General features: G+C 46.6%; 2 protein-coding genes and 2 pseudogenes across 3 annotated transcripts; all 4 read left to right on the top strand.

The window, feature by feature from the left end:
* The first annotated feature begins 49,342 nt into the window (after nt 1-49,342).
* On the top strand, nt 49,343-52,464 carry LOC125542946 (acyl transferase 9). The gene is made up of 2 exons (XM_048706175.2): nt 49,343-49,860; nt 51,355-52,464. Exons 1-2 carry the CDS (start codon nt 49,429-49,431, stop codon nt 52,180-52,182), a joined length of 1,260 nt encoding a protein of 419 aa, XP_048562132.2. The 5' UTR covers nt 49,343-49,428; the 3' UTR covers nt 52,183-52,464.
* Nucleotides 52,465-71,645: 19,181 nt separating this feature from the next.
* Nucleotides 71,646-72,673, top strand: LOC125546674 (acyl transferase 9 pseudogene; annotated as a pseudogene).
* On the top strand, nt 71,784-78,526 carry LOC125548005 (acyl transferase 9 pseudogene; annotated as a pseudogene). Its single transcript, XR_015618222.1, has 2 exons — nt 71,784-71,849; nt 77,605-78,526. The product of XR_015618222.1 is annotated as an acyl transferase 9 pseudogene (transcript).
* Nucleotides 78,527-84,906: 6,380 nt separating this feature from the next.
* LOC147978648 (acyl transferase 9-like) lies at nt 84,907-97,943 on the top strand. The gene is made up of 2 exons (XM_087514839.1): nt 84,907-85,272; nt 97,069-97,943. The coding sequence occupies exons 1-2, from the start codon at nt 84,907-84,909 to the stop codon at nt 97,894-97,896; spliced, it is 1,194 nt and encodes a 397-aa protein (XP_087370965.1). The 3' UTR covers nt 97,897-97,943.
* The last annotated feature ends 46,236 nt before the right edge of the window (nt 97,944-144,179 follow it).

Here is a 144,179-nt window from a genome sequence, read left to right as displayed (position 1 = left end):
CAGGGGCGCGGGGGCGGCGGGGGTCGGGGCGGCGGGGGTGGGGGCGCGGGGGCGGCGGGGGTGGAGTCCGGCGGGGGTCGGGGCGGCGGCGTCATGGGTCGGGGCAGCGCGCGGGTGGATCTAGCGAGGGAGAGAGGAACGAAGGGGATCTGGTGAGGGAGAGGGAGGAATTAGCTAGGGGGAAGCTTACTAATGGCGCACCCCCCGTCGGTGCGCCATTAGTAATCTTTTTTTATATCGCAATGATGCACCCCCCGTCGGTGCGCCATTAGTAATCTTTTTTTATATAGCAATGGCGCACCAGCAGGAGGTGCGCCATTAGTAATCTTTTTTTATATAGCAATGGCGTACCAGTCAGAGGTGCGCCATAAGTAATTTTTATTATTATTTTTTTGTTGCATCTAATAATTTTTAAGAAAATGAATATGAATATGAAACAGTAATGATTTTTTATAAAAACAGTAATAATTTTTTAAAAAATATCATCAAATTTGTTATTTGAAAATATTTATGAATGTGAAAAAATATCATCAGATTTATTATTTGAAAATATCATCAAATTTGTTATTTGAAAATATAATAAAATTTGTTTTTTTTGCAATTTTAGTTGCATTTATTTGTGACGGTGGAGCGGGCCGGGGAGGGTGCGGTGGGTCGTCGGAGGGGGATTGAGATCTGGCGAGGTGGGATAGCGATCGAGATGGAGGGGGGTCGAGATCGAGTGTCCATGAAATTTAAAAACATTCATGAGTTCAAAAATTCCCCATGAAATACAATCGAGAAATGAAGGCTACAATTTTAATACAATCGATCTTAGCTAGCTATCTGTTCACAATCTTCTTGCCCTTATTTTTTGTAAATGGAGTTCTTCTCTTGAACAGACGTCCTTTAGGTAGGGTGGTCCTGCTTCTTCTTGTGGTGTATGCTGCTACTTCATCGTCGTCGTCATGTTTGATCTTCGGGTCGCCGTACTTGTCGAAGTCTTGCTCATCTGCTACTCCATCCATTCCGATGATCTTCCTTTTGCCTCTCCTCACGACAACACGACTGGGCTTTGACAGGTCGGTAATGAAGAAGCATTGGTCCACTTGGGAAGCCAGTACCCATGGCTCATTTTTCGCGGTGACGTTTGTGCCCGCGGTCTTGGATTTGGCTTCGGGTATAACCATGGTGATGAAATACCGGTCTTCTTTTAGGAAGCTCTTGGCCCATCTGACATGGAACATCGGGACCTTCTCTCCAGCGTAGCTCAGCACCCAGATCTCCTCGATCCTTCCATAGTATCTGTCCTTGTCGTTACCGGTGTAGGATTCCATCGTTACCCCGGAGTTCTGATAACCATCGCTCTTCATGTCCTTGTCCTCGGTGTAGAATGTGTAGCCGTTGATATCGTATGCCTCATAGGTCATCAGGTTGTGCTCGGCGCCCTGTGACAAGGCGAATATGAGTGTTCTTCCGCGGAAGAATCCTCATGTAAAGGGTACGACAGAAGCTTCTGCTTGAACCAATGCGTGAAACATGAGTTGTGCTCTTTGATTATATCTCCGTCCGTCCTCTGTTGGCCTCGGTCATTGTACGTCTTCTCAATAAAGGTTTTGTGCTCTACCACCCAAGGATCGACCACGTCTATGTGTTGTAGCGCAACTAGGTTTTCTCTTTCAAAGTCGGCGAGTCGACCCTCGAAGTCGACATGCATTTCACGGCGACCCTCACGGTGACCCCATCCAGCGAGCCTGTGAGGTGCCTGTTGATGGGCAGACCAACGGGGTTCTCGATGCCTAGATAATTCGTGCAATAGGAGATTCACTCTTCGGTCAGAAAGCCCCTGGCTATGCTTCGCTCTGGACGCGACATGTTGCGAACGTATCCTTTCATGACACCATTCATCCTTTCGAACGGCATCATGCTGTGTAGGAACGTCGGCCCGAGTTGGATGATATCCTGAAAGTGCGTTATATCGACTAGAGGGGGGGTGAATAGGTGATTTTTATGAAAGTCTTCAAAACGTGGGAGTTATGAAGACAAACAGTGAAGATTTTGCCTATTACTATGCAGCGGAAGTTAGATTACACTAGGCAAGCCATGGTCAAGTATTCAATAGAGTGAAAGCACAAAGACAAACAGCTGCAGTGTAATAAGGATCAGGTAGGAAGAAGTTATGAAGCCAAACAGATCATACATTCACGTTGTGAAGACAAAAGATAGAGCAAGCATGCAATGGCTTCACAATGAGTAACAGTAAGAAAAAGGAAGTGAAGATGAAACCGGTGACTCGTTGAAGACAATGATGTGTTGGACCAGTTCCAGTTGCTGTGACAACTGTACGTCTGGTTGGAGCGGCTAGGTATTTAAACCTTAGGACACACAGTCCCGGACACCCAGTCCTGAACACGCAGCTCAGGACACCAAGTCCTCACCGTATTCTCCTTGAGCTAAGGTCACATAGTCCTCGCCCAATCACTCTGGTAAGTCTTCAAGGTAGACTCCCAAACCTTCACAGACTTTGTTCACTGGCAATCCACAATGTCTCTTGGATGCTCTGAACGCGACGCCTAACCGTCTGGAGGATTCACAGTCCTTAAGTGTAATAAGTCTTCAGATCACACAGACAAGAAGACTTAAGTGATGCCCAATGTTCTCTGGCTCTGGGTGGTTAGGGCTTTTTCCTCGCTAGGAATTTTCTCTCAAAGGCTTCGAGGTGGGTTGCTCTCAAACGACAAAAGCCGTGCACTGAAATCTGAGCAGCCAACCGTTTATCGTTGTAGGGGGTGGGCTATTTATAGCCACTTGGCAACCCGACCTGATTTGTCCGAAATGACCCTGGGTCACTAAGGAACTGACGCGTGTCTCAAAGGTCAGATTTCAAACTCTCATGGCAACTTTACTTGGGCTACAAGCAAAGCTGACTTGTCCGGCTCTGGACAAGATTCGCTCTCATTGTCTTCACTCGAAGACATAGGTTTTTGGTTTAGGCATCACTTCAGTCATTCTGACTGGTTCTCCTGGACCCCACTTAACAGTACGGTGTTTCCTATGACTCAACACAAAAGAAAAAGAACTACGAAAGATCTAAGTCTTCGAGCTCCATAGGCTTCATAACGTGTCTTCTTTTGTCATAGTCTTCAATGTGAATATCTTCATATACCACCTTTGGCTTCAATGTCTTCATACATTTTTAGGGGTCATCTCTGGTAGTAAAACCGAGTCAATGAGGGACTTCTACCTGTGTTATCCTGCAATTCTCACACACACATTAGTCCCTCAACTAGGTTTGTCGTCAATACTCCAAAACCAACTAGGGGTGGCACTAGATGCACTTACAATCTCCCCCTTTTTGGTGATTGATGACAAACTAGTTGAAGTTTTCAACGGGGAATATAGTCTGTGAAATTGTAAAGGATAAGGAATTGTCTTCATAAGTTTCAAGGGCTCCCCCTGAAGATGTGCATATAAGTTAATTTGCTTTTGGAATGCAAATGCACATGGCAGGTTGTACTTGTGGAGATCCAATTCAGCTTATGATGACAATCCACTATGCATGTGAAAGTATATGAAGATAATGACATGCATAATGGAAAATGGACGTCTGCAGAATGAGATACGTGCGGAATTTATCGTCGCACATGCGGAATTTATCTTCGCAAACAGGGTGGCAAACAAGTAGCAGACGACCATCGAGTTTTAGTGTTACAACTCAAAGAACCAAATGAAGAAAAAACGAGAGTTGTAAGCACGAAGCAAAATATAGCAAAACATAAAGCATCCGCCCATATGGACCCGTTTGAAGACTATCAACCCATATGCTTCTCCCCCTTTTGTCAGCAAGGACCAAAAAGGTTTGAAGACATAGCGTGTCTACTCGTTCCCAGGAGCAGCAGGGTCGTTGGAGGTGTTTGGCGGTGCAGAGGAGCTTGGAGGTGCTGAAGCAGGTGGAGGTGATGTAGCATCGTCTTCTTCATCAATGATTCTGGCAGTGACTGTGGCAGCAGATGAAGAAAACTCAGAGTCTTCAAGTGATGGTGTGTTGCGCATCACAGCCCTTCTAGGAGGTGTGGTGTCAAACTTGAATCGCTCAGTGAAGCCATCCTCTTCAAGTTCAGCTTCAGTACACATCATTGATAGCCCTTTCCATGTACGACGACAGGTTTCATGAGTGACGAAGGCATTCTTGGTGGCAAGATTTCGAAGACGATTAACATCCACCAAGAGGCTTTTCATCTGACGCTTTAGCCAGTCGTGATGCCTATCTTGTTTTTGATGAAGGGCCACAAGAAGCTCTCGGTTATTAAGAACGCGAGCGCGCTTCTTGGGTCTGGAAGCAGTTGCACTATCAGTGGCTTCAGTTGAAGCAGGGTGTGGCGCACGTGTAGTGCCAGCCAAAGGATACACCCTGGAGATGGCTTCAACACCTTCATCGTTTTGAGTGAAGCTCTGGTGTTCTGCATTCTGAAGACTCAAAGGTTGCTTGGCAGGCTCAGGATATATAGCTTCAGTAGAGGTATCCACATCTGGCAAGAAGATCTGATGGTTGCGGGCTGAGGGCTGATATGAGATTGCAGAGTGAAGCTTGATCAGTCTCATTACCCAAGGAGCATAGAACTTTAAACCAAACAGATCTGAGCCTGATGCAGTGAGTTGGCATATGAAGAAATCCTGTGCGTTGAAGCATTTGCCATGAAGGATACAAAATATCAGAGTCTTCATTGCACCCTCAATTTTGGCATTTGGAGAGTGCCCTTTAATAGGCCAGAGAGTCCGCCGGATAATGTGATAGATTGTTCTGGGCAGGTACTCAAAGTCTTCAACGAAGAACTCTGTTGGATAAGGAGCATCGAGAGGCAGTGGCTTCATCATGGAGAGCATCTGACTCATATTTGGTTCAGGCCTCTGGAATATGCTCTCAAGGGCTTCAGTGTGTAGTGGACAACCTTCCTCGAAGAGTTCGCCAGGAGTGGGCAGGCCGGTGAGCTCAATGATATCGAATGCATTGGCTTCGTGATGGACATTGCCGGTCATCCACTCCAGGGCCCAAGTCTTCGGATCTCTGTTGTATCCCTTGATTTGTAGGGTGGTATAGAATTGCAACAGAAGCTCTTCATTCCAGTGCTCTTCATCAGTTATAAACTACAGCAGACCCACTTGCTTGAAGCAATCCAGCGCTTCCTCTAAACAGGGCAGACCAGCAATAGCTTCAACATCAAGGCGCTTGTGCGGGAAGATGCGACCTTGGTTGTATAGGATGCATGAATAGTAGCTGCGCTGAGGATAGCTCCAAAACCTATCTGATGAAATCCTTTCCCTCGAATAGGGGTTCTTGGAGCTGTTGAAGAATGTATTGTCTGCCTTGAAGCTATTGATGTCGAAGGAGCCAGGTGCTGATGCAGGACCTGGGAACCTTGGCAGCCTTGGGACTGGCTTCTGAACATGAGGCCTGTGCTCAACATGATAATCAAATTGAGGACCAGCAGCAGACTCAGGAACAGAAGTGTCTGGATCAGTAGCTTCGCTGTCTGCTGAAGCTTTTGGTGGGGAGGGCTCTACATTGGCTTCAGTGTTGGTTGTGGCAGCCTCAACTTTTTCAGCCTCCACTTGACTAGCTGGAGGGTCAGTCACAAGCACGTTCTCCTGGAGAACTGCTTCTTGGTGGAGCATTGGAGTGAGCTCTTGTGGTGCTTCTTCTTCGGCTGATGCAGCCGGAATGTCTTCAGCATAGACTTGAGGCCTTGGACCTTTGCGAAGCCTGCGGAATGCAGACGATGCCTATGGTGTTGGAGTGGGCTGGGCCTCATTGTCTTCTTCCTCTTGAGGGCGATCCGCCCATGACGCATCTTGTGCAATTGGCGTCAAAGGACGACCAGTGCTGATGAATTCGCTTTGTTCATACTGAGGAAGGGCTGCATCATCTTGTACATTGTCCTGATGACCAATGTCTTCAACAGCAATGGGGTCGGCTGTTGGTATGTCTTCAGCTTCAGGGGCCTCTGTGAAAGCAGGCTCATGAACTGTCAGTTGTCGTTCTGCATTGGGGCGAACCATAGAAATAGGTTCAACTATCAAGGGCTCTGTGGGAGCAGCCCGAGATTTCTTGATCTTTCGCTTCTTCTTGCTGGGGGCAGTAGGAGAGGCTTCAGAGCTTTTCCTTTTCCTGGCTTCAGCCTCAGCAGTTCTTGTCTTCTTGAGCTCAGAAGCTGTTGACCGGCTCTTTGGCTTCGAGCCAGTCGTTGCAGTTGGGAAGACAATTGGAACTGCTTCTTGCCTTGATGCCTCTGGTTCAGCCATAGCAGGCTTCTTCTTCTTCTTCGCGGCCATCTTGGGGTCGATGCCAGGACGCCCAAGTGCCTTGCGCTTCTCGGCCTCATTGTAGGCTTGCACACATCGTTCTGCCAGAGACTTCATCCGCTCACGTGAACCTTGAGCTTCTGCATGCTTCTTCAGAAAATTTTCTTTTAGCTCATGCAACATGGTCTTGAAGCTCTTCAATTCTTGCACGCTGAGCTTGGCCATATTCTTCTTGAACTGAGCCTTTTCATGATGAATTTTCTGCTTCAGTTCAACAATGCGCTGGGCAATGGCAAGTTCTGAAGCAATTGCGCCTTGGAAGGCGACGCTGAGACCAACAGGCAGCTGCAGATCTTTGAAGCTTATGTTCGGTGTGGCAAACCATTCGTCGATGAAGTCGTGGATGATGGCGACATCAAAGAGAGGCAAATTGTTGAAGATCTCAGCTTCTTCTTTGCTCTTGATGAGCTGCTCTAGAGCGTCATCTCCAAGATCTTCATCACTCGACAGATCAATGGCTTCGCCGCGCAGAATGGCAGCAGCTGTGAGCTCTTTGCCGGTGTGTGGCTGAGGCACCTTGGCCTTCTGGGGCTTGGAGACGCGGGATACGTCTTCAGACTGCACACTGTCTTCAGGAGGTGCAGTTGCCAATGGCTTCGCCCTTGAGATTTTTGATCAAGGGGCTGGCTTTGAAGCTTTTGGCTTCTTTGACTGCTTCGGCTTCGGTACAGCAGGAGCTTCATTAGACTCAGAGTCAGCTGGAGGGTCATTCACGGGAGTCCCTTGGACTAAGATGCGGGTGATGAGGCCCTCAAGATTGGCATACAGACCGATGATATTGGGTTCTGCGTAGCGTGTGCCATCTGCCCTTGGAGCTGAGAGACCAGGGTTGAAGTCTAACCCAAATTTCTTCTTGTTCTGCTTCGCCGATTGTTGGGCAAATTGGAAGTTGCGCTTGAACAGATTGTCGTCACGACACCAGAGGAGTGACAACGGATGCGCATCATCAGGCTGTGGTCCTCGGACCATGCATGGGTAGAAGCCTTGAGCAATGGCTTCATCTCTGGTCCTGGGTATGAGATTCTTGTAAAGGACGTCCCCCCATGGTCTCTTGATGGCACTTTTCTCAGCATACTCCTGGGTGACGAAGCGGTATTTGAACCATTGTTCTGCCCAATAGCGTCGAATCCATTGGATTCGGGTCTTGCGCTGCCCATAATTCTCTTCTGGATCTGTTTTATACATTTCTGCCAGGTCTTCAGGCAGATCTTTGGAAGTTCCTTCACGTCGCTGTCTGCCCCCTTTCCTTGCAGCTGCTTCTGAAGCCATAAACTTTAACTTGAAAGGCTTCAAAACTTTCAAAGGCTTCAAAGGCTTTCTTTTGCTGGACCAACAGGAACTGGCTTCAGGAGAATTTATGTGTTGCTGTAGGAATTCTGCAAATGAATGCAGATTATGAGAACCAAAGGATTCTCCCACGGACATGTACCTGTGACATCATTAAGGTGCGAGGGAAGGGGAAGAGGTCATATGCATTCTCAGAAGGTTTTGAAGATTAATCAGTTTAGAAGACATTGACCTCATCGTGCGAAGACATTCACTCATAGATAAGAAGTTGGTTCCAGATTTGTACGAACCCACAGATCAGTACAAGTGAGGAATCTAACTACTTCATGAAGCACAAGTGAATATACTAGGCATGTTGTGAGATGCAGATTTAGAGATCTAACTTGTGTGAAGATAAACTTCTTATGGTAGAAAGTGACAGAACCATGAGATCAAAAGGGGCTGTAAAAAGAAGTTTTATTTACCACACTTGGAACTGCTAGACGAAAGTGGGAGATGATGCCGAGCAGTTCAGTCCTCCGTGCCCTAACTTGGCGACAGAAGACACCTATGTCGACGGCGGAGAGGACGATGTCCGCGAACGGCGTGAAGACGGCGTCGGAGAAGTTGCGGCAGTGAAGTGCTTCGTCGCCGTCGTCGTCGAGGGCTAGCGGTGGCGCTAGGGTTCGTGCGAGGGTGGAAGAAGGAGATAATGACCGCGGTAAGTGTGAATTTATAGGCACAAGGGCGGCACTATGCTATTACACAAGTGCCCCTGGCGATTCGCATCTGAGGAACGCGTGGCCAGTTTGCGGAAGTTTGGGGTTTGTTCCACGTTCCACGCACGCCTGGATTGTCGGGCGGTCGTTCCTGCTTCTCAGGATTTTATGTGGAGGAATGGGCATTTAAAGCGGACTTTATGGTTGTCTCTATATCTTCAGCTGACAAGGACGCAGTGAAGACATTCGACAGTTTCAATAGAATGCATATGACTTGGAGAGATAGACTTTGAGATAGAAAGCATAGAGAGATTAGAGTCCGATCACATTCACTTAGTTCAAAAGATTCAACCAAGAAGACATAGCTATAAGTGAATGATGTAGAGGACAGAACACTAGTATGTATACATCTATATAATCAACGTAGTGAAGATAATCATGAAGACATGTTGAGTTCGAAGCCAAACCAAATGTGAAGACATTGCAAGGTAACGCCATGAGTGAAACACTTCAAAATAGAACGTTTGGTGTTGGCGTTACCCACCGTATAGGAAGTATTAGACCCAGACACGACGCACAATTATCGTGGCGCTCCGAAGTCAAATTCCACATTAATGTATTCACACTTAGAATGTATATCTTCATTGATTTGAAGATATACTTCACTTCGTCTGTTGCACATCTAAGTCATCAATATGCATAAGGGTTAGGATGTGTGCCTGATCACAGGATATTTGAGGATTCCAGGATATTTAGCTCACACCGTAACTTGCAAAACCTCTTCTCATCCAAGGGCTTGGTGAAGATATCTGCCAATTGCTCTTTAGTGTTGACGTGTATGATATCAATGTCTTCCTTCACAACATGATCTCTGAGAAAGTGATGACGAATTTCAATGTGCTTTGTCGTCGAGTGCTGAACTGGGTTGTTTGCAATCTTGATGGCGCTTTCGTTGTCGCAGTAAAGTGGCACTTGCTTCAGATGAATACCATAGTCCTTGAGCGTTTGCTTCATCCACAGAAGCTGAGTGCAGCAAGATCCAGCAGCAATGTATTCAGATTCAGCAGTGGAGAGAGATACACAGTTCTGCTTCTTTGAAGACCAACATACAAGTGATCGTCCCAGAAAGTGACATGTGCCTGATGTAGACTTGCGATCAACTTTGTCACCAGCATAATCAGCATCCGAAAATCCAACCAAATCAAACTCTGAGCCCTTTGGATACCATAATCCTAGAGTTGGGGTGTGAGCCAAATATCGAAGAATTCGCTTCACAGCTAAGTGATGCGACTCCTTTGGTGCCGCTTGAAATCGAGCACACATGCAAACACTAAGCATAATATCTGGCCTAGATGCACATAAATAAAGCAAAGAACCAATCATAGAGCGGTATACCTTTTGATCGAACTCTTTACCATTGTCGTCAGGACCTAGATGATGTTTGGCTGGCAATGGTGTTGTGAAGCCTTTGCAGTCTTGCATACCGAACTTCTTCAGGCAATCTTAGAGATACTTCTCTTGAGATATGAAGATGTCATTGCGTTGTTGTCGTATTTGAAGACCAAGGAAGAACTTCAGCTCCCCCATCATGGACATCTGATATTGCTCTTGCATCATATATCCAAACTCTTCACTGTACTTCTGATTGGTGCAGCCGAACATAATGTCATCCACATATATTTGGCACACAAATAGTTCACCATCATATGTCTTTGTGAAAAGAGTGGGATCCAGGGAACCAGGTATGAAGCCTTTGCTCTTCAGGAAGTATTTGAGTGTGTCATACCAGGCCCTAGGGGCTTGTTTGAGGCCATACAGTGCCTTGTTGAGCTTGTATAGCATGTCAGGATGTTTTGGATTTTCAAAGCCAGGCGGTTGTGCAACATACACTTCTTCTTCAATTTTGCCATTGAGAAAGGCACTTTTCACATCCATTTGATATAGAAGTATGTTATGATGATTTGCATAAGCCAGCAGAATGCGTATGGCTTCAAGCCTAGCCACGGGAGCAAATGTTTCATCGAAGTCAATGCCTTCCACTTGAGTATATCCTTGAGCAACGAGACGAGCTTTGTTTCGGAAAACTTGACCATGCTCATCTTGTTTGTTGCGGTATATCCATTTGGTGCCTATTATGTTGTGCTTCCTTGGATCAGGACGCTTAACCAGTTCCCATACATTATTCAGCTCAAACTGTTGAAGCTCTTCTTGCATAGCTTCAATCCATTCAGGTTCCATGAAGGCTTCTTCAACTTTCTTGGGTTCTGATATTGAGACGAATGCGAAGTGCCCACAGAAATTTGCTAGCTGAGTTGCCCTTGAACGAGTGAGTGGACCAGGTGCATTGATGCTGTCAATTATTCTGTCAATCTGCACTTCATTGGCAACACGAGGATGTGCAGGGCGAAGCTCTTACTGATCTGTGTTGTTGTTGGGAGGAATGTCTTCAGGCTGAGCATTGTCTTCATGTTGATCAGGTGCTGAGATGATAAGTTCTTCTTCAGGATGAGCTTCAGAAGGTAGAATCTCTCCAGTTCCCATTAGCTTGATTGATTCACTAGCTGGAATCTCATCTAGCATATTTGGCAGTTGCTCTCTTTGTGAACCATTTGTCTCATCGAACCGCACATCCACTGTTTCAACCACTTTGTAATAAAAGAGATTGAAGACTCTGTAGGAGTGCGAATCCTTTCCATATCCAAGCATAAAGTCCTTATGTGCTTTTGGTGCAAACTTTGAGGTGTGGTGTGGGTCCTTGATCCAGCACCTTGCGCCAAATACTCTGAAGTAACTGACATTTGGCTTCTTGCCAGTTAGGAGTTCATAAGATGTCTTGTTCAGAAGCTTGTGAAGATAAACACGATTGATTGTATGGCATGCAGTGTCAATGGCTTTAGTCCAGAATTTTCTTGGAGTCTTGTATTCATCTAGCATTGTTCTGGCCATCTCAATGAGTGTTCTGTTCTTGCGTTCGACGACGCCATTCTGCTGTGGTGTGTACGGAGCTGAGAATTCATGTGTGATGCCCAAGGTATCAAGATATGTATCAAGGCCAGTGTTCTTGAATTCAGTGCCATTGTCACTTCTGATGTGTTTTATCTTGGCGCCAAAATTGTTCATAGCACGATTGGCGAAGCGTCTAAAGACATCCTGCACTTCAGTCTTGTAAAGGATTATGTGCACCCAAGTATATATAGAGTAATCATCAACAATGACGAAGCCATAGAGGCAGGCAGTAGTAGTAAAAGTTGAGTAGTGAGTGGGGCCGAAAAGATCCATGTGGAGCAGTTCGAAGGGTTGAGTAGTAGTCATGATTGTCTTCAAAGGATGTTTTGCCCTTGTCATCTTCCCTGCTTCACAGGCACCGCATAAGTGATCTTTCTTGAACTTGACGCCCTCGATGCCTATGACATGCTTCTTCTTCGCAAGGGTGTGGAGGTTCCTCATGCCAGCATGCCCAAGCCTCCGATGCCAAAGCCAGCATTCTGAAGCTTTTGCAAGAAGACATACTGCAAGTTGTGGCCCTGCTGAGAAATCTACCACGTACAGATCATCTTTTCGATACCCTTCAAACACTAGAGACTTGTCAGATTCCATTAGTACTAGAAAACGATATTTTCTAAACATTACGATCATGTTCAAATCGCAAAGCATTGAAACAAACATTAAGTTGAAGCCAAGGGATTCAACAAGCATGACTTTATCCATGTGTTGATCCTTTGAGATTGCAACTCTACCTAGACCCAATACCTTACTTTTACAAGTGTCAGCAAATGTGATGTGGCTCTTGTCGGATGGATGTAAGGTTGAGTCCATAAGAAGGCTTCTTTTGCCAGTCATGTGATTTGTACACCCACTGTCAATAATCCATTCTGAAGACTTTGAAGACGCTGGTGTCATACCCTACAGTGCAGTTAGGGGGATAGGCTTCACGAAGAGAATTGTGAAGCAAAAACATTTGACGAACTAGTGGGTTATGAAAACTTAGATCCAGATTAGGACTAATAGGGAGAGTAGCATACGATTCAGGAACGAAGTACATAATGATACCATTCGGGCATTTTATCTTGCGCCCTACAAGATTTTTAAGGTCCCCAGCAATAGCGTCAGAAGATTTCGGTTTTCTGCTGGAGACCTTTCCCTGCAAAAGAGAGTTAAGCCTTCTTAACCACCCACATCTTCAAGGGTGGCTTAGAAGCAATAAGTCTAAGTGCAGCATCTGAGAATTTTGGCTTTGAAGCCTTAGCAAACAGTCTTGCAGGTGGACAATAGTACTCATAAGAATAAGCAGAATAATTTTTGGTCATATGAGCATGACGGTTTGATGAACCGCTCTCATATTCATATGCCTGAGTATGGTTCCCCTGCAAAACATTCGCGTTAGTGCGACTCAGGTGAGTCCTTTGTCTGTATGAAGCCTTTGGACCGTATGATGCCTTTGGTCTGAGGTTTGTCTTCTTCATGTGAGGTGTCATGAGGACATTCATAGGAAGAATTTCCAGACACGCTTTCGGAACCCAGATCTTCTTCATAGGTGGTCCATTCCTGCAGTTAGTACCAATGTACTTGGCAAACACTTCACCATTCTGATTCTTAAACAGTTTATAGTTTGCATCAAAGGATTCATCAATAATAATGGGGTTAGCACAAGTGAAGCCAGATAAATTGGATGGATCTGCTGAAGGTTCCTTTGCAGCAACCCATGTGGTTTTGGGGTACTGCTCAGGTTTCCAGTAAGAGCCATCTGCATTTATTTTCCTTACGAACCCAACACCCTCTTTCCTAGGGTTTCGGTTCAGAATCTGCTTCTTGAGGACATCACATAATGTCTGATGTCCTTTAAGACTTTTGTACATCCCTGTTTCAAGCAATGTCTTCAACCTAGCATTCTCATCAGCAATAGCAGTGGTATCCTCAGCAGAGGGGTTAGTTACCACATCAACAGTTGAAGATATTGCAACAACAGTAGCAGTGGAACATTCAGCAACAGAAGTAGCATTATCACGCTCAATGCATTTAAGACATGGTGGTTCAAATCCTTCCTGAGCGGAACTGATCTGTTCGGCGCGAAGTGACTCATTTTCCTTTTGAAGATCTTCATGAGCCGCTCTCAACTTCTCAAGTTCTTGCTTCCTTTGAAGATAATCATAGGAAAGCTTTTCATGAGTTGTTGAGAGAGTATCAAGACGATCTTCAAGTTCCTGATACTTAACGTGAAGATTTTTTATGTCTTCAATTAAGGATTCAGATCGAGTCATTTCAGCACCCAACAGATCATCGCATCTGTCTAACAGTTTTTGAATATGTTCCATAGCTTTCTGTTGTTCAGTTGCAATTTTAGCAAGTGTTTTGTAGCTGGGTTTTGAATCACAGTCAGAGTCATCGTCACTAGATGTTTGATAGCGAGTAGTGCATGTGTTTACCTTGGCACCGCGTGCCATGAAGCAGTAGGTAGGAGTGGAGTCGTTCTTGTCATTTGCATCGGTGTCGGTGATGAAGTCATTGTCTTCAGTGTTGAAGATGGACTTGGCGACGTATGCTGTAGCCAGACTCGCAATGCCAGAATCAGACTCCTCCTCAGACTCCACCTCTGCCTCCTCAGAAGCGGACTCCTCCTCTGAATCCATTTCCTTGCCAACAAACGCACGTGCCTTGACAGATGAGCTCTTCTTGTGTGATGAAGACTTTGAGGAAGACTTGGAAGAAGACTTTGAGTATTTCTTCTTCTTTTTGTCGTCAGAATCATATTCCTTGCTCTTCTTCTTCCTTCTGTTCTCATTGTCCCACTATGGACACTCAGAGATGAAGTGTCCAGTTTTCTTGCACTTGTGACATGTTTTCTTCTTGTAGTCATGAGCAGAAGCTTCATCATTCCTTGAGCTTGATCGTGAAGATTTCCTGAAGCCTTTCTTCTTAGTGAATTTTTGGAACTTCTTCACTAGCATTGCAAGTTCTCTTCCAATGTCTTCAGGATCATCAGAACTGCAGTCAGATTCTTCTTCAGATGAGGAGACAGCTTTTGCCTTCTAGGCACGAGTTCGCCCATAGTTTGGACCGTAGATATCTCTTTTCTCAGAAAGCTGAAACTCATGTGTGTTGAGCCTCTCAAGTATGTCAGACGGATCGAGTGTCTTGAAATCAGGACGTTCTTGAATCATCAGGGCCAGAATGTCAAACGAACTATCAAGTGATCTCAGCAGCGTCTTGACGATTTCATGTTTGGTGATCTCAGTAGCGCCGAGGGCTTGAAGCTCATTTGTGATGTCAGTGAGCCGATCAAAGGTGTGCTGGACATTCTCATTGTCATTTCGTTTGAAGTGGTTGAAGAGATTGCGAAGGACACTGATTCTTTGATCTCTCTGGGTTGATATGCCTTCATTAACCTTGGAGAGCCAGTCCCAGACCAGCTTGGATGTCTTCAAGGCACTCACACGGCCATACTGTCCTTTGGTCAGATGACCACAGATGATATTTTTGGCAGTAGAGTCCAGTTGAGTGAACTTCTTGACATCAGCAGCAGTGACACCTTCTCCAGCCTTGGGAACGCCGTTCTCGATGACATACCATAGGTCGACGTCAATGGCTTCAAGATGCATGCGCATCTTATTCTTCCAGTAGGGATATTCAGTTCCATCAAAGACGGGGCACGCAGCGGAGACTTTGATTATCCCTGCAGTCGACATAGCTAAAACTCCAGGTGGTTAAACCGAATCACACAGAACAAGGGAGCACCTTGCTCTGATACCAATTGAAAGTGCGTTATATCGACTAGAGGGGGGTGAATAGGCGATTTTTATGAAAGTCTTCAAAACGTGGGAGTTATGAAGACAAACAGTGAAGATTTTGCCTATTACTATGCAACGGAAGTTAGATTACACTAGGCAAGCCATGGTCAAGTATTCAATAGAGTGAAAGCACAAAGACAAACAGCTGCAGTGTAATAAGGATCAGGTAGGAAGAAGTTATGAAGCCAAACAGATCATACATTCACGTTGTGAAGACAAAAGATAGAGCAAGCATGCAATGGCTTCACAATGAGTAACAGTAAGAAAAAGGAAGTGAAGATGAAACCGGTGACTCGTTGAAGACAATGATGTGTTGGACCAGTTCCAGTTGCTGTGACAACTGTACGTCTGGTTGGAGCGGCTAGGTATTTAAACCTTAGGACACACAGTCCCGGACACCCAGTCCTGAACACGCAGCTCAGGACACCAAGTCCTCACCGTATTCTCCTTGAGCTAAGGTCACATAGTCCTCGCCCAATCACTCTGGTAAGTCTTCAAGGTAGACTCCCAAACCTTCACAGACTTCGTTCACTGGCAATCCACAATGTCTCTTGGATGCTCTGAACGCGACGCCTAACCGTCTGGAGGATTCACAGTCCTCAAGTGTAATAAGTCTTCAGATCACACAGACAAGAAGACTTAAGTGATGCCCAATGTTCTCTGGCTCTGGGTGGTTAGGGCTTTTTCCTCGCTAGGAATTTTCTCTCAAAGGCTTCGAGGTGGGTTGCTCTCAAACGACAAAAGCCGTGCACTGAAATCTGAGCAGCCAACCATTTATGGTTGTAGGGGGTGGGCTATTTATAGTCACTTGGCAACCCGACCTGATTTGTCCGAAATGACCCTGGGTCACTAAGGAACTGACACGTGTCTCAACGGTCAGATTTCAAACTCTCATGGCAACTTTACTTGGGCTACAAGCAAAGCTGACTTGTCCGGCTCTGGACAAGATTCGCTCTCATTGTCTTCACTCGAAGACATAGGTTTTTGGTTTAGGCATCACTTCAGTCATTCTGACTAGTTCTCCTGGACCCCACTTAACAGTACGGTGTTTCCTATGACTCAACACAAAAGAAAAAGAACTACGAAAGATCTAAGTCTTCGAGATCCATAGGCTTCATAACGTTTCTTCTTTTGTCATAGTCTTCAATGTGAATATCTTCATATACCACCTTTGGCTTCAATGTCTTCATACATTTTTAGGGGTCATCTCTGGTAGTAAAACCGAATCAATGAGGGACTTCTACCTGTGTTATCCTACAATTCTCACAAACACATTAGTCCCTCAACTAGGTTTGTCGTCAATACTCCAAAACCAACTAGGGGTGGCACTAGATGCACTTACATATCCTCCACGATATGGACCAGCAGATGCACCATAACGTCGAAGAATGCGGGTGGGAAGTACATCTCAAGCTCGCATAGTATCACCACGATCTCTTCCTGTAGCCTTCTGAGTTGCCTCACGCCAACTGACTTCCGAGAGATGACGTCGAAAAAGTTGCATAGGACAAATAGCGTTTTACGGACGTGCGCGTCCATGATCCCACGGATTGCAACTGGAAGTATCTGCATCATCAGCACGTGACAGTCGTGAGACTTCATCCCGCTGAACTTCTGCTTCGCTGGGTGTAGGTATCTGCTTATCTTCCCCGCGTAACCGTAAGGAAGTTTTACTCCTACGAGGCAGGTGAAAAACTGCTCGATCTCCTCTTGACTTGGAGTGAAGCACGCGGGAGCGTAGTCATTTTCGGTCTTCTTGGCCCTTTTGCCTTTGCGACAACTTTCTGTGTCCTGCTTCGCCTCATCATCATCATCATCATCATCATCATTAGCGTGAAGCTCCTGCCTGATGCCCATTGATTTCAAGTCTGCCCTTGCTTTCTGCCCATCTTTGGTCCTCTCTGGCATGTTGAGCAGGGTACTAAGTAGACTCTCGCACACGTTCTTCGTGATATGCATGACATCAAGGCTGTGAGGCACACGGTGGATCTTCCAGTACGGCAGGTCCCTGAAAACAGACCTCGTTTTCCATACCTTCAGCAGCGGCTCTGGCGCCTTTCGCTTCTTTCCCGGCTCTGGCGCCTTTTGCTTCTTTCCTGGCAATGGGCAATCTTTCCAATTTTTCAACAGCTCGTCTATTTCCTCGCCGCTCCTCATACACGGGCGTCTTCGGGGTTCGGTTTCACCATCGAACAGATCCTTACGTTTCCTCCACGAGTCATCGTCGCGAAGCCACCTTTGATGTCCCATGAACACGGTTTTCGAAGACCCGGGATCTCTATCTAGCTGGCGATACGTTGTGTCATCCATGCACCTGACGCACCCAGAAAATCCGTGGACCACCTGCCCCGCAAGATATCTGTAACCGAGATAGTCGTGCACCGTCATGAGCAGTGTGGCTCTCATAGAGAAATATTCTTTCTCTGTGGCATCCCACGTATTGGCTGGCGTTTTCCACAGCGTGTCTAGCTCCTCTTTCAGCAGCCCCAGATACAGATTGATGTCGTTCCCTAGTTGTTTCGGCCCTTCAATTAGCATACTCATGTGAATGTACTTCCTCTTCATGCACAACCAGGGGTGAGGTTGTACATCCACACAAACACAGGCCAGGTGCTATGTGTGCTTCTCTGGCTGCCAAACGGATTGACTCCATCGGTGCTCACGCCCAGCACGATGTTCCTTGGATCTTTCCCAAATTCTGGGTCTTCGAAGTTCAACGCTTGCCACTGGCTCGCATCCTTAGTGTGACTCAGCATCTTGTCTTTTTTATTAATCTCCGGATCATGTCCGTCATCTTCCCGCTTCTTCTCCTCCCTATTCGTGTGCCAACGCAGGAGCTTTGCTACCTTAGGGTCCGCGAAATACCGCTGCAGACGAGGAGTGATCGGAAAGTACCACACCACTTTTCGAGGAGCTTTCTTCCTCTTCTTGTATCGAGTGACGCCGCACACCGGACATATGGTAGACTCCGCATGCTTGTCCCGATAAATGATGCAATTGTTCATGCACACATGGTATTTCACGTGCGGTAAATCCAGAGGACACACGATTTTCTTCGCCTCCTCGAAACTGGTCGGGCACTTGTTCCCCTTGGGAAGACGTTCGTGCCAGAATGACATGTTCTCGTCGAAGCATGCGTCGGTCATTTTGTGTTTTACCTTCATCTCCAGAGCCATGAGCGTTACTTTCAGGCGGGTATCCTCGAGCCTGCATCCTTCATACAATGAAGTAACCGCGTCTATCTCCAGTTGATCCAGCTTGGCTTTCTCTCGGGCGGCAGCTCTTGCGTTATTCGTCTGCTTGAGAAGCAGCTCTTGAATATGAGGGTCATGCACCCAGCCTCCATCATCGTCTGCTCCGGCATCTTCATCTTCATGATCATGCCCTTCGTCTTGATCTTCCTCATCATCATGTCCAGCATCTTCTACACGATGACTGTGTACAGCATCACCGTCGTGATCATGTCCTGGAGATTCTTCGTCTTCTCGCCCGCCCGAGCCGCGGTGGTTGTCTTGCTGCCCTTCCTCATTTCTTGCCCGGCTCCCATGGACGACTTCATAGTCATCTTCATCACCTTGCCACCGATAGCCATCCATGAAACCACGCAAGAGCAAGTGGTACCGCACCTGCCCGGAATCCGGGTCCACAATAAGGCTCTTCAGGTTGCATCTTTGACACGGACATCTTATCTCCGTCTCGTTCTTTTGAAGCATCTCGGCCTTCGCGGAGCTCAAAAACCTATTCACGATGCCTTCGGTCATCATGCGGACCATGGTCGCCTGCGGGGTAGAGCAAAACGATATTTTAGAACCAAGAAAAAATTTGGCATGACTTTCCCTAAAAATAGGACCGAAAAGAATGCATAGTGCCAAAATTCTCGCCGAAACGGAAATGAATCAACATTCCGGCAAAATATTGGCAACTATCGCATTTCAAATACCGGTACCTGCAAACACAAACATATATGCAACACCACAAACATACATAGATCTAGCTAGGCCATAAAAAGTGCATGTGCACGTTGTTGGAGCGAGCTAGGGAGAAAAAAAAGTAGATCTACAACATCAAGATAGCTTTCCCCTTACTTACCTATCAAAAAAAGGTAATTTAACCACTTAATTTTGATGAATCTATGGTGCAAATGAGGTGAGGAGGAGGAGGCAGCCGACACAAGTTTGGAGAAGGAGGTGGAGGGAATGAAGTGGGGAAAGTGAGCGTGTAGGTGTGGCTGTCCAAAATATCTAGCTGGTCCCAGGTTACTAATGGCGCACCACCCACTCATGCGCCATTAGTAACCCTACATACTAATGGCGCACCTGCTGGTGGTGCGCCATTAGTAGGTTTGCAAAAAAATAAAATATATATATATACTAATGGGGCACCACGGCAGAGTGCGCCATTAGTAGTTTAAACTAGTGCGCCAACTAGTAATGGCGCACTATGCCACGGTGCACCATTAGTAGTTTTGCAAAAAAGAATAAAAAAATACAGTAGTGGCGCACTTGGTTGTTGGTGCTAACTAGTAATGGCGCACTGTGCCTGGATGCGCCACTAGTATGTTTGGAAAAATGAAAAAAAAAGTTTTTGTTACTAGTGGCGCACCATGTGTCTGGTGCGCCATTAGTGTCTTCCAAACTAATGGTGCACCAGCACATGGTGCGCCATTAGTATATAGTAGTGGCGCACCACATGTCTGGTGCGCCATTAGTGTCAATTTCATCTATATCCCTTTTCCTATTAGTGGTTATACGGTGAGGTTCAAACCCAGACCCATTACCTAGTAAGGGTGGTAGGTTTGTAGCATCCCAAAATTCTAAATTTTGGAATGTTATCATAAATAGATAGATTGATTGTTTGTTTGATTGTTGTGTGATTGATTGAGTGAAATTCAAAACTTTTTGAAAGTTAAATGAGAGGGAATAAAAGGACTTTCCCAAACTTTCATTTTTGCTTTTATGATCTCCATGAATTCAAATGCTTTTCAACACAAAACCCTACAGAGAAGATGACATGACTTCTTCCATTTAAATTAAATGAAAAGGGTTGTTGAAAATATTCGAATTTCATTTGAAAATATTTCTAGTTCTGAAACTTTAAGCAACTTAATGATTTTCACGAGAGAAGATAAAATGACTTCTTCAAATTATATGAAATATGAGTTGGGAGTTTAAAAGGATCAAATTCAAAGTCCTTTTGGAAATTATTTTCAATTTGGAGTTATTTGGGTTTTATTCAAATTATTTTTTTCTCCAAAAATAAAATATATGGAAAATAGGGTAACATGATTCCCTACATCAGAAAATTGGAGAGAAATAAATTTTGGTATTTTTTAAAAATGATTTTTATTGGATTTTAGTAGGGCAGTAGCACTCTTTGATTTATCTGAATTTGTGTGGATTTTATTTGGCATTATAAAAATGGCCATGCTGTAGAAAATCTTTTTCTACAAATTTTGGTATATTATATGCCTAGATAAGATTTTTTATTTCTATTTGTTTTTATCTGTTTTGTTTGTCTGGAAAAAAATCTTTATATATATATATATATATAAAAACTCCTTCTCCCTGAACTGGGCCGGCCCAGCCGAAGCCAGGCCAAGGCCCAGCTCCGCACCACCTCACCCATCGTCCCCGACCGGGACTCTCCCCGGAGTCCAGCGCCGCCACGGCCTCGGCGCCCCCTCCCGCAAGCCGTCTGCCGCCCCCTAGCCCTTAAAAGGAGGGCCCAGACCTCTCTCTCTCTTCCCCGTTCCGCGCTCGCCGCCGCCATCACCACCGATGCCAACCGCCACCGCCCCAGCGAGATCCGCCGCCGCCGGATCCGCAGCCGCCGCTCTTCGCCTCGCGCCGCCACCGCACTTGCTACCGCCGTCGCCGGCCGACCCACGCCGCGCCTCCTCCGCCGCACTTCGCCGCCCGAGCGCTGCCGTTGCTGCCCCGATTCGACGGAGCACCGCCGCCGCCGACCGCCGCCAGTTTTCAGTGAAAACCGACCGAACCGGTATAACCGTCGACCCCGATCCGGTTTTATTTTAAGTTCTCGGTTTAGTCCGGTTTATTTTTTTGGTTAGATTATTTAGTAAGCGTTCTCTAGTTAGCCTCTGGTAGCGAACGTTTTCGTTCGATATGATCTGTTAGCGAGCGTTCGCTCGATAGGTTTTTTTTCTTTTTCCTTTATTCTCTGTCTAGGGACCTATTTGTAGTATTTCTTTTACAGATTAGTCCCTCTGCTTCAAACGTCCACAACTTTTTGCTCGTTTGTCCAAATCCAACGAAACCAACGCTCACGTCTTCGTTATGATCCTCTCTATCCAGTAAAACAACTCAAACATGTTTTTGAAAGTTTAAAATTTTGAATTAGACCAGATTTGAATTCAAACTTCGTTTGATCATAACTTGAGTTTCGTAGCTCCGTTTGAGTTGATTCTTTTTGCAAATCGAAGCTCTTGACTTAAACCTTCTGATAAGGCCAAATACACATAATTTTGGTACTGTTAGAAATTGTTTTATGTTGCAAGAGTTATTTGCTTGGTTTTGGTGTTTTTCCGATTTGTTTTCTTCGATCTTCCCGACCTTTTGAGTGATTGCTTATGTGTGGTTACTATTGCTTGCTTACGATAGATTGACCGGAGTGTGACGAGTAGAACTATCAAGAGTTATGAGTGCGAATCATCTTCATCAACATTGCAGGCAAGTTCACACTTTGATCATACTTCCTATTACCCAGTTTTTATTGCATTAGATCAATCCTCACACATTGCGTGTTCAGTATCTAATTAAATTGCGGGTTTTGGGAAGTAGTTGAGGTAGTACCTATTCACATGTTTATTATCAAACCCTTGGGAGTTACTTTTACGTATTTCTTATACTACTATGCTATGACCTGGATTGGGTTTGAGAGTATTCATGACAGATGTGAGATTGTTAATTAATGGTTTACTTAAGGTGGCAACTTTAACACACATCTGGGTGGATTGAGGCACCTGGGTATTCCGGCGATTGCCTGTTTAGGTACCTGGGTATTCCAGCGATTGCTTGTTTTTTTATGGACCGCCACCCAGGCTCAAAGGGATCATGAGATTATTCATACTAGAAACTTCCGTGTGCAGCCACAAGCTATTATGGGCTCTAGCATAGTTGATTAAGTCGTGTGAACTCTTACAATGGTAGACTAGCAGATGTAGGGGTAGTAGGTGGTACGGTCTACCCATCGTAAGGTGCAAACGCTTCTGAAAGACTATGTCTCGGTCATCCGTTTCTCAAACACCATGTAGTGCGAGAAATCCAACGGAGGAGATCGAGTCTTGTGGGGAAAAGTGCGCAAACCTCTGTAGAGTGTATAAACTAATCATGATTAGCCGTGTCCCCGGTTATGGACGTCTTGAGTATCTAGTACTTAGATTATCATGTGAATATCATCATGTGACTTTAATTAATTTTGTTGGTTTTTAATGATGATACTTAATTGGGATTGAGTGGGTGTCTACACTCTCAATGTTTAACAACCACCATGATAGTTAAATAAAATGTATTCCTTTGCAGTAGGAAAAAATTGGCTTTATGCAAAAACCTTATAACCATAGAGCTTTTCCACAAGCCATATATGCATGTAGTGATAGCCATTGTTCATCATTCTCTATGGTGTGAATTTGCCAGTACATTCAATGTACTGACCCTTTGTGGCTACAACGTCTCATGTTGCAGGATTTCTTACGACGAGTAAGTGATACGTTAGGGTTACGATTTCTACACTCAAATTTGCCGTTGGTGTTGATGGGAATCCACAACCTTGTTACTTCCGCTATTTTGGATTGAGGTAATAGTTTTTACGTTACTTTTACATGTGATTTACCTCTGTTATAAATCCTCGAGTACTGTGTGTGTCAGCATACCGATCCAGGGATGACACTTAAGCACAGAGACTTGATCCATTCGGGTCGGGTTGCTACATTGGTTGATTGACACGGGTGCTAATGTGCATGTATGCGGTGATATTTCCATGTTTTCGTCTTATCAGACAGCAGGGACTTCAACTGTGCTGATGGGCAACTACTTCGGGAAAGATCGTGCGGCTGAAGAACGTGCATTATGTCCCCTCCGTCAATAAAAATCTTGTTAGTGGATCTCTTCTGTGTAGAGATGGCTACAAGCTTGTCTTTGAGTCGAATAAATTTGTAATATCCAAGTATGGAACCTTTGTTGGTAAAGGCTATGAGTCAGGAGGCCTGTTTCGTTTATCCTTATCAGACATTTGCAATAAAGTTGTTAATCATATTTGCAACAATAGTGAATCAAATGTGTGGCATTCACGTCTTTGTCATGTTGACTTTGGTTGCATGTCGCGACTAGCAAAGTTGAACTTAATCCCTAATTTCACCACTGTCAAGGGATCCAAGTGTCAAGTGTGTATGCAAGCTAAACAACCTTGTAAGTCACACACGACTGCGGAAACGAGAAATCTTGCACCACTAGAGCTCATACATTCAGATCTATGTGAAATGAATGGTGTTTTGACAAAAGGTGGAAAGAAATATTTCATGATGTTAATTGACGACTCCACTAGATACTGCCGTGTGTATCTTCTGAAATCTAAGGATGAGGCTTTGAACTTTTTCAAGATCTATAAAGCTGAAGTGGAAAACCAACTTGATCGAAAAATCAAGAGGCTTAGGTCCGACCATGGTGGAGAGTATTTTTCCAATGAATTTGATGCTTTTTGTGCGGAACATGGTATAATCCATGAGAGGACGCCTCCCTACTCACCTCAGTCAAATGGGGTGGCCGAAAGAAAGAACCGTACTCTAACAGATTTGGTTAATGCCATGTTAGACACATCGGGTCTCTCCAAGGCATGGTGGGGGGAGGCGATATTGATGGCATGTCATGTCCTAAACCGAGTTCCCACAAAGAACAAAGAGATAACTCCATTCGAGGAATGGGAGAAGAAAAGGTTAAAACTCTCTTATCTATGAACATGGGGTTGTTTGGCGAAAGTCAATGTTCCAATTCCAAAGAAGCGAAAGCTTGGACCAAAGACTGTGGATTGTGTTTTCCTGGGATATGCTTTTCATAGCATTGGATATAGATTCTTGGTTGTAAAATCTGAGGTACCTGACATGCATGTCGGTACGATCATGGAGTCGAATGATGCGACTTTCTTTGAAGATATCTTTCCCATGAAGGACATGGCCACCTCATCTTATCAAGAGATGCCTAGTTCATCGAATCAGGAACCATTTACAATTACCAAACCTGCCATTTCGATAGAACACTTTGAAAGTCCTGTGGAGGAAAACAATGAAGTTCCTACTAGGAGCAAGAGACAGAGGACTGCAAAGTCCTTTGGCGATGATTTTCTTCTGTATCTCATAGATGACACTCCCAGTTCTATTTCAGAGGCTTATGCGTCTGAAGATGCTGACTACTGGAAGGAAGCGGTTCGTAGCGAGATGGATTCCATCTTAGCGAATGAAACTTGGGAGATAACTGATCGTCCTTATGGGTGCAAACCTATAGGATGCAAATGGGTATTCAAGAAGAAGCTTAGGCCTGATGGTACTATTGAAAAGTACAAGGCTCGGCTCGTGGCTAAGGGTTATACCCAAAAGGAAGGTGAAGACTTCTTTGATACTTACTCACCTGTGGCTCGACTGACCACTATTCGAGTTCTACTTTCACTAGCTGCCTCACATGGTGAGGGAGTCCTGGATTAGGGGGTGTTCGGGTAGCCGGACTATACCTTCAGCCGGACTCCAGGACTATGAAGATACAAGATTGAAGACTTCGTCCCGTGTCCGGATGGGACTTTCCTTGGCGTGGAAGGCAAGCTTGGCGATGCGGATATTCAAGATCTCCTACCATTGTAACCGACTTTGTGTAACCCTAACCCTCTCCGGTGTCTATATAAATCGGAGGGTTTTAGTCCGTAGGACAGCTTCATCATACAACAATCATACCATAGGCTACCTTCTAGGGTTTAGCCTCCTTGATCTCGTGGTAGATCTACTCTTGTACTACCCATATCATCAATATTAATCAAGCAGGACGTAGGGTTTTACCTCCATCAAGAGGGCCCGAACCTGGGTAAAACATCGTGTTCCTTGCCTCCTGTTACCATCCGACCTAGACGCGCAGTTCGGGACCCCCTACCCGAGATCCGCCGGTTTTGACACCGACATTGGTGCTTTCATTGAGAGTTCTTCTGTGTCGTCACTTTTAGGACCGATGGCTCCTTCGATCATCAACACGATGCAGTCCAGGGTGAGACTTTTCTCCCCGGACAGATCTTCGTCTTCGGCGGCTTCGCACTGCGGGTCAATTCGCTTGGCCACCTTGAGCAGATCAAAAGCTACGCCCCTGGCCATCAGGTCAGGTTTGGAAGCCTAAACCACACGGCTGACATCCGCGGGGACTTGATCTTCGACGGATTCGAGCCACAGCCAAGCGCGCCGCACTGTCTCGATGGGCATGATATAGCTCTGCCGCCGAACAGTGCCTTGGAGGCCGCACACGCATCGGTTTCGACCATTGATTCGAAGCCTACTGCGCCGATCGAGGATCAGCGGTTGGACGCTGCCTCAGGGGCTGCGATCTCAGAGGCGATCGAGCCGAACTCCAGCCCCGCACTCCGCATGGCTCGTGACTCTGAGGAGCCGGATTCCTTTCCGAACTCCGAGCCCCCTGCGCCCCTGCCGATCGAATCCGATTGGGCGCCGATAATGGAGTTCACCGCCGCAGACATCTTTCAGCACTTGCCCTTCGGCGACATCCTGTATTCGCTAAAGTCTCTCTCCTTATCAGGAGAGCCCTGGCCGGACTACAGTCAGCAAGGATGGGATTCGGATGATGAAGAAATTCAAAACCCACCCACCACCCACTTCGTAGCCACTGTCGACGACTTAACCGACATGCTCGACTTCGACTCCGAAGACATCGACGGTATGGACGACGATGCAGGAGACAACCAAGAACCAATGCCTATAGGGCATCGGACAGCCACCTCATCTCACGATGTGTACATGGTGGATACCCCTAAAGGAAGTAACAACGAGGAAAACGGGGATGGAAAGAGGGATCGATCTCTCGAAAAACAATCAAAGCGTTGGCGTAAATGCCGACCCAAGCCCCGCCTCGATAAAGACACAGCCATAGAGTAGGATGAGCCGGTAGACGACGAGCATGCCTTAGAGCAACCATCCCAACAGGACAACCCGGATAGAGAAACCGAACATCCCTCCCCCAGCGAAAATGGCATTCCGGACGACCCTACGCCGGACAAGCCCACGAAGCAGAAGAACCTCCACAAACGGCTCGTTGCAACCGCACGCAGCCTGAAAAAGCAGAAGCGGAAGCTAAAAACTGCGAAAGATGCACTCAGGATCAGATGGAGTAAAGTAATCAATACCGTAGACAAATACGGCGACAGTCGCCGCACTAAAAGCTATCCGAAGAGAAAGCTACTGCCTGAATTCGACGAGGAGGCCTTAGAGCCCTCGCATTCCAAAAGTGAGAAAGCCACACGGTCGGATAGACGACCCCATAGCCAGCATAAAGCGGCAAGCAGCGCCGCACTTAAGCTGGCATGCGACCCACTTAAGGATTCGCATCATGGCCCAGCCAGGTCCACTTATGGGCCAAGAAAGCAAGCTCTCGTAAGCAATGCAATAAAGCCATTATCAGAATCCGGCACACCCAAATACAGGGGTGCCGCACACCCCCTATGTTTCACCGATGAGGTCCTGGATTATGAATTTCCAGCAGGATTCAAACCCGTAAACATAGAGGCATATGATGGAACAACAGACCCTAGAGTCTGGATCGAAGATTATATCCTCCACATACATATGGCTAGAGGAGATGACCTCCACGCCATAAAATACTTACCCCTCAAGCTTAAAGGGCCAGCCCGGCATTGGCTCAAAAGCCTTCCTGAAAACACAATCGGAAGTTGGGAAGAGCTCGAGGACGCTTTCCGAGCAAATTTTCAAGGGACCTATGTCCGCCCTCCGGATGTAGATGATCTTAGTCACATAACTCAACATCCCGGAGAGTCAGCTCGGCAATTCTGGAATAGATTTCTTACTAAAAAGAATCAGATAGTCGACTGTCCGGACGCTGAAGCCTTAGCGGCTTTCAGGCATAATGTCCGAGACGAATGACTCGCCAGACACCTCGGCCAAGAAAAGCCAAGAACAATGGCCGCACTAACAAGCCTCATGACCCGCTTTTGCGCAGGAGAGGACAGCTGGTTGGCAAGATGCAGCACCAGTGACCCAAGTACATCCGAAACTAGGGATGGAAACGGAAAACCGTGACGCAATAAGGACCGTCGCCGGACTAAGGAAAAAAGTCCGAAGAGCACGGCAGTCAACGCCGGATTCAAAAGCTCACGACAGAATCAGAAAAAGTCGCCCCTCCAAGATAACAGGGACGACCTATTCAACCTAAACAAAATCTTGGATAGGATATGTCAAATACACAGCACTCCTGGAAAGCCTGCTAACCATACCCACAGAGATTGTTGGGTTTTCAAACAATCCGGCAGACTCAACGCCGAACACAAGGGGCTCGACACACCAAGCGAAGACGAGGACGAACCCCAAAAGCAGAGTACCAGGAAACAAAGGAATTTCCCACAAGAAGTAAAAACATTAAACTTACTCCACATAACAAAACGTGTCGCGCCCATAAAGGTACGCGCCCCACGGCCTATCCCAAAGGAATCCCGCCTGGTTGTCAAAACCAATCATCTTCGATCATCTGGATTATTCTAGAAGTATCAGGAACCCAGGCTGGACTACCCTGGTACTCGATCCAATAATTGGCGGACTCCAGTTTTCAAATGTCCTTATGGACGGTGGCAGCGAACTCAACCTGATATATCAGGACTCAATCCGCCACATGGGGATCGACCCAAAAAGAATTCGCCACAGCAAAACCTCCTTTCAAGGAGTAACGCCAGGTCCGGACACCCATTGCATGGGTTTTCTCTGGCTCGAGGTTATTTTCGGCTCTGCCGATAACTTCCGTCGCGAAAAGCTGACTTTCCACATCGTCCCATTTTTAAGTCGCTACCAAGCACTACTGGGACGCGAAGCTTTCGCCCGCTTTAACGCAATACCACATTATGCATCTCTTACGCTTAAGATGCCTGGTCCACGCGGCATCATCTCCTTAAAGGGGAAGCAGTTAGAACACCTCCCCCAAGCGGAGGATTGTGCGGCCGCTTTAACAGCCCCACAATACAATGGCTTCACCAGCCAGAACATCGGAACAGGTCATTAAGACCACGGACACGAATAGACGAGTCCGGCACAAAAGTATCATTGATAAAGGCTTAGTGGCCATATACCCCTGCACTAGGGGCTTCACACGTGTAAAATAAGAGACAATAAAGCTCAATTTTTCATATTTTACTTTACACTTTGTTTATTTCATATAACTTTTGTTCGGCACGCCCCTTTTTCAACTTAGTTGCTCTCTTTTTACAGATGAACGTCGTGCTGCGCCCGTCCAGGATACGGTACAACGGAGACACAGGGGCAGACGTGCAGTAGGGACCCGTTCCAAGGATTCTTTTCAAATTAAGACCCTGCATAAACCTTTTTTACTGTCTCTTGTTGATACACATCCCCTGGTTCTATGACCAAGGAGGAGGCTGGCATCTTGGCATGTGGCCACGTCAGAATTCTTGCGCGTACCTGGACACTAGGGGCTTATACCTCAGAGCGTTACCTCGCCCGCTCTCATAAAGACCGAATACCTTAGGGAGTGTTCGGCGTCGCGAGTTTGGCCTTATATGCATCAGCTCCGAGTCATGATTTTGGTCAAATGTTGGGTTGCCCGGCTCCTATGTTCGGCCGCCTTACGTTCCGCTCTATCGGCTAAGGCGGCACTAGGAGAACTACTGCGATTGTGCCCTGGTTCGGCCAGGCAAGCACCTCAGTAGAGAAATCCGAAAACCGACTATCATGATATGGCGTGAGACTGGTCAACCACTCGATGACTCTCCAGAATCTGTAGGATTCCTCCGCATTAACGAAGGGTCGTTTCCCGGCCAGGCACATACGCGCCCCGAATTCGGGCGAGTGCAGTCGCCACCAGGGGCTACCTAAATAGTCCCATTGTCAAGCTCCTATGGTTAAGTGAAAGTGTTAAAGCATTATAGTCCGGTTTCCTAGCTCGCTGCGCTATCACCTCCTTTGTAGGACCAAGACATTGGATTAAGTGTGAAAATGCACCTTCTGCGAGCACCCCCGCACTATGTGCATGGGGGCTGAAGCCAACGACTGCAATCTTTCAGATTTTGTATATATATCTTAAAATGGCCGCACAGGAGGTGTTCCAAATACTTGAAGGCACAAGTATAAAAGGCTACTACAATTCATCAAAATATTGCTTTATAATTATATATGCTATCAGAACATAGCATCCTTCGAGAACTGCACCTCTATTACACGAGCGCCTTCAAGGACTTCCTGAAAATAGTGCTCGGAGGGTACTCGGCTTTTGTCGGAATCTCGGGATGCAATAACGGTGGTCTCCATCTCTGCCCAGTATGTCTTTACACGGGCAAGAGCCATCCGTGCGCCCTCTATGCATGCTGACCTCTTCATCGCATTGATACGTGGCACCGCGTCAAGGAATTGCTGCACCAAGCTGAAATAACTTTTCGGCTCCGATCTCCCCGGCCACAGATGACCCATGACGTACTTCATGGCGAGTCCGGACAATCTATTCACTTCGGCCCATTGAGCCAGACGATCGTCCACTGCCAGTGGACGCTCTGGATTCTGGAACTGCGACCAGAAAAGCCTTTCCACTTCGCGGTCTTCTTGATCTCGAAAGTATTCAGTCGCATCAGCAGCACTCGCTGCCAAATCCAGATAGGTGTCCTCCGCACTCCACATCTGGTCCAACGGAGCAAACTTCGGATCGCAAAACTTCCTCCGCAGCATAAAGGGCTTTCCAGCCGCAATCTGTCCGGCCTGACGCAGCTCCTCCTTCGCAGCTCTCATCGCAGAGCGAGCGTCCTTGGCATCAGCAACGGCCTTCTCTAAGTCCATCTGTCTCGCCCGGTCTTCTTTCTCAAGAAACTTGCAACGGTCAGCAGCACTTTTTAACTTCACGGCCATCTCGGCCATCTCCTTCTTGCTTCGGCAGTGAGTAGCCTGTTTGGTTCTCAGCTCTTCAAGGGCCTTCTCGGCAGCCGCATCACTTTTCCTGGCTTGTTCCTTAGCACGGGCAAGTTCCGCCCGAAGACTCTCCACGGCGGCCGCACCATCTGCGTCAAGCACACACATTGTAAGATACTGGCATAAAGCTCCTCTTACCAGATGTCGCCCGAGGAATTGCATACCTTGAACCTCATCAAGCCGCTCATTGACGAGCGCGATGTCGGCATCTGCCACGTCAAGTTGCCGCTTTAGTTCGGCAAAATCATCAGTTCGGCTCGATTCCGGACACTTCGCCACCTGTATACAAAGGCGACATTTTAGACCTGGGATTATGATCCTCTGCGCGCCGTCAATTTTGACAATGCACAGAGTCTCAGGGGCTACTATCTACATAGGGCGCATCTTGTTAATGCGCAACTGGCAAAGAAGTACATTATCAAACGTACCTCAAAACCCGTCAGCAAACTTCTGACGGCCTCATGCAATCCGCTTTCCGCGGACGAAATCCTTCCAATCACCGTACCCATCAATGCACGGTGCTCCTCTGAGATAGAAGCTCGCCCCAGCAGAATCATCAGCTCCTCTGACCGCGCACCGGACGGTGCCGGACTCGTCCTATGACCTCCATCGAAGGCTGGACGCGGAGAATCTTGGGGGGACATATGGCTACCTTCCACCCCTGCCGGATTCGGAGAAACCCTCCGTGACGACACCTAAGGGTCGCCCACCTCGCCAGGCGGTACGGCAGGGGGAGGCGTTCCACTCTCCATCATCTCCGGAAGAAGATCCCCCGAAGACGAGCTCTACTGAGAAGGGCTGAGGTCCGAGCTACAAAGTAAAATTTCGGTTAATCTTCTCAGTTAAAAAGCAAGGATTTCTCTCATCCCTCTAAAGGAAAGTCTTTCTCTACTTACGGCTCGCTGGAGGGCTGATCCCTTTGAGGGCGTAGTTCGGCCGAGGATCTCCCCGGCGTCGGACCCTCTGACAAGGACTTTTCCCCCCGCTTTGAGGCCATGGTCTCCGGGTCGTCAGAGGCGGCCCTCTTCTTCCCCTTAGGAGAGGAATTGTCGGTTCCTCCCTTCGGAGCAGCCTCGTTCGAGGAGGCCATAGTTTCCTTGTCCTTCCCCTCACTTCCCTCCAAAGGCACGATCTTCAACATCCTGACTAGCACGGGATCCGGCCTGGTCTCAGGAAGGGGAGTCGGACACCTGATTAGCTTTGCCTTTGCTATCCATTCCTGTTTAAAAGGACAGCTCTTTTAGGGGCGAATTATGACAATTTTATGGATAGCGAGTTCGGGCACAAGGTTACTTACTTGAGTATCGGGTGATTGCAGCTTAAACCTGCGTCCTCGGTCAAATCCGGACACATTGCTTGTGATCCGAAGAACATTTTATACATCTCCACGGGCGTTGCGCCCATAAAATGTTGGAGAGCTCGTGGTCCCTCCAGATTAAACTCCCACAGACGAAGGGAGCGACGTTTGTCGGGCAGTGTTCGGCGAATCAGCATGACCTGCGTCACCTTGACCAGGTTGAGGTCTCTTTCTAAGAGATCCCTAATGTGGCCCTGCAACAAGGGCACGTCTTTGGATGACCCCCAATCTAATCCTTTGTTGACCCATGATGCTAGCCGTGGTGGGGGACCCGAGCGAAAGGCAGGAGGCGCCACCCACTTGGTGCTCCTGGGAGCGGTGATATAGAACCACTCTCGTTGCCACAAGCCGAGCTCCTCTCGAAAGGAGCCCTCGGGCCATGGAGCACCGGCATTCTTACTTATGACAGCACCTCTGCACTCTGCGTGCCGTCCCTCGATCATCTTCGGCTCCACTCCAAAAGTCTTGAGCCATAATCCGAAGTGAGGAGTAACACGGAGGAACGCTTCGCACACAACGATGAATGACGAAATGTGGAGGATGGACTCCGGAGCTAAGTCATGAAATTCCAGCCCATAATAGAACATCAGCCCCCTCACGAAGGGATCCATCGGGAAGCCTAACCCCCGAAGGAAGTGAGACATGAACACTACGCTCTCACAGGGCTGGGGACTGGGAATAGCCTGCCTTTGAGCAGGCAACCTATGTGAAATTTCAGCAGTCAAGAACCTAGCCTCTCTCAACTTTAGCATGTCCTCCTCCATGACGGAGGAGGGCATCCATCGGCCTTGAAGGTCGGAACCGGACATTGTCGAAGGTCCGAAGCGCCTGGAATCTGGAGCCTAGGGTGTTGGAACTCGAGGCGACGGGCGAACTTGTTTTGAGATTGGAGAAAAGGAGTAAGGCCCTGGTCTCTTTATAAGAGGTTGAATACCAGGAGCCCTCCCCGTAACCGTTTGGGACTCGCCTTTAATCGAGAAGACATGCTAACGGGCACGATTGGGTTACCAACGTCCGTATTGATGAGAATCCCGTAAATAAAGGGGACACGATCTCTGCTTTGACAAGACGTGCCAAGGAAACCGCCTCGCAAAACACGCTGAGGTGGAAAAGTGAAAACGATTCAAATAAAGGCTTGGCCGTAGTGTGATGTCACACTGCGGAATACGTCAGCAGATTATATTTGTGTTAATATTATTCTCTCTGTGGCAATACATGGAAACTTATTTTGCAGAGCCGGACACTACTCTTGGTGTTTACAAACTTTTATGAAGAATTTGGAGGAGGAACCCGCCTTGCAATGCCGAAGACAATCTACGCGCCGGACTCATCGTCATTGAAGCCTGGTTCAGGGGCTACTGAGGGAGTCCTGGATTAGGGGGTGTTCGGGTAGCCGGACTATACCTTCAGCCGGACTCCAGGACTATGAAGATACAAGATTGAAGACTTCGTCCCGTGTCCGGATGGGACTTTCCTTGGCGTGGAAGGCAAGCTTGGCGATGCGGATATTCAAGATCTCCTACCATTGTAACCGACTTTGTGTAACCCTAACCCTCTCCGGTGTCTATATAAACCGGAGGGTTTTAGTCCGTAGGACAACTTCATCATACAACAATCATACCATAGGCTAGCTTCTAGGGTTTAGCCTCCTTGATCTCGTGGTAGATCTACTCTTGTACTACCCATATCATCAATATTAATCAAGCAGGACGTAGGGTTTTACCTCCATCAAGAGGGCCCGAACCTGGGTAAAACATCGTGTTCCTTGCCTCCTGTTACCATCCGACCTAGACGCACAGTTCGGGACCCCCTACCCGAGATCCGCCGGTTTTGACACCGACACATGGTCTTCTCGTTCATCAAATGGATGTTAAGACTGCTTTCCTAAATGGAGAGTTGGACAAGGAAATTTATATGGAACAACCAGATGGGTTTTTACTAGATGGTCAGGAAGGAAAAGTGTGCAAGTTGCTGAAGTCTTTGTACGAAATCAAGCAAGCACCCAAACAGTGGCATGAGAAGTTTGAAAGAACTTTAACAGCTGCAGGCTTTGTTGTAAACGAAGCTGACAAATGTGTGTACTATCGCCATGGTGGGGGCGAGGGAGTTATCCTTTGCTTGTATGTTGATGACATACTGATTTTCGGAACAAATCTGAATGTTATTAAGGAGGTCAAAATTTTCCTATCTCGTTGTTTTGAGATGAAGGATTTAGGAGTGGCTGATGTCATTCTGAACATCAAGTTGTTGAGAGACGATGATGGTGGGATTACATTGCTTCAATCTCACTATGTGGAAAAGATCTTGAGTCGCTTTGGCTACAGTGACTGCAAGCCCTCTCCAACACCATATGATGCTAGTGTGTTGCTTCGAAAGAATCGAAGAATTGCTAGAGACCAATTGAAGTATTCTCAGATTATTGGCTCGCTTATGTACTTAGCCAGTCCTACAAGACCTGACATCTCTTTTGCTGTTAGCAAACTGAGTCAGTTTGTTTCAAAACCAGGAGATGTGCATTGGGAAGCTCTAGAGAGAGTTTTGCGTTATTTGAAAGGCACTGCAAATTATGGAATTCATTACACCGGGCACCCAAAGGTGCTTGAAGGGTATAGTGACTCAAAATGGATCTCAGATGCTGATGAAATAAAGGCCACGAGCGGATATGTATTCACTCATGGAGGTGGCGCTGTTTCTTGGAAGTCTTGCAAGCAGACCATCTTAACGAGGTCAACAATGGAAGCAGAACACACAGCACTAGATACAACTATGGTCGAAGCAGATTGGCTTCGTTGGCTCTTGAATGACTTGCCGGTTGTTGAGAAACCTGTACCGGGTGTCCTTATGAACCGCGACAATCAAACTGTGATCATGAAAGTGAGCAGCTCAAAGGACAACATGAAGTCATCAAGACACGTTCAGAGAAGGTTAAAGTCTGTCAGGAAAATGAAAAACTCCGGAGTTATTACATTGGATTATATCCAAACGTCTAAGAATCTGGCAGATCCTTTTACTAAGGGTCTATCACGTAATGTGATAGATAATGCATCGAGGGAGATGGGTATGAGACCCACAATATGAGTTGTTCACAGTGGTAACCTATTCTTTGTGATCGGAGATCCCGTGAATTAAATGTGGAAGACAAGCTATTGGTCAACTGAGAGGAGAGTATCCTTACTATCAACAATACCACTCCATGAAGATGCAATACTCTCCTAATCTGCATGGCAGGTTGATGTATATCTTAATGTGTTCTAATTGGCTCATTGAAGCAGAGATGTCGTCCTACAGAACATCTTTTGAAGAACACACCTATATGAGTCTGATTGTTAAACGTCGCAATCTATGAGAGTAGGGTTCTCTCTAGTAAACTCATGAAAGGTCTCGGAGTATGACGCATAAGCTCCACCCGCGGGGAAGACCCACGGTAGCCACGTATCGGTCAAGGCTTTATGTGAAGCTAGATTCGCAGAAAACTTGCAGTTCAAGGCCCGGTCCACTGTTCACATTGCTTACTAGTGTAGCATAGAGTTCTAGGTGGAAGTTCAACTTAACAGTCTCCACTGCAGTACCGGTATATAAAACAGTGTTTTGGAACCAAAGGAAAATTTTGTGTGCCTCTGGGATCTGGTGGGGGATTGCTGGAATTTTGTCTATTTTGGGCCTAGCCCAATAGCAGTTTCAGAAATTCCTAATAAATCCTAGAGGCCCACGCAGCCCATTCGTGCAAGGCAAGAGGTGGAACAAAAATTTAGTCCCACATTGCTAGTTTAGAGGGAGTCGGACCTCTTTATAAGGGAGGTTCTTTCCCCACATGTATGAGCATGAGAACAAGAGGGACATCCACACGCGCTCCTCCTCCGCCGCCCGCCTCGCCACGTCACGCCTTGCCATGCCACGATGCGCCGCGCCGCGGGTTGCGGGAATGAGCCGAGCCGATGTCTAAATTTTTGCCACGCACGACGGGTATACAAAAAGGTCACGTGGGAGTTGAAACGTTTTCTGTAGTGGACACTGAATTTGAACGGCGCACCTCTTCGGCCGCTGCCTGTTCGCTTTGTCTCCCTTCGTTGCTTCACCTCCCGCCGCAGCCTCTTTGCGTCCTTCTCCTGTGCCTATATAAGAGAGGTCGCTCCTCTCCAGAGAGACACAACAGAAGCTCCCTCTTCCTCTCGCCACAAAGTTCTGATCACTGCGCTCCTGCTACGTTCTTCCCCATCCCGTCTTGCGGCGTGCACCGCAGGTCGGGACAGTAGGCCTCCGGAACCGCACATTTTGAGTCCTGTACGGGAGAAGGGTGATAAGGTTTTTGGGGAGCGCTCCGCGCGGCTACTGGCTTCTTCATCACGGACTCCGACGACTACTTCCCCGACGACGACTTCTTCCCCGACCTCCACAACCTCCTCGACGACATGGCAGGCGAGGACACCGACCCCAAGTCCAGCGCTGCTGCTGTCCCGTACGTGTTCTTCTCCTGTCTGTTAGAGGTCCTGCTGTAGTTCCTTGTTCTAGTATTTGCCCTACATATGTTAGACTCTATTTCATATATGCAACTTGCTATACTGGCTGCTCTAGATATGTTTAGTTACAATTCATATATGAAGATGTTGTTTACCTTCTCTTTGTCAAATCGCATGGCTTGTTTTGTCACTGTTATATTAGTCATGCTTTATCTAATATTTCTGCTAGTAAAATCATTTGGTAAATTGCTCATATTCCCAACATGCCCTACCCACCTCCCCCTCCGTCACTTCTCCCTTCTCTCCTTAGAGTTGATGTCACGGTCTTCAGATCCTTCGATGTTGTCTTGTCTATCATCATGACCTATGGGATCACCAAGTTTGGCCGTAGCCATGACCCAGTAAGGCATCACTCTAAATAAATTCGACTGCAAGTTGCGCTCCTGGGAGGGGTTAACGGAGACAGCCATCGATAATGACGCAATAAGGTATCACTCTAAAGCAATCAAGGTGCTCATTACTCGTCAGACATCAACATGAGACGGGAGAAATTTATTGACCAGAGATGACCACCTATGTGACCCAACAAGGCATCACTCTTAAACAATCGGAGTGCTCGTTACCTATCGGGCATCAAGATGGGATTGGTGAAATTTTTCTAGAGATGACCACATGGGTGACCCAACAAGGCATCATTGTAAAAGCAACCATGGTGCTTGTTACTCGTCCAACCAAGATAGAAGGATGGAAGGTTGATAAGAGACGACTACTTGCGAGCCCCATTAAGGCACCACTCTAAAGCAACCATCAGTGGCGGAGCTACGCCAGATTTCTAGGGGGGAAATAGAAAATGTGAACAACTGAGGGGGCAAACAACATTTTTTTCCTTCCAACTAAGCCCTGTATTATTTTCTTCTTCAATGAATTGTGCATGGCTGGGGGGCCACAGCCCCCCCCCCCAACACTACACTAAGCTCCGCCAGTGGTAACCATGGTGCTTTCCGAGATAGAAGGGGGGAGGGGGTGGCAAAAGAAGACTATTTGTGAGCCCCAATAAGGAACCACTCTTAAAGCAACTAGGGTGGTGTTTCTTACCCATCGGGCATCAAGGTGGGAGGGGGAGTGTCGGTGTCAAAACCGGCGGATCTCGGGTAGGGGGTCCCGAACTGTGCGTCTAGGCCGGATGGTAACAGGAGGCAAGGGACATGAAGTTTTACCCAGGTTCGGGCCCTCTCGATGGAGGTAAAACCCTATGTCCTGCTTGATTAATATTGATGATATGGGTAGTACAAGAGTAGATCTACCACGAGATCGGAGAGGCTAAACCCTAGAAGCTAGCCTATGGTATGATTGTTGTTGTGTATGTTGTCGTACGAACTAAAAACCCTCCGGTTTATATAGACACCGGAGAGGGTTAGGGTTACACAAAGTCGGTTACAATGGTAGGAGATCTGCATATCCGTATCGCCAAGCTTGCCTTCCACGCCAAGGAAAGTCCCTTCCGGACACGGGACGAAGTCTTCAATCTTGTATCTTCATAGTCCAGGAGTCCGGCTGAAGGTATAGTCCGGCCATCCGGACACCCCCTAATCCAGGACTCCCTCAGTAGCCCCTGAACCGGGCTTCAATGACGACGAGTCCGGCGCGCAGATTGTCTTCGGCATTGCAAGGCGGGTTCCTCCTCCAAGTACTTCATATAAGATTTTGAACACAAAGATAGTGTCCGGCTCTGCAAAATAAGTTTCCACATATTGCCATAGAGAGAATAATATTTACACAAATCTAACCTGCTCACGTATTCCGTAGTGTGACACACCACGGCCAAGCCTTTATCCGAGTCGTTTCATTATCCCACCTCAGCACGTCATGAGAGGCGGTTTCCTTGGCACATCTTGTTAAAGCAGAGATCGTGTCCCCTTATTCTGGGATTCTCATCAATACGGGCGTGGGTAACCCAACTGCACCATTGATTACGGCGCTTGGAGATAAGCGAGTTTTACCAGGATGGTGGGGACACGTAGTTGCGTCCACCCATATAAGGGGATAAGGATCCACCTTTTCACCTATGCCTTCTTCCTCCCTTGCTTATCCATTCTCGCGCACTCGAGCTCCAGCGCCCAAGTCCGCACTCCCCACCTCAACCTTCTCCAGCCATGTCCGGAGCAGGAGGCAAGTGGATGGTCTCCTCCGTCACGGAGGGACACATAAAAAAACTGAGGAACGCCGGATACTTGTCTAACGACATTGCGTACCGGCTTCCCGAAAAGGGGCAGCTCATCCCCACCCCTAGGCCCCATGAGAGGGTGGTGTTCCTCCCCCATTTCCTCCGCGGACTGGGCTTCCCTCTTCACCCATTTGTTCGGGGGCTCATGTTCTACTATGGCTTGGATTTCCACGATCTGGCCCCGAACTTTGTCCTCAACATCTCGGCGTTTATTGTCGTGTGCGAGGCTTTCCTCCGCATCCGCCCCCATTTCAGCCTATGGCTCAAGACTTTCAATGTCAAGACGAAGGTGGTGCGCGGCAACCAGGCGGAGTGCAGAGGCGCCATGGTGGGCAAGATGGCCAACGTCTTATGGCTCGAGGGCTCCTTTGTGGAGACCCTGAAGGGGTGGCAATCGGGGTGGTTTTACATCACCGAGCCGCGCGACCCCGAATGGGTCGCAGCCCCCGAGTTTCGATCCGGACCCCCTACGCGGCTCACCTCCTGGAAGGAGACGGGCCTGTCGTGGGGTAAAAAAGGAGAGCTGACCGGACTCCAAACATGCGTCCAAACCCTGGTGGACAAGAAGCTCAAACTTGTCAACGTAGTCCAGGTTATGCTCATCCGCCTGATCCTCCCGTGTCAACAACGGGCTTTCAACCTGTGGGAGTTTGACCCGGCGTGGCACCAAACTCTGAGCAGGCTCTTCGACACGACGTACGAAGATGCATGGAAGGTGCTTTTCAAGGGCGCCGAGGCCCCCGCATCCGCTACCTAGGATCGCGGATTCAGTACGCAGCATCACGCTCATGCGGTAAGCTGTTTTTTCCTTTTACAGGGTATCAGTTTTTCATAGTTTGACTCCATGCGGGGTCTAAGCTCCCTTACCTTTGACAGGATTGGCAGGTGACGTCCGGACAGATCAACTGTCCGGCTCCTTTGCCCGAAGGCCCAGCGGACGCTCGCTTGGCGAAGCTGCTGGTTCCGGCACCCTATGTGGTGCCGGAGAAGAAGGCCGCGAAAAAGGCCACAGGGACTCGAAAGAGTGCCCGGCGCCAGGAGGTGTCGGATCCATCATCCGATGGTTCCGAGGCGCATTCCTCCCGTGAAGACGAGGAGGAAGAAGAAGAGACCTCTCCCCCTCCAGCAGGAGGAGAGAAGAAAAGGAAGGTCGCCCTCTCTGGGGAGGTCGGAGGGTCCAAGAAGGGGAAAACCCTTCCTCTGGACTACTCCACCGACGCCGACGACGGCGGAGAGGAGTGGCCGCCCAGGGCCAAGCCCCTGGCAAAATCGTAAGTATCTGGATACCAGAGTAATTCACAGTATTTGTTTATTGCACAGCTTTCCCTTATGTCGAATATGTTTATGCAGCCCACCCAAAGACCGGCTCGACGCGTCGTCAAGCGGCTCACTGGACTCATCGGATGTGAACTTGCTTCCGACGGCTTCCTCCCCCTGCCCTACGGACGACACCGAAGTGTTGTCCCAACAGGTTCCAAGCCGGGAGGAGGTGGTCCTGGAGGCGCCGCAAGGCGACCTCCCGGACTCCAGGAGTAAAGGGGATGAAACCCCCCAGGGCTCCAAGTCCGGCTCTAGGCCGGACACCGCTCCGGAACCTTCAAAGGTTCCAGAGTCCGGCGGGGGACCTCCTTCCAAGAGGAGCAAGCCCACCGTACTGGTGACCCCCGTCCAACCGGAGGCGCCGGACAAACTGTTGGAGGCGCTCCAAGGTGCCTCCATCGACGAGGAGCACCGCACCATTATGAGTGCGGTGGTCCAGAAGGTTCAGTCCGCCAAGAGCGGACTGACTGAAGCTTGTACTAGCCTTTTAACAGGCTTTGAGGTAAGTAAAGAATGTGTAAATAATATTACCGCATAGACAGTAGCCCCTGATGCTCTGTTTGGCGTTCGGGAAGAAAAGCCGAATAGAGGATCAAATAAAATTCCCAGGAGTCTAACAAAAAGGAGTCAATATGCGTATGCAGGCTTCTCTGCTTGCGTCTGCCGCACTGACTGCGGAAGTGGACACGCTAAAGCAGAACCTCGAGCGGTCCGAGCAAGAGCTCGGGCGTGCCAAGACGCAGCTCGAGGACAATGAAGGTAAGAAATACCTTGTTTAAATATATATATAAAAACGTGCAATTGCAAAAAATGACAGGATTATCGTGGCTATTGTAGGGGCCACGTCTGAGGTGGCGACCCTTAAGCAAGCGCTGGTCGAGGCCGAGAAGAGGGCGGCCACGGAGCGCACCATGCGGGAGAAGTATGAGGCCGAGGTTGGTAAGGTTCGGCAAGAGCTCCAGGCTCTCATGGAAAAACATGAGAGTTTGGAGCTTGACTCAAAGACGCGAGCATCCGAGCTCGCGGTGGCTATTGAAAATGCCAAGTCTGCCAAGGCCGAATCCCAGAAGACCCTCCAGGAGTTGGATGAGGTGAAGAAGGTAGCGGCGGGTAAGGCATTCTTTATGCAAAGCAAACACATAAACGTGAGTTACTTGTTTCTTAGCCGAATCCGGAGCTCTCCAGGAGCGTTCGCAGATCTTCCCCGAAGTGTGTCTGATGCCGCCGCATTCTATCGAGCCGAGGAGGGCAGCTCGACAGAGAAGGTGTTCTGGTCTCAGTATGCTGAGGCCGGACACCCCATGCCCCTGAGCGACCAGCTGAAGCAACTGGTCGAGCTCCACAAGGCGGCCGAACAGGCCATGAAGGGCCTCATAGTTCGGCTGTGGCCTGGAGAGGCTCTGCCTGGGAGCTATTTCGGGCTGGTGCGGCGGCTGGTGGAGGCCTGTCCAAGGCTCGGAGTCATCAAGCGCTCCGTCTGCATTGAAGATGCCCGTAGGGCCCTTGCCCGTGCTAAGGTGCACTGGGCAAGCTGGATGCTGAGAAGCTTGTGAAGGACGGGCCACCGCCGGGGAAAGAGCATCGCAAGCCCGAGAATTATTATAAGGATGTTCTGAAGGGTGCCTGCCTTGTGGCGGATGAATGTTCTAGGGATGTAATTTTTGAGTGAAACTTGCTCGTTTTGTCCTATGCGCTGAAAACTTGTTCATATGCGCTAAGCAATTGTAGGATCGGAAGTATGTCTAGAGGGGGGTGATTAGACTACTTGACCAAATAAAGCTTAACCTTTTCCCAATTTTAGTTCTTGGCAGATTTTAGCTAATTTAGGACAAGTCAAGCAATCATCACATAATTCAATCAAGCATGCAAAGAGTATATAGGCAGCGGAAAGTAAAGCATGCAACTTGCAAGAATATAAAGGGAAGGGTTTGGAGAATTCAAACGCTATTGGAGACACGGATGTTTTTCCCGTGGTTCGGATAGGTGGTGCTATCCTACATCCACGTTGATGGAGACTTCAACCCACGAAGGGTAACGGTTGCGCGAGTCCACACAGGGCTCCACCCAAGGGCAACGGTTGCGCGAGTCCACGAAGGGCTCCACCCACGAAGGGTCCACGAAGAAGCAACCACCCACAAAGGGTCCACGAAGAAGCAACCTTGTCTATCCCACCATGGCCATCGCCCACGAAGGACTTGCCTCACTAGCGGTAGATCTTCACGAAGTAGGCGATCTCCTTGCCCTTACAAACTCCTTGGTTCAACTCCACAACCTTGTTGGAGGCTCCCAAGTGACACCTAGCCAATCTAGGAGACACCACTCTCCAAGAAGTAACAAATGGTGTGTAGGTAATGAACTCCTTGCTCTTGTGCTTCAAATGATAGTCTCCCCAACACTCAACTCTCTCTCATAGGATTTGGATTTGGTGGAAAGAAGATTTGAGTGGAAAGCAACTTGGGAAGGCTAGAGATCAAGATTCATATGGTAGGAATGGAATGTCTTGATCTCAACACATGAGTAGGTGGTTTTCTCTCAGAACATATGAGTAGGAATGGTGTGTGTGTTCTGATGGCTCTCTCATCGAGTGAGAAGGAGGTGGAGGGGTATATATAGCCTCCACACAAAATCCAACCGTTACACAGTTTTCCAATCTCGGTGGGACCGAATTAATAAACTCGGTCGGACCGAAAATGTAAACCTAGTGACCGTTAGAGATTTTCGGTGGGACTGACATGCAACTCGGTAGGACCGATATGGTTAGGGTTTGGGCATAACGTAATCTCGGTGAGACCGATTACACAAACTCGGTGAGACCGAATTTGGTAATTAGCTAACCAGAGAGTTGGTCAGGCAAACTCGGTGGGACCGATTTGCTCTTTCGGTGAGACCGAGTGGAACTCGGTGAGACCGAAAAGTTACAAAGGGGAAACACTGAGTTTACATTGCAATCTCGGTGGGACCGATTCGCTCTTTCGGTGGGACCGAAAAGTTACGAAAGGGAAACAGAGAGTTTGCAACCCCATCTCGGTGGGACCGAGATCCTTATCGGTAGAACCGAATTGCTAGGGTTTGGCAGTGGCTAATGACAAGTGAAACTCGGTGGCGCCGGATAGTAAGAATCGGTAGGACCGAGTTTGGCTTAGAGTTTAGGTCATATGTGGATATGGGAAAGTAGTTGAGGGTTATGGAGCATATCACTAAGCACATGAAGCAAGAGGCTCATTGGCTTTTCCTAAAGACTCAATGTGATCTTGGATCACTGAAATATAAAATGAAGAGTCTTGAGCTTTTGAGCTTGAGCCAATCCATTGTCTTTAGCATTTTGAGGGTTCCACTTTCACATCCATGCCATGCCAATCATTGAGCTTTCCTGAAATAATCATCTTGGAATAGCATTAGCTCAATGAGCTATATGTTGTTATGAATTACCAAAACCACCTAGGGATAGTTGCACTTTCAGCAATGCTGTTGGAATTTAAAATATTACCTTCTGTGCGACTGTTTATCAATTCTGAGAGATGGCAAGTCGTCGGCTTCTGCCCCCGTGCCGCTAGTGCTGGGGTGTTCGGGGATAACCCTGAGCGCTCTTTTTCCCATGTTTGGGTCCTTCGAGGGAAGCGCTCAGCCCAACAAACAAGGCAATCGGACTATAATGCGTGAACACTCTCACTTAGCCATAGAATTCTATAATTTTAAATTTCGGCGAAGCCCCTGGTATTCGGAAGACCGAGTTCGGGGCGCTATCCACGCCTTGGCAGGACAGAGCCGGCTCCTCGCTCTAAACGGCATAAGTCGTTAGGGACTCGAAAAACCTCTCAAACAGCGACCAGCTCTCGCTTCATCATGACAGTCAGTTTTAGCTTTCTCCACTGAGGTGCTCGACCTAGCTCAACTGGGGCACAATCGCAGTGGTTCTCCTAGTGCTACCTTAGCCGATATAGTGGAACATAAGGCACCAAAACATAGGAGCCGGGCAAACCCAACTATTGACCCAAGACATGATCCGGAGCCGATGCATATAATGCTATAAGTTCGGGATGCCGCACTTGTTAAAGTGTTCGGACTTCTCACACCATATTGAGGGGTACTAAAGCCCCTGGCATATTTAGGCCGTACCAAAGTGTGCGGGTGCAATATGTCGTTAAGGAACATATATATATATATATATAAAGAGTAATGCAAAATAGACAAAAGCTATGCATTGTTTATTAAAGAGGGCTGCGATCAAAGCAGAACGATACAAATAATGCGATAAGCAAAAGGTTGGACTATGTAACATGTCCGTTCCAGGGGCAAGCTGCGGAATAGTATGCGAAACAGGTATACTGCTCGTGATAGAGACCACCTGGGAGTTCCGTAATGCGGCGTGGCTTGTTTGCTTCCCTGGTTCTTGCATCGTTTGTGCGACAATTGAACTGCCGAACAGGCCTTCCGAAGTGTGGAGTCGTGAAAGTAAGAGAAGATTAAAAAATCGGCAGCCCCTGGTGCGGTTTAAGCCGTGTTTTGGGCGTGCCGTGATGGTGCCCCTTCCCCTGTACCCATGGTATTTCTAGAGCGTAGTTATGTACGCGAAGTACTGGTGTCGCATTTTTGCGAGGGCTGGGGTTGGGGCCGCATTGCTACGCCTGCTCGGATCGTGCCAGGCGGTCTTGCTGTAGGTTACTCCGGGCGCCCTTGACGGTGTCCAGTCGTTTAATGGCCGGACTGGAGAACTTCCTGGAGAGGCTGCTTTGTACTTCCGCTGCAAGGGCCGCCGTGTGCTCCTCCGTTTGGAGGGAGCGTTCGGTGTTTCCATTGACCGTAATTACTCCTCGAGGGCCTGGAATCTTGAGCTTAAGGTATGCGTAGTGCGGTACCGCATTGAACTTGGCAAATGCGGTTCGCCCGAGCAGTGCGTGATAGCCACTGCGGAATGGGACTATGTCGAAGATTAACTCCTCGCTTCGGAAATTATCCGGAGATCTGAAGACCACTTCAAGTGTGACTGAGCCTGTACAGTTGGCCTCTACACCTGGTATTACGCCTTTAAAGGTCGTTTTGATGGGCTTAATCCTTGAGGGATCTATGCCCATTTTCCGCACTGTATCCTGGTAAAGCAGGTTCAGGCTACTGCCGCCGTCCATAAGGACTCTAGTGAGATGAAATCCGTCAATAATTGGGTCTAGAACCAATGCAGCGAATCCGCCATGACGGATGCTAGTGGGATGGTCCCTTCGGTCAAAGGTATCGGGCAGGAGGACCATGGGTTGAACTTTGGGGCGACTGGCTCTACCACGTATACGTCCCTTAACGCGTGCTTCCGCTCCCTTTTGGGGACGTGGGTTGCGTATATCATGTTCACCGTCTGCACTTGTGGGGGGAAACCCTTCTGTCCACTGTTGTTCGGCGGCCGGGGCTCCTCGTCGTCATCGCTATGCAGCCCCTTGTCTTCATTTTCGGCATTTAACTTGCCTGCCTGCTTGAACACCCAACAATCCCTGTTGGTGTGATTGGCCGGCTTTTCGGGGGTGCCATGTATCTAGCACAAGCGGTCGAGTATACGGTCCAAACTGGACGGGCCCCTAGGATTCCTTTTAAATGGCTTTTTCCGCTGACCGGATTTAGAGCCTCTGAATCCGGCATTAACTGCCGTATCCTTAGCATTGTTGCCGTTAATGCGGCACTTCTGCTTGTTGCGACGCGACCTGCCACTACTGTCCCTGGTATCCGAATTACCAGGGTTCTTGGTCATATTGTTGCTACGAGCAAGCTAGCTGTCTTCTCCCACGCAAAAGCGGGTCATGAGTGTCGTAAGTGCTGCCATAGACTTCGGCTTTTCCTGTCCAAGGTGCCGGGCAAGCCACTCGTCACGGATATTGTGCTTGAAGGCTGCTAGGGCCTCAGCGTCCGGACAGTCGACTATTTGATTTTTCTTTGTTAGGAACCGTGTACAGAATTGCCTGGCCGATTCCTCTGGCTGCTGAATTACGTGACTTAGGTCATCGGCGTCTGGGTGTCGCACATAAGTGCCCTGGAAATTATCGAGGAATGCGGCTTCCAGGTCCTCCCAACAACTAATTGATCCTGTTGGCAAGCTATTAAGCCAATGCCGAGCTGGTCCTTTAAGCTTGAGTGGGAGGTATTTGATGGCGTGGAAATCATCGCCGCGGGCCATGTGGATATGAAGGAGATAATCCTCGATCCATACCGCAGGATCTGTTGTGCCATCATATGATTTGATGTTTACGGGTTTGAAACCCTCGGGGATTTGATGATCCATTATCTCGTCTGTGAAGCATAGTGGGTGTGTGGCGCCTCTGTACTGGGCTATATCACGACGTAGCTCCAATGAGCTTTGTCTACTGTGTTCGGCCCTGCCGAATTTGTGGCCGGCGTGACGGTTACCGTCTCGAGCCGTGGGGCGCCCATGCGATCCGTAGATCGATCTTGTTTGCCTTGCCTTGTCCTCCAACATATCTCGTAAGCCCGACGCATATTCCCGTGCCTTGGTACGGGGTGCGGCTTGAGTGGAGGGCCGAGAGGCCTCTCTGTCGCGGCCACGAGGTGGCCGGTCGGGCGCATCAAGTGCTTCCTCCTCTAATCGGGGTAGCAACCTGCGCTTTGGGTAGCTCTTGGAGGGGCGTTCGAGTTTATGCTCTTCGGCCGCAAGGACTTCAGTCCATCTGTCGACTAGCAAATCTTGATCAGCTCTAAGCTGTTGCTGTTTTTTCTTGAGGCTTCTTGCCGTGGCCATAAGCCTGCGTTGAAAATGCTCTTGCTCGACGGGATCCTCTGGCACGACGAATTCGTCGTCGTCGAGGCTCGCCTCGTCTTCGGAGGGAGGCATATAATTATCGTCCTCGACCTCTCTGTCTGCCGCTCTCTCATGAGGGCTGGTTTCTCCATCCTCCTGTGCTAAATCTTGCTGGAGGGGGTTTTCTTTGGCGCTTTCCGGAGTATTATTATCTCCCGTGCTGGAATCACCGTATTTGTTTTGGCGGGATTTTGAGCGGCGCCGCTGACGCCGGCGCTTAGGCTGTTTCTTGGAGGGGTCATCCTCCGCTGTTCCATCGCCATCTCCTTCTTTTGGGGTGTCCACCATGTATATGTCATATGACGAGGTGGCTTTTCCAGGGCCTGATAGGCGCTGGTTCTTCATCGTCTCCTTCATCGGCGTCCATACCGTCGATGTCTTCGAAGTCGAAGTCGAGCATGTCGGTTAAGTCGTCGGCAGTGGCTACAAAGTGGGTGGTGGGTGGGCTTTGAATTTCTTCATCGTCTGAATCCCAACATTGCTGACCGTAGTCCGGCCAGGGCTCTCCTGATAAAGAGAGAGACTTCAGTGTCTTCAGAATATCGCCGAAAGGCGAGTGCTGAAAGATGTCCGCGGCAGTAAACTCCATGATCGGCGCCCAATCGGATTCGATCGGCAGGGGCGCGGAGGGTTCGGAGTCCGGAGAGGAGTCCGGCTCCTTGGAGTCACGAGTCTCGCAGAGTGCGGGGCTGGTGTTCGGCTCGATCGCCGTTGGGATCGCAGCCCCCAAGGCGGCGTCCAACCACCCATCCTCGATCAGCGCAGTTGGCTCCGAATTAAGGGTTGAAGCCGATTCGGGTGCGGCCTCCAGGGCACTGTTCAGCGGCAGAGCTAGATCATGCTCGTCGTGACAGTGCGGCGCGCTCGGCAGTGGCTCGAATCCGTCGAAGATCAAGTCCCCGCGGATGTCAGCCGTGTAGTTTAAGCTTCCAAATCTGACCTGACGGCCAGGGGCATAGCTTTCGATCTGCTCCAGATGGCCAAGTGAATTGTCCCACAATGTGAAGCCGCCGAAGACGAAGATCTGTCCGAGGAGGAAGGTCTCACCCTGGACTGCATCGCCATTGATGATCGTAGGAGCCGTCAAGCCTGACGACGATGACACAGAGGAACTCTCAATGAAAGCACCAATGTCGGTGTCAAAACCGGCGGATCTCGGGTAGGGGATCCCGAACTGTGCGTCTAGGCCGGATGGTAACAGGAGGCAAGGGACACGAAGTTTTACCCAGGTTCGGGCCCTCTCGATGGAGGTAAAACCCTACGTCATGCTTGATTGATATTGATGATATGAGTAGTACAAGAGTAGATCTACCACGAGATCGGAGAGGCTAAACCCTAGAAGCTAGCCTATGGTATGATTGTTGTTGTGTATATTGTCCTATGGACTAAAAACCCTCCGGTTTATATAGACACCGGAGAGGGTTAGGGTTACACAAAGTCGGTTAGAATGGTAGGAGATCTGCATATCCGTATCGCCAAGCTTGCCTTCCACGCCAAGGAAAGTCCCTTCCGGACACGGGACGAAGTCTTCAATCTTGTATCTTCATAGTCCAGGAGTCCGGCTGAAGGTATAGTCCGGCCATCCGGACACCCCCTAATCCAGGACTCCCTCAGGGAGGGTTGACAAGAGATAACTATCAGTGACAACCACGGTCGTTGTCGCCTCAGCGGTAGTCATAGCAGTGCAACTCCTTGGACCTTCTTCTTCTTCTTCTTCTTCCATGACACACACTTTTCCCATTCATTTCTCTTGCTTAGCGGTGAAAGGGGCAACGTCATACAGTCACACATATTTCTAGATTCTTGCTACGATGAGCTCCCAGGACCATTGGATTCGATGTTGGTAAGCCCGTGATGGTCGGATCCTGACAACAGTGAGTCGAGTCTGCCAAATGAACATGTGGGTGTCAAGAGAGGGATCTACTCAGACATCATGGCGGCGAGACGAAGATGTTTCAAAGCACTGGTTGGTTTCCATGCGTGATTCGAGGGAGGACCAAGGGGATCGTCACTTTCCCAAAAGATAGGCAAGTGTGACTTGAAATTGGGGAGAACAAAATTAGGCGAGGAGATCAGGGAGCTGCTAGAGACATGTTGTGTGCTTTCTTCATCACGCGGGAGTGACCGGGTCGCTCCAGACCCTTTTCTTTTTAGAAATTAAATCTAGACATATTTTTTTGATAAAAAATATTAGATCAACACAACATTGGACATAACCAAATATAGGGCAAGTGAACTCATCGACGTGGAAACAACACTAATTAGGGACAGATCGTGAGTACAACTATATGCCTCCAAATTATCATCGAAGCTGTGACTGAATATATCGTTGCCGCACCATTGTAATTCACACGAATGCGGGACAACATCAAGAAATCGGACCATCGAACTACCTGCAAAGACTTGTAAAGGAACAAGTAGATCGCCGCATGAGATGAAGATTAGCAATCGTAATAAGCATATCAACAAGAGACCACCCCGATCTAGATAGACATCCACGTAGGAGGTAAACGGCGCGCCATTTAAGCCCGTTTAAACCCACTTATCGATCTAACAGTTTAAGAAAAAATTGCTAAACAAAATGCTATTCCTCCGCCCCAAAATATAAGATAATTTTTGATACTATCATAATGTTGTAAAAAGTGATCTTATAGAAGTATGAACGGCCGCCATGCACGTGCGTTTGAACGGCTATCGAAACCTGTACGTCAAACACCCCGCCCGGACAGCCGATCTCGGCCGTTGAAGGCGCCCACGGTACACCGCAAATAGTCCAAGTGTCCAACGCTCTTCCACGACCCCACACCCACCTCCCTCGCCGGGCCCCACACACCCTCGACCCACTGCCGAGCGAGCACCAAACCAAACTCCATTTAAGGAACCAGCTCAAGCTCCAGAGCCTCGTCCCAAAGACTCCACACACACGCCTCACAGAAGCCCAGAGCATAGCAGAGCAGAGCCGAGCGGGAGCGGCCATGGCGTCGTCGAGCTTCAAGGTGACGCGGATCTCGGAGGGCGCGGTGAAGCCGGCGTCGGAGACGCCCGACCACACGCTGCCGCTGGCGTGGGTGGACCGGTACCCGACCCACCGGGGCCTGGTGGAGTCGATGCACATCTTCCGGTCCGGCGCCGACGCGGCCCCCGCCGTGATCCGCGAGGCGCTGGGCAAGGCGCTCGCCTTCTTCTACCCGCTGGCGGGCCGCATCGTGGAGCAGCCGGAGAAGGGGTGCCCCGCCATCCGCTGCACCGCCGACGGCGTCTACTTCGCGGAGGCCGTGGCCGAGTGCAGCCTGGAGGACGTGCGGTTCCTGGAGCGCCCCCTGCTGCTCCCCAAGGAGGACCTCGTCCCCTACCCCGCCGCCGACCTCTGGGGCGTCGAGCCCCACAACACCATCATGATGATGCAGGTATGCACATGCTCCCACCGACCACGCCGGCGGCTGGCCGGCCGCCGTGATTCTTAAGCTAAATCGCTCGCCGTAGCATCGTTGATCCGGTCGCGTGAGGAGAGAGAGCTAGATCCGCGCGCGCGGGGGTAGATCTGGGGAGCAGAGGCGATAAGTCAAAAGCTGATGGGTGGATGGATGGCGTCGTCGTGGGAAGCTTCTCCCATTTTCCCCTTCGACGCGTCGTGGGTAGGTAGTGGCGAGTGGAGACGATTGGTTGACGGTGTCGGTCGGGGAGGCTGTCACGCGGCCCCCACCGGCGTCACCCATCATCGGTCTTCGTAAAGGTGATTACGACCTCGCACGGAGCAATTAACGGCTACCCGGAGTTGACGTGGCCGGAGTTACCCGGAGTGGTGAAGCCGAGAGCTCGTGGTGTGTGCCTGTGAAGTGTGAGGCATACTGCCGTGATTGGCAACGGCAGGCTTGCCACTTTCGTCCTTAGGACAGGGTTAGCTGAGCCGTTGCTGTGACGCCATCGACTAGGTTGAGTACTCCGATAAGAATGCCGGACGCCGGCGGCGGTCGGCGAGGCGAGATCGCGAAATCCCGGCGTTTCAGGCGAGGCGGCCGAGCGCGGCCACGGGGTGCCTCCCTCGCGGCGCCACTGCGTCACTGCACTTTTGTTCTGTTGCGGGTTGCGTGTGCGTAATGCCGCCGCTGCCTGCGACGGTACGTGCCACCAAGCACGACTTTGCTTCGACCTCAGGCGATTACGTGGCGTGCTACGGTGGTGGGCAGTGATTAGGTAGAACCGCACTCGCGTACGTAGGGGAGGATTCCGTCCATCATTCCGATCATTCCGGGGCTGAAAGTGACCGCCATGGGACGAGGCCGGAGCTGCCGAATTTTGTTTGACCTCTCTAGGCGTACTGAATCGGACTTGTTGGCGAGCACCCCCCCCCCCCCCCCCCCCCCCCCCAAGCAGTTGTCTTAATCAGGATTAGTTTCAGCCTCGCAGCTTAATTATTATGCGGTCACAGACAGAGATGTACTGCCAGAATATGCCGATGTGCCTGTAGGTGTAGGTGTTGTCCTTGCCAGACAGGTGGTGTCTGTCTGAATGTGTGTGTTGCTTCGAAGCCAAGGGTTTTTCGTCCGAGAGCCCATCCACTCCTCTGCTTTTGTTGCCCACCGACTGGTGCAGGTCAGTGAGGTTGTTTTTCTCGAATATGGTCAGTGAGGTTGTTGGAGAGGACCGATCTTCGTCGAGCACGATGATCAGATTGCAGCAATTTTCGCCCAATCTCTCTTGGTGTTTTGTTCGTGCATCCCTGTCGCCCGTACCTTGATATGCATGGCTCGGCAGAAAGTGCCGAATTCCGTCATGATTGCCAACTCATATTTTTCGACGAGGACAGCCTACTGGAATTATGGGAGCATCTACAGGATGTTGGTTTGGCACTACAACAAATCCAGAGCTGACATTCAAACTTATTATTTACATGGTTCCAGATCACGAAGTTCACCTGCGGCGGGTTCGTGATGGGCCTGCGGTTCAACCACGCGTCCGCGGACGGCATGGGCGCGGCGCAGTTCATCAAGGCGGTGGGCGACATGGCGCGGGGGCTCCCGGAGCCGTCGGTGAAGCCGGTGTGGGACAGGGAGAAGTTCCCCAACCCGAGCATCAAGCCTGGCCCGCTCCCGGAGCTCCCCGTGCTGGCGCTGGACTACATCGTGCTCGACTTCCCCACGGGCTACATCGACGGGCTCAAGACGCAGTACAAGGCGCACAGCGGCAAGTTCTGCTCCGGCTTCGACGTGCTGACGGCGAAGCTGTGGCAGTGCCGCACCCGGGCGCTGAACCTGGAGCCGGACGCCACGGTGAAGCTCTGCTTCTTCGCCAGCGTGCGCCACCTGCTGAAGCTGGACGCCGGGTACTACGGCAACTCCATCTTCCCCGTGAAGATGTCCGGGAGAAGCAAGAAGGTGCTGGAGTCGTCGGTGATGGAGGTGATCGACATGATCCGGGAGGCAAAGCAGCGGATGGCGGTGGAGTTCTTCCAGTTTGCCAAGGAGGAGACGCGGCAGGATCCCTTCCAGATGAGCTTCGACTACGAGTCCATCTACGTCTCCGACTGGAGCAAGCTGGGGTTCTCCGACGTGGACTACGGCTTCGGCCCGCCCATGTTCGCCGGCCCGCTCGTGAACAACGACTTCATCGCCTCCGTCGTCATCCTCAAGGCGCCGCTGCCGCTGGACGGCACCCGGATGCTCGCCAGCTGCGTCACCAAGGAGCACTCGGAGGAGTTCGCCCGCGGCATGAAGGAGGACCTGCCATGAGCGAGCTCCTTCGCTTTGCTTTGCTAAGAGAACCTTGGCATGCATGCATGCATGCAGGGGGGTGGGGATGGAAGCATCGTGGAGCTCTGCTGATGCGGCTGTTTGGTTGATATATTGTTGCTGATGTTGTTGTATTTGTACCTGTTTTCGTTGTATTTACTTACTTTGTTTCTACATCCATCTTGAGCAGTACGTTACCATTCTTAGAATGTAGACAGCCAATTCGATTTTTTAATCATTTGATACGAGACAATAAAAATGATACATACCTGCATTTGGTTACTTGATTGATGATGGCTTGTATGGTTGCAAAACTCAAGAGGGACCAGAGGCATGGCGCTTTTAGAAAAAAATATATTTTGAGTCGTGTATGGTGGGCTTCGTCTCTGCGGGCCATAGGGAAACACTAAAGCCCACAGCACAAGAAGCCCGATTAAGATGTGTCGGTTTTATGGGTCACCGCGGGCACGCGTCAAGGCTGGGTTTCGTTTAGTCCCACATGGCCAGACGAGAAGAACTTTGATCGCTTTAAATAGGGCTTCAACCGGCCTCATCATCGCCGGGCTTGGTGGCGCTAGCCTGTAACCGTAGATGAACGGGGCAACCAGAATTTGCAAGCCTCACATGGTGCACCGTGTGAGCGCAGCTCTCTGAAATCTCACTAGATTTAAGCAAGCGGACGTATATCCCTGTGGTGTACTGCTCCCGCAGCTTGTCTGGGGACTCTGGATTTAATTAAGCAAGCGGACCACTATCCGTGTACCGCTCCCGCAGCTTGTCTAGAAAATTCTTTTTCATTTTTTCATCTATTGAAATTTAGGATGCGTGCACCGATGCATCAGGCATGTGTATTGGGGAATGGGGAGAATATCACGTGATACCAAATTCGAAAAAAATCAAATTTAAATCATTCCAAAAATTCCAAAAAATATATGAATGTTTGCAACACATGTGTCTACAAACCCTAAAAAATCCAGATCCAAATTTGATATACACATTGAGAAGCAAAAAAGACAAACCTGTTGTGAATAGTGTAGCTTTTCACACTTTTCATGTTGTTTTCTTTATCGACACTATTCATGCTGAATTTATCACGGAAGCATCTAAGTGATGGTATCATCTGCCATTCTCCCCTGTGTATTGCTCCTGCAGCTCGTCTAGTGATTTTTTTTTCATTTTATATCTATTGAAATTTATGATGCATTAGAAGTGTAAATATTCTTTTTTATGGTTCCGATATGCGGGGTTTGTTCGGCCGTAACCCGTGCGAGCCCGCAAAACGCGTGTTTTTTCTTCTTCTGAATTTGACACATATCTCATATATTACACAAAATTATGAATTTAAAAAACATAAAATGTGAATATTATGAATCCAAATGACAATAACAATTCAAATCACTGAATAAAACTAATAATTCAATACAACAATTGTCCCGAATACAACAAATGGTACCGACTGTCGGTGGCAAAACCGGCAGATCTCGGGTAGGGGGTCCCGAACTGTGCGTCTAAAGATCGATGGTAATAGGAGACAGGGGACACGATGTTTACCCAGGTTTGGGCCCTCTTGATGGAGGTAATACCCTACTTCCTACTTGATTGACTTTGATGAGTATAGGGGTTACAATAGTTGATCTATCACGAGATCGTAATGGCTAAACCCTACATGTCTAGCCTATATGATTATGATTGTGATTGCCTCTATGGACTAAACCCTCTAGTTTATATAGACACCGGAGGGGAATAGGGTTTGTACAGAGTCGATTTACAGAGAAAGAAATCTTCATATCCGCACGCTAAGCTTGCCTTCCACGCTAAGGAGAGTTCCATCCGAACACGGGGAAAGTCTTTCGTCTTGTATCTCCACGGCCCATTAGTCCGACCCATATCACTTAGCCCGGATGCCCGAGGATCCCATAATCCTAGACTCCCTCAGTAGCCCCTGAACCAGTCTTCAATGACGATGTGGCCGGCGCGCAGATTGTCTTCGACGTTGCAAGGCGGGTTCCTCCTCCGAACACTTCAAATCAGTTGATCGTCAGTACTATATTTGGCTCTGTACAATAGTCATACCTCTGAATTACAAGGGCAGAATACAGATAAGCTCTGTCTTCTGAAGATTTCACTGGTGAAACATTGCGTCCGGCCATTTTGTTACTTCAAACCATTTTTTGGCCTCCTGTTTCGCGTTTCGAGACGCAACCACCGACGTCACGTCTTGTCAAAGCAGAGATCGTGCCCCCTTATTACGGGATTTTCATCAATACGGGTTTGGGAAAACTAACCGTGCCATTTCGCACGACCCCTTGGAAATAGGCGAGCTTTAAGACTCATGGGGGACACATGATATTCACTGCCTTTATAAGGAGATAAGATTCCCCCTTTTTACCCCACGCCTTCCCCTTCCTTAGCCCATCCGCCCTCAAGCTCCAGCGCCCAAGCTTCAATCCTCTTCGTTCCTAGAAAGTACTCCAGCCATGTCCGGATCCGGAGCGCAGGGCAAGTGGATGGCTTCCTCCGTCACGGAGAAAAACATCAAGGAACTCCGGGAAGCGGGGTACCTGGCCAAGGAGATCGCCCACCGGCTTCCAGCCAAAAAGCAGATCATCCCCACTCTAAAGCCCGGCGAGAGGGTAGTGTTTATCCCTCATTGTCTTCACGGACTGGGGTTTCCCCTTCATCCTTTCGTCCGCGGCCTCATGTTTTACTACGGGCTAGATTTCCATGATCTAGCCCCAAATTCTTTCCTCAACATTTCGGCGTTTATCGTCGTATGCGAGGCATTCCTTCGCATTTCCCCCCACTTCGGCCTATGACTCAAGGTCTTCAATGTGAAGCCAAAAGTGGTGGATAGCCAGCAGGGCGGATTGCGGTGGCGCTATGGTGAGCAAACTTCCCAACGTCACTTGGCCCCAGGGCACCTTCGTGGAGACCGTGAAGGGATGGCAGCAGGGGTGGTTCTATGTCACAGAGCCCCGTGACTCCACATGGGCTGCTCCTGCGGAGTTCAAGTCCGGACCCCAATGCGGCTGGCATCCTGGCTCAACAAGGGCCTGGACTGGGCATCGTCTGACGAGGTAACTGAAAGTGCGTTATATCGACTAGAGGGGGGGGGGTGAATAGGCGATTTTTATGAAAGTCTTCAAAACGTGAGAGTTGTGAAGACAAACAGTGAAGATCATGCCTATTACTATGCAGCGGAAGTTAGATTACACTAGGCCAGCCATGGTCATGTATTCAATAGAGTGAAAGCGCAATGACAAACAGCTTCAGTGTAATAAGGATCAGGTAGGAAGAAGTTATGAAGCCAAACAGATCATGCATTCATGTTGTGAAGACAAAAGATAAAGCAAGCATGCAATGGCTTCACAATGAATAACTGTAAGCGAGAAGAAGTGAAGATGAAACCAGTGACACGTTGAAGACAATGATTTGTTGGACCAGTTCCAGTTGCTGTGACAACTGTACGTCTGGTTGGAGCGGCTAGGTATTTAAACCAAAGGACACACAGTCCCGGACACCCAGTCAAGGACACTTAGTCCAAGACACCCAGTCCTCACCGTTTTCTCCTTGAGCTAAGGTCACACAGACCTCGCCCAATCACTCAGGTAAGTCTTCAAGGTAGACTCCCAAACCTTCACAGACTTCGTTCACTGACAATCCACAATTTCTCTTGGATGCTCAGAACGCGACGCCTAACCGTCTGGAGGATGCACAGTCCTCAAGTGTAATAAGTCTTCAAATCACACAGACACGAAGACTTAAGTGATGCCCAATTTACTCTGGCTCTGGGTGGTTAGGGCTTTTCTCCTCACTAGGAATTTTTCTTTCAAAGGCTTCGAGGTGGGTTGCTCTCAAACGACAAAAGCCGTGCACTGAAATCTGAGCAGCCAACCGTTTATGGTTGTGGGGGTGGACTATTTATAGCCACTTGGCAACCCGACCTAATCTGTCCGAAATGACCCTGGGTCACTAAGGAACTGACACGTGTACCAACGGTCGAATTTTGAACTCACACGACAACTTTACTTGGGCTACAAGTAAAGCTGACTTGTCTGACTCTGGATAAGATTTTCTCTTGAAGTCTTCGCTCGAAGACATAGGATTTGAATTAGGCATCACTTCAGTCATTCTGACTGGTTCTCTTCGACCCACTTAACAGTACGGTGGTTCCTATGACACAACATGAATGAAATAAAACTACGAAGGATCTAGGTCTTCGAGTTCCAAAAGCTTCATAGGGAGTCTTCTCATGTCATTGTCTTCAATATGAATATCTTCATAAACCACCATTGTCTTCAATGTCTTCGTACATTTTTAGGGGTCATCTTTGGTAGTAAAACCGAATCAATGAGGGACTTCTACCTGTGTTTTCCTGCAATTCTCACAAACACATTAGTCCCTCAACTAGGTTTGTCGTCAATACTCCAAAACCAACTAGAGGTGGCACTAGATGCACTTACAATCTCCCCCTTTTTGGTGATTGATGACAAACTAGTTGAAGTTTTCAACGGGAAACATAATTTGTGAAATTGTAAAAGAATTGTCTTCATAAGTTGCAAGGGCTCCCCCTGAAGATGTGCATATAAGTAATTTGCTTCTTGAATGCAAATGCACATGGCAGGATGTACTTGTGGAGATCCACTTCAACTTATGACAATCCACTATGCATGTGAAAGTATATGAAGATAATGACATGCATAATGGAAAATGGACGTCTGCAGAATGAGATGAGTGCGGAATTTATCTTCGCAAAACGGAGTGACAAACAGGTAGCAGACGACCATCAAGACTAAGTGTTACAACTCAATGAAGCAAATGTAGCAAAAAACGGGAGTTGTAAGCACGAAGCAAAATGTAGCAAAATATGAAGGCACCCGCCCATAGTGACCCGCTTGAAGACTATAACCATCATATGCTTCTCCCCCTTTTGTCAGTGATGACCAAAAAGGTTTGAAGACATAGAGGTTTCTACGCGTTCCCAGGCGTAGCAGGGTCGGTGGAGTTGTTTGGCGGCGGTGCAGACGAGCTTGGTGCAGATTCGACGCGCGTTGAAGCAGGTGGAGATGATGTCGCGTCGTCTTCTTCTTCAATAATCCGGGCAGACACGGTGGCAGCAGAAGAAGAGAACTCTGACTCTTCAAGTGATGGTGTGCTGCGCATCACCACTCTTCTTGGAGGCGTGGAGTCAAATTTGAAATGCTCTGTGAAGCCATCCTCATGCAGTTCAGCTTCAGGGTACATCATAGTGAGGCCCTTCCAAGTGCGGCGACAGGTCTCGTGTGTGACAAATGCATTCTTGGTTGCCAGATTTCTGATGCGATTGACTTCTTGCATGATGCTTCTCATCTGCCTCTTGAGCCAGTCGTGATGCCTATCTTGCTTTTGGTGAAGAGCCACAAGAAGCTCTCTGTCATTGAGTGTACGAGCGCGCTTCTTGGGTCTTTTTGCAGCTGTGCTGTTGGTGGCTTCAGTTGATGCAGGGGCACGTGTGGTGCCAGCCATTGGATACACTCGGGAGAGAGCTTCAACACCTTCAATATTTTGAGTGAATCTCTGGTGTTCTGCATTCTGAAGACTTAGTGGTTGCTTGGCCGGCTCTGGATATATGGCTTCAGCAGATGTGTCCATATCTGGCAAAAATATCCTATGATTGCGGGCTGAGGGTTGATAGGAGATTGCAGAGTGAAGCTTGATCAGCCTCATAACCCAAGGAGCATAAAATTTTAATCCAAACAGTTCTGAAGCAGACGCTGCAAATTGTCGGATGAAGAGATCCTGTGTATTGAAGCATTTGCCGTGAAGAATGCAGAAGATGAGAGTCTTCATGGCACCATCAATCGTTGCATATCGAGAGTGTCCCTTGATTGGCAGAGAGTCCGCCTTATGATGTGATATATTGTTCTGGGCAGGTACTCTAAGTCTTCAACGAAGAACTTAGTTGGATAGGGTGCATTTGGAGGAAATGGCTTCATCATTGAGAGCATCTGACTCATATCTGGCTCAGGACGCTGAAATATGCTCTCAATTGCTTCAACATGGAGTTGGCACCCTTCTTCAAAGAATTCGCCAGGAGTGGGAAGTCCGGTAAGCTCAATTAGATCGAAAGCATTGGCTTCATGATGGATATTTCCTGTCATCCACTCCAGGATCCATGTCTTCGGATCTCTGTTATAGCCTTTGATATGCAAGGTGGCATAGAACTGGAGCAGAAGCTCTTTGTTCCAGTGCTCTTCGTCAGTGATAAATGGCAGCAAACCCATTTGCTTGAAGCAATCCAGTGCTTCTTCCAGACCAGGCAGACCAGCAACAGCTTCAACCTCAAGGCGCTTGTGAGGAAAGATGCGGCCTTGGTTGTAGAGGATGCATGAATAATAGCTGCGCTGTTGATGGCTCCAGAACCTATCTGATACAATCCGTTCCCTTGAATAAGGGTTCTTGGAGCGGTCAAAAAACGTGTTATCTGCCCTGAAGCCGTTGATGTTGAAGGAACCAGGAGCTGATGCAGGACCTGGGAACCTTGGTAGTCGTGGGATCGGCTTCTGGACCTGGGGCCTGTGCGCAATATGATAGTTGAATTGTGGTCCGGCAGCAGACTCAGGCACAGAATGTTCAGGAGCAGTAGCTTCGGTGTCTTCTGAAGCTGTTGTTGGGGAGGGCTCCACATTTGCTTCGGCGTTGTTTGTGGCAGCCTCAACATTTCCAGCTTCAGGCACGTTCTCCTTGAGAACTGCTTCTTGTTGGTGCGGGGGAGTTGGAGCTTGTGGTATTTCTGCTTGCTCTTCGGCTGATGCAGCCGGAATGTCTTCAGCAGCCTGAGCCCTTGGCCCTTTGCGAAGCCTATGGAATGTAGGCGCTGGTGGAGTTGCAGTGGGTTGGGGCTCATCTTCCTCCTGTGGGCGATCTGCCCACGATGCATTTTGTGTGATTGGTGTCAATGGACGACCAATACTGATCTGTTCGCTTGTCTCAAGCTGAGGAAGGGCTGCATCACCTTGCACATTGTCTTGGGGACTAATGTCTTCAGCAGCATTGGGGTTGGCTGCTAGAATGTCTTCAGCGTGCGGAGCCTCTATGTAAGCAGGCTCATGCACTGTCAACTGACGGTCTGCGTCAGGATAGCGGACGCAGAGTGGTTCAACTATCAGGGGCTCTGTGGGAGCAGCCCGAGATTTCTTGGTCTTGCGCTTCTTGATGATGGGTTCAGAAGGAGAGGCTTCAGAATGTTTTCTCTTCTTAGCTTTAGCCTCTGCAGTCCGTGTCTTCTTGTGCTGTGAGGCGGTTGATCGACTCTTTGGCTTCGAGCCAGTCGTTGCAGCGGGGAAGACAATCGGAGCATCAGGTTCTGACCTTGGCGCTACAGGTTCGGGCACAGCCGCCTTCTTTTTCTTCTTCGCGGCCATCCTGGGGTCAATGCCGGGACGCCCAAGTGCCTTGCGCTTTTCTGCCTCATTGTAGGCTTGCACGCAGCGTTCAGCCAAAGTCTTCATGCGTTCTCGCGAGCCTTGAGCTTCGGCGCGCGTCTTCAGGAAGTTCTCTTTCAGCTCGTGCAACATGATCTTGAAGTTTTTCACTTCTTGCACACTGAGCTTGGCCACGTGCTTCTTGAACTGAGCCTTTTCATGATCAATTTTCTGCTTCAGTTCTACAATTCGCTGGGCTATTGCAAGTTCTGAAGCAATTGCACCTTGAAAGGCAACGCTGAGGCCTATGGGTAGCTGCAGATCATTGAAGCTTATGTCTGGTGTGTCAAACCATTCATCGATGAAGTTGTGAATGATGGCGACATCAAACAGAGGCAGATTGTTGAAGATTTCGGCCTCCTCCTTGCTCTTGATGAGCTGCTCAAGAGCATCATCTCCAAGATCTTCATCGCTTGAGAGATCAATGGCTTCGCAGCGCAGAATGTCAGCAGCTGTGAGCTCTTTGCCTGTGTGTGACTGAGGCTTCTTGGCTTCTTGGGGCTTGGACACTCGTGATAAGCCTTCTGACTGCACACTGGCTTCAGGAGGTGCAGTTGCTAAAGGCTTCACTCTTGCGATCTTGGGAGAAGCGGCTGGCTTTGAAGCTTTTGGTGCTTTTGGCTTCTTCTGCTTTGGCTTCGGAGCAGCAGGGGCGTCATCTGACTCAGTATCTGCTGGAGGGTCATTCACAGCAGTCCCTTGGACTAGGATGCGAGTGATGAGGCCTGCAAGATTGGCATACGGCCCGATGATATTGGGATCGGCGTTGCGTGTGCCATCCGCCCTTGGTGAGGAGGGACCAGGGTTGAAGTCAAGCCCAAATTTCTTCTTGTTTATCTTTGCTGACTGTTGTGCAAACTGAAAGTTGCGCTTGAAGAGATTATCATCGCGACACCAGAGAAGTGATGACGGATGTGCCTCAGCTGGCTGTGGTCCTCTCACCATGCATGGATAGAAGCCTTGAGCAATGGCTTCGTCTCTGGACTTGGGTACGAGATTTTTGTATAATACATCTCCCCACGGTCTCTTGATGGCGCACTTCTCCACATATTCCTGAGTGATGAAGCGGTAGTGGAACCATTGCTCTGCCCAATATCTTCGAATCCATTGGATTCGTGTCTTGCGCTGACCATAGCTTTCTTCAGGATCAGTTTTGTACATCTCTGCCAATTCATCAGGCAGATCTTTGGACGTTTCACCACGTCGCTGTCTGCCTCCCTTCCTTGCAGCTGTTTCTGAAGCCATGAATAACTTGGAAGGCTTCAAGATGTTCAAAGGCTTCAAAGGCTTCCTTTTGCAAGAACTGGCTTCAGGCGAGTTGATGTGATGCTGCAAGTACTCTGCAAATGAATGCAGACTATGAGAACCAAAGGATTCTCCCACGGACATGTACCTGTGACAGCATTAAGGTGCGAGGGAAGGGGAAGAGGTCATATGCATTCTCAGAAGATTTTGAAGATAAATCGGTTTAGAAGACATTGACCTCATTATGCGAAGACATTCACTTATAGATAAGAAGTTGGTTCCAGATTTGTACGAACCCATGGATCAGTACAAGTGAGGAATCTAACTACTTTATGAAGCACAAGTGAATATACTAGGCATGTTATGAGATGCAGCGAGAGATTTAACTGGTGTGAAGAGAAACTTCTTATGGCAGAAAGTGACTGAACTGTAGGATCAAAAGAAGCTGTAAAAAGAGGTTTTATTTACCACACTTGGAACTGCTAGACGAAGTGAGAGTTGAGGCCGAGCAGTTCGATCCTCCATGCCCTAACTTGGCGACGGAAGACACCTACGGCGACGGCGGAGAGAGCGATGTCCGCTGTCGGCGTGAAAACGGCGTCGGAGAGGTTGCGGCAGTGAAGCGCTTCGTCGCCGGCGTCGTCGAGTGCTAGCGGTGGCGCTAGGGTTCGTGCGAGGGTGGAAGAAGGAGATAATGACCGCAGTGAATCGTGTATTTATAGGGATAGAGGCGGCACAGCGTTATTATGCAGGTACCCCTGGCGGTTCGCATTTGAGGCACGCGTGGCCAGTTAGAGGAAGATTGGGATTTGTTCCGTGTCCCACGCACGCCTAAATTGTCGGACGGTCGTTCCTGCTTCTCCGGATCTTATGTGGAGGAATGAGCATTAAAAACGGACTTTTATGGTTGTCTCAATGTCTTCGGCCGACAAGGACACTGTGAAGACATTCGACAGTTTCAACAGAATGCATATGACTTGGAGAGATAGAGTTTGAGATAGAAAGCATAGAGAGGTTAGGGTCCGATCACATTCACTTAGTTCAAAAGATTCAACCAAGAAGACATAGCTATAAGTGAATGCTGTAGAGGACAGAACATCAGTACATATATATATCCATATAATCAACGCAGTGAAGATAATCATGAAGACATATTGAGAATGAAACCAAACCAATTGTGAAGACATTGAGAGGTAACGCCATGAGAGAAATGCTTCAAAATGGAACGTTTGGTGGTGGCGTTACCCACCGTATAGGAAGTATTAGACCCAGACATGGCGCACAATTATCGTGGCGCTCCGAAGTCAAATTCCACATTAATGTATTCACACTTAGAATGTATGTCTTCATTGTTTGAAGATATACGCTACTTCGTGTGTTGCACATCTAAGTCATCAATATGCTTAAGTGTTAGGATGTGTGCCTGATCACAGGACATTTGAGGATTCCAAGATATTTAGCTCACACCGTAACTTGCAAAATCTCTTCTCATCCAAGGGATTTGTGAAGATATCTGCCAATTGTTCTTCAGTGTTGACGTGTATGATATCAATGTCTTCCTTCACAACATGATCTCTGAGAAAGTGATGACGAATTTCAATGTGCTTTGTCTTCGAGTGCTGAACTGGGTTGTTGGCAATCTTGATGGCGCTTTCGTTGTCGAAGTAAAGTGGCACTTGCTTCAGATGAATGCCATAACCTTGAGTGTTTGCTTCATCCACAGAAGCTGAGCACAGCAAGATCCAGCAGCAATGTATTCAGATTCAGCAGTGGAGAGTGATACACAGTTCTGCTTCTTTGAAGACCAACATACAAGTGATCGTCCCAGAAAGTGACATGTGCCTGATGTAGACTTGCGATCAACTTTGTCACCAGCATAATCAGCATCCGAAAATCCAACTAAATCAAACTCTGAGCCCTTTGGATACCATAATCCTAGAGTTGGGGTGTGAGCCAAATATCGAAGAATTCGCTTCACAGCTAAGTGATGCGACTCCTTTGGTGTCGCTTGAAATCGAGCACACATGCAAACACTAAGCATGATATCTGGCCTAGATGCACATAAATAAAGCAAAGACCCAATCATGGAGCGGTATACCTTTTGATCGAACTCTTTACCATTGTCGTCGGGACCCAGATGATGCTTGGCTGGCATTGGTGTTGTGAAGCCTTTGCAGTCTTGCATACCGAACTTCTTCAGGCACTCTTTAAGATATTTCTCTTGAGATATGAAGATGCCGTTGCGTTGTTGCCGTATTTGAAGACCGAGAAAGAACTTCAGCTCCCCCATCATGGACATCTGATATTGCTCTTGCATCATATATCCAAACTCTTCACTATACTTCTGATTGGTGCAGCCGAAGATAATGTCATCCACATATATTTGGCACACAAACAGTTCACCATCATATGTCTTCGTGAAAAGAGTGGGATCCAGGGAACTAGGTATGAAGCCTTTGCTTTTCAGAAAGTACTTGAGTGTATCATACCAGGCCCTAGGGGCTTGTTTGAGGCCATACAGTGCCTTGTTGAGCTTGTATACCATATCAGGATATTTTGGATTTTCAAAGCCAGGTGGTTGTGCAACATACACTTCTTCTTCAATCTTGCCATTGAGAAAGGCACTTTTCACATCCATCTGATAGAGAAGTATGTTATGATGATTTGCATAGGCCAGCAGTATGCGTATGGCTTCAAGCCTAGCCACAGGAGCAAATGTTTCATCGAAGTCAATGCCCTCCACCTGAGTATATCCTTGAGCAACTAGACGAGCTTTGTTTCTGACAACTTGACCATGCTCATCTTGCTTGTTGCGGTATATCCATTTGGTGCCTATTATGTTGTGCTTCCGTGGATCAGGACGCTTGACCAGTTCCCATACATTATTCAGCTCAAACTGTTGAAGCTCTTCTTGCATAGCTTGAATCCATTCAGGTTCCATGAAGGCTTCTTCAACTTTCTTGGGTTCTGATATTGAGACGAATGCGAAATGCCCACAGAAGTTTGTTAGCTGAGTTGCCCTTGAACGAGTGAGTGGACCAGGTGCATTGATGCTGTCCATTATTTTGTCAATTTGTACTTCATTTGCAACACGAGGGTGTGTGGGGCGAAGACTTTGCTCTTGCTGATCTATGTGGTCATTTGAAGGTATATCTTCAGGCTGAGCATTGTCTTCATGTGGATCAGGTGCTGAGATGATAAGTTCTTCTTCAGGTTGAGCTTCAGAAGGTACAATTTCTCCAGTTCCCATAAGCTTGATTGATTCATTTGCTGGAACTTCATCTAGCACATTTGGCAATTGCTCTCTTTGTGATCCATTGGTTTCATCAAACCGCACATCCACTGTTTCAACCACTTTGTAGTGGTAGAGGTTGAAGACTCTGTAGGAGTGCGAATCCTTTCCATATCCAAGCATGAAGCCCTCATGTGCTTTTGGTGCAAACTTTGAGGTGTGGTGTGGGTCCTTGATCCAGCATTTTGCGCCAAATACTCTGAAGTAACTGACATTTGGCTTCTTGCCAGTTAGGAGTTCATAGGATGTCTTGTTCAGAAGCTTATGAAGATAAACACGATTGATTGTATGACATGCAGTATCAATGGCTTCAGTCCAGAATTTTCTTGGAGTCTTGTATTCATCTAGCATTGTTCTGGCCATCTCAATGAGTGTTCTGTTCTTGCGTTCGACGACGCCATTCTGCTGTGGCGTGTATGGAGCTGAGAATTCATGTGTGATGCCCAAGGTGTCCAGATATGTATCAAGGCCAGTGTTTTTGAATTCAGTGCCATTGTCACTTCTGATGTGCTTTATCTTGGCGCCAAAATTGTTCATAGCTCGATTTGCGAAGTGTCTGAAGACATCCTGCACTCCAGTCTTGTAAAGGATTATGTGCACCCAAGTATATCTAGAATAATCATCAACAATTACGAAGCCATAGAGGCATGCAGAAGTAGTAAAAGTTGAGTAGTGAGTGGGACCGAAAAGATCCATGTGAAGCAGTTCGAAGGGTTGAGTAGTGGTCATGATTGTCTTCGAAGGATGTTTTGCCCTTGTCATCTTCCCTGCTTCACAGGCACCGCATAAGTGATCTTTCTTGAACTTGACGCCTTCAATGCCTATGACGCGCTTTTTCTTCGCAAGGGTGTGGAGGTTCCTCATGCCAGCATGCCCAAGCCTTCGATGCCAAAGCCAGCATTCTGAAGCTTTTGCAAGAAGACATACTGCAAGTTGTGGTCCTGCTGAGAAATCTACCACATACAAATCACCTTTCCTATACCCTTCAAACACTAGAGATTTGTCAGATTCCATTAGCACCAGGCAGCGATATTTGCCAAACATTACAATCATATTCAAATCGCAAAGCATTGAGACAGACATTAAGTTGAAGCCAAGGGATTCAACAAGCATGACTTTATCCATGTGTTGATCCTTTGAGATTGCAACTCTACCTAGACTCAATACCTTACTTTTACCAGTGTCAGCAAATGTAATGTGGCTCTTGTCGGATGGACGTAAAGTTGAGTCCATAAGAAGGCTTCTTCTGCCAGTCATGTGATTTGTACACCCACTGTCAATAATCCATTCTGAAGACTTTGAAGTTGCTGGTATCGTACCCTACAGTGCAGTTAGGGGGATAGGCTTCACGAAGAGTGTTGTGAAGCATAAACATTTGACGAACCAGTGGGTTATGAAAGCTTAGATCCAAATTAGGACTAATGGGGAGAGTAGCATGCGATTCAGGAACGAAGTACATAATGATGCCATTTGGGCAGTTTATCTTGCGCCCCACAAGATTTTTATGGTCCCCAGCAATAGCATCAGAAGATTTTGTTTTTGTGCTGGAGACCTTTCCCTGCAAAGGAGAGTTAAGCTTTCTTAACCACCCACATCTTCAAGGGTGGCTTAGAAGCTATAAGTCTAAGTGCAGCATCTGAGAATTTTGGCTTTGAAACCTTAGCAAACAGTCTAGCAGGTGGACAATAATACTCATAGGAATAAGCAGAATAATTTTTGGTCATTTGAACATGACGGTTCGATGAACCACTCTCATATTCATATGCCTGAGTATGGTTCCCCTGCAAAACATTTGCGTTAGTGCGACTCAGGTGAGTCCCCTGTTTGTATGAAGCATTTGGACCATATGAAGCCTTTGGTCTGAGGTTTGTCTTCTTCAAGTGAGGTGTCATGAAGACATTCACAGGAAGATTTTCCAGACATGTTTTCGGAACCCAGATCTTCTTCATATGCGGTCCATTCCTACAGTTAGTACCAATGTACCTGGCAAACACTTCACCATTCTGATTCTTAAACAGCTTATAGTTTGCATCAAAGGATTCATCAATGATAATTGGGTTAGCACAAGTGAAGCCAGATAAATTGGATGGATCTGCTGAAAGTTCCTTTGCAGCAACCCATGTAGTTTTGGGGTACTTCTCAGGTTTCCAGTAAGACCCATCTGCATTAATTTTCCTTACGAACCCAACACCCTCTTTCCTAGGGTTTCGGTTCAGAATCTGCTTCTTAAGGACATCACATAATGTCTGATGCCCTTTCAGACTTTTGTACATCCCTGTTTCAAGCAATGTCTTCAACCTAGCATTCTCATCAGCAATAGCAGTGGTATCCTCAGCAGAGGGGTTAGTTACCATATCAACAGTTGAAGATATTGAAACAGTAGTAGCAGTGGAACATTCAGCAACAGAAGCAGCATTATCACGCTCAATGCATTTAAGACATGGCGGTTCAAATCCTTCCTGAGCGGGACTGATCTGTTCAGCGCGAAGTGACTCATTTTCCTTTTGAAGATCTTCATGAGCCACCCTCAATTTCTCAAGTTCTTGCTTCCTTTGAATATAATCATAGGAAAGCTTTTCATGAGTTGTTGAGAGAGTATCATGACGATCTTCAAGTTCCTGATACTTAACGTGAAGGTTTTTTATGTCTTCAATTAAGGATTCAGATCGAGTCATTTCAGCACCCAACAGATCATCGCTTCTGTCTAACAATTTTTGAATATGTTCCATAGCTTTCTGTTGTTCATTTGCAATTTTAGCAAGTGTTTTGTAGCTAGGTTTTGAATCACATTCAGAGTCATCGTCACTAGATGTTTCATAGCGAGTTGTGCGTGTGTTTACCTTGGCACCGCGTGCCATGAAGCAGTAGGTAGGAGTGGAGTCGTCCTTGTCATTTGCGTCGGTGTCGGTGATGCAGTCATTGTCTTCAGTATTGAAGATGGACTTGGCGACGTATGCTGTAGCCAGACTCGCAGTGCCAGAATCAGACTCCTCCTCAGACTCCACCTCTGCCTCCTCAGATGCGGACTCCTCCTCTGAATCCATCTCTTTTCCAACAAACGCACGTGCCTTGCCAGATGAGCTCTTCTTGTGTGATGAAGACCTTGATGAAGTTTTGGAAGAAGACTTTGAGTATTTCTTATTCTTCTTGTCGTCAGAATCATATTCCTTGCTCTTCTTCTTCCTTCTATTCTCATTGTCCCACTGTGGACACTCAGAGATGAAGTGTCCAGTTTTCTTGCACTTGTGACATGTTTTCTTCTTGTAGTCATGAGCAGAAGCTTCATCATTCCTTGAGCTTGATCGTGAAGATTTCCTGAAGCCTTTCTTCTTAGTGAATCTTTGGAACTTCTTCACTAGCATTGCAAGTTCTCTTCCAATGTCTTCAGGATCATCAGAACTGCAGTCAGATTCTTCTTCAGATGAGGAGACAGCTTTTGCCTTCTAGGCACGAGTTCGCCCATAGTTTGGACCGTAGATATCTCTTTTCTCAGAAAGCTGAAACTCATGTGTGTTGAGCCTCTCAAGTATGTCAGACGGATCGAGTGTCTTGAAATCAGGACGTTCTTGAATCATCAGGGCCAGAATGTCAAACGAACTATCAAGTGATCTCAGCAGCGTCTTGACGATTTCATGTTTGGTGATCTCAGTAGCGCCGAGGGCTTGAAGCTCATTTGTGATGTCAGTGAGCCGATCAAAGGTGTGCTGGACATTCTCATTGTCATTTCGTTTGAAGTGGTTGAAGAGATTGCGAAGGACACTGAATCTTTGATCTCTCTGGGTTGATATGCCTTCATTAACCTTGGAGAGCCAGTCCCAGACCAGCTTGGATGTCTTCAAGGCACTCACACGGCCATACTGTCCTTTGGTCAGATGACCACAGATGATATTTTTGGCAGTAGAGTCCAGTTGAGTGAACTTCTTGACATCAGCAGCAGTGACACCTTCTCCAGCCTTGGGAACGCCGTTCTCGATGACATACCATAGGTCGACGTCAATGGCTTCAAGATGCATGCGCATCTTATTCTTCCAGTAGGGATATTCAGTTCCATCAAAGACGGGGCACGCAGCGGAGACTTTATTATCCCTGCAGTCGACATAGCTAAAACTCCAGGTGGTTAAACCGAATCACACAGAACAAGGGAGCACCTTGCTCTGATACCAATTGAAAGTGCGTTATATCGACTAGAGGGGGGGTGAATAGGCAATTTTTATGAAAGTCTTCAAAACGTGAGAGTTGTGAAGACAAACAGTGAAGATCATGCCTATTACTATGCAGCGGAAGTTAGATTACACTAGGCCAGCCATGGTCATGTATTCAATAGAGTGAAAGCGCAATGACAAACAGCTTCAGTGTAATAAGGATCAGGTAGGAAGAAGTTATGAAGCCAAACAGATCATGCATTCATGTTGTGAAGACAAAAGACAAAGCAAGCATGCAATGGCTTCACAATGAATAACTGTAAGCGAGAAGAAGTGAAGATGAAACCAGTGACACGTTGAAGACAATGATTTGTTGGACCAGTTCCAGTTGCTGTGACAACTGTACGTCTGGTTGGAGCGGCTAGGTATTTAAACCAAAGGACACACAGTCTCGGACACCCAGTCAAGGACACTTAGTCCAAGACACCCAGTCCTCACCGTTTTCTCCTTGAGCTAAGGTCACACAGACCTCGCCCAATCACTCAGGTAAGTCTTCAAGGTAGACTCCCAAACCTTCACAGACTTCGTTCACTGACAATCCACAATTTCTCTTGGATGCTCAGAACGCGACGCCTAACCGTCTGGAGGATGCACAGTCCTCAAGTGTAATAAGTCTTCAAATCACACAGACACGAAGACTTAAGTGATGCCCAATTTACTCTGGCTCTGGGTGGTTAGGGATTTTCTCCTCACTAGGAATTTTTCTTTCAAAGGCTTCGAGGTGGGTTGCTCTCAAACGACAAAAGCCGTGCACTGAAATCTGAGCAGCCAACCGTTTATGGTTGTGGGGGTGGACTATTTATAGCCACTTGGCAACCCGACCTGATCTGTCCGAAATGACCCTGGGTCACTAAGGAACTGACACGTGTACCAACGGTCGAATTTTGAACTCACACGGCAACTTTACTTGGGCTACAAGTAAAGCTGACTTGTCTGACTCTGGACAAGATTTTCTCTCAAAGTCTTCGCTCGAAGACATAGGATTTGAATTAGGCATCACTTCAGTCATTCTGACTGGTTCTCTTCGACCCCACTTAACAGTACGGTGGTTCCTATGACACAACATGAATGAAATAAAACTACGAAGGATCTAGGTCTTCGAGTTCCAAAAGCTTCATAGGGAGTCTTATCATGTCATTGTCTTCAATATGAATATCTTCATAAACCACCATTGTCTTCAATGTCTTCGTACATTTTTAGGGGTCATCTTTGGTAGTAAAACCGAATCAATGAGAGACTTCTACCTGTGTTTTCCTGCAATTCTCACAAACACATTAGTCCCTCAACTAGGTTTGTCGTCAATACTCCAAAACCAACTAGAGGTGGCACTAGATGCATTTACAGTAATGGTGCTGTAGAAGCGCATCAAGAGCATGGTAGATAAAAATACCAGCCTCGCCAGCGTGATCCAGGTGATGCTCTTCCGTCGAATTCTTCCCTGTCAGGCGTGCCAAGAGCCCATGTGGAAGTTCAACCCGGTCGGTCCTCGGACCCTGCAGCGGTTCTTCGGCACGAAGCATGAAGACATGTGGAAGTTGCTCTTCAAGACCAAGAAGTCATGTCCGGAGGCAACCGAAGACCTCGGCTACGACAGCATCCACGCCGCGACCCCCGTAAGTTCTTTGATAACCTTACTTTGCGAATCCAAGGAGCACACTAAACCCTTCATTTATTTTTGTAGGGCTGGAAGAAGAAAGCGGACCGGATTCACTGTCCGGCTCCGCTGCCCGAAGACCCAGCTATTCCTCTATTGACGAGGGTGCTGGTCCCGGCGCCGGAAAAGAAAGCCAAGGGGAAGGGCAAGGAGGCCAAGAGCGGCCTCCGCCGTAAGAGTGCTTCGGACGTAGTGTCCGAGGACATCAGAACCCTCTCCTCCCCTGACGAAGAGGAAGAGGAGGAGGAAGAGAGCAACTCCCCCCTAAGGGGGAGAAGAAGAAAAGGGCAGCCTCCGTCGATCTAGAGGCGGAGGCATCCAAGAAAGGGAGGACGTCCCTTACGGATGACTCAGAATCGGACGCCGATGAGTGGCACCCCAGGCCAAAGCCCCTGGTCGGATCATAAGTACTCAAAGGTATGTATATGTCTGGCTTTTCTGGCTTATAGTTTTAATGCATTTAAATTGTATGCTGCAGTCCCTTACGTAGTCATGCAGGCAATTTTCTTTGTTCAGAGTTCCTTATGCTTGTCAAGATCTGCAAGCATTTCTTCTCTAAATATGCTTCTTGCTTACTTGAGCAATTTTAGTTTTCTGAATATGCAACTCCTCCTGAAGGTTGGAAACACATTTAGTTTGTGATAGTTAATCATGCTACCAATTTATTTGTTTCAATTCTCCTCTTTCTAGCAAACAACAACAAGGTTACGTCTGAATATGCAAGATGCTAAATGCAGATGTCCAGAATCAACCAGAAGGTAACATGAAGACTGATTAAAGAAAGAGGTGGTGGGGGATCATCTATTACCTTGCAAATTCGTGAAGCAAGTTCTTCTCCAGGTTTATATCTTCTCGATTTTGATTTTCTTCCAGACAGATCTATCATTCTAAAATGATATGACGACTCATCCATTTTTTTGGGATTGTTCTGCTGTTGTGGATCTAAGGGCGTTTGGAGGAGAAGGACTTTGCAAGGAAGAAATTTAGCACAAGATCTATAGAGAGGTCAGAAGAGATCAGCACATCTCATGTTTGTTTCAGCGTCCATGGCGGCAGCTGAGTGTTTGCGGTGTCGGGGATGAAAGAGGAGGAAGAAGACCTAGTGGCTCTGTGCGTTAGGTGGATTCTGTGTAGTGGGTCTGTCTCTTAGCGGGTTCATGCCCATTTTAGTTTTGGGCTAAAGACTGAAGGCAGAAATATAAAGTCAGAACTCTTTTTTCAGCCCGTTTGACTGCTGGCCTTTTTCGACTGACCACAACTTTGGGCCAGTCAATTTGTTCTGAATAGTTATGTTTCCTTACCTTCTACAAATCGACTGATCCCTTTCTTGAGTCAGTCGATTGATCTATAGCCGCTCCCGTTTTGAGAAGTCAGTGGAGTACTTTATGATGATGATTAGATTGCAGCGCATTTTTCGCTCATTCTCTCTTGGTGTTTTGTTCGTGCATCCCTGTCACCCGTACCTTGAGATGCATGGCTCGGCAGAAAGTGCCGAATTCCATCATGATTTCCAATTCATATTTCTCGATGAGGACAGCCTACTGGAATTACGGGAGCATCTACAGGATATTAGTTATTACTCCTACTAATCAAACTAACTTATTACATGCTTTCAGATCACGAAATTCACTTGCGGCGGGTTCGTGATGGGCGTGCGGTTCAACCACGCGTCGGCGGACGGCATGGGCGCGGCGCAGTTCATCAAGGCGGTGGGCGACATGGCGCGGGGGCTCCCGGAGCCGGCGGTGAAGCCGGTGTGGGACAGGGAGAAGTTCCCCAACCCGAGCATCAAGCCTGGCCCGCTCCCGGAGGTCCCCGTGCTGGTGCTGGACTACATCGTGCTCGACTTCCCCACGGGCTACATCGACGGGCTCAAGACGCAGTACAAGGCACACAGCGGCAAGTTCTGCTCCGGCTTCGACGTGCTGACGGCCAAGCTGTGGCAGTGCCGCACCCGGGCGCTGAACCTGGAGCCGGAGGCCACGGTGAAGCTCTGCTTCTTCGCCAGCGTGCGCCACCTGCTGAAGCTGGACGCCGGGTACTACGGCAACTCCATCTTCCCCGTGAAGATGTCCGGGAGCAGCAAGAAGGTGCTGGAGTCGTCGGTGATGGAGGTGATCGACATGATCCGGGAGGTGAAGCAGCGGATGGCGGTGGAGTTCTTCCAGTTCGCCAAGGAGGAGACGCGGCAGGATCCCTTCCAGATGAGCTTCGACTACGAGTCCATCTACGTCTCCGACTGGAGCAAGCTGGGGTTCTCCGACGTGGACTACGGCTTCGGCTCGCCCATGTTCGCCGGCCCGCTCGTGAACAACGACTTCATCGCCTCCGTCGTCATCCTTAAGGCGCCGCTGCCGCTGGACGGCACCCGGATGCTCGCCAGCTGCGTCACCAAGGAGCACTCGGAGGAGTTCGCCCGCGGCATGAAGGAGGACCTGCCATGAGCGAGCTCCTTCGCTTTGCTTTGCTAAGAGAACCTTGGCATGCATGCATGCATGCAGGGGGTGGGGATGGAAGCATCGTGGAGCTCTGCTGATGCGGCCGTTTGGTTGATATATTGTTGCTGATGTTGTTGTATTTGTACCTGTTTTCGTTGTATTTACTTACTTTGTTTCTACATCCATCTTGAGCAGTACGTTACCATTCTTAGAATGTAGACAGCCAATTTGATTTTTAATCATTTGATACGAGACAATAAAAATGATACATACCTGCATTTGGTTACTTGATTGATGATGGCTTGTATGGTTGCAAAACTCAAGAGGGACCAGAGGCATGGCGCTTTTAGAAAAAATACATTTTGAGTCGTGTATGGTGGGCTTCGTCTCTGCGGGCCATAGGGAAACACTAAAGCCCACAGCACAAGCAGCCCGATTAAGATGTGTCGGTTCTATGGGTCACCGCGGGCACGCGTCGAGGCTGGGTTTCGTTTAGTCCCACATGGCCAGACGAGAAGAACTTTGATCGCTTTAAATAGGGCTTCAACCGGCCTCATCATCGCCGGGCTTGGTGGCGCTAGCCTGTAACCGTAGATGAACGGGGCAACCAGAATTTGCAAGCCTCACATGGTGCACCGTGTGAGCGCAGCTCTCTGAAATCTCACTAGATTTAAGCAAGCGGACGTATATCCCTGTGGTGTACTGCTCCCGCAGCTTGTCTGGGGACTCTGGATTTAATTAAGCAAGCGGACCACTATCCGTGTACCGCTCCCGCAGCTTGTCTAGAAAATTCTTTTTCATTTTTTCATCTATTGAAATTTAGGATGCGTGCACCGATGCATCAGGCATGTGTATTGGGGAATGGGGAGAATATCACGTGATACCAAATTCGAAAAAATCAAATTTAAATCATTCCAAAAATTCCAAAAAATATATGAATGTTTGCAACACATGTGTCTACAAACCCTAAAAAATCCAGATCCAAATTTGATATACACATTGAGAAGCAAAAAAGACAAACTTGTTGTGAATAGTGTAGCTTTTCACACTTTTCATGTTTTTTTCTTTATCGACACTATTCATGCTGAATTTATCACGGAAGCATCTAAGTGATGGTATCATCTGCCATTCTCCCCTGTGTGTTGCTCCTGCAGCTCGTCTAGTGATTTTTTTTCATTTTTTATCTATTGAAATTTATGATGCATTAGAAGTGTAAATATTCTTTTTTATGGTTCCGATATGCGGGGTTTGTTTGGCCGTAACCCGTGCGAGCCCGCAAAACGCGTGTTTTTTCTTCTTCTGAATTTGACAAATATCTCATATATTACACAAAATTATGAATTTAAAAAACATAAAATGTGAATATTATGAATCCAAATGACAATAACAATTCAAATCACTGAATAAAACTAATAATTCAATACAAAAATTGTCCCGAATACAACAAATGGTACCGACTGTCGGTGGCAAAACCGGCAGATCTTGGGTAGGGGGTCCCGAACTGTGCGTCTAAGGATCGATGGTAACAGGAGACAGGGGACACGATGTTTACCCAGGTTCGGGCCCTCTTGATGGAGGTAATACCCTACTTCCTACTTGATTGACTTTGATGAGTATAGGGGTTACAATAGTTGATCTATCACGAGATCGTAATGGCTAAACCCTAGATGTCTAGCCTATATGATTATGATTGTGATTGCCTCTATGGACTAAACCCTCTAGTTTATATAGACACCGGAGGGGACTAGGGTTTGTACAGAGTCGATTTACAGAGAAAGAAATCTTCATATCCGCACGCTAAGCTTGCCTTCCACGCTAAGGAGAGTTCCATCCGAACACGGGGAAAGTCTTTCGTCTTGTATCTCCACGGCCCATTAGTCCGGCCCATATCACTTAGCCCGGACGCCCGAGGATCCCATAATCCTAGACTCCCTCAGTAGCCCCTGAACCAGTCTTCAATGACGATGTGGCCGGCGCGCAGATTGTCTTCGACGTTGCAAGGCGGGTTCCTCCTCCGAACACTTCAAATCAGTTGATCATCAGTACTATATTTGGCTCTGTACAACAGTCATACCTCTGAATTACAAGGGCAGAATACAGATAAGCTCTGTCTTCTGAAGATTTCACTGGTGAGACATTATGTCCGGCCATTTTATTACTTCAAACCATTTTTTGGCCTCCCGTTTCGCGTTTCGAGACGCAACCACCGACGTCACGTCTTGTCAAAGCAGAGATCGTGCCCCCTTATTACGGGATTTTCATCAATACGGGTTTGGGAAAACTAACCGTGCCGTTTCGCACGACCCCTTGGAAATAGGCGAGCTTTAAGACTCATGGGGGACACATGATATTCACTGCCTTTATAAGGAGATAAGATTCCCCCTTTTTACCCCACGCCTTCCCCTTCCTTAGCCCATCCGCCCTCAAGCTCCAGCGCCGAAGCTTCAATCCTCTTTGTTCCCAGAAAGTACTCCAGCCATGTCCGGATCCGGAGCGCAGGGCAAGTGGATGGCTTCCTCCATCACGGAGAAAGACATCAAGGAACTCTGGGAAGCGGGGTACCTGGCCAAGGAGATCGCCCACCGGCTTCCAGCCAAAAAGCAGATCATCCCCACTCTAAAGCTCGGCGAGAGGGTAGTGTTTATCCCTCATTGTCTTCGCGGACTGGGGTTTCCCCTTCATCCTTTCGTCCGCGGCCTCATGTTTTACTACGGGCTAGATTTCTGTGATCTAGCCCCAAATTCTTTCCTCAACATTTCGGCGTTTATCATCGTATGCGAGGCATTCCTTCGCATTTCCCCCCACTTCGGCCTATGACTCAAGGTCTTCAATGTGAAGCCAAAAGTGGTGGATAGCCAGCAGGGCGGATTGCGGTGGCGCTATGGTGAGCAAACTTCCCAACGTCACTTGGCCCCAGGGCACCTTCGTGGAGACCGTGAAGGGATGGCAGCAGGGGTGGTTCTATGTCACAGAGCCCCGTGACTCCACATGGGTTGCTCCTGCGGAGTTCAAGTCCGGACCCCAATGCGGCTGGCATCCTGGCTCAACAAGGGCCTGGACTGAGCGTCGTCTGACGAGGTAACGGTGCTACAGAAGCGCATCAAGAGCATGGTAGATAAAAATACCAGCCTCGCCAGCGTGATCCAGGTGATGCTCTTCCGTCGAATTCTTCCCTGTCAGGCGTGTCAAGAGCCCATGTGGAAGTTCAACCCGGTCGGTCCCCGGACCCTGCAGCGGTTCTTCGGCACGAAGCATGAAGACATGTGGAAGTTGCTCTTCAAGACCAAGAAGTCATGTCCGGAGGCAACCGAAGACCTCGGCTACGACAGCATCCACGCCGCGACCCCCGTAAGTTCTTTGATAACCTTACTTTGCGAATCCAAGGAGCACACTAAACCCTTCATTTATTTTTGTAGGGCTGGAAGAAGAAAGCGGACCGGATTCACTGTCCGACTCCGCTGCCCGAAGACCCAGCTATTCCTCTATTGACGAGGGTGCTGGTCCCGGCGCCGGAAAAGAAAGCCAAGGGGAAGGGCAAGGAGGCCAAGAGCGGCTTCCGCCGTAAGAGTGCTTCGGACGTAGTGTCCGAGGACATCGGAACCCTCTCCTCCCCTGACGAAGAGGAAGAGGAGGAGGAAGAGAGCAACTCCCCCCTAAGGGGGAGAAGAAGAAAAGGGCAGCCTCCGTCGATCTAGAGGCGGAGGCGTCCAAGAAAGGGAGGACGTCCCTTACGGATGACTCCGCATCGGATGCCGATGAGTGGCACCCCAGGCCAAAGCCCCTGGCCGGATCATAAGTACTCAAAGGTATGTATATGTCTGGCTTTTCTGGCTTATAGTTGTAATGCATTTAAATTGTATGTTGCAGTCCCTTACGTAGTCATGCAGGCAATTTTCTTTGTTCAGAGTTCCTTATGCTTGTCAAGATCTGCAAGCATTTCTTCTCTAAATATGCTTCTTGCTTACTTGAGCAATTTTAGTTTTCTGAATATGCAACTCCTCCTGAAGGTTGGAAACACATTTAGTTTGTGATAGTTAATCATGCTACCAATTTATTTGTTTCAATTCTCCTCTTTCTAGCAAACAACAGCAAGGTTACGTCTGAATATGAAAGATGCTAAATGCAGATGTCCAGAATCAACCAGAAGCTAACATGAAGACTGATTAAAGAAAGAGGTGGTGGGGGATCATCTATTACCTTGCAAATTCATGAAGCAAGTTCTTCTCCAGGTTTATATCTTCTCAGTTTTGATTTTCTTCCAGACAGATCTATCATTCTAAAATGATATGACGACTCATCCATTTTTTTGGGATTGTTCTGCTGTTGTGGATCTAAGGGCGTTTGGAGGAGAAGGACTTTGCAAGGAAGAAATTTAGCACAAGATCTATAGAGAGGTCAGAAGAGATCAGCACATCTCATGTTTGTTTCAGCGTCCATGGCGGCAGCTGAGTGTTTGCGGTGTCGGGGATGAAAGAGGAGGAAGAAGACCTAGTGGCTCTGCGCGTTAGGTGGATTCTGTGTAGTGGGTCTGTCTCTTAGCGGGTTCATGCCCATTTTAGTTTTGGGCTGATGACTGAAGGCAGAAATATAAAGTCAGAACTCTTTTTTCAGCCCGTTTGACTGCTGGCCTTTTTCGACTGACCACAACTTTGGGTCAGTCAATTTGTTCTGAATAGTTATGTTTCCTTACCTTCTACAAATCGACTGATCCCTTTCTTGAGTCAGTTGATTGATCTGTAGCCGCTCCCGTTTTGAGAAGTCAGTGGAGTACTTTATGATGATGATTAGATTGCAGCGCATTTTTCGCTCATTCTCTCTTGGTGTTTTGTTCGTGCATCCCTGTCACCCGTACCTTGAGATGCATGGCTCGGCAGAAAGTGCCGAATTCCATCATGATTGCCAATTCATATTCCTTGATGAGGACAGCCTACAGGAATTACGGGAGCATCTACAGGATATTAGTTAGTACTCCTACTAATCAAACTAACTTATTACATGGTTTCAGATCACGAAATTCACTTGCGGCGGGTTCGTGATGGGCCTGCGGTTCAACCACGCGTCGGCGGACGGCATGGGCGCGGCGCAGTTCATCAAGGCAGTGGGCGACATGGCGCGGGGGCTCCCGGAGCCGGCGGTGAAGCCGGTGTGGGACAGGGAGAAGTTCCCCAACCCGAGCATCAAGCCTGGCCCGCTCCCGGAGCTCCCCGTGCTGGCGCTGGACTACATCGTGCTTGACTTCCCCACAGGCTACATCGACGGGCTCAAGACGTAGTACAAGGCGCACAGCGGCAAGTTCTGCTCCGGCTTCGACGTGCTGACGGCCAAGCTGTGGCAGTGCCGCACCCGGGCGCTGAACCTGGAGCCGGAGGCCACGGTGAAGCTCTGCTTCTTCGCCAGCGTGCGCCACCTGCTGAAGCTGGACGCCGGGTACTACGACAACTCCATCTTCCCCGTGAAGATGTCCGGGAGCAGCAAGAAGGTGCTGGAGTCGTCGGTGATGGAGTTGATCGACATGATCCGGGAGGCGAAGCAGCGGATGGCGGTGGAGTTCATCCAGTTCGCCAAGGAGGAGACGCGGCAGGATCCCTTCCAGATGAGCTTCGACTATGAGTCCATCTACGTCTCCGACTGGAGCAAGCTGGGGTTCTCTGACGTGGACTACGGCTTCGGCCCGCCCATGTTCGCCGGCCCGCTCGTGAACAAGGACTTCATCGCCTCCGTCGTCATCCTCAAAGCGCCGCTGCCGCAGGACGGCACCCGGATGCTCGCCAGCTGCGTCACCAAGGAGCACTTGGAGGAGTTCGCCCGCGGCATGAAGGAGGACCTGCCATGAGCGAGCTCCTTTGCTTTGCTTTGCTAGACGACCGAGAGAACCTTGGCATGCATCTATGCATGCAAGGGGGTGGGGATGGAAGCATCGTGGAGCTCTGCTGATGCGGCTGTTTGGTTGATATATTGTTGCTGATGTTGTTGTATTTGTACCTGTTTTCGTTGTATTTACTTACTTTGTTTCTACATCCATCTTGAGCAGTACGTTACCATTCTTAGAATGTAGACATCCAATTTGATTTTTTAATCATTTGATACGAGACAATAAAAATGATACATACCTGCATTTGGTTACTTGATTGATGATGGCTTGTATGGTTGCAAAATTCAAGAGGGACCAGAGGCATGGCGCTTTTGGAAAAAATATATTTTGAGTCGTGTATGGTGGGCTTTGTCTCTGTGGGCCATAGGGAAATTCTAAAGCCCACAACACAAGAAGCCCGATTAAGATGTGTCGGTTCTATGGGTCACCGCGGGCACGCATCGAGGCTAGGTTTCGTTTAGTCCCACATGGCCAGACGAGAATAACTTTGATCGCTTTAAATAGGGCTTCAACCGGCCTCATCATCGCCGGGCTTGGTGGCGCTAGCCTGTAACCATAGATGAACGGGGCAACCAGAATTTGCAAGCCTCACATGGTGCACCGTGTGAGCACAGCTCTCTGAAATCTCACTAGATTTAAGCAGCTCTCTAGAAAATTCTTTTTCATTTTTTCATCTATTGAAATTTAGGATGCGTGCACCGATGCATCAGGCATGTGTATTGGGGAATGGGGAGAATATCACGTGATACCAAATTCGAAAAAATCAAATTTAAATCATTCCAAAAAATATATGAATGTTTGCAACACATGTGTCTACAAACCCTAAAAAATCCAGATCCAAATTTGATATACACATTGAGAAGCAAAAAAGACAAACCTGTTGTGAATAGTGTAGCTTTTCACACTTTTCATGTTTTTTTCTTTATCGACACTATTCATGCTGAATTTATCATGGAAGCATCTAAGTGATGGTATCATCTGCCATTCTCCCCTGTGTATTGCTCCTGCAGCTCGTCTAGTGAATTTTTTTTCCATTTTTTATCTATTGAAATTTATGATGCATTATAAGTGTAAATATTCCTTTTTATGGTTCCGATATGCGGGGTTTGTTCGGCCGTAACCCGTGCGAGCCCGCAAAACGCGTGTTTTTTCTTCTTCTGAATTTGACACATATCTCATATATTACACAAAATTATGAATTTAAAAAACATAAAATGTCAATATTATGAATCCAAATGACATTAACAATTCAAATCACTGAAAAAAAACTAATAATTCAATACAACAATTGTCCCGAATACAACAAATGGTACCGACTGTCGGTGGCAAAACCGGCAGATCTCGGGTAGGGGGTCCTGAACTGTGCGTCTAAGGATCGATGGTAACAGGAGACAGGGGACACGATATTTACCCAGGTTCGGGCCCTCTTGATGGAGGTAATACCGTACTTCCTACTTGATTGACTTTGATGAGTATAGGGGTTACAATAGTTGATCTACCACGAGATCGTAATGGCTAAACCCTAGAGGTCTAGCCTATATGATTATGATTGTGATTGCCTCTATGGACTAAACCCTCTAGTTTATATAGACACCGGAGGGGAATAGGGTTTGTACAGAGTCGATTTACAGAGAAAGAAATCTTCATATCCGCACGCTAAGCTTGCCTTCCACGCTAAGGAGAGTTCCATCCGAACACGGGGAAAGTCTTTCGTCTTGTATCTCCACGGCCCATTAGTCCGGCCCATATCACTTAGCCCGGACGCCCGAGGAGCCCATAATCCTAGACTCCCTCAGTAGCCCCTGAACCAGTCTTCAATGACGATGTGTCCGGCGCGCAGATTGTCTTCGACGTTGCAAGGCGGGTTCCTCCTCCGAACACTTCAAATCAGTTGATCGTCAGTACTATATTTGGCTCTGTACAACAGTCATACCTCTGAATTACAAGGGCAGAATACAGATAAGCTCTGTCTTCTGAAGATTTCACTAGTGAGACATTACGTCCGGCCATTTTATTACTTCAAACCATTTTTTGGCCTCCAGTTTCGCGTTTCGAGACGCAACCACCGACATCACGTCTTGTCAAAGCAGAGATCGTGCCCCCTTATTACGGGATTTTCATCAATACGGGTTTGGGAAAACTAACCGTGCCATTTTGCACGACCCCTTGGAAATAGGCGAGCTTTAAGACTCATGGGGGACACATGATATTCACTGCCTTTATAAGGAGATAAGATTCCCCCTTTTTACCCCACGCCTTCCCCTTCCTTAGCACATCCGCCCTCAAGCTCCAGCGCCCAAGCTTCAATCCTCTTCGTTCCCAGAAAGTACTCCAGCCATGTCCGGATCCGGAGCACAGGGCAAGTGGATGGCTTCCTCCGTCACGGAGAAAAACATCAAGGAACTCCGGGAAGCAGGGTACCTGGCCAAGGAGATCGCCCACCGGCTTCTAGCCAAAAAGCAGATCATCCCCACTCTAAAGCCCGGCGAGAGGGTAGTGTTTATCCCTCATTGTCTTCGCGGACTGGGGTTTCCCCTTCATCCTTTTGTCCGCGGCCTCATGTTTTACTATGGGATAGATTTCCATGATCTAGCCCCAAATTCTTTCCTCAACATTTCGGCGTTTATCGTCGTATGCGAGGCATTCCTTCACATTTCCCCCCACTTCGGCCTATGGCTCAAGGTCTTCAATGTGAAGCCAAAAGTGGTGGATAGGCAGCAGGGCGGATTGCGGTGGCGCTATGGTGAGCAAACTTCCCAATGTCACTTGGCCCCAGGGCACCTTCGTGGAGACCGTGAAGGGATGGCAACAGGGGTGGTTCTATGTCACAGAGCCCCGTGACTCCACATGGGCTGCTCCTGCGGAGTTCAAGTCCGGACCCCAATGCGGCTGGCATCCTGGCTCAACAAGGGCCTGGACTGGGCGTCGTCTGACAAGGTAACGGTGCTGCAAAAGCGCATCAAGAGCATGGTAGATAAAAATACCAGCCTCGCCAGCGTGATCCAGGTGATGCTCTTCCGTCGAATTCTTCCCTGTCAGGCGTGTCAAGAGCCCATGTGGAAGTTCAACCCGGCCGGTCCCCGCACCTTGCAGCGGTTCTTCGGCACGAAGCATGAAGACATGTGGAAGTTGCTCTTCAAGACCAAGAAGTCATGTCCGGAGGCAACCGAAGACCTTGGCTACGACAGCATCCACGCCGCGACCCCCGTAAGTTCTTTGATAACCTTACTTTGCGAATCCAAGGAGCACACTAAACCCTTCATTTATTTTTGTAGGGCTGGAAGTAGAAAGCGGACCGGATTCACTGTCCGGCTCCGCTGCTCGAAGACCCAGCTATTCCTCTATTGACGAGGGTGCTGGTCCCGGCGCCGGAAAAGAAAGCCAAGGGGAAGGGCAAGGAGGCCAATGTAACACCCTCGATGCGACTATATCTCGCACGTGTCGAGGCACGACTTAGAGGCATAATCGCATTGAAGGCATATGTCGCAAGTTAGGCAATCTTCACAACATCCCATGTAATATAAATAATAAATGGGAGATAACATAGTTGGCTTACACTCGCCACGTCAATCAAGTACATAAATAACATTACATCAACCAAACACTCATGGCCCGACTACGGCGCCAAAATAAAAGATAACCCAACATGCGACACGGACCCAATCACCCCCAACTGGGCACCACTACTGATCATCGGGAAAGGAAACATAGTAACGTTGAGAGTCTTCGTCGAACTCCCACTTGAGCTCATACGCATCTGCTGGAGCGGAAACATCAGGCCCTGCATCTGGTGTAATAGTAATCTGTGAGCCACAGGGACTCAGCAATCTCGCACCCTCGCGATCAAGACTATTTAAGCTTAAAGGTATGACAGGGTAAAGATATGTGGAGCTGCAACAAGCGACTAGCAAATATGGTGGCTAACTTATTCGCAAAAGAGAGCGAGAAGAGGAGGCAAAGCGCGAGCGAGAAACTAGAGAACAACCTGCGCAAACATTACTCCAACACCGTGTCCACTTCCCGGACTCCGCCGAGAAGAGGCCATCACGGTAACATACTCAGTTGATTCATTTTAATTAATTAAGGTTCAAGTTATCTACAACCGGACATTAACAAATTCCCATCTGCCCATAACCGCGGGCACGGCTTTCGAAAGTTCAAATCCCTGCAGGGGAGTCCCAACTTAGCCCATGACAAGCTCTCACGGTCAACGAAGGAATAGACCTCCTCCCAAGACGTTCCGATCAGACTCGGTATCTCGGTTACTCAAGACACCTCGACAGGTTAAAACAAGACCAGCAACACCGCCTGAATGTGCCGACAAATCCCGATAGGAGCTGCACATACTCTTTCTCAGGAAACACTCAGATGAACACTACGTACAACTAAAACCAACCCTCAAGTTTCCCCGAGGTGGCGCTGCAAGTGGCTCTATTTGGACCAACACTCAGAGGAGCACTGGCCCGGGGGGGGGGGGTTAAAATAAGATGACCCTCGGGCTCCGGAAACCCAAGGGAAAAAGAGGCTAGGTGGCAAATGGTAAAACCAAGGTTGCGGATTGCTGGAAAAGCTTTAATCAAGGAAAAATATCAAGGGGTTCCCATTATAACCCAACCGCGTAAGGAACGCAAAATCCGGGAACATAACACCGATATGACGGAAACTAGGGCGGCAAGAGTGGAACAAAACACTAGGCGAGAGGCCGAGCCTTCCACCCTTTACCAAGTATATAGATGCATTAAGATAACAAGATAATATAATGATATCCCAACAAGTAAATAAATGTTCCAACAAGGAACGGCCTTCAATCTTCACCTGCAACTAGCAACGCTATAAGAGGGGCTGAGCAAAGCGGTAATATAGCCAATCAACGGTTTGCTAGGACATGGTGGGTTAGAGGTTTGACATGGCAATTTGGGAGGCTTGAAATAAAGTGGTAGGCATCGTAGCATTGGCATAGCAAAAGAGCGAGCAAACTAGCATAGCAAAGATAGTAGTGATTTCGAGGGTATGATCATCTTGCCTGCACAGTTGTCAGAGTTGACTGGATCCTCGAAAGCAAACTCAACGGGCTCCTCGTTAGCGAACTCGTCTCCTGGCTCTACCCAAACAAGACAAACAAGCAACAAGGACACAATCAACCGCGTGCAAACTCAAACAACACAATGCAAAGATGATATGCTATGCGGGATGCGATGCGGGATGCAAAATGCAAGATATGATAGGAAATGCATGAACCTGGCCTTAACTTGGAAATCCAAGTGTGCCACTACAAAGATGAGATGAAATCGCTTGAAAACGATATAAAGAACACCGGAATCGGAGTTACGGTTTGGAAATGGCAAGCGTTTCAAGAATGGCGCCGGTCCGCGATTTACAGCAAGTAGCCATCTAAATGCAATGAGATGAACATGCTACAGCACCCAAACATGACAACAAAATACATGACAGGGATGAATTCAAGATGCTTAACAAAAGTCTAGCACTGAGCCACGGCCAAATCATCCATTAACAGGTTCAAACAAGCATGGCAAAAATGCATATGACAAACAGATCTCAGACTTAGTGAAATTAACACTTGTCTGGAATTTCAGATCAGGTAGCCCTCTTCGAAGCAACAAAACTACAAGCTACAGGATATGAACATGGCAAAGTAAAGCATGGCCTGGAGCTACTCAAAGAGCTTAACTAAAGTCCCTTAGTGACCTTGTACCAAAAGGGGTCAGAAAATACAACTGCAAGCATGTGAACATAGCAAAAACATAATCAGTTTTCATACTTAGTGAAAACTGGAGCAAGCTGAAATATATCTCAAGTAGGCATGTTTACGAGCTCGATGCACTCACTATGACGCAAGTCACGGCAAGACAAGCATACACCCATCAATAAGGCACAAAATGCAATCTAGACATGGCAATAACAATAGCATAGCATGCACGGATCAACTACAACATCATCGGCAAAATTGCAAACAAGTTGATAATCTGCCCAGATTCACAAAGTAGCAAAAGTAGAGCTCGATTGACTCAAGCTAGGATGCTCCATAATTGCAAACAAAGACATGGATGGATAGAGCACTACAAGATTAACAAAACATCCTTACTGATCATCCTCAAAAGAGGCACAGATCACTAGGAAACAACAGGAACATATGGCATCATGAGATAAACAGCTCCAGGACTTGGTGAAATTACTAAGTCCCTGAAAACAGAATTAGCAAGTGCACTACTTTGCAAGCTTGCACTAGTCACCACACACATCAAAAAAATGCATGGGTTGCACCTCTGGAAAGATGAAAAAACCCTTAACAAAACACATGTAGAGCATCAGGGCATATCATGCACACATTAATCATGGCAAAAATGACAAAAACCTAAATGGAGTAGCAGATCTGACAATTATCTCAAGTAGCCCTCTTGTAACAGCATTTCGGGCATCAAGATGAACTCAAATTAAAATGATGCAATGGAATGAAATGATGTACTCTCTGAGATGAACATTTTGATATGCTATATGCATGAATCGGAGGTACGGATGCAAAGTTACGGAGCCGAGAACATGAGCACATGGATCTGCAAATCCGAGGACTTGGACGAAAAATTGAACCTCTCCGGGACAGATCTAGGGTTTCGCCGGGTGCGGAATCCGAGGTTCGCCGGGATCCCGCCAGAGCTCTTGCCGTACGACGAGGGAGAGGACGGGCCGGCGCTTGGGGGCGACGCCGGCGCGCTCCGGCGGCGGCGCGCGAGGCGGCGGCTCGGGGCGGCGAGCTCGCCGGGCGGCGGGACGCGCGGCCGGGCGGCGGGAGGCGGCGCGGTCCGGGCGGCAGCGACTGGAGAAGGAGGCGAGGCGGCGCCGGGCTGCCGCGGCCTAGGAAGAAGGAGGCACGGGCGGCGGCTTCACCGGGCGGCGAGGCGAGGCGAGGTGGGCCTCGGGGGCTGGCCACGGGCCTCCCGGGCCTGGCGGCGGAGTGGAACGGCAGCGGAGGCGGGGCCAATGGTGGCGTGCCACGTGGCGGCGGCGGGGCGGACCGGACGTGTCCGTCGGTGGCGAGATGTGTCCGGTGCGTGCGAAGACGAATGGATCTAGGGTTTCGGAGGGGAAGGAGGAGATTTTCGGGGGATCTTTAAATAGGCATAGGAGGAGCTAGGAGAGTCCAAATGAGGTGCGGTTTTCGGCCACGCGATCGTGATCGAACGCTCTAGATGATGGAGCAGAGATAGGTGGGTTTTGGGCCAAATTGGAGGGGTGTTGGGCTGCAACACACACGAGGCCTTTTCGGTCCCTCGGTTAACCGTTGGAGTATCAAACGAAGTCCAAATGATACGAAACTTGACAGACGGTCTACCGGTAGTAAAGCAAGGACGCTTGGCAAGTCTCGGTCCAATCCGGAAATTTTTAATCCCCACACACAAAAGAAAGCTAGAAATGGCCACCGGAGGAGAACGAAGCGCCGGAATGCAAAACGGACAACGGGGAAAATGCTCGAATGCATGAGACGAACACGTATGCAGATGCAATGCACATGATGACATGATATGAGATGCATGACAATGACAACAACACACGGAGACAAAAACCCGAACCCGAGAAAATAAAATAACTTAAGGCCAGAAACGACAAGAGTTGGAGTACATATTGGGTAAATCATATCCGGGGTGTTACAACACTCCACCACTACGAAAGGATCTCGTACCGAGATCTAGGACTGAAAGAACGCCGGGTACTCAGAACGGAGGTGATCCTCGCGTTCCCAGGTAGCTTCACGGTCGGAATGGTGTGACCACTTGACTTTGAGAAATTTGATTGACTTGTTGCGAGTCTTGCGTTCAGTCTCTTCAAGAATAGCAACTGGGTGCTCACGATAAGAGAGATCTTCTTGGAGCTCAATGTCCTCGAACTTGGTGGTGCGGTCAGGAGTCTTGAAGCACTTTCGGAGCTGAGAGACATGGAACACGTCATGAACATTTGCAAAGTTTGAAGGAAGCTCGAGTTGATAGGCGAGGTCGCCTCTCTTGCTGACAATATTGAAAGGTCCCACGTATCTAGGAGCAAGCTTCCCTTTGATACCGAAGCGACAAGTACCTTTTATAGGAGAGACGCGGAGGTAAACATGATCTCCGATCTCGAAAGCCAAATCACGGTGCTTACTATCATAGTAGCTCTTCTGGCGAGATTGGGCTGCTTTGAGGTTATCACAAATGACTTTGCACATTTCTTCTGCCTCTGTGATTAAGTCATTACCCAAAAGCTGACGTTCACCGGTTTCAGACCAGTTGAGAGGGGTACGGCACTTCCTGCCATACAGAATTTCAAATGGGGCCTTGCCCGAACTTGCTTGAAAACTGTTGTTGTAGGAGAATTCAGCATAAGGAAGACAATCCTCCCACTTCATGTCGAAGGAGATCACACAAGCCCTGAGCATATCTTTAAGAATCTGGTTGACACGCTCGACTTGACCGCTAGTTTGAGGATGGAAAGCTGTGCTGAAGCGGATGTTCGTGCCCATGGCCTTCTGAAAAGAATCCCGAAACTTCGAGGTAAAGATGCTGCCACGGTCTGAAGAGATCACTTGTGGAATACCGTGCAGAGAAACAATACGAGAGGTATAGAGTTCCGCCAATTGAGCTGTAGTGATCGACTCTTTGATAGGCAGAAAGTGAGCCACTTTGGTGAGTTTATCGATGACAACGAATATAGCATCATTGCCACGCTTGGACTTTGGAAACCCAGTCACGAAGTCCATTTCAATGTGGTCAAACTTCCATTCTGGAACGGCAAGAGGTTGGAGGAGACCTGCTGGCCTTTGGTGTTCTGCCTTCACTCTTCTGCAGACATCACATTCATTCACGAATTGAGCGATCTCGCGCTTCATTCGAGTCCACCAATAAGCTTGCTTAAGGTCCTGATACATCTTCGTGCTCCCAGGGTGGATGGAGAGGAGAGAATTGTGAGCCTCGTTCATGATCACTTTACGGAGGTCACCTTTGGGTACAACAATACGATCCTCGAAGAAGAGAGTGTCCTTGTCATCAAGGCGGTAGCACTTGTACTAGGGCTGACTCTTGGCAATCCCAATCTTCACCTTTTTCACCATAGCATCAAGAAGCTGGGCTTGGCGAATCTGGTCTTCTAAGGTAGGAGAGACTAGAAGGTTGGCGAGGAAACCTTGAGGAACAACTTGCAGATTAAGTTTGCGGAAAGCTTCACAAAGCTCGGGTTGATAAGGCTTGAGAATCAGACTGTTGCAGTAAGCTTTCCTGCTCAATGCGTCAGCAATCACATTGGCCTTACCTGGAGTATACTCGACACTCGGATTATACTCTTGAATCATTTCAACCCATCGAGTTTGCCTGAGGTTGAGATTAGGCTGAGTGAAGATGTACTTGAGACTCTTGTGATCAGTGAAAATGTCCAGTTTTCTTCCCAATAGAAGATGTCTCCAAGTCAAAAGAGCGTGCACAACTGCCGCCAACTCGAGATCATGAGTGGGGTAGTTCTTCTCATTAGGCTTCAACTGGCGAGATGTATAAGCAACAACTTTCTTCTCTTGCATCAATACTGCGCCAAGACCTTGGAGAGAGGCATCACAAAAGACCTCGTACGGCTTGGATTCATCAGGCGGAGTCAGAACTGGAGCAGTGATCAATTTCTCTTTCAAAGTGTTGAAAGCAATGTCACACTCCGGAGACCGAACGTACTTGACGTGCTTCTGAAGAAGATTTGAGAGAGGCTTCGCGATCTTAGAAAACTTTTCAACGAATCTTCGGCAATAGCTTGCGAGACCGAGGAAGCTACGGAGTTGCTTCACATTCTGAGGAGGTTCCCAATTCACAATTGCAGACACCTTCTCAGGATTCACGGCAATGCCCTTGGCAGAGATGATATGACCAAGATAAAGAACCTCATCGAGCCAAAATTCACACTTGGAGAACTTGGCATAGAACTGATGTTCTCTGAGCTTATCAAGAACCAAACGCAAGTGCTTGGCATGATCTTCCTTGTTCTTGGAGAAAACCAGAATGTCGTCGAGATAGACCAAAAGGAAGTCATTGGTGTAGGCGTTGAAGATGAAGTTCATCATGCGAGAGAACGTCGGAGGAGCGTTGATGAGGCCAAAAGACATGACAGTGTATTCATATGAACCAAAGCTTGTTCTGAAAGCCGTCTTGGGAATATCTTGCTCACGGATTCGAATCTGATGATAACCCATACGGAGATCAAGCTTGGAGAATACTCGAGCACCTTTGAGTTGTTCGAACAGCTCATTGATGTTGGGAAATGGGTATTTGTTCTTGATGGTCTTCTTATTCACTGAACGGTAATCAACACAAAGTCGGTCCGTTCCATCCTTCTTCTTCACAAAAAGAACACCACAACCCCACGGAGAAGAACTAGGCCGGATGAGACCCATTTTCTCTTGAATATCGAGTTGCTTCTTCAGCTCCTTCAACTCTTCAGGTCCGAGTTTGTAAGGACGTTTGCACACAGGTTCCGTGCCAGGCTCAAGATCAATAACGAATTCAACTGGCCGGTGCGGAGGCATTCCTGGTAGCTCTTCTAGAAAAATGTCTTGATATTCGCAAACGACTGGAATTTGCGAGATAGCATCGAGTTCACCCTTCTCATTGAGAGAAAACAGACGGATGGTATCGTCCCGAGCGGCAAAGATAATTACATCCTCAGACGAATGAGTCAATTGAATCTGCCTGGCAGCACAATCAAGATGTGCCTTGTGCTTAGAAAGACAATCCATCCCGAGAATAAGATCAATATCCGAGTTACCAAGAACCACCGGAGAAGAGAGAAACTTGTAGTCACCCAAAGTGATAGAGACATCCGGGACGCAATTGTTAGAAGTCATTTGCTTGCCCGGAGACACAATCTTCAACGGAACAAGAATCCTTTCGGTCACAAAATCATGCTTGGCCACAAATGGAGTTGAAATAAAAGAAAGCGATGCACCAGTGTCAAAAAGAACTTTTGCAGGAACATCGTTAACAGGAAGGTTACCCATAATCACATCTGGTGAGTCCTCTGCCTGAGCTGCATTCAGCAAATTGACCTTGGCGTGCTTGGGATTATGCTTGACCACAGCTGTACTTGCCGATCTGACAGGAGGAGGAGGAGGAAGACGCCTCTGGTTGAAACACTTGTTGGCATAGTGACCCTTCTGTTGGCACTTGTTGCACGTGACCTCTGAAAGCGGACGGTGATACGGAGCACTCGATCTTGGAGCTTGAGACGAAGTCTTGTTCTGAAAGCTAGGGTTGGGTGGGTGGGAAGAGCCACTGCCACCTTTGCTCTTCTGTTGATACGGCTGACGGAACGGAGGAGGAGGAAGCCAATACTTCTGCTGCTTGGCCACTTGAGTAGAGGAAGAAGGAGTAACATCTCTGACTCACTTCTTGGAAGCATCACACCTCAACTGAGCAGCCTCTTGCTTCAGTGCCATGTTGTAGAACTCATCGTATCTCAAGGGCTCAAAGAGAACAAGAGCTAGCTGAATTTCTTCTCTGAGACCACCCCTGAATTGATATATCATGCTCTTCTCATCAGGGACGTCCTGCTTGGCAAAGCGGGCGAGCTTCTGAAACAACTTGTTGTAGTCATAGACAGACAAAGAGCCTTGCTTCAGGTTGCGGAATTCCTCACGCTTGCTTTCAACCACGCTCTGCGGAATATGATGAGCTCGGAAATCTCGACGGAAATCATCCCAAGTGATAACACGCCCACCTCTGGAGTCCTTGTACTGCTGGAACCATTCTGCAGCTTGATCCTTGAGTTGGAAGGAAGCGAACTTGACAAAGTCCTCAGGCCTGACGTTACTACACTCGAAATGCTTGCACAGATCCACAAGCCAATCATCAGCATCGGTTGCCTCAACACAATTGCTGAAAGTCTTTGGCCCGTTAGCAAGGAACTGGTTGAGTGTAGCAAAGTGATTCTGATTGTTGCCTTGATTCCCTTGGTTGCCTTGATTATGCTCTTGGAGAATTTGCATGATCAACTGTGTGTTTTCATTGGTTGCGGCCATCACAGCTTGCCATGCCTCCGGAGGAGGTGGAGGTGGTGGCGGATCAGGATACAGAGTCGTGCGCATTGGAGGAGCCATCCTGAAGAGGTTGACCACCATTAGCACATTGACAGACAAATATTGAAGCTGAATCCAACGGAATGAAAATGGCAACATATAGTCTTCACATCCGAACAAAATGAACGAATGCATTCCTCTTGAAATGGTCACATATCCATAAATTGAGAAGCCACGTAGAATTAAGGTAGAGAAATAAATCAACAAGGTACGGATCAAGAACGAATAATCGGTAAGAAATCCCAATCTCAAACCAATATCCGTGGAAGAAGAACTAGAGCTACTAGAATTCCCACCTATGAAACTCCTGAACCTTTCCGGTTATGCAATCAGGTGTTGGGGATACAGGGGAAGCATAATATCTCACCCAAACTAGCAAATCCTACATCCAGCTGTATCCATCCTTCAACACATAACCAAGAAACCTTCGGAAACCATCTACCTCAACCTTTGAAAAGCATCCGTTATACGAGTTATGGCGATACTCCCGAACTCCCGCCCCAGTACTGGGTGGCGTCGAGGTTATCTCACCAACGAACTGCATAAAAGAGATTTTCAATGTCGGCGTACTAAACTCAGGTATTCCAGAACTGCAACGATAAAATTATGATGACAACACCTCAGAGCTCAACTCCCCGGGACACTTCCACTAAACCCCTGATAGGAGGCACCAAGACAATGTTCTCATCATAAAACCATCGGAACGATTCCAAGATACCCGCGTGATCCTAAATTTTTTGTAGTGAAATTTGAGAAGAGAAGAGTCAAAACTCTACGTCAGGATGCCTTACCATAGCGATGAGCAGACTGGGAAGTAAAAAGAATTCCTAAGCTCTCCGATATATAATTCCTAATGACTCAAAACATTTTTCTAGACACAACTCGGCCACTAAAAACGATCAAGCAATGGGGCTCCTAAGGTCGGGGAAGGCTCTGATACCAACTTGTAACACCCTCGATGCGACTATATCTCCCACGTGTCGAGGCACGACTTAGAGGCATAATCGCATTGAAGGCACATGTCGCAAGTTAGGCAATCTTCACAACATCCCATGTAATATAAATAATAAAGGGGAGATAACATAGTTGGCTTACACTCGCCACGTCAATCAAGTACATAAATAACATTACATCAACCAAACACTCATGGCCCGACTACGGCGCCAAAATAAAAGATAACCCAACATGCGACACGGACCCAATCACCCCCAACTGGGCACCACTACTGATCATCGGGAAAGGAAACATAGTAACGTTGAGAGTCTTCGTCGAACTCCCACTTGAGCTCATACGCGTCTGCTGGAGCGGAAACATCAGGCCCTGCATCTGGTGTAATAGTAATCTATGAGCCACAGGGACTCAGCAATCTCGCACCCTCGCGATCAAGACTATTTAAGCTTAAAGGTATGACAGGGTAAAGATATGTGGAGCTGCAGCAAGCGACTAGCAAATATGGTGGCTAACTTATTCGCAAAAGAGAGCGAGAAGAGGAGGCAAAGAGCGAGCGAGAAACTAGAGAACAACCTGCGCAAACATTACTCCAACACCGTGTCCACTTCCCGGACTCCGCCGAGAAGAGGCCATCACGGTAACATACTCAGTTGATTCATTTTAATTAATTAAGGTTCAAGTTATCTACAACCGGACATTAACAAATTTCCATCTGCACATAACCGCGGGCACGGGTTTCGAAAGTTCAAATCCCTGCAGGGGAGTCCCAACTTCGCCCATGACAAGCTCTCACGGTCAATGCAGGAATAGACCTCCTCCCAAGACGTTCCGATCAGACTCGGTATCTCGGTTACTCAAGACACCTCGACAGGTTAAAACAAGACCAGCAACACCGGCCGAATGTGCCGACAAATCCCGATAGGAGCTGCACATATCTCTTTCTCAGGGAACACTCAGATGAACACTACGTACAACTAAAACCAACCCTCAAGTTGCCCCGAGGTGGCGCTGCAAGTGGCTCTATTTGGACCAACACTCAGAGGAGCACTGGCCCGGGGGGGTTAAAATAAGATGACCCTCGGGCTCCGGAAACCCAAGGGAAAAAGAGGCTAGGTGGCAAATGGTAAAACCAAGGTTGGGCATTGCTGGAAAAGCTTTAATCAAGGCAAAATATCAAGGGGTTCCCATTATAACCCAACCGCGTAAGGAACGCAAAATCCGGGAACATAACACCGATATGACGGAAACTAGGGCGGCAAGAGTGGAACAAAACACTAGGCGAGAGGCCGAGCCTTCCACCCTTTACCAAGTATATAGATGCATTAAGATAACAAGATAATATAATGATATCCCAACAAGTAAATAAATGTTCCAACAAGGAACGGCCTTCAATCTTCACCTGCAACTAGCAACGCTATAAGAGGGGCTGAGCAAAGCGGTAACATAGCCAATCAACGGTTTGCTAGGACATGGTGGGTTAGAGGTTTGACATGGCAATTTGGGAGGCTTGAAAGAAAGTGGTAGGCATCGTAGCATTGGCATAGCAAAAGAGCGAGCAAACTAGCATAGCAAAGATAGTAGTGATTTCGAGGGTATGATCATCTTGCCTGCACAGTTGTCAGAGTTGACTGGATCCTCGAAAGCAAACTCAACGGGCTCCTCGTTAGCGAACTCGTCTCCTGGCTCTACCCAAACAAGACAAACAAGCAACAAGGACACAATCAACCGCGTGCAAACTCAAACAACACAATGCAAAGATGATATGCTATGCGGGATGCGATGCGGGATGCAAAATGCAAGATATGACAGGAAATACATGAACCTGGCCTCAACTTGGAAATCCAAGTGTTCCATTGGAAATATGAGATGAAATCGATTGAAAACGATATAAAGAACACCGGAATCGGAGTTACGGTTTGGAAATGGCAAGCGTTTCAAGAATGGCACCGGTCTGCGATTTACAGCAAGTAGCCATCTAAATGCAATGGGATGAACATGCTACAACACCCAAACATTACAACAAAATACATGGCAGGGATGCATTCAAGATGCTTAACAAAAGTCTAGCACTAAGCCACGGCCAAATCATCCATTAACAGGTTCAAACAAGCATGGCAAAAATGCATATGACAAACAGATCTCAGACTTAGTGAAATTAACACTTGTCTGGAATTTCAGATCAGGTAGCCCTCTTCGAAGCAACAAAACTACAAGCTACAGGATCTGAACGTGGCAAAGTAAATCATGTCCTGGAGCTACTCAAAGAGCTTAACAAAAGTCCCTTAGTGACCTTGTGCCAAAAGGGATCAGAAAATACAATTGCAAGCATGTGAACATAGCAAAAACACAATCAGTTTTCATACTTAGTGAAAACTGGAGCAAGCTGAAATATATCTCAAGTAGGCATGTTTACGAGCTCGATGCACTCACTATGACGCAAGTCACGGCAAGACAAGCATACACCCATCAATAAGGCACAAAATGCAATCTAGACATGGCAAGAACAATAGCATAGCATGCACGGATCAACTACAACATTATTGGCAAAATTGCAAACAAGTTGACAATCTGCCCAGATTCACAAAGTAGCAAAAGTAGAGCTCGATTGACTCAAGCTAGGGTGCTCCATAATTGCAAACAAAGACATGGATGGATAGGGAACTACAAGATTAACAAAACATCCTTACTGATCATCCTCAAAAGAGGCACGGATCACTAGGAAACAACATGAACATATGGCATCATGAGATAAACAGCTCCAGGACTTAGTGAAATTACTAAGTCCCTGAAAACAGAATTAGCAAGTGCACCACTTTGCAAGCTTGCACTAGTCACCACACACATCACAAAAATGCATGGGTTGCACCTCTGGAAAGATGACAAAACCCTTAACAAAACACATGTAGAGCATCAGGGCATATCATGCACACATTAATCATGGCAAAAAAGACAAAAACCTAAATGGAGTAGCAGATCTGACAATTATCTCAAGTAGCCCTCCTGTAACAGCATTTCGGGCATGAAGATGAACTCAAATGAAAATGATGCAATGGAATGAAATGATGTACTCTCTAAGGTGAACATTTTGATATGCTATATGCATGAATCGGAGCTACGTATGCAAAGTTACGGAGCCGAGAACATGAGCACATGGATCTGCAAATCCGAGGACTTAGACGAAAAATTGAACCTCTCCGGGACAGATCTAGGGTTTCGCCGGGTGCGGAATCCGAGGTTCGTCGGGATCCCGCCGGAGCTCTTGCCGGACGACGAGGGAGAGGACGGGCCGGCGCGCTCCGGCGGCGGCGCGCGAGGCGGCGGCTCGGGGCGGCGAGCTCGCCGGGCGGCGGGACGCGCGGCCGGGCGGCGGGAGGCGGCGCGGTCCGGGCGGCCGCGACCGAAGAAGGAGGCTAGGCGGCGCCGGGCTGCCGCGTCCGAGGAAGAAGGAGGCACGGGCGGCGGCTTCACCGGGCGGCGGGGCGAGGCGAGGTGGGCCTCGGGGGCCGGCCACGGGCCTCCCGGGCCTGGCGGCGGAGTGGAACGGCGGCGGAGGCGGGGCCAATGGTGGCGTGCCACGTGGCGGCGGCGGGGCGGACCGGACGTGTCCGTCGGTGGCGAGATGTGTCCGGTGCGCGCGAAGACGAATGGATCTAGGGTTTCGGAGGGGAAGGAGAAGGAGATTTTCGGGGGATCTTTAAATAGGCATAGGAGGAGCTAGGAGAGTCCAAATGAGGTGCGGTTTTCGGCCACGCGATCGTGATCGAACGCTCTAGATGATGGAGCAGAGATAGGTGGGTTTTGGGCCAAATTGGAGGGGTGTTGGGCTGCAACACACACGAGGCCTTTTCGGTCCCTCGGTTAACCGTTGGAGTATCAAACGAAGTCCAAATGATACGAAACTTGACAGGCGGTCTACCGGTAGTAAACCAAGGCCGCTTGGGAAGTCTTGGTCCAATCTGGAAATGTTTAATCCCCACACACGAAAGAAAGCTAGAAATGTCCACCGGAGGAGAACGAAGCGCCGGAATGCAAAACGGACAACGGGGAAAATGCTCGAATGCATGAGACGAACACGTATGCAGATGCAATGCACATGATGACATGATATGTGATGCATGACAACGACAACAACACATGGAGACAAAGAACCCGAACCCAAGGAAATAAAATAACTTAATGCCAGAAATGACAAGAGTTGGAGTACAAATTGGGAAAGTTACATCCGGGGTGTTACAGCCAAGAGCGGCCTCCACCGTAAGAGTGCTTCAGACGTAGTGTCCAAGGACATCGGAACCCTCTCCTCCCCCGACGAAGAGGAAGAGGAGGAGGAAGAGAGCAACTCCCCCCTAAGGGGGAGAAGAAGAAACGGGTAGCCTCTGTCGATCTAGAGGCGGAGGCGTCCAAGAAAGGGAGGACGTCCCTTACGGATGACTCCGAATCGGACGCCGATGAGTGGAACCCAGGCCAAAGCCCCTGGCTGGATCGTAAGTACTCAAAGGTATGTATATGTCTGGCTTTTCTGGCTTATAGTTGTAATGCATTTAAATTGTATGCTGCAGTCCCTTACGTATTCAGAGTTCCTTATGCTTGTCAAGATCTGCAAGCATTTCTTCTCTAAATATGCTTCTTGCTTACTTGAGCAATTTTAGTTTTCTGAATATGCAACTCCTCCTGAAGGTTGGAAACACATTTAGTTTGTGATAGTTAATCATGCTACCAATTTATTTGTTTCAATTCTCCTCTTTCTAGCAAACAACAACAAGGTTACGTCTGAATATGCAAGATGCTAAATGCAGATATCTAGAATCAACCAGAAGCTAACATGAAGACTGATTAAAGAAAGAGGTGGTGGGGGATCATCTATTACCTTGCAAATTCGTGAAGCAAGTTCTTCTCCAGGTTTATATCTTCTCGGTTTTGATTTTCTTCCAGATAGATCTATCATTCTAAAATGATATGACGACTCATCCATTTTTTTTGGATTGTTCTGCTGTTGTGGATCTAAGGGCGTTTGGAGGAGAAGGACTTTGCAAGGAAGAAATTTAGCACAAGATCTATAGAGAGGTCAGAAGAGATCAGCACATCTCATGTTTGTTTCAGCATCCATGGCGGTAGCTGAGTGTTTGCGGTGTCGGGGATGAAAGAGGAGGAAGAAGACCTAGTGGCTCTGCACGTTAGGTGGATTCTGTGTAGTGGGTCTGTCTCTTAGCGGGTTCATGCCCATTTTAGTTTTGGGCTGATGACTGAAGGCAAAAATATAAAGTCAGAACTCTTTTTTCAGCCCGTTTGACTGCTAGCCTTTTTCGACTGACCACAACTTTGGGTCAGTCAATTTGTTCTGAATAGTTATGTTTCCTTACCTTCTACAAATCGACTGATCCCTTTCTTGAGTCAGTCGATTGATCTATAGCCGCTCCCGTTTTGAGAAGTCAGTGGAGTACTTTATGATGATGATTAGATTGCAGCGCATTTTTCGCTCATTCTCTCTTGGTGTTTTGTTCGTGCATCCCTGTCGCCCATACCTTGAGATGCATGGCTCGGCAGAAAGTGCCGAATTCCATCATGATTGCCAATTCATATTTCTCGATGAGGACAGCCTACTGGAATTACGGGAGCATCTACAGGATATTAGTTAGTACTCCTACTAATCAAACTAACTTATTACATGGTTTCAGATCACGAAATTCACTTGCGGCGGGTTCGTGATGGGCCTGCGGTTCAACCACGCGTCGGCGGACGGCATGGGCGCGGCGCAGTTCATCAAGGCGGTGGGCGACATGGCGCGAGGGCTCCCGGAGCTGGCGGTGAAGCCGGTGTGGGACAGGGAGAAGTTCCCCAACCCGAGCATCAAGCCTGGCCCGCTCCCGGAGCTCCTCGTGCTGGCGCTGGACTACATCATGCTCGACTTCCCCACGGGCTACATCGACGGGCTCAATACGCAGTACAAGGCGCACAGCGGCAAGTTCTGCTCCGGCTTCGACGTGCTGACGGCCAAGCTGTGGCAGTGCCGCACCCGGGCGCTGAACCTGGAGCCAGAGGCCACGGTGAAGCTCTGCTTCTTCGCCAGCGTGCGCCACCTGCTGAAGCTGGACGCCGGGTACTACGGCAACTCCATCTTCCCCGTGAAGATGTCCGGGAGCAGCAAGAAGGTGCTGGACTCGTCGGTGATGGAGGTGATCGACATGATCCGGGAGGCGAAGCAGCGGATGGCGGTGGAGTTCTTCCAGTTCGCCAAGGAGGAGACGCGGCAGGATCCCTTCCAGATGAGCTTCGACTACGAGTCCATCTACGTCTCCGACTGGAGCAAGCTGGGGTTCTCCGACGTGGACTACGGCTTCGGCCCGCCCATGTTCGCCGGGCCGCTCGTGAACAAGGACTTCATCGCCTCCGTTGTCATCCTCAAGGCGCCGCTGCCGCTGGACGGCACCTGGATGCTCGCCAGCTGCGTCACCAAGGAGCACTCGGAGGAGTTCGCCCGCGGCATGAAGGAGGACCTGCCATGAGCGAGCTCCTTCGCTTTGCTTTGCTAGACGACCGAGAGAACCTTGGCATGCATGCATGCATGCATGCAGGGGGTGGGGATGGAAGCATCGTGGAGCTCTGCTGATGCGGCTGTTTGGTTGATATATTGTTGCCGATGTTGTTGTATTTGTACCCGTTTTCGTTGTATTTACTTACTTTGTTTCTACATCCATCTTGAGCAGTACGTTACCATTCTTAGAATGTAGACAGCCAATTTGATTTTTTAATCATTTGATACGAGACAATAAAAATGATACATACCTGCATTTGGTTACTTGATTGATGATGGCTTGTATGGTTGCAAAACTCAAGAGGGACCAGAGGCATGGCGCTTTTAGAAAAAAATATATTTTGAGTCATGTATGGTGGGCTTCGTCTCTGCGGGCCATAGGGAAACACTAAAGCCCACAGCACAAGAAGCCCGATTAAGATGTGTCGGTTCTATGGGTCACCGCGAGCACGCGTCGAGGCTGGGTTTCGTTTAGTCCCACATGGCCAGACGAGAAGAACTTTGATCGCTTTATATAGGGCTTTAACCGGCCTCATCATCGCCGGGCTTGGTGGCGCTAGCCTCTTACCGTAGATGAACGGGGCAACCAGAATTTGCAAGCCTCACATGGTGCACCGTGTGAGTGCAGCTCTCTGAAATCTCACTAGATTTAAGCAAGCGGACGTATATCCCTGTGGTGTACTGCTCCCGCAGCTTGTCTGGGGACTTTGGATTTAATTAAGCAAGCGGACCACTATCCCTGTACCGCTCCCGCAGCTTGTCTAGAAAATTGTTTTTCATTTTTTCATCTATTGAAATTTAGGATGCGTGCACCGATGCATCAGGCATGTGTATTGGGGAATGGGGAGAATATCACGTGATACCAAATTCGAAAAAATCAAATTTAAATCATTCCAAAAAAATATATGAATGTTTGCAACACATGTGTCTACAAACCCTAAGAAATCAAGATCCAAATTTGATATACACATTGAGAAGCAAAAAAGACAAACCTGTTGTGAATAGTGTAGCTTTTCACACTTTTCATGTTTTTTTCTTTATCGACACTATTCATTCTGAATTTATCACGGAAGCATCTAAGTGATGGTATCATCTTCCATTCTCCCCTGTGTATTGCTCCTGCAGCTCGTCTAGTGATTTTTTTTTCATTTTTTATCTATTGAAATTTATGATGCATTAGAAGTGTAAATATTCTTTTTTATGGTTCCAATATGCGGGGTTTGTTCGGCCGTAACCCGTGCGAGCCCGCAAAACGCGTGTTTTTTCTTCTTCTGAATTTGACACATATCTCATATATTACACAAAATTATGAATTCAAAAAACATAAAATGTCAATATTATGAATCCAAATGAAAATAACAATTCAAATCACTGAATAAAACTAATAATTCAATACAACAATTGTCCCGAATACAATAAATGGTACCGACTGTCGATGGCAAAACCGGCAGATCTCGGGTAGGGGGTCCCGAACTGTGCGTCTAAGGATCGATGGTAACAGGAGACAGGGGACACGATGTTTACCCAGGTTCGGGCCCTCTTGATGGAGGTAATACCCTACTTCCTACTTGATTGACTTTGATGAGTATAGGGGTTACAATAGTTGATCTATCACGAGATCGTAATGGCTAAACCCTAGATGTCTAGCCTATATGATTATGATTGTGATTGCCTCTATGGACTAAACCCTCTAGTTTATATAGATGCCGGAGGGGACAAGGGTTTGTACAGAGTCGATTTACAGAGAAAGAAATCTTCATATCCGCACGCTAAGCTTGCCTTCCACGCTAAGGAGAGTTCCATCCGAACACGGGGAAAGTCTTTCGTCTTGTATCTCCATGGCCCATTAGTCCGACCCATATCACTTAGCCCGGATGCCCGAGGAGCCCATAATCCTAGACTCCCTCAGTAGCCCCTGAACCAGTCTTCAATGACGATGTGTCCGGCGCGCAGATTGTCTTCAACGTTGCAAGGCGGGTTCCTCCTCCGAATACTTCAAATCAGTTGATCGTCAGTACTATATTTGGCTCTGTACAACAGTCATACCTCTGAATTACAAGGGCAGAATACAGATAAGCTCTGTCTTCTGAAGATTTCACTGGTGAGACATTACGTCCGGCCATTTTATTACTTCAAACCATTTCTTTTTGGTTTAGTGATTCTCTCGTGTTTCCCCTTGTGTTTCCCCTCGTGTTTACCCTCGTGTTCTTCGTGTTCATCGCGGGATCCGCTCCTTTCGTGAAAGATCGGCCCCTAGGGTTCCCACCCTACATCATCTTGGTATATAGAGACATGTTGATCACGATTTCGGAGTCTCCCTGTTGTGCTTCTAGCCTTGGTTTTGTTGATTTTGTCCCTAATTCAAAAATTCCCCACAAAAATAGCCCCAATTTTTTTGTGATTTGTTGGTGTGATGTGTTGGATTTGATCCGTGGATTTCATGTGTTGCAGGTAGATCTAGCTTTCAATCCACTTTTCCCCAATTTCCGTTCACAAATTCCTTCAAATTTTGCCCGGATTTGCCACCTTCCACGCGGAGTTCGTCCGGATCTAGAGCCCGGACATCCGGCCCGATAGCCCGGACATCCAGCCATCAAGCCCGGACATCCGGCCCCTGGCAGCAACATCTCCATCCACCGCCCTATTTTCCGTCCATATTTCGCCAAATATTGTTCCGGTACCCACATACACTTCCGCATACCACCACCACTTCCGCATAGCACCGCCATATACCACATACACAACCATCGCTTACCACTACCAACTACGACAATTTTTTCACTTTTTGCCTTGAGAATTTGAGTTGCGGTTACGTGTCCTATTTGTGTTTCGGCTATTTAGGTACGGTTCGACATCAACATCACCGCCGCTCATCTTCGCCATGAACGCGTCATCGACAACAACCAATAAACCATTTTGACACCATACCGTAAGCAAGAAGCGGTAACCTCATCTTGATATTGGATACATCATTCTTGCCATTACATTGATAGCCATCATAGCCTTACTCTTTTGCGTCGCTTACCCATCGAGACTAGCCTTTGAGTATTGCCGGGAACGTGACTTGTGCACATTAGTGATCATACTTCCCATAGCATACATACATCTCATGGGTGCATATCTTGGTATCATCTTTTGTGTCACAAGGTTGTCATTGCATGCACAATTGCTATCTTGGTCCGTGAAGTATTGCATGAGAAAAGAGCTCAAACACGAAGAGCCAAACAAGCTTTTAAGCACAAGGGAAAGATAAGCAAAGAGCTTTTAAGAAAGAACCATAGCATCATACAACATTAAGATTGTCATACTAGATCATCTTGGATCATATCATCGAAATACCATACATAGAGCATACTTGGGATAGAAGTCGTTGCATTTTTGCTTAGTAGTTTGTGCACAAGTCTTTCGTATCTACCTATTGTGCAATCGTGCTAGCGTCTCTCTAGTGTTGTGCAACACGAGCATTTTTGTGGATCTCACATTTTGGCTCATCCTTGGTTGCACGACCCCATTTATCTCTTTGCGCGTGTGTTTCCGTGTACCTTATATTTCTTGGTCTACTTGTTGCATTGCAAACTTGCGAATCTTTTCCAACATTATTGAATCTCACTAACAATTGCATCAAATTTTGTGCCACCATCCTAACCAAGCTCCACCATAAGCTTTTACTTGTGTAGGTGTGAGAGACCGACAAGAATTGGTACCAATTGTGCTATTTCCTTGTTCCACATTGGAGTGATCTTTGATCCACCTTCAACTTCGGTCAAGGTACATTTGGTATACGTTCTTCTCTTTCTACCACTCACATATTTCTCTTAGAATGATGGATAGGCCAAGTACTTCTACCAACCCACTTTTCATCGGGCAAGACGATGACATGAACTCCTACGTCATAAAGAGCCACCTCTTTGGTGCACAACGTGCTTTGCATCAAGAGAAACAAGCAATGAGTGAACGCATCGACAACCTCGCCACTGACTTGCGACTCTCCGAGCAACGTACAAGAGACTACTTCGACCACAAGCTAGACAATCACAAGCAAGAGAACAATGCAAGAATGGACGAGATTCGTGCTTTGTTGCTCAACCGCTCTTCTTCCACTTCGTCCTCATCAAGACAGACCTGCTCAAGTCGACACTCCGACTTCACCCTCTCCGGCTCAAGTACACCGACATCGAACACTCTTCGCCGTGCCACGTGCAACGATCGTCAAGCAAGCCTCAATCCTCTACGTGACACCGACTCTCAAGAGCACCGACACCGTCAAAACCAAGCTACCTTTGCGCAAGCACGAGAACGACAACAACTACGCCAACACGGAGAGGAAGAGCGAGCACGCCTTCACCAAGAAGCACAAGATGCCGAGGCACAACGTCATGAGTAACAATTGCGATATGCTCAAGCATTTGAGGTGTAACAAGCCCTCTGAGAATCAAGGCGAGCCGTAGCCAACCAAGGTCGGCAAGCTCGTGAACATGAAGAAGCAGTTCGTGAAGAAGCTCACGAACGACGATATCAAGCTCGCGTGCAACGTCAAGCTCGACAAGTTCCTCCACAAGCTCGCCAACAACATCAAGTTCACCAAGAGCATGAAGACAATGGAAATCATCCACAACAAGAGAAACATGTGGTCGACAACCCTCCTCGCCAAGAGCAACACGAGTTTGACAATCCTCAACAACATGGGCGTCATCATCCCCGACCCCAACACAATGAAGAGCAATGCTACGGCAAGCTAAAGTTCACCATGCCCAAGTTCAATGGAAGAAACGATCCCGAAGAGTACCTTTCATGGGCATTGAAGGTCGACAAAATCTTCCGCTTGCACAACTATGAAGAAGAGAAGAAGATCGCGATGGCATCCCTTGAGTTCGAAGACTATGTTCTCATTTGGTGGGAACAAGTCATCGAGCGCCATGAGGCAAAAGGTGAACCACCCATCACTACTTGGGCGCAAATGAAGGATGTCATGAGAGCACGCTTCGTGCCCACCTACTACAACCGCGACCTCTTCAAGAAACTCCAACTACTCAAGTAAGAAACCAAGAGCATTGAGGAGTACTACAAGGAGATGGAGATTGCCATGATAAGAGCCAATGTCACGGAAGATGATGAGCAAACTATGGCACGTTTCTTGAATGGACTCAACCATCCTATCAACAAGATCGCCGACTTCCAACCATACTTGAACCTCATCAAGCTAGTGCATCAAGCTACCAAAGCGGAACGCCAAGTGGAAGATGATTACAAGCATGCCAAATTCTCATCCAAATCATATGGTTTCTCCAACACCCAAGCTTCAATGAATCCAATAACGCCTTCGTCAACAAAGCCTTCTACAAGCAACGTCGACAAGCTGAATTACAAGAAAGCTTCGTCAACCCCAAGTCATCCTTCTACGACGAGCAACTTCAAGCCGAGAGCTTCATCATCATCCACCCCAACCGATGAGACCGTCAAGACAAGTTCCTTCAAATGCTTCACATGCGGAGGTCAAGGCCACAAGTCCTTTGATTGTACCAATAAGCGAACCATGATCCTCAAGGACGATGGTACATACGGCTCCATGAGCGAAGGAGAAACGGAGGCACTTGAGCAAGTCGCCATGCACCGGCAAGTGAACGATGAAGAGGAACAAGTCTTTTGTGATGAAGATTCAAGTCCCGCTCTAGTTTTCTCCAAGGTCTTGACTCTTAAACATCACCAAGAAGAATACTAACGATGCCACATATTCCATACCAAGGCCGGCATCAATGGAAGATCCGTCAAGGTCATCATCGATGGAGGGAGTTGTCATAACCTCGCAAGTGAAGAACTTTGCTCCAAGCTCCAATTGCCCAAGATGAAGCATCCACATACCTACAAAGTTCAATGGCTTAGCGACTCCGACACTATCTAAGTTGAGCATCGAGTACAAGTCTCCTTCAAAATTGGCGCTTATGAAGACACTTTGGAGTGTGATGTAGTTCCAATGACCGTTTGCCACCTTCTTCTGGGACGCCCATGGCAATTTGATAGAGGTGTCATCCACAACGGCCAAACGACCCACTGCATCTTCAAGATGAAAGGAAAGGAATACGTACTTTGTCCTATGTCTCCAAGACAAGTGATCGCCGACAAGCAAGCCACCCATCGTGGAGAGAATGGTGAGAGAGCGAACCACCAAAAAGAGAGTGAGCGCCACAAGCCCAAATTGAGTTCCTCCATGATGAGTTAAAAGAAGAACCTAGTTCTATTTGCCACCAAAAGTGAGATATGAGGAGTGTGTGAGAACCCATCTAGTGTCCTACACTATGTCCTTTTGTGCAAGGACAACGCACCAAAAGCTAACACCTCTCATGCTCTACCTTTAGTGTTGTCTTCTCTTTTGCAGGAATTCCAAGATGTTTTCCCCGACGAGCTACCTCTGGGACTACCTCCACTACGAGGCATCAAGCACCGCATCGACCTCATCCCCGGAGCACCTCTTTCGAACAAAGCTCCCTACTGAGTCAACCCCGACGAAACGAAAGAAATACAAAGGCAAGTAAAACACCTCATAGATCATGGCCATGTACGCGAAAGTTTGAGTCCTTGTGCCATTCTGGTCATTCTTGTGCCAAAACGAGACGGTAGCTTTCGCATGTGCTCTGATTGTAGACCTATTAATGCCATCACCGTTCGCTATAGGTATCCCATTCCAGGCCTTGATGATATGCTTGATGAACTTAGTGGTGCCACCATATTTTCTAAAATCAATCTTAAAAGTGGTTACTATCGAATCCGCATACACGAGGGTGATGAATGGAAAACCGCTTTCAAAACAAAGTTTGGTTTGTATGAGTGGTTAGTCATGCCTATGGGTCTATCGGAAGCACTGGGTACTTTTATGCGTCTTATGAATCATGTCTTTCTCCCTTACAGCCGTGAGTTTGTTGTGGTCTACTTTGATGATATCCTTGTTTATATCAAATCTCTTCAAGATCATGTTACCCATGTGCGAACTGTTTTGCAACCTCTTCGAAAAGGGCATCTCTATGGTAACATGGAAAAGTGCCTTTTTGGCGTTGATAAGCTCGTTCTTGGGTTTTGTTATTTCCTCTAAGGGTGTTCATGTTGATGACTCTAAGATCAATGCTATTGAAACTTGGCCCCAACCAACCAATTTGCAACAAGTGCGTAGCTTCCTTGGTCTAGCCGGTTTCTATCGTAGATTTGTGAAGGACTTTAGCACCATTGCTTCACCTTTGCATGCTTTGAGCAAGAAAAATGCGCCTTTTGTTTGGGGACCATCCCAAGACACCACTTTCAATGAGCTTAAGAATTTGCTTACTCATGCTCCCGTGCTTGCATTACCCAACTTTGACAAACCCTTTGAGATTCATTGTGATGCTAGTGGTAATGGCATAGGAGGTGTGTTAATGCAAGAGAAGCGCCCCATAGCTTACTTTAGTGAGAAACTTTCCGGAGCGCAACTCAATTACCCCATCTATGACAAAGAGTTATATGCTTTAGTGCGAGTTTTGCATGAATGGGAACACTATCTTCGCCCTCATGGATTTATCATTCATACCGATCATGAAATGCTTAAATACCTTAAGGGTCAAACCAAGTTGAACAAGCTTCATGCTAAGTGGAGTGAATTCATTGAGTATTTTCCTCATGTCATCAAGTACATCAAAGTTAAAGAAAATGTTGTGGTGGCCGCTCTTTCCCGCATATGCATGCTTGTTACTCAACTTGAATTGGATGTCATTGGCTTTAAGCACATAAAAGACTTGTATGAGCATGATCCTACTTTTGCTATTCCTTATGCCAAATGTTTGAAGCATACCTCTTGGGACCGCTATTACATCAAAGATGGATATCTTATGAGAGCTAACAAGCTTTGCATCCCCGAGTCTTCCCTTCGTTTGTTGCTTTTGCAGGATTCTCATGGAGGAGGACTAATGGGACATTTTGGATGTGATAAGACTTATGCTACGCTCTCCAAGAACTATTATTGTCCCAAGATGTTTCGCGGCATCAACCACTTCACCAACCGATGCTCTACATGTCGCAAAGCTAAGTCTAAAGCTCAATCCCATGGCCTTTACATGCCTCTCCCAATTCCATACCAACCATGGGAAGATATTAGCATGGATTTTGTACTTGGATTTCCTAGAACTCGAAATGGAAAGGATTCGGTACTTGTTGTTGTGGACCGTTTCTCTAAGATGGCACATTTCATTCCTTGCAATAAGATAGACGATGCTTCACATGTTGCCAATATCTTTTGTAGGGAAATATTGCGTCTACATGGAGTGCCAAAGACTATTGTCTCAGACTGCGACATCAAGTTCCTAAGCTACTTTTGGAAGATCCTATGCGCCAAGCTCGGAATCAAGCTACTCTTCTCCACGGCTTACCATCCTCAAACCGATGGCCAAACGGAGGTGACCAACCGCACACTCTCCGCTCTACTTCGAGTGGTCATCAAGAAGAACATCAAGGAGTGGTAGGAGTGTCTACCTATCGCCGAGTTCGCCTACAACCGCGCAAGACACTCAACAACCAGCAAGTCCCCCTTCGAGGCCGTCTACGGATTCAACCCTTTGTCCCCATTGGACATTCTACCTCTACCACTACAAGAGCGCATCAATATGGATGCAAGTGCACGTGTGAACAATCTCAAGAAGGTGCATGAAGATACAAGGCAAACCATCAAGCGCCAAGTACAACGACTTGCGACCAAGCGCAACATCAACAAGAACCCCATGGTATTCAACATTGGAGAGCTTGTGTGGCCACACCTTCGCAAGGACTGCTTCCCCCATGAACGCAAGTCCAAACTTTGACCACGAGCGGATGGACCCTTCAAGGTGCTTGAACGCTACAACAACATCACCTCAAGATCGACCTCCCGCACGACAAGTACTCCGTGAGTGACATCTTCAACGTCAAGGATCTCTTGCCCTACCATGGCGATGAGGATTTTGATCCGAGGTCCCATCTTCCCCAAGGGAGGGGAGACGATGCGGAGCATCCTACGGTCATCCCCATGGACCTACCATCGTCTCACGAAGTGCCAAGAGGACCCATGACTCAAGCTAGAGCTAGAGCTCTCGAGACCAAGGTGACTTCTCTCCTTAGTGATATTACATATGATCCTCTCGAGACATGGCTACTACCTAAGTCCGAGATGTTGTGCATGATTAGGTACCAAGAGGACCCTCCTGAAGATGCACGTGAAGACGGACAAGCCGCCAAGTCCACGGATGAAGAGGAACGACAAAAGAAGAAGAAGGCATCTCCAGGGCCCGGACATCCGGCCCCGAGCCCGGACATCCGGCCAATGGAGACATCAGCTACAGCAACCTCCCAGCCGCTGGACATCTACAGGCCCCGGACATCCGGCCTCAGCCCGGACATCCGGCCCCGGCCCTGAAATCCGGCCTCTTGCCCGGATATCTGGACAAGCTGCAACAGAGAACAGAAGGAAACCCCCGCCAGCCCGGAAATCCGGCCCCTCCAGCCTGGACATCCAGCCTTCCACGAATGCCCGGACATCTTGCCCGACGCCCGGACGTCCGGCCTCCCTTGTCTGCGCACAGTGTAAGGGCCCGAGGCACGTGTACCCCTTCGCCCAGCTAGACTATATATACTCATCTCCTACCTACGTTTTAGGGTTAGCATTGGTTTAGCTCATACTTGAGATAGAGCTTTGCTCATCCACATCGGATCTACTCCACGCGAGAGACCGTAACCCCTCTTCGGAGAAGATCCCTTTGGATTCAAGACCTCCTTGTGGAGAAGACCATCAAGACCTCCTCACGGAGAAGACCCGTTACCTTTTGTATCGTCCTTAGTTGACCGTGGATCATGTGATCTCTTATGTACTCGAGGATCTAGCATATGTGTGACTATTTCTTGTTGGTTTAGTGATTCTCTCTTATTTCCCCTCGTGTTTACCCCGTGTTCTTCACGGGATCTGCTCCTTTCGTGAAAGATCGGCCCCTAGGGTTCCCACCCTACATCACAAATGTACACCAAGAAAGGTAAATACCATCTGTAAGATAGTACCCCTTTGTAAACTCATGCCCATTCACCGTGAAGTTGCAAGCAGGAGCATCACCACCGGCAAGTCTAGCAAACAAATGAGACCGTTGAAACACATTGATATCTTTGAGAGTACTCAAATACCAAAAAACAATGTCAAATCCATAAATCCTTGTATGCTACGGCCTCTAGCACAATTGTTGCATCACGAGACTTCCCACAATATTGCTCGTGCCATGCCTTCAGGCAGTTTTTCCAAGTCCAATGCATGCAATCAACGCTTCCTAGCATGCCAGGCCAATCTCACCTCTCGTTGGTTGCCATCAACTTTTTTGTGTCTTTCATGTTGGGTGCACGAAGATATACATGACCAAAGACGCGGATGATCACTTTGGCGAACCTACACACTGACTCAATTGTGGTATCTTCGCCAATGCGAAGATACTTGTCGGCATAGTTAGCCGGAATGCCATATGCAATTACCCGCATAGCTGCAGAGATTTTTTGATATGCGCTAAAACCCAACAAACACACGGCGTTTCTCCTTTGAGTAAAAAATCAAGAATTAACCTCGCAAGCTTGCACAATTTTTATGAAGAGGGATCGTCGCATTCGATACCATCTCCGGAAGAGGTTTGGCAGATAGGTAGGATTGTCCGCGAAGTAGTGCATCAACATCATGTTCCCGAGATGGTGGTTGGCGAAGGATGCAAAGACGGCCATCGCTTGGTCCTTGCCGTCTCTTGCAGTTTCGATCCTCGACCACTTTCATGGCTAGGACCGCCACCACCATCTGCTGCCGATGGAGCTCGAGCATCGATTCCACGTTCGACTCGTTGGACAAGGATGAATCCTCGAGAAAAAATTGCTCGCAAAGGCTTAAATCCATCTAAAAATGACATTCGAGCTCGCATCAACAAAAATTCACCCGCGATTGAGCTAAAGGGGGAGAAAAGGGGCTCACTGGTGCGGCGGCGACCGGGGCCTCACTCGGCGAATCCGGGGAGGGCGGCAACTGGTTGGCAGTCGATCCAGGGCGACGGTGACCGGGGGCTCACTCGGCAAATCCGGGGAGGGTGGCTACTCGTTGGCGATCGATCCAAGGCGGCGGCGACCCGGGGGCGGCTCGGCTCGGCGGATCCGGGGCGTCGATGAGTGGACCCGGGTGTAGTGCGGCCCAGCGGCGCGATTCCACTGGGGGAAAGGGCCGGAATCGCAGGCGGTGATAACCCACAAGTATAGGGGATCGCACAGTTTTTGAGGGTAGAGTATTCAACCCAAATTTATTGATTCGACACAAGGGGAGCCGAAGAATATTCTCAAGTATTAGCAGCTGAGTTGTCAGTTCAACCACACCTGGAAACCTAATATCTGCAGCAAAGTATTTAGTAGCAAAGTAATATGATAGTAGTAGTGACGGTAGCAAAAGTAATAGTTTTGGTTTAATAGTGATTGTAACAATAGCAACGGAAAAGTAAATAAGCGAAGAACAATATGTGAAAAGCTCGTAGGCATTGGATCAGTGATGGATAATTATGTCGGATGTGATTCCTCATGCAATAGTTATAACATAGGGTGACACAGAACTAGCTCTAGTTCATCAATGTAACGTAGGCATGTATTCCGAATATAGTCATACGTGCTTATGGAAAAGAACTTGCATGACATCTTTTGTCCTACCCCTCCCGTGGTAGCGGGGTCCTATTGGAAACTAAGGGATATTAAGGCCTCCTTTTAATAGAGTACCGGACCAAAGCATTAACACATAGTGAATACATGAACTCCTTAAACTTCGGTCATCACCGGTAAGTATCCCGATTATTGTCACTTCGGGGTTAACGGATCATAACACATAATAGGTGATTATAGACTAGCAAAATAGGATCAAGAACTCACATATATTCATGAAAACATAATAGGTTCAGATCTGAAATCATGGCACTTGGGCCCTACTGACAAGCATTAAGCATAGCGAAGTCATAGCAACATCAATCTCAGAACATAGTGGATACTAGGTATCAAACCCTAACAAAACTAACTCAATTACATGATAAATCTCATCCAACCCATCACCGTCCAGCAAGCTTACGATGGAATTACTCACACACGGCGGTGAGAATCATGAAATTGGTGATGGAGGAAGGTTGATGATGACGATGGCGACGGATTCCCCTCTCCGGAGCCCCGAACGGACTCCAGATCAGCCCTCCCGAGAGAGATTAGGGCTTGGTGGCGGCTCCGATCATAAAACGCGATGAATCATTGTCTCTTATTTTTTTCTCCCCGAACACGAATATATAGAGTTGGAGTTGAGGTCGGAGGAGCACCAGGGGGCCCATGAGGCAGGGGGCGCGCCCAGGGGGTAGGCCCACCCCCACCCTCGTGGACAAGGTGTGTCCCCCTGGCCTTGATTCTTTCACCAATATTTTTTATATATTCCAAAAATAATCTCGGTTGATTTTCATGCCATTCCAAGAACTTTTATTTTTGCACAAAAATAACACCATGGCAATTCTGCTGAAAACAACGTCAGTCCGGGTTAGTTCCATTCAAATCATGCAAGTTAGAGTCCAAAACAAGGGCAAAAGTGTTTGGAAAAGTAGATACGATGGAGACGTATCAACTCCCCCAAGATTAAACCTTTGCTTGTCCTCAAGCAATTCAGTTGACAAACTGAAAGTGATAAAGAAAAACTTTTACAAACTCGGTTTGCTCTTGTTGTTGTAAATATGTAAAGCCAGCATTCAAGTTTTCAACAAAGATTATGAACTAACCATATTCACAATAACATTTAGGTCTCATGTTTACTCATATCAATGGCATAATCAACAAGCGAGCAATAATAATAAATCTCGGATGACAACACTTTCTCAAAGCAATCATAATATGATATAACAAGATGGTATCTCGCTGGCCCTTTCTGAGACCGCAAAACATAAATGCAGAGCACCCCTGAAGATCAAGGGCTGACTGGAAATTGTAATTCATGGTAAAAGAGATCCAGTCATACTCAATGTAAACTAATAATAATACATGCAAATGACAGCAGTGCTCTCCAACTGGTGCTTTTTAATAAGAGGGTGATGACTCAACATAAAATTAAATGGATAGGCCCTTCGCAAAGGGAAGTAGGGATTTGTAGAGGTGCCAGAGCTCGGTTTTGAAATAGAGATGAATAATATTTTGAGTGGTAATACTTTCATTTTCAACATAACAAATGAGAGATCTTGATATCTTCCATGCTACACACATTATAGGCGGTTCCCAAGCAGAATGGTAAAGTTTATACTCCCCCACCAACAACAAGGATCAATCCATAGCTTGCCCGAAACAACGGGTGCCTCCAACTAACAACAATCCTGGGGGAGTTTTGTTTGCAATTATTTTGATTTGGTTTGAGCATGGGACTGGGCATCCCGGTGACCAGCCATTTTCTCGTGAGTGAGGAGCGGAGTCCACTCCTCTTGAGAATAACCCACCTAGCATGGAAGATACAGATAGCCCTAGTTGATACATGAGCTATTCGAGCATACAAAACAGAATTTTTATTTGAAGGTTTAGAGTTTGGCACATACAAATTTACTTGAAACGGCAGGTAGATACCGTATATAGGAAGGTATGGTGGACTCATATGGAACAACTTTTGGGGTTCATGGAATTGGATGCACAAGCAGTATTCCCGCTTAGTACAGGTGAAGGCTAGAAAGATACTGGGAAGCGCCCAGCTAGAGAGTGACAACAGTCATGAACATGCATTACAATTAATCAACACCGGATGCAAGCATGAGTAGGATATAAATCACCATGAACATAAATATCGTGGAGGCTATGTTGATTTTGTTTCAACTACATGCATGAACATGTGCCAAGCCAAGGCACTCGAATTGTTCAAAGGAGGATACCACCCTATTATACCACATCACAACCATTTTAATAGCATGTTGGCACGTAAGGTAAACCATTATAAACTCCTAGCAAATTAAGCATGGCATAAGCAACTATAATCTCTAATTGTCATTGCAAACATGTTTCATTCATAATAGGCTGAATCAGGAACGATGAACTAATCATATTTACAAAAACAAGAGAGGTCGAGTTCATACCAGCTTTTCTCATCTCAGTCAGTTCATCATATATCGTCATTATTGCCTTTCACTTGCACAACCGGATAGCGTGAATAATAATAATAATAGTGCATGTGCATTGGACTAAGCTGGAATCTGCAAGCATTCAATTCAAGGGAGAAGACAAGGTAATATGGGCTCTTTGTTAGATCAACAATAATGCATATGAGAGCCACTCAACATTTTCATGATGGTCTTCTCCTCTCGACCCCCAAAGAACAAGAAAAGAAATAAAAATATTTACACGGGAAAGCTCCCAACAAACAAAAGAAGAACAAGAAATCTTTTTGGGTTTTCTTTTTAATTACTACTACTACAGGCATGGAAAGTAAATTAGCTAAAATCTACAACTAATTTTTTTGGTTTTTCTATTAAGGTTTTTCAAACACACAAGAAGAAAGCTTAAAAAGAAAATAAACTAGCATGGATGGTACAATGAAAAAGTATGAGCACCGACAACTGGCATGAGTGTGTGAACATGAATGCAATGTCGGTGAGAGATATGTACTCCCCCAAGCTTAGGCTTTTGGCCTAAGTTGGTCTATGCCCATGGATCAAAGTTGTAGCTGGGGTCGTACTGAGATGCAACGGCAATTGCCTCATGAGCTGCAGCTTGGAGGCGAGCTGCCTCCGTTCTCCTCTCGTACTCGTTCGCCTCCTCCCTGGTTATAACAAATCTCCCTTTTGTCTGAAAATCAAAGAAAGCAGGAGTAGGGAGAGCAACATGGAAGGTGCACCATCTATCAAAGATTAGTTGGTACTGGAGGAACTGATCGTTCCTCTCAACAAACTGATGACAAACCATAGCATTATAATCCAGATAAGTAGGGGGCAACTCCATATCATACCCACGTATGGGTACCTCAAGAAAATTAGCTAAACAGGTTGCGTAAATTCCACCGAACAAATCTCCATTAATACTGTTATTATGCAACCTACGTGCAACAATAGCCCCCAAGTTATATTGTTTATCTCCTAATACAACACTCTTGAGAACACTAAGATCGGGAACACACATGTGACTTGCCTCATCCTTACCGTTAATGCATCTACCTATAAAGGGAGCAAAATAATATATGGCAGGAAAATGAATGCTCCCTATGATAGCTTGTGTTATTTCTCTAGATTCCCCCACAGTGATACTAGCAAGGAAGTCTTTAAATTCAGATTTGCGAGGTTCACTAACACTACCCCACTACGGGAGTTTACAAGCAGTATTAAAATCTTCTAAGTCCATGGTATAAGATTTATCATAAAGATCAAATAGGACATTGTGAGAATTACGCGAGGATGTAAACTTAAACCTTATCACAAAGGAATCAGTTAGGTGATAATATTGGGGGCACTTATCTGACACGAAGCCCTCAAGTTCAGCATTACGCACATACGCGTAAAATTCCCCCTTAATTCCTGCTTGGACCATAAAATCTTCTGACGGACATTCACAAGGCCGCACTTGAGCTTCTCTTGGTAGTTCATTGTCTGGCTCACGTATCGCGGGCCTGGGTCCTTGCTTCCTTGAGGAACCACCTTGGTACATTTTCCTAAACATATTTCTTCCTCTGAAAAATTTCTGAAATTTTTAGTGACTCAAAATAAAAGTGAACCAAACTCAACAAAACTGATAGCAACTACTCCTACAAGTGCCTAGAGGCTATATCATGCATTAAAACTACTTTTGACCACACAAATTTGACATGCAAGCTCAAGAATAGGGTGACCTAAGCAGCAAAAATTTGCAATAAATAAAGCACTAGAACAAAAACTAATTGGACCATTGGAGGAGTCACATACCGAAGAACAATCCCCCAAAGCAGTTTTGTGAGTGGAGCTTTGAGCAAGGAGATCGAAAATGGCAGCAAGATGATCTAGAACTCGGGTTTGAGCTGGTGGGTGATTTTTTCTGGAGGAAGACGAAGTGTGTGGGTGAAAGAATAAGTGGAGGGGACCCACGTGGGGTCCACGAGGCAGGGGGTGCGCCCTCCACCCTCGTGGGCACACGGTGGGTCCCCCTGGAGTGTTCTTAGTGCCAAAAATTCTTAAATATTCTGGAAAAAAATATATTTCATTTTCAGGGCATTTGGAGAACTTTTATTTTCGGGGTATTTTTTATTGCAAGGATAATTCAGAAAACAGACAAAAAATACTATTTTTTACTTTATTTAAGATAAATATCATAAAGTAAAAAGAGGGTACAAAAGGTTGTGCTTTCTAACTTCATCCATCTCATGCTCATCAAAAGGAATCCACTAACAAGGCTGATCAAGTCTTGTTAACAAGCTCATTCCGAATCGCATGAAACCGGAGAAATTTCGAATAACACTAGGTTACCTCAACGGGGATATGCACGTCCCCAAAAATAAGAATATCATATTTCTTCTTGACAGTAGGAAGATGAAATTCAAAACCTCCAATAGTAATCGTTGAATTTTTTCCAATAGAATTGATACTGTGGACTTGAGGTTGTTTCCTCGGAAAATGTACCATTAACATGAAAAGTGACATCGCCTTTGTTGCAATCAATAACAGCCCCTGCAGTATTCAAAAAGGGTCTTCCCAGAATAATGGACATACTACCGTCCTCAGGAATATCAAGAATAACAAAGTCTGTTAAAATAGTGATGTTTGCAACCACAACAGGAACATCCTCACAAATACCGACAGGTATAGCAGTTGATTTATCAGCCATTTGCAAAGATATTTCAGTAGGTGTCAACTTATTCAAATCAAGTCTACGATATAAAGAGAGAGGCATAACACTAACACCGGCTCTGTTGGGGATATGACTATTAGGTATGACCCGCCCAGGAGGGGCCGGGTCATCCCTATGGCGATTCATCTCCATGAAGCCCAAGAGCGTATTAACAATGGGCGGTTCATAGATAGGCTTAGTAGAGGGCCCAAACCTGAAGGTGGCTTAAGGCCCATGGATATAAACCTCCATGTATGTAAACTTGTATTGTAAGGTATGTAAGAAAGGTCACCGAGCCGGATACATTGTATGCGCCGGCCGGGACTCTGTAGGCCGCAGGGCGTCGACCTGTGTATATAAGGAGACGACCCAGTGGCGGCTTAGGAGAAGAAAAACAACAGATCGAGAGCCAGGTTAATCGTATTCGCTCCCTACTCATCGAAACCCTAGCAATACCACCTCAAACTGGATTAGGCTTTTACCTTCACCATAAGGGGTCGAACCAGTATAAACTCCTCTTGTCCTTTGTCCTGATTAACCCTTTAAGGTAACCCCATTGAGATGGCTCCACAACTAAGTCCTCAGACTAGGACACCTACCGTGACAATTCCACGATAGTTGGCGCCCACCCTGGGGCTATCGCACGATGGCTTAAAGTTCTTAGAGGGCAACTTTGAATGGGTCAAGGGATATGCCATGGGCCAGATGACCAAGAGTCGCTGCGGTAAGCTCTACATCGACGACGCAGGCTAGGGCCCCGAGGCCGGCTCAATTGAGTACGGGTACCGGGTCCCATTCGGCGGAATTCACGTCTTCATCAGCAAGATCGATGAACCGGGTCGTGAGCCGGACATCTGCACCGACATCATCGAGACGGCTCAGCGTGCGAGACCCGCCCAGGTTTGGCCCACCATGAATCGCGCCTTCGTAGGATTTATCCATGGAGCGGAATCTGAGGATAGATCGACATCTGGTGGTGAGACCGTCGTTTACTCTGATGGTGAGTCATCCACCGGTGAGACCGAGTCATTGTATCAACTGCAAGACGGCCGGTGATACGTCTCCAACGTATCTATAATTTTTGATTGCTCCATGCTATATTATCTACTATTTTGGACTATATTGGGCTTTATTTTCCACTTTTATATTATTTTTGGGACTAACCTATTAACCAGAGGCCCAGCCCAGAATTGCTGTTTTTTTGCCTATTTCAGTGTTTCGAATAAACAGAATATCAAACGGAGTCCAAATGGAATAAAATCTTCGGAAACATGATTTTCTCACCGAACGTGATCCAGGAGACTTGGACCCTACTGCAAGGGATCAAAGAGGTGGTCACGAGGGTGGGGCGCGCCCCCTAGGGCGCGCCCCCTGCCTCGTGGGCCCCTCGGTGCTACACCGACGTACTCCTTCCTCCTATATATACACACGTACCCCCAAACGATTAGAACAGGAGCCAAAACCCTAATTCCACCACCGAAACTTTCTGTATCCACGAGATCCCATCTTGGGGCCTGTTCCGGAGCTCCGCCGGAAGAGGGCCGTCATCACGGAGGGCTTCTACATCATCCTAGCCCTTCCGATGAAGTGTGAGTAATTTACCTCAGACCTTCGGGGCCATAGTTAGTAGCTAGATGGCTTCTTCTCTCTCTTTGAATCTCAATACAAAGTTCTCCCCCTCTCTTGTGGAGATCTATTCGATGTAATCTTCTTTTTGCGGTGTGTTTGTTGAGACCGATGAATTGTGGGTTTATGATCAAGTCTATCTATGAATAATATTTGAATATTCTCTGAATTCTTTTATGCATGATTGGTTATCTTTGCAAGTCTCTTCGAATTATCCGTTTGGTTTGGACAACTAGATTGGTAGTTCTTGCCATGGGAGAAGTGCTTAGCTTTGGGTTCGATCTTGTGGTGTCCTTACCCAGTGACAGAAGGGGCAGCAAGGCACGTATTGTATCGTTTCCATTGAGGATAACAAGATGGGGTTTATTTCATATTGCATGAATTTATCTCTCTACATCATGTCATCTTGCTTAAGGCGTTACTCTGTTTTTAACTTAATACTCTAGATGCATGCTGGGTAGCGGTTGATGAGTGGAGTAATAGTAGTAGATGCAGAATCGTTTTGATCTACTTGTCACGGACGTGATGCCTATATACATGATCATGCCTAGATATTCTCATAATTATGCACAATTCTATCAATTGCTCAACAGTAATTTGTTCACCCACCGTAGAATACTTATGCTCTTGAGAGAAGCCACTAGTGAAACCTATGGCCCACGGGTCTATTCTCATCATATCAATCTCCATCACTTTTATATTGCTTTGCTATTTACTTTGCCTTTACTTTTTACTTTGCATCTTTATATCAAAAATACCAAAAATATTCTATCTATCAGATCTCACTCTCGTAAGTGACCGTGAAGGGCTTGACAACCCCTAATCGCGTTGGTTGCGAGTAGCTATCGCTTTGTGAAGGTACGAGGGACTTGAGCGTGGGCTCCTACTGGATTGATACCTTGGTTCTCAAAAACTGAGGGAAATACTTACGCTACTCTGCTGCATCATCCCTTCCTCTTCGGGGAAAATGAACGCAATCTCAAGACGTAGCAAGAAGGATTTATGGCGCCGTTGCTGGGGAGTCTACGCAAAAAGTCAACATACCAAGTACCCATCACAATCCCTATCTCTCGCTTACATTATTTGCCATTTGCCTCTCGTTTTCCTCTCCCCCCAATTCACCCTTGCCGTTTTATTCGCCCTCTCTCTCTCTCCATCCTCCCTCTCTATTTGCCTTTTTGTTTGCTCGTGTGCTAGTTTGTTTGCTTGTCGTCATGGCTAGTCTCATATCTTCTCCATTGTCTCCCGAGAGTGAAGTTCTAAATTTTAAACAAAGGGAGGGAGAAAATCTAAAAGATGCTTGGTATAGAATTTGCAATGCTCAAAATAGATCTACCAGGAAACAATCTACCTTAGTTCTTCTTCGCAATTTTTATGTAGGTGTTAATCCTTGGTATAGATATATCCTCGATACCATTACCGGAGGGAACTTCTTGGGTAGCCATACTTTTGATTCTTATAATGCTATGATAGATTTATTTGGCTCACCACCTCTTTTGGTTAATGGAACCATGTTAACTTTGGAGCATGTTATGCAAAGACTTGAAATTATTGAAAATAAAGTTGCTACTATTGAATCAATTGAAAATCTAGATAAAAAGATCCACAATCAAATTACTCAATATGGATCTAAGGTAGGAATGACATTGGAAAATATTAAGGAAAAGGAACCCATAGTTAATGAGAAGATGAACTTAGATTCTACTAGAATTGATAAACTTGAGGGTATCATTGCAAATTTGGGAACCGCTTTTTCTTCCGTAAAGAATACTCCTAGTCCTGCTACTAAAATTGCCAAGCTTATGTATGTTCCTAAAAATAAGGGTGAATCATCTAGTAAGGAAACTGCTGATCTTAAATCTATAAGTATTCATCCCAATCTTTTTTCTATCATTAAAGAACCATTTATTACAAATGAATTTTTCGATCTTGTGCCTAAAAGTTTGATAATTAATAAAGAGAAATAAATTCCTAAAGATGGTAGATGCCTAATTTAAGAATTACCTACCAAATATGGCAATACCTAGATCTATTATTGCTCGTTATGCCTAGCTAGGGGCGTTAAACGATAGCGCTTGTTGGGAGGCAACCCAATTTTATTTTTATTCCTTGCTTTTTTCTCCTGTTTAGTAATAAATAAATTATTTAGCCTGTGTTTTGGTTGTGTTTTTTGTGTTTAATTAGTGTTTGTGCCAAGTAGAACCGTTGGGAAGACTTGGGGAAAGTCTTGTTGAACTTGCTGTAAAAAACAGAAACTTTAGCGCTCACGAGAACTGCTGTCATTTTTATTTGAAGAGTTATATTTAGTTAATTCTTTTTGAAGATAATTAATAGATAAATTCCTCACGTCCAGAAATTTATTTTAGAATTTTTGGGGTTCCAGATCTTGCGCTAGCTACAGATTACTACAGACTGTTCTGTTTTTGACTGATTCTGTTTTTCGTGTGTTGTTTGCTTATTTTGATGATTCTATGGCTAGTAAAATAGTTTATAATCCCTAGAGAAGTTGGAATACAGTAGGTTTAACACCAATATAAATAAATAATGAGTTCATTATAGTACCTTGAATTGGTCTTTTGTTTTCTTTCGCTAACGGAGCTTACGAGTTTTCTATTTTGAGTTTTGTGTTGTAAAGTTTTCAAGTTTTGGGTGAATTCTTTTGATGGATCATGGAACAAGGAGTGGCAAGAGCCTAACCTTGGGGATGCCCTTGGCACCCCCAAGATAATCCAAGGATACCAAAAAGTCAAAGCTTGGGGATGCCCCGGAAGTCATCCCCTCTTTCGTCCACTTCCATCGGTAATTTACTTGGAGCTATATTTTTATTCACCAACATGATATGTGTTTTGCTTGGAGCATCTTGTATTATTTGTGTCTTTGTTTGTTAGTATGCCACAATCATCCTTGCTGTACACACCTTTTGAGAGAGAGCCATACATGAATTAAATTTTAATAGAATGCTCTATGTGCTTCACTTATATCTTTTGAGCTAGATAATTTTGCTCTATGTGCTTCACTTATATCTTTTGAGCTAGATAATTTTGCTCTATGTGCTTCACTTATATCTTTTGAGCTAGATAATTTTGCTCTATGTGCTTCACTTAGATCTTTTAGAGCACGGTGGTGGATTCGTTTTAAAGAAACTATTGATCTCTCATGCTTCACTTAAATTAATTTGAGAGTCTCTTAATAGCATGGTAATTTTCCTAATAATAATATGCTTGGTATTCAAGATTTGTGAAACTTTCTTTTGAGTGTGTTGAATACTAAGAAAAGATTGAAGCATGATAATTGTTTTGAGATATGGAGGTGATAATATTAAAGTCATGCTAGTTGAGTAGTTGTGAATTTAAAGAATACTTGTGTTGAAGTTTGTGATTCCCGTAGCATGCACGTATGGTGAACCGTTATGTGATGAAGTCGGAGCATGATATATTTATTGATTGTCTTCCTTATGAGTGGCGGTCGGGGACGAGCGATGGTCTTTTCCTACCAATGTATCCCCCTAGGAGCATGCGCGTAATACTTTGCTTTGGTAACTTCTAAATTTTTGCAATAAGTATATGATTTCTTTATGACTAATGTTGAGTCCATGGATTATACGCACTCTCACCCTTCCACCCTTGCTAGCCTCTCTAATACCGCACAACTTTCGCCGGTATCATACACCTACCACATACCTTCCTCAAAACAGCCACCATACCTACCTATTATGGCATTTCCATAGCCATTCCGAGATATATTGCCATGCAACTTTCCACCATCTAGTTCATCATGACATATCCATCATTGTCATATTGCTTAGCATGATCATGTAGTTGACATAGTATTTGTGGCAAAGCCACCGTTCATAATTCTTTCATACTTGTCACTCTTGATTCATTGCATATCCCAGTACACCGCCGGAGGCATTCATATAGAGTCATATTTTGTTTTAGTATCGAGTTGTAATCATTGAGTTGTAAACAAATAGAAGTGTGATGATCATCATTCAATAGAGCATTGTCCCAAAAAAAGAGAAAGGCCAAAGAAAAAAAGAAGGCCCAAAAAAAGGGGCAATGCTACTATCCTTTTTTCCACACTCGTGCTTCAAAGTAGCACCATGATATAGCGAGTCTCATATATTGTGCTTCAAAGTAGCACCATGTTCTTCATATAGAGAGTCTCATATGTTGTCACTTTCATATACTAGTGGGAATTTTACGTTATAGAACATGGCTTGTATATTCCAATGATGGGCTTCCTCAAATTGCCCTAGGTCTTCGTGAGCAAGCAAGTTGGATGCACACCCACTAGTTTCTTTTGTTGAGCTTTCATACATTTATAGCTCTAGTGCATCCGTTGCATGTCAATCCCTACTCACTCACATTGATATCTATTGATGGGCATCTCCATAGCCCATTGATACGCCTAGTTGATGTGAGACTATCTTCTCCTTTTTGTCTTCTCCACAACCACCATTCTATTCCACCTATAGTGCTATATCCATGGCTCACGCTCATGCATTGCGTGAAGATTGAAAAAGTTTTGAAAAAGTTAGAGTATGAAACAATTGCTTGGCTTGTCATCGGGGTTGTGCATGATTTAAATACTTTGTTTGGGGAAGATGGAGCATAGCCAGACTATATGATTTTGTAGGGATAACTTTCTATGGCCATGTTATTTTGAGAAGACATAATTGCTTTGTTAGTATGCTTGAAGTATTATTATTTTCTATGTCAATATAAACTTTTGTCTTGAATCTTTCTAATCTGAATATTCATACCACAATTAAGAAGATTTGCATTGAAATTATGCCAAGTAGCACTCCGCATCAAAAATTCTCTTTTTATAATTTACCTACTCGAGGACGACCAGGAATTAAGCTTGGGGATGCCTGATACGTCTCCAACGTATCTATAATTTTTTATTGCTTCATGTTATATTATCTACTGTTTTGGACTATATTGGGCTTTATTTTCCACTTTTATATTATTTTTGGGACTAACCTATTAACCGGAGGCCCAGCCCAGAATTGCTGTTTTTTGCCTATTTCAGTGTTTCGGATAAACAAAATATGAAACGGAGTCCAAACGGAATAAAATCTTTGGAAACGTGATTTTCTCACCGAACTTGATCCAAGAGACTTGGACCCTACTGCAAGGGATCAAAGAGGTGGTCACGAGGGTGGGGGGCGCGCCCCCCTAGGGCGTGCCCCCTGCCTCTTGGGCCCCTCGGTGCTCCACCGACATACTCCTTCCTCCTATATATACACACGTACCCCCAAACGATCAGAACAGGAGCCAAAACCCTAATTCCACCGCCGCAACTTTCTATATCCACAAGATCCCATCTTGGGGCCTGTTCCGGAGCTCCGCCGAAAGAGGGCCGTCATCACGGAGGGCTTCTACATCATCCTAGCCCCTCCGATGAAGTGTGAGTAGTTTACCTCAGACCTTCGAGTCCATAGTTAGTAGCTAGATGGCTTCTTCTCTCTCTTTGAATCTCAATACAAAGTTCTCCCCCTCTCTTGTGGAGATCTACTCGATGTAATCTTCTTTTTGCGGTGTGTTTGTTGAGACCGATGAATTGTGGGTTTATGATCAAGTCTATCTATGAATAATATTTGAATATTCTTTGAATTCTTTTATGCATGATTGGTTATCTTTGCAAGTCTCTTCGAATTATCCGTTTGGTTTGGCCAACTAGATTGGTAGTTCTTGCCATGGGAGAAGTGCTTAGCTTTGGGTTTGATCTTGCGGTGTCCTTACCCAGTGACAGAAGGGGCAGCAAGGCACGTATTGTATCATTTCCATTGAGGATAACAAGATGGGGTTTATTTCATATTGCATGAATTTATCTCACTACATCATGTCATCTTGCTTAAGGCGTTACTCTGTTTTTAACTTAATACTCTAGATGCATGCTGGGTAGCGGTTGATGAGTGGAGTAATAGTAGTAGATGCAGAATCGTTTCGATCTACTTGTCACAGACGTGATGCCTATATACATGATCATGCCTAGATATTCTCATAATTATGCACAATTCTATCAATTGCTCAACAGTAATTTGTTCACCCACCGTAGAATACTTATGCTCTTGAGAGAAGCCACTAGTGAAACCTAGGCCCCCGGGTCTATTCTCATCATATCAATCTCCATCACTTTTATATTGCTTTGCTATTTACTTTGCCTTTACTTTTTTACTTTGCATCTTTATATCAAAAATACCAAAAATATTCTATCTATCAGATCTCACTCTCGTAAGTGACCGTGAAGGGCTTGAAAACCCCTAATCGCGTTGGTTGCGAGTAGCTATCGCTTTATGCAGGTACGAGGGACTTGAGCGTGGGCTCCTACTGGATTGATACCTTGGTTCTCAAAAACTGAGGGAAATACTTACGCTACTCTGCTGCATCATCCCTTCCTCTTTAGGGAAAACCAACGCAAGCTCAAGACGTAGGAGCCGGCTTGGGGGCTGTTCCGATGGCGACAGTATTTCGGACCCCTGTGAGCCACCGAACCGGGTTGTAATCTTCATGGCCGGTACACAGCCCATGCAACACTCATCAACGGCAGCAGAGCTGATTTCTAGGCCAGCGGCGGCAGCGGCTGCCGGGGCAGGAAGCCCTGAGCACCCGCCGGCTCAGGTCTTAACCGACTTACTGGATAAACTGACAGCGCTGTTAACAGCGGTGGTTAACCCGGCGGATCAAGATCAGCATAATGCAACAGTCACGAAGTTGCGTGATGAGATAGCACATGCCAAGGAGGGGCTAAACGCAGAAAATGCTAGGATGGCCGAGGAGCGGGCTGCTTTGGATGCTGAGGCACAACGGATTCAGTCACAGTCTTACCGGCTCATGCTAGATCAGAACAGTTCAAACGAAGTCATGAGGAGGAGGCATCAGACTCGTCTGCTGTCGGTTTATGAGGCAAGAAATCTCTTTAACACGCCAGGAGCAGGAACCAGTGACCTGGCAGTGGTAAACCGGGTCGAAGCACCTGGGACGGGTATGCCAGTTCAGCCATGCATGACGGACCCGCCTCGTCAGAACAATAACCCGCCGCAGCACGTGCCGATGCCACCGGGTCATTATTCTAACCCTTTAGATAACATGATCGCTGCGGTGTCATGATTGGCGGCTCTCCCGGTTGATGGTGAGTCGCCGACGGCAGTTGAAACACGGAGGGCTGGAGAGCTTCTTTAGACAGCACTGACTCAGCAGTAGGCTTATTCTTACAGTCGTGACAGGATTCACTCCGCCCCTCGCCCGAGCCGGAGTTACAGCAGACATATTGACGAGCCGGCTGTGTCAAGCAGTGGACGGAACCATAACCCGCCTCGTGGACATAACCCAGCGGGCGGAGGTGCTGATGCTCAAAATGTAGTGGATCAAGGAAGAGCACGTCGACAGGCCGAGCTGGCGGCACAGTATGCAGCCTGTCAGGCTACTCCGGTTAGTCCAACCACTTCTGTGGAGCCAGGTGTGACCTTTAGAAATTTGGGCATGCCATGCTTAGTACCGGATCTACGTAATGAGCGTCTGCCCAAGGATTTCAAAGGTCCTCGCAAGGTGCCTAACTATACAGCCAATTTAAGTCCTGAGGCATGGGTTGAGAGTTATGAGATGGCCATGGAATTGCTAGATGTCAGCGAGGCTGCGTGTGCTAAATTTTTTCCCCTGATGTTGGAAGGAACAGCCCACACTTGGTTGAAGGGGCTCCCTGCCAATTCCATCGGGTCATGGGCCGAGTTAAAAGCCCGGTTCATCCAGAATTTCAAGGATACATGTAAGCAGCCCATGTCAATTGTGGATTTAGCCTCCTGTGTCCAAGAAGAAGGTGAGTCGACAACCCATTGGGTGTGTCGTGTCTCAACAATCCTGCACTCGTCGGATCGTATCAATGCCGACTCAGCGGTGTTGATGTTGGAGAACAATTGTCGTTTCACGCCCTTAAAGCAGAAGCTAGGGCGGTTCAAATGCCACTGCAATGACATGGGGACACTCATGGCGGCTCTGGTTAAGTATGCCGACTCTGATAGTACCAAGGAGCCCGAGTCTGATGATGAAAATCCGGGAAAGGGAAAGAAGAGCAGCAAGACCAAGGGGTAGCAGCATAACTCGGCGAACCAGGGAGGCAACGGTAAGCGCAAAGATGATAATAGTTTTTACTTTGTGGCTAACATCAATGCACAGAATAATGGTCAGCATTGTAAGGGTAAACCGCCCCCACTGGCCGGAGGATCCGGTGTCAATCTTGAACAGATGTTAAATCAGCCCAGCCCAAGACATGGTACGCGAGAAAGACTGTCCGGGCACATCTGGAAGGATTGTTACATTATGAAGGAGTAAAAGAATTCCAATCTTTTTCAAGACAGTCATGGGCCAGGTGGCGGTTCAGGATCCGGCTCTCTCGGACCGGGTTATGGCGGTGGCGGCTCTAACTCTGGATTCCAAGGAAATCAAGATAATCACGGCAACCAGGGTAGTTACAATCAGCAGAGTAATCAGGGGAGTCAACAGCAGCAACAGTCTGATTATCAGAGCAACCCGAAACAGTTGAATAGTGGACAGTATCATGTCTTCACCACTAGCTTATGTAAGCGTGACCAGAATCTTCATAAGAGGGCAGTCAATGATGTTGAGCCGGCAGTTCCCCATTACTTACGCTGGTCTGAGCAGCCCATTGTGTGGAGTCGGGAAGATCACCTGCCCCGAGTTGATAATCTGGGTCACTTGGCTTTGGTGGTCGCACCTCAGGCCGGAGGGTATAAGTTCACCAAGGTACTCATGGACGGAGGGAGCAGCATCAATATCCTTTATTATGAAACTTTCCGTCGCATGGGGTTGACTGATAAAAATCCTAAGCCATCAAACACTGTCTTCCATGGCGTGGTACCTGGTAAGTCGGCCTACCCAGTTGGTAAGATAACTCTAGAAGTTGTTTTTTGAGATAATCATGACTCTAGGTCGGAGACATTGACCTTTGAAGTAGTCAAGATCCACAGCCCATATCACGCTCTATTTGGGCGGCCGGCTTATTCCAAGTTCATGGCGTGGCCTTGTTATGTGTATCTGCAGCTCAAGATGACGGGTTACATGGGAACCATCACGGTGCATGGGAGCCGGAAAATAGCTTTGGAGTGTGAGGAACGAGACGCTGCTTATGCTGAGTCGGTTTGTGCAACTGAGGAGCTGAAATTTTATAAGGATAATGTTGACCCGGTGGACATGACGTCTCTGAAGAAGCCAACCACAGAGCAGGATCCTTCACTTAAATTTAAGTCAGCCGATGACACTAAGATAGTTTATTTCGTTCCTGGCGATTCGTCGAAGCACTTCAGTATCAGTGCCAATCTGGATCTGAAATAGGAAAGAGCACTCATCGAGTTCATCCGTGAGAACCGGGACATCTTTGCATAGAAGCCTTCAGACATGCCGACTGTACCGAGAGAACTCGCTGAGCACACTCTTAATATTGATCCAAAATTTAAGCCGGTTAAGCAGTTTCTTCACCGATTTAACAAGGAGAGGCAGAAGGTCATTGGAGAGGAAGTGGCCCGGCTCTGGGCAGCCGGGTTTATCATTGAAGTTTTCCATCCTGAGTGGTTGGCTAACCAGGTGCTGGCACTTAATAAGAACGACACTTGGCATATGTGTGTGGACTACACGGATTTAAACAAGGCTTGTCCGGCTGATCCTTTTGCTCTCCCTCGTATTGATCAGATTATCGATGCTACGGCGGGTTGTGAGCGTTTGAGTTTTTTGGACGCTTTTCTGGTTATCATCAGATCAAGATGGCAGTTAAGGACTAGGAGAAGACAACTTTCATAACTCCCTTTGGAGCCTTCTGCTATGTGTCTATGCCTTTTGGGCTTAAGAGTGCCCAGGCGACTTATCAAAGATGTGTGCAGAATTGCCTTCATGATCAAATTGGGCGCTGCTACCTCTTGAGCACTTGCGTTGGTTTTCCCTTGAAGAGGAAAGGGTGGTGCAGCAAAGTAGCGTAAGTATTTCCCTCAGTTTTTGAGAACCAAGGTATCAATCCAGTAGGTGGCTACGCGTGAGTCCCTCGCACCTACACAAAACAAATAAATCCTCGCAACTAACGCGATAAGGGGTTGTCAATCCCTACTCGGTCACTTACGAGAGTGAGATCTGATAGATATGATAAGATAATATTTTTGGTATTTTTATGATAAAGATGCAAAGTAAAATAAAAGCAATGAAAATAACTAAGTATTGGAAGATTAATATGATGGAAGATAGACCCGGGGGCCATAGGTTTCACTAGTGGCTTCTCTCAAGAGCATAGGTATTTTATGGTGGGTGAACAAATTACTATTGAGCAATTGACAGAATTGAGCATAGTTATGAGAATATCTAGGTATAATCATGTATATAGGCATCATGTCCGAGACAAGTAGACCAACTCCTGCCTGCATCTACTACTATTATTCCACACATCGACCGCTATCCAGCATGCATCTAGAGTATTAAGTTCAAGAGAACAGAGTAACGCTTTAAGCAAGATGACATGATGTAGAGGGATAAACTCATGCAATATGATGAAAAACCCATTTTGTTATCCTCGATGGCAACAATACAACACGTGCCTTGCTGCCCCTACTGTCACTGGGAAAGGACACCGCAAGATTGAACCCAAAGCTAAGCACTTCTCTCATTGCAAGAAAGATCAATCTAGTAGGCCAAACCAAACTGATAATTCGCAGAGACTTGCAAAGATAACCAATCATACATAAAAGAATTCAGAGAAGATTCAAATATTGTTCATAGATAAACTTGATCATAAACCCACAATTCATCGGTCTCAACAAACACACCGCAAAAGAAGATTACATCAAATAGATCTCCACAAGAGAGGGGGAGAACTTTGTATTGAGATCAAAAAAGAGAGAAGAAGCCATCTAGCTAATAACTATGGACCCGAAGGTCTGAGGTAAACTACTCACACTTCATCGGAAGGGCTATGGGGTTGATGTAGAAGCCCTCCGTGATCGATGCCCCCTCCGGCAGAGCTCCGGAACAGGCCCCAAGATGGGATCTCGTGGATGCAGAAACTTACAGCGGTGGAATTAGGGTTTTGGCTCCGTATCTGATCGTTTGGGGGTATGTAGTTATATATAGGAGGAATAAGTACGTCGGTGGAGCAATAGGGGGCCCACGAGGGTGGAGGGTGCGCCTGGGGGGGTAGGCGCGCCCCCTACCTCGTGGCCTCCCTGTTGGTTGCTTGACGTAGGGTCCAAGTCTCCTGGATCTTGTTCGTTCCAAAAATCATGTTCCTGAAGGTTTCATTCCGTTTGGACTCCGTTTGATATTCCTTTTCTTCAAAACCCTAAAATAGGCAAAAAAACAACAATTCTGGACTGGGCCTCCGGTTAGTAGGTTAGTCCCAAAAATAATATAAAAGTGTACAATAAAGCCCAATAATGTCCAAAACAGTAGGTAATATAGCATGGATCAATCAAACATTATAGATACATTGGAGACGTATCAAGCATCCCCATGCTTAATTCATGCTCGTCCTCGAGTAGGTAAATGATAAAAACAATTTTTTTGATGTGGAATGCTACTTGGCATATTTTCAATGTAATTCTTCTTAATTGTGGTATGAATATTCAGATCCGAAAGATTCAAGACAAAAGTTCAATATTCACATAGAAATAATAATACTTCAAGCATACTAACTAAGCAATTATGTCTTCTCAAAATAACATGGCCAAAGAAAGTTATCCCTACAAAATCATATAGTTTGGCTATGCTCTATCTTCACCACACAAAGTATTTAAATCATGCACAACCCCGATGACAAGCCAAGCAATTGTTTCTTACTTTTGACATTCTCAAAAAATTTCAATCTTCATGCAATACATGAGCGTGAGCCATGGACATAGCACTATAGGTGGAATAGAATGGTGTTTGTGGAGAAGACAAAAAGGGAGAAGATAGTCTCACATCAACTAGGCGTATCAACGGGCTATGGAGATGCCCATCAATAGATATCAATGTGAGTGAGTAGGGATTGTCATGCAACGGATGCACTAGAGCTATAAGTATATGAAAGCTCAAAAAGAAACTAAGTGGGTATGCATCCAACTTGCTTGTTCACGAAGACCTAGGGCATTTTGAGGAAGCCCATCGTTGGAATATACAAGCCAAGTTCTATAATGAAAAATTCCCACTAGTATATGAAGGTGATAACAAAGGAAACGCTCTACTATGAAAATCATGGTGCTACTTTGAAGCACAAGTGTGGTAAAAGGATAGCATTGTCCCTTTTCTCTTTTTCTCTCATATTTTTTTATTTGGGCCTTTTCTCTTTTTTATGGACTCTCTTTTTTATTGTCCGGAGTCTCATCCCGATTTGTGGGGGAATCATAGTCTCCATCATCCTCCTCACTTGGGACAATGCTCTAATAATGATGATCATCACACTTTTATTTTATTACAACTGAAGAATTACAACTCGATACTTAGAACAAAATATGACTCTATGTGAATTCCTCCGGCGGTGTACCGGGATATGCAATGACTCATGAGTGACATGTATGAGAGAATTATGAATGGTGGCTTTTCCACAAATACAATGTCAACTACATGATCATGCAAAGTAATATGACAATGATGGAGCGTGTCATAATAGACGGAACGGTGGAAATTTGCATGGGAATATATCTCGGAATGGCTATGGAAATGCCATGATAGGTAGGTATGGTGGCTGTTTTTAGGAAGGTATATGGTGGGTGTATGATACCGGCAAAAGGTGCGCGGTATTAGAGAGGCCAGCAATGGTGGAAGGGTGAGAGTGCATATGATCCATGGACTCAACATTAGTCATAAAGAACTCATATACTTATTGCAAAAATCTACAAGTTATCAAAGCAAAGTATTACGCGCATGCTCCTAGGGGGATAGATGGTAGGAAAAGACCATCGCTCGTCCCCGACCGCCACTCATAAGGAAGACAATCAATAAATAAATCATGCTCCAACTTCATCACATAACGGTTCAACATACGTGCATGCTATGGGAATCACAAACTTTAAAACAAGTATTCCTCAAATTCACAACTACTCAACTAGCATGACTCTAATATCACCATCTCCATATCTCAAAACAATTATCAAGCATCAAACTTCTCATAGTATTCAACACACTCATAAGATAATTTTATTATTAATCTTGTATACCTAGCATATTAGGATTATTTAAGCAAATTACCCTGCTATTTAAGACTCTCAAAATAATCTAAGTGCAGCATGAGAGATAAATAGTTTCTATAAAACAAATCCACCATCGTGCTCTAAAAGATATAAGTGAAGCACATAGAGTATTCTAATAATTTCTGAATCATGTGTGTCTCTCTCAAAAGATGTGTACAACAAAGATGATTGTGGTAATCTAAAAAATAAAGACTCAAATCATACAAGACGCTCCAAGCAAAACATATATCATGTGGTGAATAAAAATATAGCTCCAAGTAAAGTTACCAATAGAAGTAGACGAAAGAGGGGATGTCTTCCGGGGCATCCCCAAGCTTAGGCTCTTTCCACTCCTTGTTCCATAATCCATCAAATCCTTACCCAAAACTTGAAAACTTCACAACACAAAACTTAAAGTAGAAAATCTCGTGAGCTCCGTTAGCGAAAGAAAACAAAAGACCACTTCAAGGTACTGTAATGAACTCATTCTTTATTTGTATTGGTGTTAAAACTACTGTATTCCAACTTCTATATGGTTTATAAACTATTTTACTAGCCATAGATTCATCAAAATAAGCAAACAACACACGAAAAACAGAATCTGTCAAAAACAGAACAGTCTGTAGTAATTTGTAGCTAGCGCAAGATCTGGAACCCCAAAAATTCTAAAATAAATGGCCGGACGTGAGGAATTTATCTATTAATCATCTGCAAAAATAATTAACTAAATATCACTTTCCAAATAAAAATGGCAGAAATTCTCGTGAGCGCTAAAATTTCTGTTTTTTACAGCAAGATTAACAAGACTTTCCCCAAGTCTTCCCAATGGTTCTACTTGGCACAAACACTAATTAAACACAAAAACACAATCAAAACAGAGGCTAGGTAAGTTATTTATTACTAAACAGGAGCGAAAATCAAGGAATAAAAATAAAATTGGGTTGCCTCCCAACAAGCGCTATCATTTAACGCCCCTAGCTAGGCATAAAAAGCAAGGATAGATCTAGGTATTGACATCTTTGGTAGGCAATCCATAAGTGGCTCTCGTAATAGATTCATAAGGTAATTTAATTTTATTTCTAGGAAAGTGTTCCATGCATTTCCTTAACGGAAATTGGAATCTAATATTTCCTTCCTCCATATCAATAATTGCACCAATCGTTCTAAGGAAAGATCTACCCTGAATAATAGGACATGAAAGACTGCAATCTATGTCAAGAACGATAAAATCTACGGGCACATAATAACTATTTGCAACAATAATAAAATCATTAATTCTTCCCATAGGTTTCTTAATAGTGGAATCCACAAGCTGCAAGTTTAGAGAGCAATCATCAAAATCACGGAAACCTAACAAATCACACAAAGTCTTTGGAATCATGGAAACACTAGCACCCAAATCACACAAAGCATAGCATTAATGATCTTTAATTTTAATTTTAATAGTTGGTTCCCACTCATCATAAAGTTTTCTAGGGATAGAAACTTCCAACTCAAGTTTTTCTTCATAAGATTGCATCAAAGCATCAACGATATGTTTGGTAAAAGCTTTATTTTGGCTATAAGCATGAGGAGAATTTTGCACGGATTGTAACAAGGAAATACAATCTATCAAAGAGCAATTATCATAATTTAATTCCTTGAAATCCAAAATAGTAGGTTCATTAACATCTAGAGTTTTGATCTCTTCAATCCCACTTTTATCAAATTTAGCATCAAGATCTAAAAACTGCGATTTTTTGGAACGCCTTCTAGGTAAAGGTGGATCATATTCAGTCCCATCATTATCAAGATTCATATTGCAAAACAAAGATTTAATAGGGGACACATCAATAACTTTTAGATCTTCATCTTTATTATCATGGTAACTAGAAGAACACGCTTTTATAAAGGAATCTTTCTTAGCACGCATCCTAGCGGGGTTCTTTCTTTGCACTCATCGATGGAAATTCTCATGGCTTTGAGAGACTCATTGATATCATTCTTAGGTGGAATAGATCTAAGTTTCAAAGAATCAACATCAAGAGAAATTCTATCAACGTTCCTAGCCAACTCATCAATCTTAAGCAATTTTTCTTCAATCAAAGCATTGAAATTGTTTTGCGAAGTAATAAATTCTTTAATATTAGATTCAAAATCAGAGGGCATCTTATTATAATTTCCATAAGAATTGTTGTAGGAATTATCATAATTATTAGAGGAATTGCTAGGATAAGGCCTAGGATTAAAGTTTCCTCTATACGTGTTGTTACCAAAATTGTTCCTACCAACAAAATTCACATCCATAGATTCATTATTATTCTCAATCAAAGTAGACAAAGGCATATCATTAGGATCATAAGAAACACTTTTATTAGCAAATAATTTCATAAGTTCATCCATCTTTCCACTCAAAACATTAATTTCTTCTATTGTATGCACTTTCTTATTAGTAGATCTTTCAGTGTGCCATTGAGAATAATTAACCATAATATTATCTAGGAGTTTAGTAGCTTCTCTTAAAGTGATTTCCATAAAAGTGCCTCCCGCGGCCGAATCTAAAAGATTTCTAGAAGCAAAATTCAATCTGTCATAAAAAATTTGTATAATCATCCACAAATTCAAACCATGAGTAGGGCAATTACGTATCATTAATTTCATCCTCTCCCAAGCTTGTGCAACATGTTCATGATCAAGTTGCTTAAAATTCATAATACCATTTCTAAGAGAGATGATCTTAGCGAGAGGAAAATACTTAGAGATAAAAGCATCTTTGCACTTATTCTAAGAGTCAATACTATTTTTAGGCAAAGACGAAAACCAAGCTTTAGCACGATCTCTAAGCGAAAAAGGAAATAACTTCAATTTAACAATATCATTGTCCACATCTTTCTTCTTTTGCATATCACACAAATCAACAAAGCTATTTAGATGGGTAGCGGCATCTTCACTAGGAAGGCCGGAAAACGGATCTTTCATGACAAGATTCAGCAAGGCAACATTAATTTCACAAGATTCAACATCGGTAAGAGGAGCAATCGGAGTGCTAATAAAATCATTGTTGTTGGTATTGGTAAAGTCACACAATTTAGTGTTATCTTGAGCCATCGTGACAAGCAAGCAATCCAACACACAAGCAAATGAAAAAACGGGCAAAAGGAGGCAAATAGAGAAAGAGAGGGAGGATAGAGAGAGAGGGCGAATAAAACGGCAAGGGTGAAGTGGGGGAGAGGAAAACGAGAGGCAAATGGCAAATAATGTAATGCGGGAGATAAGGGTTTGTGATGGGTACTTGGTATGTTGACTTTTGCATAGACCTCCCCGGCAACGGCGCCAGAAATCCTTCTTGCTACCTCTTGAGCACTTGCGTTGGTTTTCCCTTGAAGAGGAAAGGGTGGTGCAGCAAAGTAGCATAAGTATTTCCCTCAGTTTTGAGAACAAAGGTATCAATCCAGTAGGAAGCTACGCACGAGTCCCTCGCACCTACACAAAACAAATAAATCCTCGCAACCAACGCGATAAGGGGTTGTCAATCCCTACACGATCACTTATGAGAGTGAGATCTGATAGATATGATAAGATAATATTTTTGGTATTTTTATGATAAAGATGCAAAGTAAAATAAACGCAATGAAAATAACTAAGTAATGGAATATTAATATGATGTAATATAGACCCGGGGGCCATAGGTTTCACTAGTGGCTTCTCTCAAGAGCATCGGTATTTTACGGTGGGTGAACAAATTACTGTTGTGTAATTGACAAAATTGAGCATAGTTATGAGAATATCTAGGTATGATCATGTATATAGGCATCACGTCCGAGACAAGTAGACTGACTCCCGCCTGCATCTACAACTATTACTCCACACATCGACCGCTATCCAGCATGCATCTAGAGTATTAAGTTCAAGAGAATAGAGTAACGCTTTAAGCAAGATGACATGATGTAGAGGGATAAACTCATGCAATATGATGAAAACCCCATCTTGTTATCCTCGATGGCAATGATACAATATGTGCCTTACTGCCCCTTCTGTCATTGGGAAAGGACACCGCAATATTGAACCCAAAGCTAAGCACTTCTCCCATTGCAAGAAAGATCAATCTAGTAGGCCAAACCAAACTGATAATTCAAAGAGGCTCGCAAAGATAACCAATCATACATAAAAGAATTCAGAGAAGATTCAAATATTGTTCATAGATAAACTTGATCATAAACCCACAATTCATCGGTCTCAACAAACACACCGCAAAAGAAGATTACATCGAATAGATCTCCACAAGATAGGGGGTGAACTTTGTATTGAGATCCAAAAAGAGAGAAGAAGCCATCTAGCTAATAACTATGGACCTGAAGGTCTGAGGTAAACTACTCACACTTCATCGGAAGGGCTATGGGGTTGATGTAGAAGCCCTCCATGGTCGATAACCCCTCCGGCGGAGCTCTGTAACAGGCCCCAAGATGGGATCTCGTGGATACAGAAAGTTACGGCGGTGGAATTATGGTTTTGGCTCCGTATCTGATTGTTTGGGGGTACGTAGGTATATATAGGAGGAAGAAGTATGTCGGTGGAGCAACAGGGGGCCCATGAGGGTGGAGGACGCGCCTGGGGGGGGGGGGGGTAGGCGTGCCCCCTACCTCGTGGCCTCCCTATTGGTTGCTTGACGTAGGGTCCAAGTCTCCTGGATCTTTTTCGTTCCAAAAATCACGTTCCCGAAGGTTTCATTCCATTTGGACTCCGTTTGATATTCCTTTTCTTCGAAACCCTAAAATAGGCAAAAAACCAGCAATTCTGGAGTGGGCCTCCGGTTAGTTGGTTAGTCCCAAAAATAATATAAAAGTGTATAATAAAGCCCAATAATGTCCAAAACAGTAGATAATATAGCATGGAGCAATCAAAAGTTATAGATATGTTGGAGACGTATCAGGCGCAATGTTCACGCTTATGTGGATGATATTGTGGTGAAATCTAGAGAGAAAGAGACATTGATAGATGATCTGAAGGAAACTTTTGGTAATCTCCGAGTTTATAAAATGATGCTTAACCCGGCCGAGTGTGTTTTTGGTGTGCCGGCAGGCAAACTCTTGGGTTTTTTGGTGTTTAACAGGGGCATTGAAGCTAATCCGGAGAAGATCAAAGCCATCACTTCTCTGGCTAAACCAGCGTGTATCAATGATGTGCAATGTCTGGCGGGTCGCATTGCGGCATTAAGCCGGTTCATAAGCCGGTTGGGAGAGAAGGCTATCCCTCTGTATCAAATGATGAAAAATATAGATAATTTTGTCTGGAGTGATGCTGCTAATACAGCATTTGAGGACTTAAAGAAGCAGTTGGCTGAGCCACCTATTCTGGCTGCTCCTGTTGATAAAGAGTCATTGTTATTGTACGTGGCTGCCACTGCCCTGGCTGTCAGCGTGGCTATTGTGGTGGAACGGAAGGAGACAGGCAAGGAATATCCGGTTCAACAGCCGATTTATTATATCAGTAAGATGCTTATTGAGTCCAAGCAGAGGTACCCACATTGGCGGAAGCTTGTGTATGGGGTTTTCATGGCAAGCCGGAAGCTTAAGCAGTATTTTCAGGGTCATCCCATCACTGTGGTTAGCTCTGCTCCTTTGGGAGATATCATCCAAAATAGGGAAGCAACTGGCCGGGTTGCTAAGTGGGCCATTGAGCTTGGACCTCACGGGTTAAAAATATGTGCCTCGTACGGCTATCAAGTCTCAAGCGCTTGTGGATTTCATCAATGATTGGATAGAGTTGCAGGCACCGGAGGAAAAGCCGGATAACACATGTTGGACTATTCACTTTGATGGATCTAGACAGCTGGAGAGCTCAGGGGCTGGAGTTATCTTGACTTCCCCACGAGGTGATAAATTTTGTTATGTTCTCCGTTTAATGTTCCCTTGCACTAACAATGCAGCTGAATATGAGGCCTTACTCCAGGGTCTTCGGATGGCTAAGGAGATGAACTTAAGCCGGGTTATGTGTTTTGGTGACTCAGATTTGGTTGCTCAACAACTCTCTGGAACTTGGGATTCTAAGGATCCACTCATGGCGGCTTATCAACGAGAAGTGAATGTCATTGCTGGTCACTTCAAAGGTTATCAAGTTGAGCATGTGGATCGGAGAAAAAATGAAGCGGCTGATGCCTTAAGCCGGTTGGGTTCTCAACATAAACCGGTGCCGCCTAGTGTTTTTCTTGATGTTTTACATAACCCATCGGTCAAGTTACCCACAGAGGAGGATTTGGCTATTCCAGACCTGGAGGCTTCATTGGTGGCAGCTCTTCATGTAATTTACCTAAGGATGAAACCTTAGCCAGGCAGATAACCCGAAGGTCTAAATCAGTGACAATTGCCAATGGAGAGGTGCATCACCGCAGTGTTACAGGGGCATTTCAATGTTGTGTTTCTCCAAAAGAGGGCTGTTAGATCATGCGCGAGATTCATGAAGGAGACTGTGGTCATCATGCCGGTTCAAAGTCTCTCGTGGCTAAAGCTTTTCGTCATGGGTTTTTATTGGTTAAGGGCTCATGCTGATGCTGAAGACCTGGTCAGCAGGTGTGATGGATGTCAGAAATTTTCACGACGAGCCCATGTGCCGGCTCAAGAAATGAGGATGATTCCAACTACTTGACCGTTTGCGGTTTGGGGTCTTGATATGGTTGGACCTTTCAAAAGATCCAAGGATAAGAAGACCCACATTTTGGTGGCGGTTGATAAGTTCACTAAGTGGGTAGAGGTAGAGCCAGTCAGTAAGTGTGATGCAACAATGACTGTTCAATTCATGAAGAAGGTGATCTTCCATTTTGGCTTTCCACACAGCATTATAACAGACAATGGCACCAATCTCTCCAAGGGTGTTATGGAAGAGTTTTGTCAGCGTGAGCATATATGCTTTATGTATCGTTAGTGGCTCACCCCCAATCTAATGGTCAAGCCGAGAGAGCTAATCAAGAGATCCTAAGAGCATCAAGCCCCGGCTTATGGTTCCCTTATAGAGGATGCCGGGTTGTTGGGTGGAGGAGTTACCTTCCATGTTATGGAGCATTAATACCACCCCAACAGATCGAGGGGTTACACGCCTTTTTCATGGTTTACGGAGCAGAGACGGTTCTCCCTAGTGACACCCGTCATGATTCTCCTCGTGTGGCGGCTTATGTTGAAGCTGACAATGAAAAAACATGTCAGGAAGCGCTTGACCTGTTGGATGAGGAGCGTGACATTGCGGCGGCTCGTTCGGCGATTTACCAGCAAGATCTGCGCTGTTATCACAACCGCCGGGTTAAAACCAGAACTTTCCAAGAAGGCGATTTGGTGCTCCGGCTTATCCAGGATCAGATTGATATGCACAAGTTATCCCCACCTTGGGAAGGACCCTTTGTGGTCAGCAAGAATCTGAACAATGGGTCATATTACCTTATTGATGTTCGAGACCGCAAGGACTCACACACGTCGGAGGAAGAAACCCGCCGGCCATGGAATATTGCTCATCTTCGGCCTTACTACACTTGAGCCACCGGCTCTTCTGATGTACATATTTTGACAATGTATATATTATGATCAGTATAATAAATCCGACATCCCTAGTTAAAGCAGGGCCTATGTAGTTCTCTTTAAATACTATTTTTGGTCACTTGGGGGCTTTTGCTTTATAGAGTGAAGTTTTGATTACCCTTTGATCTGGCTTATTGGCCACAAAAAAAAGGGCTTGAGGGCTTTTACCGAAGTTAAAGGGACCAAAGAGAGTCTGTTGCAAAAGCCGACATCCCTTTATAACCCTTGTCATAGGCTTAAAAGCCAGGCTTGGAAGCCAGGTGTAGTCACCTAAAACCTCGGGTTATCCTCCCTTTTTAAGTAAGCAACTCCGCCCAGGTAATCCTGGAATGACCCGCCGAACGTTTGACAAGTCAATCTTATGCAGACACCGAACTTGTCAAAGTTAAAACGATGATTGGTTATGTGAGATCCATCTTATAAGGTTTGTATATAGGTTTAACTCAGTGGCCTGGAAGCCCATGAAAAGCCTCAATTTTCGGCCTGGCAGCCCATGAAAAGCCTTGTTTTTCGTCTGTTTTTATTTGACAGAGTCTCTTTTTGAGGTTTATTTGATGAGGCTTATAAAGCTTTGTGATTATAATTCATCTGGTGTTTATTAACCCGGCCTGGCTTTTGACTATAAGTCTCCAGTTTGAGATAAGATAATACCCGGTGTTTATTAACCCGGCCCGGCTTTGTTTATAAACCGGTAATCTTTGATAATTACCAGTGCTCAAATTTTGGGTTATCACCCTTACCACACTGGTTTGGTAAACCAACAGTGTGATCAAATATCATAGGTATGATATATTTTCAATCGTACATGGTTATCATTCAATTCAGCCTTGGTTATAAACTGTGATAGTTTCCTATGATTTATATCGGGCATTATAACCTGTCCAGCAGTAAACCGCCAGGACACTTTCACCTGTTGTATGCAGGAACAGATTCAAAATTGCTAATATCATAAAGCATACATGGCATATCTTAACATGGCGGATGAACAGTGTCATGCATAGCAAAATATGCATGATGGCATAGCAGAATAAGAGTTTAAAGCTATCCTATTAGAAGGCGCTTGGTGCCGAAAAGGATAGTTGTTTTTAAGTCTTGCAGAAAGCAGATGATAAACCGGCCCCGGTTCATGAATCTTGGCCTGGCTAGCTTGAAGGTTGCGATTCATCCCTTGCCGGTTCGTCTTCCTCCACCACCGTCTGGAAGTTGGGCTTGGACTAGTCAAAGCCACGCAAGGCGACGAATTCAGCTTCATCGTCAATCAGATTAGACGGGTCAATATTAGGGGCAAAAGTGTGCTTACGAATCGGCGGAACTAAATCCATCACTTTATACGAAGGAGTCTGCATCTTTTGATTATCTGCATCGTAAGCCGGCTTGTACTTGGTGAGATTGGTCTTGCTACCTCTTGAGCACTGCGTTGGCTTTCCCTTGAAGAGGAAAGGGTGATGCAGCAAAGTAGCATAAGTATTTCCCTCGTTTTTGAGAACCAAGGTATCAATCCAGTAGGAGGCCACACGCAAGTCCCTCGTACCTACACAAACAAATAAGAACCTCGCAACCAACGCGATAAAGGGTTTGTCAATCCCTTCACGGTCACTTACGAGAGTGGGATCTGATAGAGATGATAAGATAATTTTTTTGTATTTGTATGATAAATATTAAAAGTAAAGATTGCAAAGTAAAAGGTAATAGAAATAGCTTGTTGACGGAAGATTAATATAATGGAGAATAGACTCGGGGGCCATAGGTTTCACCAGTGGCTTCTCTCAAGATAGCATAAGTATTACGGTGGATGAACAAATTACTGTCGAGCAATTGATAGAAAAGCGAATAATTATGAGAATATCTAGGCATGATCATGTATGTAGGCATCACGTCCGTGACAAGTAGACTAACTCCTGCCTGCATCTACCACTATTACTCCACACATCAACCGCTATCCAGCATGCATCTAGAGTATTAAGTTCATAAGAACAGAGTAATGCATTAGGTAAGATGACATGTAGAGGGATAAACTCAAGCAATATGATATAAACCCCATCTTTTTATCCTCGATGGCAACAATACAACATGTGTCGTTTCCCTTTCTGTCACTGGGATCGAGCACCGCAAGATTGAACCCACAGCTAAGCACTTCTCCCATTGCAAGAAAGATCAATCTAGTAGGCCAAACCAAACTGATAATTCGAAGAGACTTGCAAAGATAACCAATCATACATAAAAGATTTCAGAGAAGAATCAAATATTGTTCATAGATAGATTTGATCATAAACCCACAATTCATCGGATCTCGACAAACACACCGCAAAAAGAGTTACATCAAACAGATCTCCAAGAAGATCGAGGAGAACTTTGTATTGAGATCCAAAGAGAGAGAAGAAGCCATCTAGATAATAACTATGGACCCGAAGGTCTGAAGTAAACTACTCACACATGATCGGAGGGGCCATGGAGTTGATGTAGAGGCCCTCTGTGATCGATGCCCCCTCCGGCGGAGCTCCGAAAAAGGCCCCAAGATGGGATCTCTTGGGTACAGAAGGTTGCGGCAGTGGAAATAGGGTTTCGTGGTGCTCCTGGATGTTTTCATGGTATATGAGTATATATAGGATGAAGAAGTAGGTCGGTTGAGCCATGAGGGGCCCACGAGGGGTGAGGGCGCGCCTAGGGGGGTAGGCGCGCCCCCTGCCTCGTGGCCTCCTCAGTTGTTTCTTGATATCCACTCCAAGTCCTCTGGATCACGTTTGTTCCAAAAATCACGTTCCCAAAGGTTTCATTCCGTTTGGACTCCGTTTGATATTCCTTTTCTGCGAAACACTAAAATAGGCAAAAAAATAGCAATTTGCACTGGGCCTTGGGTTAATAGGTTAGTCCCAAAAATAATATAAAAGTGTATAATAAAGCCCATTAAACATTCAACACAGAATATATAATAGCATGGAACAATCAAAAATTATAGATACGTTGGAGACGTATCAAGCATCCCCAAGCTTAATTCCTGCTCGTCCTCGAGTAGGTAAATGATAAAAACAGAATTTTTGATGTGGAATGCTTTCTAACATATTCTTCAATGTAATTTTCTCTATTGTGGCATGAATTTTCAGATCCGAAAGATTCAAGATAAAAGTTTAATGATGACATAAAAATAATAATACTCCAAGTATGCTAATCAAGCAATTATGTCTTATCAAAATAACATAGCCAAAGAAAGCTTATCCCTACAAAATCATATAGTTTGGCCATGCTTCATTTTCTTCACACAAAATGCTCTCATCATGCACAACCCCAATGACAAGCCAAGCAATTGTGTCATACTTAGCCTTTTCAAAATCTTTCAACTTTTACACAATATATGAGCGCGAGCCATGGACATAACACTATGGGTGGAATAGATTATAATGATTGAGGTTGTGTGAGAAGGCAAAAGGGGAGAAAGTCTCACATTGACGCGGCTAATCAATGGGCTATGGAGATGCCCAGCGATTGATGTCAATGCAAGGATTAGGGATTGCCATGCAACGGATGCACTAGAGCTATAAATATATGAAAGCTCATCGAAGAAACTAAGTGGGTGTGCATCCAACTTGCTTGCTCACGAAGACCTAGGGCATTTGAGGAAGCCCATCATTGGAATATACAAGCCAAGTTCTATAATGAAAAATTCCCACTAGTATATGAAAGTGACAAAATAAGAGACTCTCTATCATGAAGATCATGGTGCTACTTTGAAGCACAAGTGCTGAAAAAGGATAGTAACATTGTCCCTTCTCTCTTTTTCTCTCATTTTTTTATTTGGGCCTTCTTTACTCTTTTTTATGGCCTCTTTTTTTATTTTTTTATTTTTGTCCGGAGTCTCATCCCGACTTGTGGGGGAATCATAGTCTCCATCATCCTTTCCTCACATGGTACAATGCTCTAATGATGATCATCACACTTATTTATTTACAACTCAAGAATTACAACTCGATACTTAGAACAAAATATGACTCTATGTGAATGCCTCCGGCGGTGTACCGGGATTGCGATGAATCAAGAGTGACATGTATGAAAAGTTAAGCATGGTGGCTTTGCCACAAATATGATGTCAACTACATCATCATGCAAAGCAATATGACAATGATGATGCGTGTCATAATAAATGGAACGGTGGAAAGTTGCATGGCAATATATCTCGGAATGACTATGGAAATGCCATAATAGGTAGGTATGGTGGCTGTTTTGAGGAAGATATAAGGAGGCTTATGTGTGATAGAGCGTATCATATCACGGGTTTGGATGCACCGGCGAAGTTTGCACCAACTCTCAAGGTGAGAAAGGGCAATGCACTGTCGTGGTTCTAAGACTGTCAGTAGAATAGGGGGGTAGGAATGTAGATGCAAGATCCTAGCTATGGAGGAGTTGTACACACGAGTTTTACGAGTTCAGGCCCTTCTCGGAGGAAGTAACAGCCCTACGTCTCGGAGCCCGCAGGCGGTTGACTGAATATATATGTGTGAATTACAGAAAGTGCGAACCCCTGTCCCAAAGGAGGGGAGTGGCTTATATAGAGTATGCCAGGACCCCAACTCCCCTCCGTTACACAAGGTTCAATGCTCATAAAGGAGGGGCGTTACTGGTAACGTCTGCAGTAAAGTGTTGTAAATGCCCATAAAGCTATGGTTTAAATCCTGACTGTTGCAGAGTGGAGGGTTTCTCATCTTCTGGTGGTCGAGTGTCTTCAAGGTGGTCGAGTGGATGATGGTTTCTCTTCGACTGCTTCTGATTCTTTCTAGAGATGTCCGTGGGGAGGGTATGTTGGACAGATCCATGACCCTACCTGTCGGTGTCAAAACCGGCGGATCTCGGGTAGGGGGTCCCGAACTGTGCGTCTAGGCCGGATGGTAACAGGAGACAGGGGACACTTTGTTTCTACCCAGGTTCGGGCCCTCTCGATGGAGGTAAAACCCTACTCTTGCTTGATTAATATTGATGATATGGGTAGTACAAGAGTAGATCTACCACGAGATCAAGGAGGCTAAACCCTAGACGCTAGCCTATGGTATGATTGTTGATGTGTATGTCTATCGACTAGCCTGGCCTCGGTTTATATAATGCACCAGAGGCCTAGGATAACAAGAGTCCTAGCCGAATACGCCGGTGGGGTGGAGTCCTTGTCTTGATCGCCAAGTCTTGTGGAATCTTCCTTGTATGCGGTAGCTGTCCGAACTGGCCCATGAGTATGCAACCATGGGGGTCCTCGGCCCAATCCAACTGATCGGGAGACGATGTGATGAGTACCCCCTAGTCCAGGACACCGTCAGTAGCCCCCTGAACCGGTCTTCAAGTTAGGGACGCTCCTCGATTCTTCCGAACTGTTCTTCATCTTCGGTTGACGGTCTTGAAAACTGGTTCAACAAATCTTCTCATCTTCGATCTTGAGGATCGCCGAAATGCATTCGGCGAGTTTACACGTCGGGTATCCGAGGAGCCCCTTTAAGTTTCCGGCCTTTACCAATGCCTTATTATTTTTATGCCACACCTCGGGTTTGAAGTTGTTCCCGGGAGGCAGTGTTGTCTTGCGTCCGAGCTCTAACGCCGGACTGTATTCGAGGTATCTTTTGCAGCCGAGCACCAATGCCGGACCGCTTCCCAGCTCTAACGCCGGAATGTATCCGAGGTGTCATATCACCTTGGTTCAAAAAAGTTTGAAGGAGTTTAGTCGAGCTTAACGCCGGAAATGCCCTCTACGGAGCCAGCCACTAGCGCCCGAGCTTTATGCCGGACTGCTTCCGAGGTGGTGCACCACCCCGAATGTGGGCCGATTTTTGTGAATATTTTTTGTTGGTGCAATTTATTCTCTGCCGAGATATATAGCCAGTAGCCCTCAAGGTGTGTATCGGTCTAAAACCCGAGATGCACCTGAAGGATGACGTAAGACCGCTGATCCTAGTAGCCGCTGAGACTCAGGTTGATTTGCAAAATCGGCCTGAGGATCAAGTCCAAGCTCGGCAGAATACTTTGGGTCACTAAAAGCGGCGTGCTCAGTCCTCGAGACTTAGGTTGGGTGCGGCCGACCAACCTGAGGATCAAAATCTCCTTGGAAACTATATTGCACATAAAATTTTCTGCATTGGACAAGCAATGCAGTAGCCCCCGAGACACTGGTCGGGTGGCAACACCAGATCAGGGGATCGATGTGCGCCTTTAATATTTGTAAATAATAAGCCCGAAGCCCAGTAGCCCCTGAGCCTTAATGCGGGCACGGGTGGCCGAATTAAGGATCAATATCCATAGTAAAATCACAAATTATGTGTAATGACTCTATGTATCCAAGTGCTTTACGTCATTAATGCTTAGATCCGCATTGTACAAAACTTTGTTAACCGACCATCGGCTTCCACCTCCTTGGCCAGTAGCCGAGGAGTGTTTGTCCTACTTTATAAAACCTTTATGAGGGCAAAGATTTACAACAAACAAGGCAATCTGGCCATACGGTTTTATAAACAAAGGTACGCAGAGAGTTATATTACTGTTTAACAGAAGAAATGTCTTCCAAAGAAAATAGTCCCGCTATCGGTTCCTTTCTTTGGGTTGTCATGCTAAGCATGATCATTAAACCTCAGCTCTAATGTAAGAGCAAAATATTGAGGATTTAGTTTGGGAGGCCAGTTAATAGCCCCCGGTGGTGTTCGGCGATAGTCGGGGTCAAGACGTAAACACTTCGGCCAATGTTATGAATGGCCCATCATTTAACATAGTCATCGGATCGCTGACCAGTTTACGCTTATTGTGAAAGTCAGTTTTCGGCTTTGTCCACTGAGGTGCTTAACCATGTGAGCTGGAAGCACAATCGCAGTGGTTCTTCCTTTGCACGCCTAGCCGAACAAAATGGAACGTAGGAAGCGAATGCAGGATCCGGGAAACCCAACTATTGACCGAAGACACAATTCGAAACCAATGCATATATAGCAATATCTGAGAATTTTTTTGCCGAAGCCCTAAAGGTGTCCGGCGTTGCACTGCGAGACTAATGCTGGAAAAGCACAAATAGTTTAAAAGTGCCAAAAAAGC

The sequence above is a fragment of the Triticum urartu genome, chromosome 3A (genome assembly GCF_056163025.1).
Source record: "Triticum urartu cultivar PI428250 chromosome 3A, HENAU_Tu73, whole genome shotgun sequence".
Lineage (NCBI taxonomy): Eukaryota > Viridiplantae > Streptophyta > Magnoliopsida > Poales > Poaceae > Triticum > Triticum urartu.
Note: the sequence above shows the minus strand (reverse complement) of the source record. Positions and strands in the feature narration are given on the sequence as shown.

What these genes read in the sequence shown, in the direction of transcription:
- LOC125542946 (XM_048706175.2), top strand. Translation starts at nt 49,429, where the DNA reads ATGGCGTCGTCGAGCTTCAAGGTGACGCGGATCTCGGAGGGCGCGGTG. An exon ending in ACACCATCATGATGATGCAG is followed by an intron (nt 49,861 to 51,354) that starts GTATGCACATGC and finishes ACATGGTTCCAG; the next exon opens with ATCACGAAGTTCACCTGCGG.
- LOC147978648 (XM_087514839.1), top strand. Translation starts at nt 84,907, where the DNA reads ATGAGCACATGGATCTGCAAATCCGAGGACTTGGACGAAAAATTGAAC. An exon ending in GGGCGGCGAGGCGAGGCGAG is followed by an intron (nt 85,273 to 97,068) that starts GTGGGCCTCGGG and finishes ACATGGTTTCAG; the next exon opens with ATCACGAAATTCACTTGCGG.